The sequence below is a fragment of the Nycticebus coucang genome, chromosome 3 (genome assembly GCF_027406575.1).
Source record: "Nycticebus coucang isolate mNycCou1 chromosome 3, mNycCou1.pri, whole genome shotgun sequence".
Lineage (NCBI taxonomy): Eukaryota > Metazoa > Chordata > Mammalia > Primates > Lorisidae > Nycticebus > Nycticebus coucang.
Window position 1 is genome coordinate 56,223,621 of NC_069782.1, and position 144,179 is coordinate 56,367,799.

General features: G+C 41.0%; 1 protein-coding gene and 3 pseudogenes across 1 annotated transcript; 2 read left to right on the plus strand and 2 right to left on the minus strand.

Moving 5' to 3' along the window:
• Positions 1-20,201: 20,201 nt before the first annotated feature.
• Positions 20,202-25,294, minus strand: LOC128580936 (ret finger protein-like 4B). The gene is given in 3 exon segments (XM_053583418.1): positions 20,202-20,717; positions 23,360-23,460; positions 25,189-25,294. Coding segments are annotated over 3 exon segments (723 nt in total).
• Positions 25,295-46,753: 21,459 nt separating this feature from the next.
• LOC128580937 (vacuolar protein sorting-associated protein 35-like) lies at positions 46,754-118,614 on the plus strand (annotated as a pseudogene).
• LOC128582458 (growth arrest and DNA damage-inducible proteins-interacting protein 1-like) lies at positions 53,977-61,424 on the minus strand (annotated as a pseudogene).
• A 633-nt stretch (positions 118,615-119,247) lies between the features above and the next one.
• LOC128580939 (ubiquitin carboxyl-terminal hydrolase 17-like protein 6) lies at positions 119,248-120,715 on the plus strand (annotated as a pseudogene).
• Positions 120,716-144,179: the final 23,464 nt, after the last annotated feature.

A 144,179-nucleotide genomic window follows, 5' to 3' on the forward strand; every position in this document is an offset into this window, starting at 1 on the left:
CTCTCACTCTTCCTCTTCAGTGAAGCCTCCTTGGCCATGCAGGGCTGTGCTTTCACTCCCCCTCTGCAGTGAAGCCTCCATGGCCATGCCGGGTTGTGCTCTCACTACTCCTCTGCAGTGAAGCCTCCATGGCCATGCCAGGTTGTGCTCTCACTACTCCTCTGCAGTGAAGCCTCCCTGGCCGTGCTGGGCTGTGTTTTCACTACTCTTCAGTGAAGCCTCCCTGGCCATGCAGGGATGTGCTCTCACTCCTCCTCTTCAGCGAAGCCTTATGGGCTGTGCTGGGCTGTTCTCTCACTCCTCTGCAGTGAAGTCTCCCTGGACATTCCAGCTGTGCTCTCACTCCTCCTTAGTGAAGCCTCCCTGACTGTGCCGGGCTGTGCTCTCACTCCTCCTCTGCAGTGAAGCATCCCTGACCAGGCCGGGCTGTGCTCTCACTCCACTCTGAAGTGAAGCCTCCCTGGCCATGCCGGGCTGTGCTCTCACTCCTCCTCTACAGTAAAGCCTCCCTGGCCATTTCGGGCTGTGCTCTCACTCCTCCTCTGAAGTGAAGCCTCCCTAGCAATGCCGGCTTTGTAATCACTCCTCCTCTGCAGTGAACCCTCCCTGACCATGCCGGGTTGTGCTCTCACTCCTCTTTATTGAAGCTTCTCTGACCGTGCTGGGCTGTGCTCCCACTCCCACTCTGCAGTGAAGCCTCCCTGGCCATGCCAGGATGTGCTTCACTCCTCCTCTCCAGTGAAGCCTCCCTGGCTGTGCTGGGCTGTGCTCTCACTGCTCTTCAGTGAAGCCTCTCTGACCGTTCTGGGCTGTGCTCTCACTACTCCTCTCCAGTGAAGCCTCCCTTTCTGTGCCGGGCTGTGCTCTCACTCCTCCTCTGCAATGAAGCCTCCCTGCCCGGGCCGGGCTGTGCTCTCACTCCTCCTCTGCAGTGAAGCTTCCCTGGCCATGCTGGACTATGCTCTCACTCCTCTTCATTGAAGCCTCCCTGGCGGTGCTAGCCTGTGCTCACTCCTCTTCAGTAAAGCCTCCCTGGCCATGCTGTGCAGTGCTCACTCCTCCTCTGCAGGGAAGCCTCCCTTCCGTGCTGGGCTGTGCTCTCACTCCTCTTCAGTGAAGTCTCTCTGGCCATGCCGTGCTGTGCTCTCACACCTCCTTTAGAGTGAAGCCCCCCTGACCGTGCCGGGCTGTGCTCTCACTCCTCCTCTGCAGTGAAACCTCCCTTCTTTGGCAGGCTGTGCTCTCACTCCTCTTCAGTGAAGCCTCCCTGCCCATGCCAGGCTGTGCTCTCACTCCTCCTCTTCAGTGAACCCTCCCTGACCGTGCCGGGCTGTGCTCTCACTCCTCTTCAGAGAAGCCTCTCTGACTGTGCTGAGCTGTGCTCCCACTCCCTCTCTGCAGTGAAGGATCCCTGGCCATGCCGGGCTGTCCTCTCACTCCTCTTCAGTGAAGCCTCCCTGGCCATGCTGGGCTGTGCTCTCACTCCTCTTCATCGAAGCCTCCCTGACTGTGCCGGGCTGTGCTCTCACTCTTCTTCAGTGAAGCCTTCCTGGGCATGCTGGGCTTTGCTCTCACTCCTCCTCTGCAGTGAAGCCTCCCTGGCCATGCTGGGTTGTGCTCTCACTCCTCCTCTGCAGTGAAGCTCCCCGGCTGTGTCAGGCTGTGCTCTCACTCCTCTTCATCGAAGCCTCCCTGACTGTGCCGGGCTGTGCTCTCACTCCTCTTCTGCAGTGAAGCCTCCCTGGCCATGCCAGGCTGTGCTCTCACTCTTCCTCTGCAGTGAAGCCTCCCTGGCCGTGCCGGGCTGTGCTCTCACTCCTCCTCTGTAGTGAAGCCTCCCTGGCCGTGCCGGGCTGTGCTCTCACTCCTCCTCTGCGGTGAAGCCTCCTTGGCCCTGCTGGACTGTTCTCTCACTCCTCCTCTGCAGTGATGCCTCCCTGGCCATGCTGGGCTGTGCTCTCACTCCTCTTCAGTGAAGCCTCCCTGGCCAAGCTGGGCTGTTCTCTCACTCATCCTCTGCATTGAAACCTCCCTGACCATGCTGGGCTGTGCTCTCACTCTTCCTCTGCAGTGAAGCCTCCCTGGCCGTGCCAGGCTGTGCCCTCACTCCTCTTAAGTGAAGCCTCCCTGGCCGTGCCGGGCTGTGTTCTCACTCCTCCTCTGCAGTGAAACCTTCCTGACCGTGCTGGGCTGTGGTCTCCCTCCTCCTCTGCAGTCAAACCAATGTGGAGCCAGCCACCAAGAGTGCAGCGAAGTCCCCATGCCAGTTTTCCCTAGCCTATATGTGAAGTTTGCTTCTGTCCTTTCCTCCATAGTCTGAGACAATAAAAACAATGTAACTCGGCTCCAGGGAAACTTTAAATGCAAATGCAGATGGAAATACTGAACTCACACAAATCATCACCAAATGATCTAGAAGAAGTGTTTATTTAAATGATTTCAAACTGTCCTTTTGAAGCCAGAAAAGTGCTCTGGAAGAGGGAGTCTGAGAAGCTGAGCTGAAGCAGTACAGCTAACACAGTCTGCTCAGCTCATTCTTTCCTCACCTGTCCAAAATTATGTAGTTCAGCTTTCACCATGATTGTGAGGATGTATGTCTAAGGCAGCATAGAGAGCAGCGGTTCTCAACCTTGCAATCCACAGGAACTGTATTAAAGGGTTGCGGCATTAGGAAGGTTGAGAACCACTGGCTAAAGAGACTCTGAAGAGTGGTCACACAGACAATAGATGCTGTGATATTGGTGGGGTAAAAGTTACTTTGATGATACGATGTTTTCTCTTATGATTCTCTTATTTAATTTTTGAAAATGAAAATCACCTTTCTGTTGTTTAAAGATTTTGCATTGTGAGAATAGAGATTACTTTGATGTTACTCCTATCAAATAAAGTTAAGATTTTCTAGGTTGTTTTTCTTGTATTTCATTATAAAAGTTATTAGAATTGTAACTGAGACAGACAGAATTGAGAGGCTACTCTCACTGTTCTCCAGAATCACTGCCCTTCTGAAAATAAAGCTTGTTTGGACCTAAATGCCATCTGTGCATGTTGGCTGGACAGTGACAGGCGGCCAGGCCCTCTTTGAATGGTAACACTTGAAATTTTCTTTTAATTTCTGAGAGATACCATTGGTCCCCAGGAGTACATTACTGATGTCCACAGCCTGCAGTCTGAGGAAATGTCACAGAAGCTCCACGGCCTGCAATTGACAGATTTTGGACAAGAAAGTGACATGATCAGGTTTCCATATTTGAGCAGTTGCGTCAAGGGCAGAGTGATGCTAGATTAGAGGAGAGAAAAACTAGGGGTGAGGAGGTCACTTGGGAGACAACAATGAAAATTTAGGCAGAGGATGATGAATGATCTAAGCAAAGTCGGTGTGAGTGCACAGGCAGAGGAGCACAGACCACACTCATTTGTAAAAGGCAGAGTCTATAGAACTCAGGGACGGATTAAATGTGGCAAGTGACGCAGAAGGGGCGTTTATAGCTTAGGCGACACTGTTCACCCTAAGTGGGAATATAAGAAAGGTCACTTGGCGACTTGGGTGGGCTGTGCAGTATTAGGGTGAAGCCAGTCAGTGCAGCGAGCTAGAACCAAAGAGAAGTTTCTACATGGAGCTGGTGTGTGAGGAAAGCTGAGTGGACAGCAGTCTACTGTAAGGATGGCCTGGCCTTTCTAGTAAAATCATACAGAAATGACTATTCATAGTTTTCAACAAGTCATAAAATCTCTCTGCCTACTTTCTTTCTCTTGCCAGCCCCCCCACCCCCCAACCCTTGTGGATTTCTGTCCTTTAAGGAACCCACAGACCAAAAGGAAATGTAAATTCTCTTTGCTTTTGCCCAGCTCCTCTGTCTTTTAGAAGTTGTTTCTTTAAGCCTCAAGGGATTCCTGAGTGTCCCTGATAAATGAACCGTCAGGCCTCAGGATTGGAAACAGCTGGAAACTCTGCCTGCACCCTGCCTGTGGACAAGCGCACACAGCTTTCACATTCACATCTCCCTCTGAACTGGGCTGCAATTAATGTCCCCCCCCCCCCGATCTCGGGCCTGGCATCCTTCTTTCGTTCTTTGGGATGCCACCCATTCTCTCGCTCCTTTTCTTTCACCCTATCTTCTCTTCTCTCACCACCTGCCTTCTGCTCCCTTCTCTCTCTCTTTCTCATCTCTTCTCTTTCTCTCATATAAAATAAACTTACACTTTTATAGTCTAATCTTCACCTAGAGAAAGTCTTTTCTCCTTTTGCGAGCAGCACCTACTGGGCACCTGAGCTTTTCCCAAACCTATCACCTATTAAGAGTAATTTCCAGGTTCAAGAAAGTCTCCTTGCCCATCCCCCACCCCAATTAAATTGTTTCTACTACTTCTTGGTTGCCACTCAAAGGCCTACCCCAAATTACCACAGCCCTAATCATCTAATGTAATGCTATGGTGTTTAAAGTGCAAAATCTGAAGGGAGTGACACTTACCCAGGACTGACAATCTGGATCTAGAATGCTCTGGTGGAAAGAAAGTGGGATTTGCACTCCTTCAGACCATGGTTTCAATTCCTGCCCCACCACTTACTAGGGGTGATTTAATTTTTGTAAAATGAGGTTATAAAATTTTATATCAACAGCTAGTTAGAAATGTTAAATAAAATAACACATTATATATAACCACCATGTCTGCAATATCTCAGACAGTTAATTGTGCTTATTCTGAAGTATAATAGTTAAGTGCATAAAAGAAACCAGACTTCCTGGATCAAGACCATGTTTCCACAACACTCTATGTGATCTTCCATACGTAAACAAGCCTCTTTGTAGAATAAAGATATGATAACAGTCTCTAACACATAGTGCTACTGGGGTGATTCATGAGACAATGTACTTGAAACTCTTAGAATCGCAGGTCTTGCATGCTGTCTGCATGTTAGCTGTTACCACCATCAAAATTACTCCTTCCTTCTTTCTGATGACTAGGTTTAAGATTCACAATTGCCAAGATGTGGAAGCAACTCAACTGCCCATCAACTCATGAAAGAATTAAACTGTGGCATATGTATACCGTTGAGTACTATTCAGCCATAAGGAAAGATGAAGACTTCACATCTTTTGTGTTTAACTGGTAGAGTTGAAACACATTCTTCTTAGTAAACTATCTCAAGAATGGGAAAAAAATTATCTAATGTATTCAATACTAATATGAAACCAATATATAGACAACTACACGTCCACATGAAAGAAAAAATATGAATATATTCTACCAAGGGTGAGGGGCGAGGAAGGAGAGCAGAGGGAGAGAAGTGAGGGCCACTGGCAGGACGCCACCTACTGTGCACTGTGTGACGTGGTCAGCACCCCCTGGGTGAAGGGCTCAACTACAATTTGAACTTTACCTTAGAATTGAAACCAATGTAACCTAAACATTTGAATCCTCATATTAATTTGAAATAAAAAAAGATTATTTTCTGGTTATCATTTTAAAGGAAGGTGAGAAAGAGGCAATTATGTACCAGATGCCTAAGTGACTGGCTGTGACACCCCAGGGGAAAGGGAGACATGTAAGGCTGACAGCCCCAAAGGCGTTCTGTGACTATTCCTCAACTTCGTCAAAGACAAACCAGGATTTTCAGTGCCCTGGGAGGGAGACCTAGGAAGACTGAAGTCCCAAGCCCTATGATAAAACTGAAAGACTGTGATCAGAGTCTGGCCGAGAAGATAGCTGTGCACACTGCACACACTGGGACTGAGTTCACAGCAGCTATGACCACAATGAACGTTATTTTCCACTTACCAGTGGCTAACTGCCGGAATTATACTGTATTTTGCTCCAAACTTGGAAAGTAGTTGGGGGGCGCAAATAAATACCTTCAGCGACTGGCCTTTCCTGAGTGCTCAGTCCTGAGAAGCCACAGCTGGGGAAGCCCCTTGGGGGTATGGGCCAGTGAGCAGACAGAGATGCTGCTGATATACTGAGCATTATTGAATTATCTCCTTGAGTCCCTGACCCTAATCAGCTGAGGTCAGGAACAAACCAGTCTTTTAAAATTCTGATGAAAGAAACTGCTGTACGGTTTTTTCCCCTGGCCTCCCTTATTTGGAATATAAATGCTACCAGCTCTGCCAAGGCTTCCCTCCAGAAACCCCAGGTGGAGCCCTGAGCTGGATTTTTGGTGATTTGCTGCCTCCATCAGGATTAGGGAAGAATATTTTTAAACAAATTTTGGTTCATTTAATCCTGAGAGCATGCAATGACTTCTAGCTCAAAGTGGGGCAGAGTGGCCTATTAGAGATGGAGACATTATTTTGGGGGTACAAATTTTAATAACTAAACTTTTTCCAAATTAAAAACAGACAGAAGTCCATCTTTGGAGCAAAGCAGATTTTAGTCAGGATCCCAAGTCTGTCACAAACACTCAGGATGCGTCACTCGACACTTTGAAATCACTTTTGATTACAGTTCTACCTGCTTCACAGGCTGACATAAAACCAGCATGATTTGTCCCATACTCGATTTCTCCAGCCTCAGTGCTGGCCACTCCCCCCTGACACAATCCTCTGCAGTCACAACAGGCTCCTCAGTGCTCAGCTGAGGGCTCTTATCCAGATCAAGAATCCTTTGCCTAAAATAATCCCCTCACTCTGTCTTTATTTCCAGGGTTACAGCGACTCATCCTACAGGCTTCCCTTCAGATACCACTTCCTCCAGGAAGTCTTCCTGGACACTGCCTCCCCCAGGGAAAGTCTAGGTCATATGCTTCCTGAGCCCAGAGCACCCACCCCTGCTCTGTCAGTGCACTTGAACGACACCACATTGACATCCCAGATCCTGCCCTGGACTGTGACTGCTGGAGCAGAGAGCATGCCCTCTAACTGCAAGGTGTCTCTGGGGCTGAGTGCAAGGCCAGGTGCCCGTGAGGCATTCATACTATCCTCTTGTAAAGTGAACGACAATTGATTGATGTTGCTGTCTGTTGCTATTTATACAGCCCTCAGATGAAAGTTTCTATGTGAGGAGTCAGATAGGTTAAAGATCTCTAGTGTGGTATTCTGGGTGGCTCTGCCTGACCCCTGCACTTGTCCTCACTGCAACATTACTCACTTTGCTGCAGACTCCATAGTCCCTTGAAGTGGACACTGTTGGTTCTCCCTGCTGCCTATCTCTGACACCCCTACCAGGACTCAAAAAACTTCACACTTGACCTCCCCCTGCCCTTGCTGACCCTGCAGGCCCTTCGGTCCTGTTCCTGTCCAATCTCCTTCCATGGGGCACACAAAATCCATTCTGACTTCATATCTTTGCCTGAAGGTAACAGTCTTACTGGTCTTTGGTGAAGAAAGATACAGCACAAGAAGACTCCTTTCCTCCTCCTCCCCAGATACAGGCCAGATTCTTCAAGAATATATTGGGAAGGGAGAGATTCATTTCCCATCATCACTTCTCTGAATCAAACTTGCTTATGAGCATCCCACTCTTCTGGGTACTCTACCATAGGCCCCTGCCCCATGATCCGCACCCAGAACTGCTGGACGATACCCTCAGTTGAGGCCTAGAAAGAGTCGATGTGGGGCTGACCCCACTTCCACTGAGTGTCCAGACTCTTCATTTCTTTGTTGCCACAAAGAACTAGAGGTACATCAGTCTTGTCTGAGCAACTGGAGTAATAAGATAAACTAACAGCACATTTTCCCTTTATGAAACTTCAATCTATGCACATGGCGCAGAGAAGAAAGATCCAGAAAGTCAATCTCTCTCAGGGGCATGCTGGGCATGAGCCTGTTCCTAAACCAGCTCTCACTTGTCCAAAACAACAAAACTTTCCCATTTCACAGAGCAGTATTGGTACCCAACATGCTACCCACAAGACTTGATCTGGACTAGAAGCCATGCCCATGCCCGAGGGGCACATTTCCCTACAGCTGAGTTATTCAGCTAAGGAAACTCAGATGAGCTTCATCAGGATGTCAGGGATGGAGACTCCTCATTCCTCAGTGCAGTCTGGTCCCCCATAGTAGAAGAGTGCACTGGTCATGTGTGGGGGCTCTGAACCCAGGCTTCTTCCACCTGTGTAAAACCTCAGTCATGTCTTTAACCTCCCCGCATTTCAGCCTCCTTATTTGAGATACATGGTAATAGCAGTGAGGCTGCTAAGAGTTAAAACATGTATACAGCAGAGTTGAGCAAAGGAGTGCTCAATAAATTTTTGCTACAGCTATATATAGTTCCCCACCAATGTAAATGTGGTTGTTATTTTTCTATTTACCTAGAAAGTAATTGTTGAAGCAGACATACACATTCACACACATCTTCTGAGAGCAAAGGCTCCTCTTCAGAGAGAGTACAATCTGGAACTATTTTTCGAAATGACTCAGTCTTTATGAACTTCCCACCCACAAATGTCCATTAGTGGCAAATAGGACTTTTCCTGCCATTTGCGTTTGCCCAAAGTCCGTAAAGTGAAGATGGTGAGTAGTGAGCACCTTCCTCCCCAGTCCCTGGGGGACAGCTGGACACCAACCTCACTAGGAGGTGCCCCAAGTGGTCTTTCACCTCAGAAGTATAGCAAAGAAGAGTTTAAAGTCCCTAAAAGAGCTTGTTAAAGAGAGTTCCTGTGAACAGAGGTCATTCAGCTATTCTCCTCTCCCCATGGGAGAGCCTGATGTGTGTCCTTGAAGACTTGAGGAGACAGTAGAGCAGAGATCACAGCCAGCCGCATACTGAGACCATTTCTGAGGGCAGAAGCCTGCCTGAAGCTTCCCGAAAGGGCAGGTGAGGATAAAGGCAGCAGGCGAGGCAACCTGTGCTTTCTTCTCAGTGTGACGGAGCAGGAATGCAGGTGTCCCAGGCATTTGGGGGATGTTATGGAATCCATTCTGAAACATCCTGGGTGGACTCCTCCCCAGGGATGGTCTACCAGAGCAAAGAGACATCAGCAGTAGGAGGCTGGCATAAACCACTGGGCCAGAAGCTGGAGTGGAAGGAGGAAAATGGAGCACATGGGGTCAGCTGGAGAACCTGTACCCACTTCAGTAGCCAGTGCTTCAGAAAAGGCCCATGCACAACATGGAAACGTGTGCCAAGGGCCCACCCACCTGGGCAACGGCCAGGCAGGAGACAGCACAAGGAGCAGCAGCTATGTAAACAGACTGCCCCCTTCTGTTTCCCTTCCCACCTCACTTCCCAGCCCTGGAGGAACCAGGGGTAGCAAGGCAGTGAGGAGGATGCTTGTTCCCCATCTGGGAACCCCAGCAAGGATCAGGCCTGGGTTGTGGACATGAGGGAAGGTTATAATTGGATTGGAGAGTGTATCTTTGATTCAGATTATTGGGTCTTTTTATACACATACAAGAGTCATAATCTTCAATATAAGACTCATCTTTATTACTTGAGCATGATCAGACAACAGAAGTAGAGGATGGGGGGAAGGTGAACATTCTATTAAATGTGGAGTTGGACTCTGGGTTTAAAGAAAAGCAAGAGTTCCACAGCAAGAGGCAAAATGAAGACACAGGCACCCAGCCAGCCACGTGGGACTGCCCAGACACGTTCTGTGCTCCCAGTCCATGTCCACTGTACTCGGCACTGCAGCCCATGTCACTGACTCCGCACCTTTGGAACTTCTCACAGGAGCCCTTACTACAGGTAACTGTGTAGGAGATCAGTTATCAAAACTCCATGCCAATTTCTATGGGGTGTTCAGCATCAACAGAGTTCTCGGTCATTGAGACGGTGCAGCTGGACAGAACGGAGACTCTGGAGTACCAGATGAGAGGCAGGCCCAGCCTCTGTCTCTATACAACTGCTTCACCTTGGGCAAGGTTTTCCACTTCTCCAAGCCTTAGTTTGCTAACTTGTTACAGTACTGGGAAAATTATGACGGCTGTTATGTTTAGAGCTGATATTTATGGCACACTTATCCCATGCCAGGGACTCGATTTCATGTTGTTACGTGCATTATTCTATTTCATATCCAAAACAGTCTGAGGAAGAAAGCACTAATATTTCTCTTCCATTTATAGATGAGGATACTAAGGGTCAAAGAAGCTAAGTAACATGCCAAAGGTACATGATGATTAAGTGGCTGAGCTGGGATTTGGACCTGCTGCAGCTCATCTCAAGGCCTGCGTTCTCACTTCCAGAGTGGAAAGTCAGCACCATGATGTGACTAGAACGTACAAAGTCCTAGGAAAGGACTCTGGGTCCTCCCATTTCCTCACTGGTTTCTCACTGGACTTCAGTTTCCTCATCTGTAAAATGGGCATAACAGTTCCTCCCTCATAGTACAGTCATAAGAATTAAAGAACTTAATATGTTTATGACCTATAGAATACAACCCAGCACCTGACTCCACACAGGCTACCAGCACGTATTTAAACTGACACTATACAACAACCTGCTGGTGGGTTCCATGATCACAGGCCTTGACCTCAGAACTTCTTACCAAAGTTTGCAAAAAGAACAAAGACATTGTCTTCAAAATATGATGTAAGGGAGAAATAAATATAGGATCTCGTAGAAAATGCCAAGCACTTTCAAATAATTTATGGAATTGCAGTCAACATTAAAACGCCAGAAATTCACTCACCCTCATTTCCCAAGTGCTTCCATTTGTATGTGTGATCCCTGGAGGTGCACCTCCAGGCTATTTTGTAGTAACAAACCTCGGAACCTCATGTTGGAATTTGATCCCCAGCGTTGGAGGTGGTGTCTGTGGGAGGATGTAGATCACAGGCTGGATCCTTCATAAATGGTGTGTTGCTGTTCTCATGGTCGTGAGTCAGTTCTTGTTCCTTTAGTTCCCCCCTCCTCTGAGCTTTCTTGTACTTCCCCCTACTCCCCACCCCACCTAGGACCCTCTCTCACCCTCTGGTCTCTGCACACACCAGCTGCCCTTCGCCTTCCACTATGAGTGGAGCTCCCTGCATCCCTCGCCAGGGTCCAGGCTGACACCTGCACCTCATGTGCTTTTCCTGCAGCCTGCAGAACCCTAAGCCAACTAGACATCAGGCGTTCCTTTACAGCAACAGTGCAATGAACCCAGACACTGAGCAAGACCCAAGGAAAGCTTCATAGCCTTGAGATGTGACAGGGGACCAAAAGTGTACATTTATGAAGCAAAGATGGAAGTTTTGTCTTCGACAGTGTTTCGAGGTTTTGTTTCCCTGTATGAATTTCTGGATGTAGCAAAGATGAAAAGATGTAACAGTAAACCATCACTTCACCTATTCCCAAGTTCCCTGCTGTTTTGCACATGTTATGGACAACTTCAGGATTATTATTTTCATTTTAACATCCATCACCAGCCAACTCACCATTTCCTGGAGATAAAGGCCTATTCTTCTGCCCAAAATATTTAAGGAGGAGTATGTGAGGCTGCTTGTGGGAAAGTACTTCTTCCTTGGGAGACAATATGCAGAATTTACCAAAAGAGACGGAAAGAATGTAAATTTAAAATCTGGCCATACTGAGTCTTATGTCTCCTTACTCATTTGCAAAATAGGGCCTCATTTTGGCAATACTATAAAAGTAGTACTGACTAGTTGCTAAAATCTGAACATGACAGACTTTAGTGTAGCAAGGAAATGACAAAATTTTATTTTATTAAGAGCTATTGAGGAATTTTCTCTTTAGAGGAAGTGTCTCTTCCTTAGCAAAATGTCTTGAAGAGCCAGTTGGTTGTAAGTAACATAAAATAGGTTGCAACGTATTGTTCAGAAGAAAGACCAGTAAACCAAAAGTAAGTATATTTCTCTGAATAATAATGCAAGGGAAAAAATAGGTTTCCAAGGGCAAACAGAGAGGGTAGAGACAGAATAAGTTGGTGGAGGAAGTCGGAAGGTAAAGGCTATGGGGAGAGAGTCCGGAAGAATGTACTCTGAGGCTCAGTAGGAGAGGACTCAAGGGGGAGAGGGATTCTCCCCGGTGGGAAGGGCTGGGGATAGCTGCATTGGAAAATCAAAAGGAGTTCCCCATACTTAGTTTTAAACAATTTTCTATTCTCTGCATCAATTCAATCCCCCTGTTGTCTCAAACTATACTCAGATGCTTTCAGTAGCATTGTTTAGGGAAGATGAAAGGAAAAAAAGCAACTGTGTTTCAGTTTGAGAAGAGAAAACCTCCTGGTCTAGATAGACTTGAGATTAGGCTTTTACTAAAAGCAGAAAGCTTAGGAGAAAATTAACACATCTCCCCTTACCCTTACTTACCCTTAAGAATTTCTATAGAAAATGGATAGCAAAGTACTGTTTCTCTTTGCATGTGCAACACTATCTCAAGCTATTTTCTATCACCTTCCCTCCCTCTCTGTTTCTTTCTTTCCACGGAATCTTGCTCTGTTGCCCAGGCTAGAATGCAGTGGCATCATCGTAGCTCACAGCAACCTCACACTCCTGGGCTCCAGTGATCCTCCTGCCTCAGCCTCCCAAACAGCCGAGAATACAAGCATGTGCCACCACTCTTCTATGTATTTATTTATTTATTAATAATAAATACTGAAAAATAAATAAATAAATAATAATAATAATAAATAAATATTGAACCTTTGTCAGGCTGGTTTTAACTCCTGGCCTCAATCAATCATCCTGCCTCCAAGAGTGCTAAAATTACAAGATTGAGCCATGGTGCCCAGCCTCAAGCCATTTCGATTTGAATACTACTGGTTGGAGTGATCAGTATAGCTTGCAGAGCTGGGGAACACTCTGAGAGAGGACATCTAGATTACATTAAGTGTCATCTCCCCTGGTGCAAAATTCTCCCTTGTTAAAGAGTAGCTAGCATCCCCACCTTTCCAGAAGCCAGTGCCATTATCAACATATTCTAATAATCATTAGGAAAGCAGCTGGTGAAATCCAAATATACAGCTAGAAAAAATAGTTCTACCTCAAAAGTGATTACTCAGGAGCACAGCTGCCAAAGCATAATTTTTCTTTTACATACAGAAAAAACTGTGCTGTGATCCTTTGTGGTGGCAATGGAAGAAGAATGAATCCACAAGTCCTGGAAGGCTGCATGATTTTGACCATGACATGATTTTAAGAGGAAGCTGAGTTGCTCTGTATACTCATACCTTAAAACCCTGGAACTAATGCCCTTCAATGTCACAGGGTTGCAAAGATTCAGAAAACACTACTCAAGGTAGCTGGCTGCAGGGCTGTGGCTGCTAAGAATATTATTCCCTCAGAATTTCTGCACATGGGATGGAGGAATTGTGACACCAAGTTATGACAATACCTGTGTGATTGCTGTTTGTCACAGTCTCTTGGTGACAGTTGTAAAGAACTGCTTTTCAGTATGTACCTGGGCCAGGCTCTAAGCCAATCCTCCAGGAATCCTTCCTCAGCCCTCCCAAAATGAAGTAGGGTCCCTCCCATGCTAAAAACAATCCTACAGATGAGCAGATAAGCAGCTTGGTGAAATAAACCCCTCACACACATCTCAGAAAGCAGAATTGAATGTGATAACCTCAGGGCCGGCGTTCTCAGCAGAGCTGATCTAGAAATGCCACACCAGGCAGAGGCTCCATGGGTATGGCTTCTTAGCATCCCCAGTATCTCATGAGAGGCTTGCTTGGGTTGGTGCTTGGTGTTTACCTGTCCATTATGAGGTCTGCTAAGAGATAAACTTGGCCACATTAAAATTTAAAGTGTTTACATAAACAGACAGCAATTCCTGAATCTGGCAGCTATAAACCAGAAGTGGCTCAGAACTCACCCAAAGAAGGGCGAGGGAAAAGCTTTTATTAAGTGAATGAAAAAGGGAAGTGAAGGAAATATTTGATGGGTAAGATCAGATAGTTGCCTCACTTGGTCTCAGCAGAAAACCTTGATAATGTAAGTAATGCTGTGACTGACTGAATACGATTGTTTCAGTTTGTTTACGCAGGAGCCCAGGGCAGCACCCTCTCCTAATCTGGTTCCCTCATGTTACAGACAAGTTCTGAGAGGGCCTCCCAGCCTCCTCTCACCCCAACCACATCACCCTGAAACTCCAGCAGACTTAGTTTATGTTGTTCACAAGCTGCTTGTAACAAACTCAGCCTCCTGCAGGTAAGTTCTTGTTCTAGTAGTGTGGCAGTGCTGGCATGCTGCCTTACATCACACCGTGGTGCTGTGACAGCTGGGTGGTGATGACCACTCCGTGGATATGCTGGGCTCACTTTACCTCCCCTGCCATGGGAGTGGCACTGCTAGCTGCCTAGGGCTGTGGCCGCTTCCCCGTGGAATCTCAATGATTCTAATGTGTGAGAGACACATTAATCTATCACAGCATTTTGTCATAATGACCCGAGAGTTGCATTACTTTTATTTCTCATACATCAAGCTGTAAGTTCCTTGAGAGCAGAAGCCATTTTTCAGTTGACTTTCTGTCTTAATACATTTTGCTTGATATGCCATCAACAAACTCTCAGTGAGGGCATGAATGAAACTTGAAGGGGGTCAGAGTATCCCACCCCCCTATGCCCCTTTACCATAAAGAACTTTAAACTGAGAACATTTGAGATTCTACAGTTGCAGAAAGAAGGCTTCTCAGAGCTTCCCTTACCTGACTAAATTCAGAATCTCCTGAGAATTGAGGATGCCATAATGCCATAAATTCCCTCTCCCTGCGGAGTTTGAAGGCCTGAAGAAGAAAGTTCACGCCAAGATGGCCCTAAACGAGCAAACCTGGCTAAGACAGCATTTATCTTCTACTAGTTTTCCCAAAACTCTTTTGTCTTGTAATGTCTCCACAATGTATCGTTTCTTGTTAGAAATAGGGTATATAAGCTTTTGGACCTATCTGCTTCTTTGGATCTTTACCACTTTTCTAGGAAAACGCCCATGTCATGTAAAAATTAAATCTGTATGTCTTTTCTCCTATCAATCTCCCATTTTCCAGTCTAATTTATAGTGCCCTAATCAGTGAATCTAAGAGGGTAGAGAGAAAAGAGCTTTTTCTTCCCCTACAATCCAAACTATAAATTTTATTTGGACAGAATCCAGGTCTTTGTATATTCCTAGTATTTAACACAATGCCCAAGTTTAATATATCATGGGCCCGGTTTAGGGTCTCCAAAGGCAGACTCTACAAAGATAGACAGACACGTACACACACATATATATATATATATACATTGCTCATGTGCAATATTTACAATGTATGTGATATTGCAAAATTCTTAACAGAAATTATAACATTATACTAAGTTTGCTGTTTGTAGCAGACATTACATCAGTCCTGTACAGAAATGCTGGTTTTAGTAAATGTAAGCATTGTTATTGATTGCCTTATATGTATTTATATCCTGTGGTAAAAGCAAGTTCATAATTATTTAGTAAGTGTGGTTTTTGTAAACAAAATATTTCACATGCAAAAGAAATAAAAAGGAGTTCTTGGTGATGAATAGTTTGGAAATTAATGCAGTGCAACCTAATTTCAAAGAATTAAATATCACTAACATTAATATTTATTTTTATCAAAAACTATAGCCATAACAACTGTGTCCTTAGTTACATGGATGTGGCCTATGCCAGGTGGCTGGAGCAGAATCAGGTGACTGACTAAGCAACTTGCAGTTACTTTGTGTGGATTTCCTGTTGGAAGAACAGCAGGAAGCACTGATTCATTCCTGGTTGATACCAGAAGACCACCTGAGATCCTCCCTGGAAGGAGGAGAGAGTGTGGGGAGAGTGAATCCTATTTCTTCACTTCCTATTTGACCAAAACTTTCGGATTCAGGTGACAAAAACCCAGCTTAAGCTAGTTTGAGTTGAATGGCAATTCATTGGTTCTTGTAACTGAAAAGTTGAGAAGTAGGTTTCCAGTTCAGGTGTGGTTGGTCCAGGACATCAGGAGATTTCAGACTCTGCTTTCCTCCTCCTCAAGCAAATTTTCTCCACTGGGCTGCAAAACTATTTCTGCAGCCTCAGACTTAAATGGTTCTTTGATTTCACAATCTCAGAAGGGGGGAGTGTGTAACTGCCAGCCCTTCATCAGTGCTCCTGGAAGGACTCTGAATTCTTTGTGTGGGTTGGACACCCCCCCACAGGACACTGATCGTACTGTGGAGGGTGCGGTATGATGGTCCAGTCTGGCTGAAATGTCCAGCCGTTGGGGAGACAAACGTGTGACAGCCCTGCCAGACTTGGGAGGGGAATTTCCCAGCAGAGGATGGGAAGGGTTGCTGGTATGCTCAGAGCAAGATCTCGCTAACCACCCAATCCACAGACTCCCCATATATGGCCTAATAATGTATATTTTTACTGAAAGGCCCAAAAAGTTTCCTCATAGGTCCAGTTCAAAAATGAAACAAAACATAAAAGAAGTAAAGTCTCCATCTTTTGTTAAGGCTGCATAGTATTCCATGGTGTACGTGTACCACAATTTATTAATTCATTCATGGGTTGATGGGCACTTTACTTCTTTTATGTTTACACGAATGGAGCTGGAATCTATTCTCCTTTGTAAAGTATCTCAAGAATGGAAGAAGAAGTATTCAATGTACTCAGTACTTTTATGAAACCAATTTATATTTACTCACACTTTCTTATGAAAGATAGATATTTAAACATTATTTTTAATTAACTTTTGTTTGAGACAGAGTCTAGCTACGTGGCCTAGGCTCCTGGGCTCCAGCAATTCTCCTGCCTCAGCCTCCTAAGTCGTTGGGACGATAGGTACCTGCCATTGGGCCTGGCTCTGTTTAAATTATTTTTAATGTACCCCAGGTATGACATAGCTGTGGCCACCAACCTAGGCATCAAGTTGGGATGAGCAAAGCACTGTCCCTGTGCTCTGCTCCTAACTGATATAATACTCTAGCAGGGGGGCAGTGGTTACTGGTTTCTGTAGGGCCACAGGGGAGCTGTGGTGTCTTAGCAATCTGTCTTATCTCTGTAGAACTTTGACTCCTCAATTTGGAGAACAGTCAGGGGTGGAAGTCCAAAGTAATTATCAGACTCTTTTCTAACTGCTGAACTTGCCAGATACTAAGCCAAGAAACTAGCTCAGAATTAGTAGCTGGCCCTGTGACAGTCTCCCTCTGGGTAGAAACAACTCCCTCCCATGTGGAGACAGTTCCATGGAGAGTGGTGGCTTATCCCTTTGGGCAGCTCTGCTAGCTTCAGTTGGTCTGCTAAGCTGAGCTCAGTCCGCTGTGGGGTGTCTGTCTCAGGACCTGAGATCTGGGCTCCACTGCAGAGCTGGTGACCATTGATGATGGGTGATGTGTGTGTGTCTGTTTGTTGAAGGCTTCTCACATTTTCTTTTCTTTTTTTGTGGAATCTCAAGTGCTACCAACTCGAGCACCTTTGAGCGCCTTCTTTCTTCTCTGGATCTCTGCTTTCTTGTTTAAATTTAGCATGAAGAAATCAGACATTTACAGAGTCTGAGCTGTGATGTACTCTCGTCCTTGGCCATGTCCTGTGGTACCTGGGAGTGAGTCCAAGGTCCCAGGTCTTGCAGCAGCACCAGGACATTATGTTTCCTCCACCCCCAACCCCAACACTTTTTAATCAATTAACTTTGGAAATGTTTGGCAGTCAGTATACTAGATCTTTTTGGAGGAGTTTTTAAAAGTTCATCCTTTTGTTCAATATAGACAAAAGAGATGAAAAAGAGTTACCTTCATCCTGTGTTCATTTGGTGTATTTACTTTAGATATTTAAAAAATTATATTTTCCTGATTATTAAAATACAGTATGTTTAGGAAAGTAAAAAGAAGAAATTAAATGAAAATTAAATTAAAATCCTCTCTAATGTCACCAGAAACCACTGCTAAACTTCTAAAATTGTGATCATACTGCAGCCATAGGTCCTTTTATCCCCATTCACTGTATTTGTCAACTTTTCTCATGTCATGAAAAATACTTTGAGGATTTAAATTTTGTATAGCTACTTTGACTAGTTTTATATTATGGATGAGATGCTTAGTTTTCAGTTGTTAAATTAATTAAACACTGCAATGATAAGCCTGTTTGTACATAAAGCTTCCTGTGAAATGTTGATTATTTAGTTACTTTTATTATGACTATTTTTTTAGAGACAGAGTCTGACTCTGTCAGCCAGGTCAGCAGGCAGTTGCGCCATCATGGCTCAATATAACTTCAAACTCCTGGGCCCGAGACATCCTCCTGCCTCAGCCTCCCAGATAGATGGGACTACAGGCAGATGCCACCAGGCCCTGCTTATTTAAAATTTTTTTTCATAGAGATGGGGGCTGGTCTTGAGCTCTTCACCTCAAGGAATCCTCCCACCTCAGCCTGTCAAAGTGTTAGGATTACAGGTGTGAGCCACTGGACCACTTTAAAAATAAGTATTTAAGAAGTAAAATTTCTGGATCAGGCTGGCACCCGTAGCACAATTGTTACTATATGTGGGGCCAGCCACATACACCGAGGCTGGCAGGTTTGAACCCCGCCCAGGCCTGCTAAACAACAATGACAACTCCAACAAAAAATAGTCAGGCATTGTGGTGGGCGCCTGTAGTCCCAGCTAGTTAAGAGGCTGAGGCAAGAGAATCACTTAAGCCCAAGAGTTTGGGGTTGCTGAGAGTTGTGACGCTACAGCACTCTACTGAGGGCGACATAGTGAGACTCTGCCTCAAAAAAAAAAAAAAAGAAAGAAAAATTTCTGGATCAAAGGTTTTGAGAATTAAGGTTTTTGATGCATATTACTAAATTGCCTTCTCAGAAGAATGTACCAAATATCTCATACAGTTAGTATTGTCATCTGATTATAGTGAAACATGGAATTTAATATTAAAGTAGAATTTCTGTGATTGCTAATGCAGACGAATATTTTAAAATATATTTATTGGTCTTTATTTATTAGGCCTATGTCCTCTACACATATTTCTGTTGGCTTGTTTTTCTCTCATTAATTATAAGAGTATACTGTTGATGAAGAACACATCCTTTTAGCTCCATATGTTGCAAATATTTTTCTCTGTTGGTTGCTAGTCATTTAACTGTTTTATTATTGTGTGATATCTATAGTGTGAGATATAGAACATAATTTTTTTTCTGTAGAAATCTATTTAAATGACTATAAATCATTCATTCTCTTTTAATGAATTTTTCTTTTATGCTTATAAATGTTTGCCTATCCCCAAATCAATTAGCTTAGTAGTTTTCTAAATTTCATTTAGTATTATCTAAATTTTTTTTGTATTTTATAAATGTAATAGCAAGAAGATGTAAATTCTACTAATAATAAATCAAAAAACTTAAGAAAAATTTATGATGAATACATGTTAATGAGTTAATATGACTGATAATGAATTCTCATAAATCGAAAATCAGCAACAGTGGTCTGAAGTTTGTGCTTGCTGGGAAATGGCCTTTTATCTCAGAAAATGTGGGGGCATGGGGATTGCTATGAAACTGCATCTGCCAGGCAGAAGTTCAGTGATCCCGTCTTCAGAACATTCATTTCCTTCCTTATATAACTGATTCCAGAAGTTTCTGAATCTTTGGCTACTTTACAAACTTGACGTTATCTCATTAAACCTATTGGCATCTTCATGCCTATCATATATACCCTGGTATACTGACAACTACACAGCAGATCAGTTGTTGAAATGAGCAACGGATAATTCCCATTACAATAGAATCACCATTCACAACATGCCTTGGTCAAAGTTCTCTTTCTCTCAAGAAACTGTATTTCAGAGAGAATAAAAATGAGAAACTTGGTTTTCCCCAGGAGCTATTTCTCTCTAAAATTTTATGCCTTATCAAAGCATCTCACATTGGTTCTATCTGATTCTTCTTTGTCCTCTTCTTCAGAGGACTATCATCAGGAATTGCACAAAAAAGCCCTAAAATAAAAAAGAGTTTATATCAACAAAATCTAGTATGTAGTTAACTTACAACCTACTATTCTCCATTCATTATTTGCTAAAAATGTTACTACAGAGATGTCTCTAATCATTGCAGCTATTTGGTTGAGAGATATAATTATCCCAATTTAGAAACTAGAAAACTGAGGCTCGAAGTGCTTAATAATATTCTCAAATATCTCCTAGTTATTTACCTACAAGCCTAAAATATTTACCCCCAACAAATCTATATGACTATTGCTACAGAGTCTCCAAAATGCTCTTAACAATATTTAATGAATCTTTGCACAACAGCATATTGTCTGGTCCTTGATTATTCTGACCTCTTTCAGGCCTAAGATCTCTTTGACTTCATGGGCAGATGCTCAGGACACCACTGTCACCTTATCCTGGCAGCTCAAGAAGAAAAATGAACGAAAAGGCTCCAGAGAGGAGAGAGGAATGTACATATAAATGAGGCATCATTTCCAACATCGAAAAACTGGATTTCTTCCATCTCAACATCCGGGAAGATTTCCACACACTGAGGTCCAGGGCTTGCAGGAATCCTACTTTCTGGGATGCAGTTGGCACGGATTTCTCCTGCCTTCATGCTGATGTTCCAGAGGCCATGCACAGAGCATAAATTGCTCTTCTTTCTGTCAACTGACTCCTTGCAGACACCCAGAGACCACTCCTTTACCTCTCCCTCTTCCACCTCCCAGTAATGTCAGCCAGTGGAGAAGCTGAGTGTACCCAGGACACAGGCCAGGTGGGTGAATCTCCTTGGATCTTCCACCATATCCTGATGGCTCTTTGCAGGCTGGATACTCCTTAGATCCTTGGAAACAACAAGGAGGGAGGTGGTGGTGGCTGCATCCAGGCTTGTATCTTCCCGGAACCCCTAGAGCTCACTGCTCACATGCATCGTGTGCTATAGGAGGGGCCAGCACTGTTTGAGGAGAAGGGTCAGTGTTCTCATCTGCTATTCTTTTTTCTTTTTTTTTTTTTTTATCTCAAACACATTTATTCTTAAAATGAGAAGCTCATAAAGGTTATATAGAGGAGGGTGAAATATTTACAGTGAAAAATCATGGATGCTAGCCAAACCTCACAGACGGTCACGTCAGAGTTACTCCGATAGTAACTTTCAGTGGGGAACACCACCTGTGTTAAAACCAACTGCACTCTCTTGACATCTCTCAGCGGGTGTCTCAATAATAGAAGCAAATGCTCTGGGAATCCTGTCCCTATGATCTTACAGAATGGATGTATGCACACATGAAAACAAATATATTACAGCAAAACAATCCACATCTATTTATTTAAAGAAGAATCCTTTTGACTTCAAAGGAAATTAAAACAGCAAGACAAAAATAGGCAAGAAGATAGATTGCTATTTCTGTGAGCCAGGTACTGAATTCTTGCACTGAGAATTGAGAATCCTAGTGTCAGTCCTCACTTCAAACATCACATCAAAAAAGTGTGGCAGAAAAATGAGTCACCTTCAATATGCAGGATGTGAGTTGTCTACACTGACAACACTGTCAAAGATACAAGAGTATACAAAGAGCAATGCCAGTGCACAGAGGCCTTCTTATGAGGCCATTCAGGTATTTTGGTTAAGTAACTACAGTTTTCTTGTCTAATCAAGGCATTTGCAAAGAGCCGTGTGTGACACGACAATGGAGTCCCTGTGTGTTGTTAACCACTGATGATGTCATGGTTTTTGTTAGCAGGATTCTGTGCTCAGAACCCAAGTGTGATGTCTTGATCACAAAGTCACTTATAATATCAGGATTGCAAAGTTAGATATGCTTAAAGCTTCTCCACATCATGACTTTTGGTAGATCACATTTGAACAGAAAGGCTTCACTTAAGATCTTGATTCTTTGGAGTTACAATTCATCTTCACCAAGTACCACTCAATACCCTTAAAGGTCATTCGGCTCTTCTCCACAAGTATACACAGAATGCATCTTTTCCCCCTCTACAAATTGCTTCTCCAGGATAGAACCATGAAACAAATTTAAAAACATAAAATAACCTTATATTTTCTCACTAACAATTGAGTATCAGACGTCCTGCTCCTACTCTGACTTGAGCTTCAGAGCCCTTTGTGTACACATTTCACACATTCCTCAGACCATTAACACAGCTTTCCATCACCAGCAGCTGTCCTTCCTTAACTTTTCTTCGCCCAATCTGAAAGCTCACGAATTGAGAAGGAAGGAGGAAGGGCACTGGAAAGATATTGCCTTTATTCAAATAGCTCTGAGGATGTTCCTTGATCCTCCAAAGCAAAATCGCCAGCAGCATCTCTGTTGACCCCAACACGAAGTCCTCAAGGGCTTTCTTTTCTGTAACCAAGTCTCAAAAGCTCAAATCTAAACCTACTCATGGAAAGTAGCAAAAACTTCCTAATATTGAGCAATACAGACCTAGAATTGCATGGGGAATATAACAGGTCAAGACCAACCGCTAGGTTGCTTAATTCATTTGTAAGAGCCCACTAGCCAGCCTTAGACTGTGAAAGACTGGTGACTCTTAACTCCGCCTCAGGGGATGCCTGGTGGAATGTGCAGGCCTGGAGTGCCAGCTGTATCTGCACCCCATCAGGGTTCCACTGTGCATAGATAATTCTATAATTCTGGCCCTCATTGTTGTCCCAGAAGACTTGCCCATTAACATGGTTAAGAAATGCAAAACTTGATTTTCTCCTCAGTTGGAATGACGGGGGTAAGTCAACGGCAAATGGGTCACTATCTGAGCCATCATATACATTTTTCATGTAGACACAGTCCACATTGGTTTAGCTTTTCCAACTATCAAAGGTGATACGGATCTGAACCTTCTTCTCAAAGCTCACATTTTTTACTTTCATAGTCCCTCTTACTGTTTGCTCTTGCAAAGAGCAGTTCTCCAGACAGATAAAGTTCTTCTAAAAGTAGTTCTGGAAACTTAAGTAATTACTTGAAGACTGAGGGAAATCTAAAATCAAGTTTTTCTCCTTGTGGAGCTTTAAGCCTGAGGAGATATTGTTAATGTTGAAAATATCAAACTGGAGATTCCACGCCAGTTCTTCTGAGAGGTCAGAGAAGACGTGGATGGTGGTGAGAGACCCGTGGAGTCAACAAACACAGCCCACTTCTTGGCTCAGTTGTGTGAGTGCTTCTAGTTGTTCTGCAATTTGGCTTCCTGCTTTAGGTTGAGACATGATTTCAGAGGCTTTAATTTAGTCACAAAATGCCTTCACTGAAAGTTGTCATAAAGGCCCAAGAAACTCTTCAGAGGTGGTGAATGAGTCAAACAAAGCCTCATGGCCACATCCATTGGCATGACTGAACTTGTCAAAGGACATGGATCTAAAACCTGAATCATTCTGGTGCAACGCATGAGGCCGAGAGGTGGTGGCAGACGGTGAGAGCCAGCACTGCTACCTGCCCAAGTTCACACCCGGCTTGGCTCCAGGGCATCCCACTTGGGTGGTGGCTGGAGAAGATTCCTCAAATGCCGTTCTTCCACGGGAGGTTTCTCTGTTGATCCTTAGCACATGGAGAAGATCAGTTTCAAAGCCTCCCTTTCTGATGTCCAAGTTAGGATGCAATCAAAGCAGAACATGTGTCCACAAGAGAAAGAGATGGAGTTAGTGAAGAAATCGAGGCAAACTGAGCAGGCTATATCACAAAATCCCAAGACCAGAGTTGTTGGCATGGATGTGGAGAAAAGGGAACACTTCTACACTGCCGGTTGGAACGCAAATTAATACAATCCTTTTGGAAAGATGTTTGGAGAACACTTAGAGATCTAAAAATAGATCTGCTATTCAATCCTATAATTCCTCTACTAGGCTTATACCCAGAAGAACAAAAATCACATCATAACAAAGATATTTGTACCAGAATGTTTATTGCAGCCCAATTCATAATAGCTAAGTCATGGAAAAAGCCCAAGTGCCCATTGATCCACGAGTGGATTAATAAACTGTGGTATATGTACACCATGGAATGTTATGCAGTCTTAAAGAAAGATGGAGACTTTAACTCTTTTATGTTTACATGGATGGAGCTGGAACATATTTTTCTTAGTAACGTATCTCAAGACTGGAAGAAAAAGTACCCAATGTACACAGCCCTACTATGAAACTAATTTATGGCTTTCACATGAAAGCTATAACCCAGTTATAACCCAGGAATAGGAGGAAGCGGGAAAGAGAGGGGCAGGAGGGGGGAGGTGGTTGGAGGAAGGGTGATTGGTAGGATTATACCTGTGGTGCATCTTACAAGGGTATATGTGAAACTTAGTAAATGTAGAATGTAAATGTTTTAACACAATAACTAAGAAAATGCCAGGAAGTCTATGTTAACCAGTGTGATGAAAATGTGTCAAACGGTCTATAAAACCAGTGTATGGTGCCCCATGATCACATTAATGTACAAAGCTATGATTTAATAAAAAAAAAAAAAAGAAAAGAAAGAAAGAAAGTGACCTTGACTTGGAGATTCCAGTGGAGATCTTGAACATCCCAAAGCTGCAGCTCTTTGGTTTCTGGCCTGGTTGCCTCTCTGTTGTCTTAATTTTAACACTGAAATGCATTTGGAATTCATGTTGTGATGCCACAATCTAAGATGGTTTATTTTTCAAAATGATTAACCTATTAGTTATTGTCTAAACTTTTTCTTTCTTTTCCTCATTGGTTTGTAATGTCACTTCTTAAACCAGAAGTGAGCCACTTCTGAAACATTCAAAAAAAAAAAATATCCTAAAGTGTTAGGCCAGCTTCTTGTAGAGATTTTTGTCCTGTACTTCTGATGTTCTTGCTCCATTCCTCACTCGACTAATTATAACAGCCTGGAAATATGTTTTCCTATTTGGTAGCAGAAGTAATTTTCATCACTCTTCTTAGCCATTCCCAAACATTTATTCTAAAAGAGGGATTTTGCAACCATTAAGATTTCCTTCTGTACTTTTTATAAACGTTGATCAGATTATATTCTTTTCATAGTTGTTCCTTGCTTTTTTCAAATAGTGTTCTTGTAATAATCTTTTCCATATTATTAAAGTATCTTAAACATCAAAAAAGAAAAAAAAAAGGAACACATGAGACCATGGTCAGGCCCTGACAGTTAACAGTTACCTACTCTTAAAACAAACAAACAAACAAACAAAAAAAAACAGTTACCTATCCTTTTTTACTTAACCTAAGTCTCAGATTTTTCATCTGAAAAACAAGGAAAAAAATAATAGCACCATCAACAATGATTAAAAGCAGCAACACAGGTACAGGGCTGAGTCTGGTGCCAGCAGCAGCTGGTAGTAAGTGCTCAGTAAATGAGATCTAGTGGTTTTTGTTTTTAAGTCTGTTTTTGTGGTAAATCACATTTGTTGATTTGCGTATGTTGAACCATCCTTGCATCCCTGGGATGAAACCTCTTCATCATGGTGGACTATCTTTTTAATGTGCTGTTGAATTTGTTTTGCTGGCATATCATTAAGGATTTTCACATCCATGTTCATTAGGGATATTGGTCTATCGTTTACTTTTTTTGTTGTGTCCTTTCTTGACTTTGTTATCAGGATGATACTGGCTTTATAGAATGAGTTGAGTCCCTCCTTTGAAAATTTATGGAACAATTTCAGTAAGGTATGTCTAGCAGAACTCATCTATGAATGTGTCTGTTCCTAGGGGATTTTTGTCTTGAGAGATTTTTATTACTGTTTCAATCTTTCTAGTAATTATTGATCTTTTCAGGATTTCTATTGTTTCTTAATTCAAGCTTGGGAGTTTGCATGGCTCCAAAAATTTATCCACTTCCTCTAGATTTTGTAGTTTATTTGTGTAGAGGTTTTCATAGTAGTTTTGGATGATATTTTACAGCTGTGGTATCAGTTGTCTCCTTTTTCATTTCTGATTAAGCTTATTCTGTTTCTCTCTTTAAAGAACCAATTTTTAGTTTCAGTGACATTTTGTATTGTTTTTGGGTTTCCATTTCATTTAGTTTCTGCTCTGATCTTTGTTATTTCTTTATTTTTCTGCTAGCTTTGTGTTTGCTTTGTTCTTCTTTTTCTAATTGCTCAAGGTGTGACATTAGGCTGTTAATTTATGATCTTTCTTCCTAATGTAAGCGTTTTTCTTTTTTTGAGACAGAGCTTCAAGCTGTCACCCTGGGTAGAGTGCTGTGGCATCACAGCTCACAGCAACCTCCAACTCCTGGGCTCAAGCAATCAATTCTCCTGCCCCTGCCTCTCAAGTAGCTGGAACTACAGGCACCTGCCACAATGCCTGGCTATTTTTTTGGTTGCAGCGTCATTTTTGTTTGGTGGGACAGGGCTGGATTTGAATCCTTCAGTTCAGGTGTATGTGGCTGGCGCCTTAGCCGCTTGAGCCACAGGCGCTGAGCCAATGTAAGCTTTTAGGGCAATGAACTTCCCTTTAGCACTGTTTTTATATATCCCAGAGACTGTTGAAGCTTGTGTTGCCTTAGTCATTACATTTTTCAAAATTTAATTTCCTTCTTGATTTTGTCATTGACCCAAGAAATGTTCAGCAGCAGTTTGTTTAATTTGTATGAAATTGTTTCATTGGCGTATTCCTCTTAGAGTTGATTTCTAGTTTTATTCCACTGTGGTCCGAGAAGATGTGATACGATTTAAATTTTTCTAAATTTGCTGAGACTTGTTTTAGGGCCAAACATATGCTTTATCTTGGACTATATCACTTGTACTGATAAGAAAAATGTATTTTCTACAGTTTGGGGGTAGAATATATCTGTTAGCACCATTTATTCTAGGATCCAATTTAAATCCAGTATTTTTTTTTTTTAAATTTCTGTCTCCATGATCTGTCTAGTTCTATCAGCGGAGTGTTGAAGTTCTTGGCTATTGCAATGTTGCTATATATTTCTTTCCTTACATCTATCTTTTTGAATATTTTTTATGAATCTGGGAGCTCCTGAGTTTTATATATATATATACACACACACAGACACACACATATATAGAATTGTTATTTCTTCTTGTTAAATCAATCTTTTTATTACTATATACTGACAACCATTTTTACCTAATTTATCTGATAAAGGCAGTCCCCAAGTTATAAACATACAACTTACATATAACTTGCACTACAAATGGAGGCTATTACAATAAGTCCCTGAGTTACAAAACTCCATCTGATACGCAATTCACACTTACAAATGGTGGCTATTACAGTTAATAGGTAAATGTACCTTTTCTAACTTACGTACAAATTCAACTTAAAATAAACCTATCTAATTCATAACACAGGATCTGCCTATATGAGTATATACTCCTACTCTCTATTGGTTTCCATTTGCATGGAATACTTTTTCTACCCTGCACCTTAAGTCTATGAGAATCTTTTCAAGATAAGAGGATTTGTGGAGACAACATATATGTGGATGTATTTTTTTTAATCCATTCTGCAAATTCATATATTTTTACAGAGGCATTTGGATCACTTACATTCAATGTTATATTGATATATGAGACATCATCCTGGTTAGTTTTGCTTGTTACCTAGTCACTTTGTTTTCTCTCTTGTGTTAGTGTTTCCTAAGAGCTGTGATTTTTCACATGGGTGGGTACCATTGGTACTGAGCACATTTAAGCATTTTCTACAGGATAGTTCTAGTGTGACAATTTCCCTTAGTGTTTGCTTGTCCAAGGAAGAACTTATTTATTCTTCATTTATGAAACTTAAATTTACAGGTCACAAAAATCATGGGTGGGAGTTATGCTGTTTAAAAAGACTAAAATCTTGGCACAGTAACTGCGAGAATGCCAGGAAGGCTATGTTAACCAGTGTGATGAAAGTGTGTCAGTCTGTGAAGCTAGTGAATGATGCCCCATGATCATATCAATGTACACAGCTATGATTTAATTTATTTATAAAAAAATAAAAAATAAATAAAAAGACTAAAAGTGGAACTTCAAATAGGTTTTCCATGCTCTTTGCTTTGTCATGTTCTCCCTAAGACCACCTATGATTCTTATATTTTTTTGCTTTTTTTTTAGACAGAATCTCATTATGTCACCCTTGATAGAGTGCTGTGGCATCACAGCTCACAGCAACCTCAAACTCTTGGGCTTAAGCAATTCTTTTGCCTTAGCCTTCCAAGTAGCTGGGACTACAGGCACCCCCCACAATGCCTGGCTATTTTTTTGTTGCAGTTGTCATTGTTATTTAGCTGGCCTGGGCTGGGTTCGAACTTGCCAGCCTTGGTGCATATGGCTTGCACCATAACCACTGTGCTAGGGGCACTGAGCCTGTTTGCTTTTTTGTTGTTGTTATTGAGACAGAGTCTCACTTTCTCACCTCCGTAGAGTGCCGTGACATGTCTCACAATAACCTCTAACTCTCAAGCAATTGAGCTGCATGAGGACTAGCCCACACCTACACATGAACATCCTCCATCAGCTGCTTAGACTTTGGCAGCTAAGGTCTAAGGGTGAGAGTGTTTACGTGCCAGTGGTGGTGGACAAGGTCGTGTTATTCCAAGTTCCCAGGCTCAAGCGATTCTCTTGCCTCAGCCTCTTGAGTAGCTGGGATTACAGGCACCTGCCCCAACACCCTGCTATTTTTTTTTTTTAAATTAAATTATATCTGTGTACATTACTGCATTTATGGGGTACAATGTGCTGATTTTATATACAATTTGGAAGAGACAGGGTCTCACTGTTGCTGAGGCTGGTCTCAAACTGTGAGCTCAGGTGATCCACCTGCCTCAGCCTTCCAGAGTGTTGGGATTACAGGCAGGAACCACTGTGCCAAGCCTTTTTGTTTGCTTTATACGACTGTTTTCTCAGAGAGATTGCGAATTTATCTTTATTCTTTTTCTTCATTTTTGACTGACTGACTTAATTTAAAATACTTTTGTCTTCAAGCTCTGAAATTCTTTCTTTTACTGGGTCTATTCTGCTATATTTTGAAATTCCTTAAATGGATTTTTTATTCCCAGAAATTTTATTTTTTTTCCTTTTTTTTTTTATTAAATCATAGCTGTGTACATCAATATGATCATGGGGCACCATACACTTGGTTCAGAAATTTTATTTTATTTCTTCTTAGATTATCTATCTCTTTAGTGAATTTTTCATTCATATTCTGAATTATCTTTTCACTTTCTTTGTGTTGGTTTTCAACTTTCTTTCTTATCAATCTCCTTGATATTATTTGTGATCCATTTTTGTATTCCATTGCTAAAGAACTAAGATGATCCTTTGGGGGTATAATCATAGCCTATTTTTTCATGTGGTTTGATTTTTTTATGCTGGTTCCTTTTCATCTGGAATCTCTTCCCTCAATAAAAAACCAAACTGTTCTGTGTTACATCTGTCCTCCTCTGCTGGAAATTCTGTTGCTCAGTGAAGATAGAGTAAGAGGTCCACTGCTCTTTAGCTCATGTTGGGAGGTACCCACTGTGGTGTTGCTGGCAATTTGGATCAGTTGGAACTCTGATTAGTTGGAACACCCTGGGAGGGTGTTTAGGTGCTAGACTAGGTTGTGTTATCCTGAGTTTCCAGGCCCTTGAATGGTGTACTTGGGTCCTACTCCAGAAGATTCATCAACCAGGAGCAGGGAGGATGCACTGTGACCCTATAACACTGCTGCTTTCTGTACCTCCTGTTCCCCCTGTGGTTGTCAACATCTAAGCAGCTGATGGAGAATGTTCATTGATGATCCACTGAATACATTTATAATTTCAGATTATATCTGCAATTAAGAAGCATAATTTAAGAATAATCACACTTAAGGAAGCTCAATCTAAGTAATCTGAAGTTGTTTTTCCAACTGCCTACTCGACCTTTCACTTGGACATTCATTGACATCTCAGATATAGAGTAAAAAAAAAGTAATTATTGATTTCTAACTCCACTCTTCCTACTTGAACTTACCCAAGCCTTTCCTACTCATTAATTGCAATACTGTTCGCTTAGTCCCTTAGGCTCAAAATCCAGGGGTTATTTTTTTTATTATTATTAAATCATAGCTGTATACATTAATGCAATTATAGGGTACAATGTGCTGGTTTTATATACAATTTGAAATACTTTCATGAAACTGGTTAACATAGCCTTCACTACATTTTCTTAGTTATTGTGTTAAGATATTTATATTCTACACTTAGTAGATTTAACATGTACCCTTGTAAAATGCACCATAAGTGTTCCACCAAATACCCTCCCCCCACCCATCCTCCTCCCTTTCCATCCCTCTCCTCTTTCCCCTTCTTCTTGGGCTATAGTTGAGTTATGGCTTTCTTATGAAAGTTATACATTGGTTTTATAGTAGGGCTGAGTACACTGGATAGTTTTTCTTCCATTCTTGAGAAACTTTGCTAAGAAGAATATGTTCCAGTCCCATCCATGTAAACATGGAAGAGGTAAAGTCTCCATCTTTCTTTAAGGCTGCATAATATTCCATGGTGTACATATACCACAACTTATTAATCCATTCATGGGTTGATGGGCACTTGGGCTTCTTCCACGACTTAGCAATTATGAATTGGGCTGCAATAAACACTCTGTTGCAAATATCTTTGTTAGAAAGTGATTTTTGGTCTTCTGGATATATACCCAGTAGAGGAATTGAAGGATCGAATGGCAGGTCTATTTTTTAGATCCCTAAGTGATCTCCAAACATCCTTCCAAAGGAAAGTATTAGTTTGCGATCCCACCAGCAGTGCAGAAATGTTCATTTTTCTCCACATCCACCCCAATATCTATGGTTTTGGGATTTTAGAGTTTACTGAAGCTAGATGATATCTCAAAGTGGTTTTGATTTGTATTTCTCTAATTAAGGATGAGCATTTTTTCATGTATCTGTAGGCTGTGCGCCTGTCTTCTTCAAAGAAGTTTCTCTTTAAGTCCCTTGCCCACACTGAGATGGGATCACTTGTTCTTTTTTTGCTAATACATTTGAGTTCTCTGTGGATTCTAGTTATTAAACCTTTATCAGAGACATAACCTGCAAATATCTTCTCCCATTCTGAGGGCTGTCTGCTTGCTTTATGTACTGTGTTCTTGGCTGTGCAGAAGATTTTTAGTTTGATCAGATCCTAGTAATGTATTTTTGGTGTTGCTTCAATTTCCCAGGGGGGCAGGGGTGAGGGTCCTCCTCATAAAATAGTCTCCCAGGGCAGTGCTTGTGGCTCAAAGGAGTAGAGCATTGGCCCCATATACCAGAGGTGGCAGGTTCAAACCTGCCCCAGTCAACAAAACAAAACAAAACAATGTAAAATATTCTCCCAGGCCCATTTTTTCCAAGTGTTTTCCCTGCATTTTCTTCTAGTATTTTTATAATTTCATGTCTTAAGTTTAAATCTTTTATCCAGTGAGAGTCTATCTTAGTTAATGGTGAAAGGTTTGGGTCCAGTTTCAGTCTTCTACAGGTCATCAGCTAGTTCACTCAGCACCATTTGTTAAATAGGGAGTCTTCCCCACTGAATGCTTTTGATTGGCTTATTGAAAATCAAATAATGGTAAGTAGCTGGGTTCATTTCTTGCTTCTCTATTCTGTTCCATACATCTGCCTCTCTGTTTTTGTGCCAGTACCATGCTGTTTTGATCACTATTGATTTATAGTATAGTCTGAGGTCTGGTAGTGTGACTCCTCCTGATTTTTTTTTTTATTATTTCTGAGTAATGTCTTGGCTATTTGAGGTTTTTTATAATTCCATATAAAATGAAGTATTTTTTTTGAGGTCTTTAAAGTATGATAGTGGTTCTTTAATAGGCATTGCATTAAAATTGTATATTTCTTTGGGTAGTAGGGACATTGTAACAATGTTGATGCTTCCTAGCCATGAGCATGGTATGCTTTTCCATTTGTTACCATCTTCAGCTATTTCTTTTCTTAAAGTTTCATAATTCTCTTTATAGAGATCTTTCACATCCTTTATCAGGTAAACTCCCAAATATTTCGTCTTCTTTGGCACTACTGTAAAAGAAATAGAGTCTATGACTGTTTTTTCAGCTTGACTATTGTTTGTGTATATAAAGGCTACAGATTTGTGAGTATTATTTTGTAACCTGAGACTCTGCTGTGTTCCTTGATCACTTCTAAGAGTTTTGTTGTTGAATCCCTGGGGTTTTCCAGGTATACAATCATATCATCTGTGAAGAGTGAAAATTTGATCTCCTCTGACCCTAAATGGATACCGTAGATTGCCTTCTCTTGCCTGATTGTAATGACTAAGACTTCCATTACAATGTTAAAAAGCAGTGGAGACAATGGGCAATCTTGCCTGTTTTCTGATAGGTGGAAATGATTTCAATTTAACTCCATTCAATATGATATTGGCTGTGGGTTTGCTGTAGATGGCCTCCATCAGTTTAAGAAATGTCCTTTCTATACCTATTTTCTTATATATTCTGATCATGAAAGAATGATGGATATTATCAAAAGCTTTTTCTGCATCAATTGAGAGAATCATATGGTCTTTGTTTTTTATTTTGTTTATGTGATGAATTATATTTATAGATTTATGCATATTGAACCAACCTTGAGATGGCAAGATAAAACCCATTTGGTCATGGTGTATAATTTGTTTGATATGTTGCTGGATTCTGTTTGCTAGGATGTTATTGAATATTTTTGCATCAATGTTCATTAGAGATATTGGTCCATAATTTTCTTTTCTTGTTGGGTCTTTTCCTGGTTTGGGGATCAAGGTGATGTTTGCTTCATAGAATGTGTTGGGTAGTATTCCTTCTTTTTCTATATTTTGGAAAAGGTTACGTAATATTGGTACTAGTTCTTCTTTAAAGGTTTGGTAGAATTCTGATGTGAAGCCATCTTGTCCCAGACTTTTCTATTTGGGGAGATTTTGTATAGTTGATGATATTTCAGAACTTAATATAGGCCTGTTCAACATTTCCACTTCATTCTGGCTAAGTCTAGGATGGTGGTGTGCTTCCCAGTATTGATCTATTTCCTTCACATTTTCATATATCTGAGAATAGAGTTTCTTAGAATAGTTATTAAGGTATTTATTAATTTCTGAAGTGTCTGCTGTTATTTTACCTTTATCATTTCTGATTGATGATATTAGGGATTTTACTTTTATGTTTCTGGTTAGGTTAGCCAGTGGTTTATCAATTTTGTTAATCTTTTCAAAAAAACCAACTTTTTGATTTGTTGATCTTTTGAATGATTCTTTTGTTTTCAATTTCATTTAATTCTTCTCTAATTTTGGTTATATCTTTTCCTTTGCTGGGTTTGGGGTTGGAATGTTCTTCCTTTTCCAGTTGCTTGAGATGTCCCATTAAGTTGTTGGCTTCTTCTCTTTCCATTCTCTTGAGGGAGACTTGCAATGGTATACATTTCCCTGTTAGGACTGCCTTTGCATTATCCCTCTAATTCATGTCTTCATCACCATTTTGTTCCAAAAATTTGGTAATTTCCTACTTAATCTCATCTATGACTCAGTTGTCCTTCACCATAAGATTATTTTGTTTCCACGTCTTTGTAAGGGTATTAAGATTCCTGTTGTTGTTGAGTTCAACTTTTATTTTGTGATGGTCTGAGAAAATACAAGGAATAATTTCTATTCTTTTAAATGTACTGAGATTAAACTTGTGACATAAGATGTGATCAGTTTTGGAGGATGTTCCATGGGTTGATGAGAAGAATGTGAATTCAGTTTTGTTAAAATTGTTCTGTAGATATCTGTTAATTCCATTTGTGGTAGAGTCAAGTTTAAGTCCAAAACTTCATTGTTTAGTTTATTATTGGAGGATCTATACAACACTGCCAAAGGGGGGTTAAAATCTTTGACTATTATGGTGCAGGAAGATATCAAATTGTTCATGCATGTTAGGGCTTCCCTTATAATTGAGGAGAACTCTGATTGGGCACATAAATGTTAGTAATTGAAATCTTTTCATCGGAGGCAGAGACAAGATGGCTGACTGAAGCCAGCTTTCCACAGAGGCTCCCATCCAGAAGAAGAGTTAAAGGACAAAAATTTAGCAAGTAACCTGGTGGATTTGAGCTGCACCAAGAGAGAAGGTTGAAGAATGCACATCAACGCCACTGAGGTAAGCTGCAACCACAAGGATACAAACAAAAGGTACAAAATCCATCACCAAGTGGATGGGAGTCCACTCCCCCATGAGAACGGCTCAGAGTGCCCCACAAACAGATGGGCAGAGTTCAAAGGTCCTCCCACTACACTCCACGGAAGAGACCCTCTAAAAACTGGACCTACCTCCCCTACTAGGGTGCCATGGCATTCTCCTGCCAGGCATAAAACTGTATAAAACTGTATGTATTCTCTACCTGCAACTCTGAGCTCCCAGAACTCTCCCCCACTCTCACTCTGAGGTCTAGAGGCCTGTCCTCCAGGAGTTCAGATTCTTGGGTGATTTCTCGAGGGGTGTAGACAGTGCCTAAACTGCAGCTGGTCAGTGCTGACTCTGGGGTGTGGGAGCAAGGAGAGGACAGTTGGCTGAGAGGAAACCATACCAGAGCAGCAGTTCCCTGAGGCACAGAGCAGCAGCCATCTTTTAACAGCAATAAGGCCAGGTATAAAACTGTGTAAAACTGTATATATTCTCTATCTGCAACTCTGAGCTCCCAGCACTCCCCTTCACTCTCACTCTGAGGTCTGGAGACCTGTCCCCCAGGAGTCCAGACTCTTGGGTGATTTCTCAAGGGGTGTGAACAGTGCCGAGACTGCAGCTGGTCAGTGCTGACTCTGGGGCATGGGAGCGAGGAGAGGATGGTCGGCTGAGGGGGAACCACATGAGAGCAGCAGCTCCCTGAGGCTCAGAGCAGCAGCATATTTTAGCAGCAAAAAATACGGCTCACCTCCGGATATTCTGAAGCCACACCCCATGTCTCCCTGGGCAACCAGAAGAGGCCAGCAACCACCCATGAGTAAAGGATTTGCCTGAGGCGGTACTGACTCACAGACCCGGGAAGCTCACAGGCCGGAGCTGACTCAGGGGACCGCTTTACTGAGCCTAAGGCGCACCTGGCCCTCAGGGAATCATCAGCCTATAGACAAAGGAAGGCAGCAGGATAGAACTGACAGGTAACCGAATACAAACCTGCAGGAGCAAAGAAAGGGCTTTGAAACTCAAAACAGAGAAACTTTGCAGGAACAGAAACAGGGAAACTTTGCAGGAACAGAAACAAAATCTCACAAAGTTGTTCTGTTCTATTCTGTCAGTAACATCAAGCAGGGGCAGGGCTGGACCTGAGTGAAAACCCCCCAACCTTCATCAAGCACCCAAGGCTGTCAGGCCTCACCTCCTCCTGCTAGATAGAGGCAGAGTGCAGATGCCTGGCAGATTTCCTTGTGATTCAGACAGGTGCAAACCCCTGGAGTATCTGTTCACTACAGGCAACTGGGTCAGCCAACTGCAGGGCTATCAGTGACTGGGTGTTACAGAGGTGCAAGGTGGGGAAGGAGGCATCAACCTTCCCAGGCTGATCTATTTTCTGGGTGGCTCCTCCTGACTCCACACATCACTGGAGGGAGCCATAGCTGAGTAGTCACCCTTTCGGGGTGGAGGGAGCCATATCAGAGTAGTCACCCTCAGTGATCCAGTTCCCAGAGACCTCTTAAACTCTCCCACCCAAGAGACATGCTGACTGAGACAATTGATTTGGACCTTTTGAACTGAGCCAATCGCCTGAGGACTATTCAGGTGGTGTTCTGGGTGTGTGGTTGTAGGAAGGTTTGATCTTCCTTTTCCAATTGTTGCCTGTGGTGGGCGGGGTGACTTAATTGCTGGTATTTCTTCATAGCTGACTTCAACCAAGAGTAACAGTTTCACTAGGGTCAAACAGAAACCAGCTGAAAACAAGACAGAACCACTTAGCCCCACCACACCAAACAGGGCCCCAGTTTCTGAGGCCACAGCACAGTACAGGTCCTTGACAAAGCTCCAGGGGAAAAATCAAAGGGAGTAAAACAATCATGGGGCATAAACAGCGGAAAAACTCTGGTAACATGAATAACCAGAATAGATGAACCCCCCCAAGGAAAGATATGGCAGATGTAATTGAAAATCCCATTCATAAACCATTGGCTGAGATGTCAGAAATAGAATTCAGAAATTTGTATTGCAAACAAGATTAATAAAGTGGAGAAAAATTTGGAATTAGAACTTCGAGTAGCAATTCAAAAGTCAAAATTAGGAATTTGAGGAGAAATTCAAAAGTTGTCTCAAGAATTTAATGAATTTAAAGACAAAACCACCAAAGACTTACACACACTGAAGCAAGAATTTGCAGCCCTCAAAGATATGAAAAATAAAGTAGAATCCCTCAGTAACAGAGTGGAGCAAGCAGATGAAAGGATTTCTGACATTGAAGACATAGACATTAAACTCTCCCAAACTCTCAAAAAGGAAGAGAAATGGAGAGCAAAAATGGATCATTTTCTCAGAGAGCTCTGGGATAATTCAAAGAAGGCTAATATCCGCCTGATTGGAATTCCTGAAACTGATGAAGTGGCCTCGCTAGGCACAGAGGCCCTTCTCCATGAAATTATGAAAGAGGATTTTCCAGACATGCCTAGAGATTCTGAAATTCAGAAAGCAGACAGCTTCAGAATCACAGCACAACTCAACCCCAATAGGACATCCCCCAGGCATATCATAATTAACTTCACTATGTTAAAATGAAGTAGAAAATTCTCAAAGCTGCCAGATGTAAGAAAGCCATTACCTACAAAGGGAAGACTATTAGAATGACTGCAGATCTCTCTGCTGAAACTTTTCAAGCCAGAAGAGGATGGTCGACGACTTTTAATCTCCTAAAGCAAAATAACTTTCAACCCTGGATCCTGTATCCAGCTAAACTGAGTTTCATTTATGCTGGAGAAATTAAATATGTTAATGACATTCATATGTTGAGGAAATTTGCCATAACCAAACCAGCTCTTCAGGATATTCTCAGACCTATCCTCCATAATGACCAACCCAATTCTCTACCACAAAAGTAAACTCACTCACATGGTAATCAGAAAAAAGCAGGTGTTGCAATTTTATTTGAAGATACAATAGGCTTGAAACGAACAAAGGTAAGGAAGGATAAGAATGGTCACTTCATATTTGTCAAGGGTAATACTCAATAGGATGAGATTTCAATTATTAATATCTATGCACCCAACCAGAATGCACCTCAATTTATAAGAGAAACTCTAACAGACATGAACAATTTGATTTTCTCCAGCTCCATAATAGTCAAAGATTTCAACACTCCTTTGGCAGTGTTGGATCGATCCTCAAATAAGAAGCTAAGCAATGAAATTTTAGATTTAAACCTAACCATCCAACATTTGGATTTAGCAGACATCTACAGAACATTTCATCCTAACAAAACTGAATACACATACTTCTCATCAGCCCAGGGAACTTACTCCAAAATCAATCACATCTTAGGTCTAAGTCTAACCTCAGTAAATTTAAAGGAATAGAAATTATTCCTTGCATCTCCTCAGACCACCATGGAATAAAAGTTGAGCTCAGTAACAACAGGAATCTGCATACTCATACAAAAATATGGAAGTTAAATAACCTTATGCTGAACGATAGCTGGGTTAGAGATGAGATTAAGAAGGAAATTGCCAAAGTTTTGGAACAAAATGACAATGAAGACACGAATTATCAGAACATCTGGGATACTGCAAAGGCAGTCCTAAGAGAGAAATTTATAGCACTGCAAGCCTTCCTCAAGAGAACAGAAAGAGAGGAAGTTAACAACTTAATGGGACATCTCAAGCAACTGGAAAAGGAAGAACATTTCAACCCCAAACCCAGTAGAAGAAAAGAAATAACCAAAATTAGAGCAGAATTAAATGAAATTGAAAACAAAAGAATTATATAACAGATCAATAAATCAAAAAGTTGGTTTTTTGAAAAGGTCAATAAAATAGATAAACCTTTGGCTAACCTAACCAGGAAAAAAAGAGTAAAATCTCTAATCTCATCAATCAGAAACGACAAAGATGAAATAACAACAGACTCCTCAGAAACTCAAAAAATCCTTAATGAATATTACAAGAAACTTTATTCTCAGAAATATGAAAATCTGAAGGAAATTGACCAATACTTGGAAGCATGTCACCTTCTAAGAATTAGCCAAAATCAAGTGGAAATATTGAACAGGCCCATATCAAGTTCTAAAAGCATCAACCATACAAAACCTCCCTAAAAGGAAAAGCCCGGGACCAGATGGTTTCATGTCAAAAGTCTAGCAAACCTATAAAGAGGAATTAGTACTTATATTACCCAACCTGTTCCAAAATGTAGAAAAAGAAGGAAGACTACGCAACACGTTCTATGAAGCAAACATCACCTGATCCCGAAACCAGGAAAAGACTCAACAATAAAAGTAAATTATAGACCAATATCACTAATGAATATAGATGCAAAAATATTCAACAAGATCCTAACAAACAGAATCCAGCAACACATCAAACAAATTATACATCATGACCAAGTTGGTTTTATCCCAGGGTCTGAAGGCTGGTTCAATATCTATAAACCTATAAGTATAATTCAGCACGTAAACTAATCAAAAACAAAGACCATATGATTCTCTCAATTGATGCAGAAAAAGCTTTTGATAATATCCAGAGAACACTTAAGAAAATTGGTATAGAAGGGACATTTCTTAAACTGATAGAGGCCATCTACGGCAAACCCACAGCCAATATAATATTGAATGGGGTTAAATTGAAATCATTTCCACTCAGATCATGAGCCAGACACAGCTGCCCATTGTCTCCATTGCTCTTTAACATTGTAATGGAAGTGTCAGCCACTGCAATTAGGGAAGAAAATGTGATCTAGGTTATCCATACAGGGTCAGAAAAGATCAAACTTTCCCTCTTCACAGATGATGTGATTGTATATCTGGAAAACAATAGTTTTGTAGTTTTTCTACTACAAAACTCTTAGAAGTGATCAAGGAATACAGCAGCGTCTCAGGTTACAAAATCAATATTCATAAATCGGTAGCCTTTATATATACCAACCATAGTTAAGTTGAAAAAACAGTTAAGGCCTCTATCCCATTCACAGAAGTGCCAAAGAAGATGAAATATTTGGGAGTTTATCTAACAAAGGCCGTGAAAGATCTCTATAAAGAGAACTATGAAACTCTAAGAAAAGAAATAGCTGAAAATGTTAACAAATGGAAAAAGATACCATGCTCATGACTGGGAAGAATCAACATCGTTAAAATGTTCATACCACCAAAAGCAATATATAATTTTAACGCAATCCCTATTAAAGTTCCACTGTCATACTTTAAAGATCTTGAAAAAACAATACTTCGGTTTATATGGATTCAGAGAAAACCTCGAATAGCCAAGAATTACTCAGAAATAAAAACAAAGCAGGAGGAATCATGCTACCAGACCTCAGACTATACTACAAATTGATAGTGATCAAAACAGCATGGTACTGGCACAAAAACAGAGAAGTAGATATCTGGAACAGAATAGAGAACCAAGAGATGAATCCAGCTACTTACCATTATTTAATCTTTGACAAGCCAATTAAAAACACTCAGTGGGGAAAAGATTCACTATTTAACAAATGGTGCTGGCTGAACTGGCTGGCAACCTGTAGAAGACTGAAACTGCACCCACACCTTTCATTATTAACTAAGATAGACTCTCACTGGATTAAGGATTTAAACTTAAGACATGAAACTATAAAAATACTGGAAGAGCGTGCAGGGAAAACCCTTGAAGAAATCGGTCTGGGCAAGTATTTTATGAGGAGAACCCCCAGGGCAATTGAAGCATCTTCAAAAATGGGACCTGATCAAACTAAAAAGCTTCTGCACAGCCAAGAACACAGTAAGTAAAGCAAGCAAACAGCCCTCAGTATGGGAGAAGATAGTTGCAGGTTATATCTCCGACAAAGGTTTAATAACCAGAATCTACAGAGAACTGAAATGTATAAGCAAGAAAAGAACAAGTGATCTCATCGCAGGCTGGGAAATGGATTTGAAGGGAAGCTTCTCTGAAGAAGACAGGCGTGCAGCTACAGACATATGAAAAAATGCTCATCATCTTTAATCATCAGAGAAATGCAAATCAAAACTACTTTGAGATATCATCTAACTTCAGTAAGACTAGCCTATATCACAAAATCCCAAGACCAGAGTTGTTGGCGTGGATGTGGGGAAAAGGGAATACTTCTACACTGCTGGTGGGAATGCAAATTAATACATTCCTTTTGGAAAGATGTTTGGAGAACACTTAGAGATCTAAAAATGGATCTGGCATTCCATACTATAATTCCTCTACTAGGCATATACCCAGAAGACCAAAAATCACATCACAACAAAGATATTTGTACCAGAATGTTTATTGCAGCCCAATTCATAATTGCTAAGTCATGGAAAAAGCCCAAGTGCCCATCGATCCACGAATGCATTAATAAATTGTGGTATATGTACACCATGGAATATTATGCAGCCTTAAAGAAAAATGAAGACTTTACCTCTTTCATGTTTACATGGATGGAGCTGGAACTTGTTCTTCTTAGTTAAGTATCCCAAGAATGGAAGAAAAAGTATCCAATGTTGTCAGCCCTACTATGAATCTAATTTATGGCTTTCACATGAAAGCTATAACACAGTTACAACCTAAGAATAGGGGGAAGGGTGAGAGGAAGGGGAGGGAGGGGGGAAGATGGGCAGAGGGAGGGTGATTGGTGGGATTACACCTGGAGTGCATCTTACAAGGGTATATGTGAAACTTAGTAATTATGGAATGTAAATGTCTTAGCACCAAGTACTAAGAAAATGCCAGGAAGGCTATGTTAACCAGTGTGATGAAATAGTGTCAAAAGGTCTATGAAACTAGTGTATGGTGCCCCATGATCACATTAATGTACAGAGCTATGATTTAATAAAAAAAAAGAAAGAAATCTCTTCATATTGAGTATTTCCCTTGACAAATATGAAGTGACCATCCTTATATTTCTTTACCTTTGTTGGTTTAAATCCTATTGTATCTGCGAATAAAATTGCATCCCGTGCTTTTTTTCTTATTTCTGTTTGCCTGAATTACAGATGTCCATCCCTCACCTGAAGTCTGTTTTTATCCTTTAAGGTAAGTTCAGATTCTTGTCGGCAGCAGATATCTGATCTAAGTTTATGTATCCAGTCAGCCAACCTGTGCCTCTTTAGAGGACAATTTACACCATTCACATTAATTGAGAGAATTGATACGCCTGGTAGTGTTTGGGTATCAAGTTTTTCAAAAGTCCAGTGGACGTTTTTAATCCTTTCACCACTGTGGAAATTGGGTTTTGTTCAAAAGTTTCTGACTGAGTTTACTTTGTTAGTGGAGCATTGTGCTTGTCATTGTGGAGGATGGGTCTGAGAATATCCTGGAGAGCTGGTTTAGTTATGGCAAATTTCTTCAACATGTTTATGTCATCAAAGTATTTGATTTCTCCATTACAAATGAAACTCAGTTTAGTAGGATACAGGATCCTGGGCTGAAAGTTGTTTTGTTTTAGGAGATTGAAGGTTGATGACCATCCTTTTCCAGCTTGAAAAGTTTCAGCTGAGAGATCTGAAGTCATTCTAATATTTTCCCCTTGTAGTTTATGATTTTCTTATATATGGCTACTTGCAGAATTTTCTCCTTTACATTAACTTTGGCAAAATTAATTACAATGTGTCTAGGTGATGATTTATTTGGATTGAGCCGTGCTGGGGTTCTGAAACTGTCCGCTATCTGAATTTCAGTATCTCTTGCCATGCTTGGGAAATTCTCCTCAATTATATCGTGGAGTAGAGGTAGAGCATCAGTGCCTTTATGACCATCCTCTTCTACTTCAGGAATTTCTATAAAGTCAAATGTTTGCTCTTTTGGAGTGGTCCCACAATTCTCTCAGGAAATGATCCATTTTTGCTCTCCACACTCTCTTCATCTTTGAGAGTTTGAGAGCATTCAAAAGGTTTATCTTCAGTGTCAGAGATCCTGTCTTCTGCCTGCTCCATTCTGTTACTGGGGGATTCTACTATATTTCTCAGATCTTTGAGAGCTGCTAATTCTTGCCTCAATGTCTCAAAATCTTTGGAGATTTTGTCTTTGAATTCATTGAATTTTTGAGACATCTTTTGAATTACTCCTTGAATTTCTAATTCCAACTTTACTTCCATTCTATTAATCTTATTTGCTATCTGTATTCTGAACTCAATTTCTGATATTTCAGCATTTTTTGTTAACGGTATCTTCTGTTGTACCTCCTTTGTCATTCCTTGCTGGAGTTGATCTACTCTGATTATTCAGATTGCCAGAGTTTTTCTGCGATTCTGCCACATGATAATTTTTCTCAGTTTGGTTATAGAAGCTGGTAAGGTAAAATTGGATTGAGGATCCTGGAGTTGTAATTAACCAGCCCTTTATCAAAGAGCTGGGACTGATGAATGTGGTTTTTCCCCTATAGCTTTACAAAGGTCCCATTCAGTACTGTAGCCTCAGATTCTGGGGACCTGCTTGGTGTGATGGGGCTAGGTGACTCTGTCTTTTATTTGATTAGTCTCTTACCAATCCTAGTGAATTAGTGGCTTTGGGATGAAATCTCAGCTGGGGAGAAATACAAGCAACTAAGACACCCCATAACCCAGTAGACAACAACTGGAAGTGGAGAATCAGACCCTCCCACTGCAACGCAACCAGGGCTCAACCTTGGAGGGTTCCTAAGTCAAGAATTCCAAACCAATTATCCTGGTCAGCACAATCGCAGATCAAGTGGGAGAGTTTAAAATGTGTCCAGCAACTAGACAGCAGGCATCCACTGGCAGCTAAAGTGTTATTCTCCATGGTTCTCTGTGGAGTCAGAAAGGCCCACCCAGGAAAAGAGTTAGTTCAGAGAGGCTGGTGCCTCCTTCCCCAGCTTGCACCTCCACCATGCCCAGCCACTGGTAACCCTCTGCGGCTGTGGCCCTGTTCCCTTTGGTGAGCAAATGCACCAGGGATTTGCACCTGCCAGAGTCAAAGGGAAGTTAATGCCTCCTTAGCCCAGCTGCCACACTCTGCCACCAGCCAGCAGCAGGAGCTAAAGCCTGACTCCCTCCAGTGCTCAATGGAAACTGGGGAGTTTCTACCCGAGTTTGTTCCAAGCCAGAGGTTAACAATGCAGTGAATGTTTTTCTCCCTCAGAGAATGCACCTCTGCCCCAGCTGCACTGCTCCTCTGGTACCCTGCTGGGCAAGGTCTATCTTCCTCTGGCATCCGCAGAATTGGGGAAGTGTCTTCAAAATTTGGTCCAGGTGAGATCACTCAAATATCACTGCTGCTGCATGGCAGGTGCCTTGCAATGAGTTCCCAAGCATCTGACCACTACTAATATGCACTTTTGCCCCCCCCCCCCGTTCCTTTCACCACTGCTACTGGATTCACTGTTTCAGCATAGCTGAGCTTCTGTGGCCCATGCAATGTCCAGCTCCAAGCAATGAACCATGGACACTCTGATCTCTGCAGGGCTTGAGCAGTTCTAGACCACCAGGGTAGGAGGTAAGGGTGGACTGGGAGTTCACAATGGCAGGGAAAATATTTGTTCTATTTTTATGCCAGGCAAGAGAATTCTCAGGTTCACAGCAGGGTCTCTCTGGAGAAGGAGTCCCAGCCTTCAGTGACTCTCTCCCATGGGGCGAGACAACAGGTCTTCAGTTCAGTGCTCACTTTTACAGATCATACAGCAAGCCACTCTCTTTGGGGAGGGAATGGACTCGTGTCCTCTTTGGGATGGGTTTTGTACCTGAAATTTGCTTCCTTGAAGTTGCAGCTTGCCTCAGCAGAGATGATGTGCAGTTATCAATCTTCTCTCTCAGCTCAATTCCTGACCTTCAGCTTTATTGGGTTCTTTATGGTCTTTATCTCTTCCTCTGAGTGGGAGCTTCTGTTTACAGCTGGCTGCAGTTGACCCTCTTTCCGGGGTCCCAGAGAGTTTGTTAAAGCACAGATAGCTGAACTCAGTCACACCAGACTTTTTGATCCAACAGGTGAGTGGTGAAGTCTAAAAATTTGCATTTCAAATAATGATACTGATACTGTTGTTCACAGCACCTCATTCTGAGCACCACTACTCCAAAAAGAACATATTACTGTATTGAGGAAATTTATTCCAATCAAGGTATAAGATAGACTGTACAATGCAGCATTTGCTCATAAGTAATAAGCAAACAGTAAATTTACAATACAGCTGAAGACGGCTGCTGGTGTGCCGGTCTGTTTCCTAATCTGGCTAGTGGTTATACAGGTGCAGTCACTTTATGAAATTTCACTGAGATGCACACTTCTGATTTGTATGCTTTTCAGTATGTGTCATAATTGAATAAAAACTACTTTTTTTTGACAAGGGCTGGATTCGAACCCACCACCTCCAGCATATCGGGCCTGTGCCCTACTCCTTTGAGCCACAGATGCTGCCCTAAAAACTACTTTTAAAAAAGGAAAAATAAGAAATATACAGTTCCTGTTCATTGAAGTAGCCTTATTGAGGAGCACTTGTGGAGACATATATATATATATGCATTAATGAATCTTAGCCTTAACCTATTGTAAGAAGAAAAAAATTTTCACAGATTTTCACTGCCAGTGCTTAGCTATATGTCCTTGCCCCAAAATCTACTACATGGTCTTAGTACATGTGATGTTCTCAATATTTGCAGATGAAAGAGACACAAAACAGAAAATTAACTAAAACACATTTTCTGGCCATTAGAAGAGTAAAAGAAAGGATGTTGGTGTTTTCTAATGGAAAAATGTAGTTCCAAAGGAGCAGTCACTTGCATCTTGAATATTAAAAGGCAGTGACAAACTGTGATACGTGCAGTCACCCAGTAGTTCCTGGAGAATGGAACTGAACTTCTTCTTTTCACATTCCTTATAAGAGGTGCTTTGCCATTTCCAAGAATTGGAGAGTCACAATAAGTCACAAAAGGCGTTGGCCTGAAGAAACTCGCACTTTAGGAGCAGGTAAGATTTGTGCATTAGAAGAACACATGAGTTGGTGTGTGAGGCCTTGCACTGCCAGGCCAGTAACAGCCATCTGGCTTCACTGGCACCTGTGAATTACCCAGCACTGCTGGGCAGGAGGCAGGCTGATTCTCTGCCTTCTGTTACCTAGGCAATTATTTACAGTTAAGAAATCACATTTTACCTCCCTTTTAGCATTAAACAGCAACTCCACTGAAGTTATAGTGATTGGACTGAACATTTGTACAGAGCAATGCCATTACAAAGGCGTTGTGAGGGCTCAGATTTTCTGTGAGCTCAGCTCCCGCGATGAGAAGTCGGAGAGAGAGCTTTATCTCCAGGAGTAGTAATTAGTGTGATGTGCTGTGATCACCCTCTGGTGTTAGGACTATGAAATAGCAACAACATTTGACCTTGGTGTCATATCAAAGCAAATCAGACAAAGCTGAAGGTAGATGGATTGACCTAGAGTGCTGTTAGGTAAGAGATTAAAAGATTACATCACCACATATACAGCCTGCCAGGGAGGAAGGAGGGGGGACAGGAGGCTCAGACATAGGATGGCTTTTATGTGGGAGAGCTCTACAGTTGTTTCCGTGATTTGGCTATCTAAACATAGAGATCTGTAAAGTGCTGGGTACTCAGGGGCATCACTGTTAGGCTGCCCAGAAGGAGCTCCCAGTGAAGTGGACAGCAGACAGAGAGAAGGCCTGGATCTGCCTCTTCAAGCCTCACTCATGCTGCTGAAAGTATCGACTGAGAGGAATGAATCCCTTCTATAAAATAAACCCTAGGCCATTTACTCAAAGTCATTAGGTCATACATCTAGCTCTATCTGTCAAGTTAAAGGTTTGGGGAGGTAAGTACTACCAGAGTCTATGTCTGGTTTTAGCCACCAATGGCCCCTCACTTGAGTACTGGGCTGTGGTGGCCAGCACTGTCTAGCAATGTCCTCAGCCCAGCATTGTTCCAGAGTGTTTTTGCCTTACTGGTGTATGTCTTGATTCACATTTTCTTTACATTACTATGGCTGCTTTCTGGTGTTATTTTATTAAAATTATAAAGAGCCTCCAGCTGCCTCCAGCCTTAACTAAATAGAACTAAAAAGGTCATTTTTTTGTCTATTGTTATTTCTGTTTCCAATTCTAATTGTTCAGAGACACAGAGCACAAAGGATTAAATATAGAACTCTCTAAGTGGGACCACAGGCTTGGTCCTGAGGGATAGGTCCACCCATCCCAGTGCACTGACCTGCCGCAATCAATTGGCTTCAGCATCAAGGACCAGACACTGGGTCTTGGAGAATTCATCTTCCGCCTATTCACCTGTCTACATGCACATATGCATATGCATACACACACCCATACACACATGTATGTACTGCCTCAAAGTAAGTTTTGTGTGAGAATCACATAGCAACATGCATAAAGCACTTAGAATGAGATACACATAGTAAAGCTGAATAAACAGCAGATGTCATTATTATACATTCTTCATCTATCAGCTCACGTGTCACTTCCTCATGGAAGCCTCCTTTGATCCTTGGAGGTTAGATTCCTTTACTGTGTGTTTCTAGAAGACTTCTGCCTTTCCTTTAAAGCACTGATATAATCTGAAACTTAGATCCAGAGAGCTAAGGCCATGTGTGTCTTTTCTTATTACTGCATCTCCAGTGCCCAGCACCTGTTAGGTGCTCAGTAAATATTTGTCAGTATAGGTGTATGAATCTCTGAATCCCTCTGAAGCATTCTGCTGAGCAGAGAAGGGGGCAGGGAAAGGAAGACACCTGTGTAACTCCTAGAAGCTAAGAATATAGTTTAGATTCAAACACTCTGCCTCTCAGGTCATTTCCAGCCTTTCAATCTGCAGCACCTGGGCTCAAGAGCTGCTCCATTAGAACTAAAAGGGGACCTATCTGGAGGCTGCGAGACCACTGCTACTTAACTGTTTGGAGCTTGGTATACATGAAGCACAAATGTCCTCCAAAGCCAGCTTCTGGGACTGCCTGACCTTGAAGATGTGGGATAAGGCTGAAGCTGCCTAGTGTGTGAATTTGGCCTCTGGGGTCCCTTTTCCTATCATCACCTTTCAAATATCAGCAATAATTGTCCTCTTCCTTAAGGTCAGACCGAGTGCTCAGTGGTTCTTCTTCCCTGTGCCCACCACACTATCTAGGAGCAGTAGCCTGAAAGAGTCCCAATACTTAAGCTAGTTCAACAGCTATTTAGGTGAGTTTGGCTTTAGATTTTCAATTGTATCCATTCATTCATGCAGACTGGCTGAGCTTATCTTTGAATGTTGCCTCTAGAATATGGATGGCACTGAGAAAATCCTGTTTGGAATATATAATATGTAGACTACAAAGAGGAAGAGATGATGGTGAAAATAACTTCAGGCTTAAAGATGAAGACTCCCAGTTTCCTGTGGGCTGTCATTCCACAGGGAATCAATCATGGTCCCCTGAAGCTTCACCACAGGGAATCAATAGTAGTCTTATAGGGAACAGAGACAAATGGTGAGGCCTTTGTAGCACCTGAGTATAACCATGGGATGAAAGCATCCGAGTGCTTTTCATCATCCACAACTAGAAAAGGACTGAGATGAAGTAGGTACCAATAAATTTGTAATTAACTAATGAAAGTCCTTTGGACTGGAATCTTGCATATATTTTTGCTTTATGTTGAGATCGCTTTTACAGGGAGATAATTCTCTTCATCATAATAATTATGTGTACAAAATAATTGTTCTGTGCATGGAGATAACCTGCACAGGCACTGTGTGCTCAGTTTGGTTTCCACAATAGGTCTATGGCACAGGTGCTACTGGCAGTTACCCCACAGATGAGCAGACTGCGGCTTACAAAAAATTATGCCACTTCTGAAGGTCACACTAGCAACCAGATCTATGTGACTCCAAAGCTCAGATTCCCAATTACTCATAAACCTACAAATTAAGGAAATCTCACAAAAACTTTGGGATTAGTAACTTAATAATAAATGACCTTATTGCTGATATTTATTTTCACTTTCAAAATAGTCAGACCGACATTTTAAAAACAGGCTTTTCAGGTTAGTGGTTATTATTCCCCCTTAAAACCAGAAAAATTTTAGGAACTGTAACTAACCAATCATTGTTTGCTTCTTTACTTAATGTCCTTTAAAAGAAGTCAACTATATAATTACCATTAGGACCCCTGTTAACACAGAAGGGAAGGATAAAACCCATCGTCTGGAATTTCTGTGGCAGAGAAAGTACCAAATTATTATGGCCCTCTAAATGAAAGTGCTATTATTTGATTTATGGCAAATCAAATAAAACACATAATAAAGTAGCATACTTTAGAAAATGAAGATGTAGGGACCAACACAAAATGCACTCTTTCCAAATCTAAGAATATGAGGGAGTGGGGGGTACAAAGGGGCATAAAAAGCTTTTGGTGGTAATAGATACATAGTGATGTTTTAATGGATGTGTATATGTGTTAAAATGAACAAATTATATACTTTTTGTAAGTTTGACTGAATATCAATTATATCTCAAGTAAAAATATATACTTTATAGAAAATTTTTTTTTTTAGAGATAGAGTCTCACTTTGCCGCCCTCAGTAGAGTGCCATAGCGTCACAGCTCACAGCAACCTCCTGCCTCAGCTTCCCAAGTAGCTGGGACCACAGGTGCCCACCACAGTGCCCAGCTATTTTTTTGTTGCAGTTTGACTGGGGCCAGGTTTGAACCCGCCACCCTGGGTATATGGGGCTGGCGCCATACTCACTGAACCACAGGCACCGCCAAGAATTTTTTTATATATCATATGGAGTCAGTCTCAGTTGAAGTTTTTGAGGCCACAAGTTAGAGATATATTTAAACCAATTGACATTAATCTATATATGATTGTACACTGACATCAAACTTTCCAGTTCACCAGATTATTCACATACTTTTAAAATTTGATTTGACAATTCTGTATACAGGGAAACTGAAACTCAAAGAGAGTAAGTTATTTATTCAAGGTCCTGAACCAAGATTTCAGGTTATCTGACTTCAAATCTAATATTCTCTCCTTTTAAAAAGGTTGACTTCTATGTGACTGTGTCTTTCTTTTCAATAGTAATGTTTTTAAAAGCATAATTTCTTGTCAACATGAGCCTGGTCAGAGTAAGACCCACGGCTTAACCATACTAAACTTGCACCATTGTAATTTCCAAATGGAGTCGTTTACCTTGAAGTAAACAGTAAAATGAAGCATCTAAGTTCTTTTCTCTATATTTCCTTTTCATAGAGAGAGTACAATTGGCTATAAATGTCTACAAAAGATATTGTAGCTATTTTCAAATAATTTAGAGAGTTTGTCATTTCATTCAAGTCTGAAAGTAGGACCCCGATTTTGGAGAGCCGTTTGATAAAAACAGGATTCTGCAGCCACAATGCACAGGACCAGATCTTTGCCTCTAAGTAAATGTTGATGTTCTATTTCTTTTTGGGAAAACAAAACGAAAAATGAAACTAGAATGAGAATGTAATATGAAACTCTGTGGCCATTCAAATAATGTTAAAATGTTCTATTAAAGAAATTTAGAACTGACACGTGAACAACAATTTTTGTAAAATGCTTAGGATATGCTAAAGGTCAGTCAGTGGAGCAGAAAGGGCCAGGTGCAGTTTCTCCGGCTGTCGTGGGTTTACCTTAGTTGGCACCAGCACTGCTGCAGCATGCCCAGCTCATGGCATCACAGCTCACAGAAGCCTCAAATTCTCATGCTTGAGTGATTGACTCTCTTGCCTCAGCCTCCCAAGTAGCTGGGACTACAGGTGCCTGCCAGAACACGTGGCTATTTTTGGGGGGGTTGTAGTTGTCACTGTTGTTTGGCAGGCCCAGGCTGGGTTTGACCCGCCAACTCTGGTGTATGTGGCTGGTGCCCTAGCCACTGAGCTAGAGGCACCGAGCCCTACCAAGTACGTTTTAAAGTAAAAATGGACAAAATAATTAGAAATATTATGTATTAATCTCTAAAGAGGTTATAATAAATGCCCAGATATGCCTCAGTGTCTACAGAATGCTCCTACAAGCTACTACCTTAAATTCATACTGCTTTTCATTAATCACCAACATCTCTTATAGAAGACATAGTTTATATATTTTTCTATTCTTTTGAATTATTGGTTTTATGGGGATTTTTTCCTACTTATTTTCATCATGAATATATAATATTGTTGGCGCTCTAGGAATTAAACTATGAACATTTCCTTAAAAATGTTGTCAAATTCAGGAGGTGCCTGTGGCTCAGTGAGTAGGGCGCCAGCCCCATATACTGAGGGTGGTGGGTTCGAACCCAGCCCCAGCCAAATTGCAACAAAAAAATAGCCAGGTATTGTGGCAGGCACCTGTAGTCCCAGAAACTTGGGAGGCTGAGCTGGAGGTTGCTGTGAGCTGTGATGCTACGGCACTCTACCGAGGGCGACAAAGTGAGACTCTGTTTCAAAAAAAAAAAAAAAAAAAGTTGTCAAATTCAAGACAGTTATCTTAAATCCAACTTTCAACAACTTGTTCAGGAGTTGCAGACTATATCTTATTTAGTATCAGCGGAATAATAACAGATACATAAATGTTTGTATTTAGATAGGTGTCTGTGTCTTCTTGGAAGGAGATCATTGGAATATCATGGGGTGGTGTGGTTCACTTGACCCATTTTCTTTAATATGTAAATGAAATTGCAGATTCTTAGGAAGCAAGTGCTGTTTGTATATATAGAAAGTTAATTTTATTCATTAAAGGGCTGTTGTTTTTCTTTTTTGTAGTATTGCTACCAGCAGTGCAGTTTCAAAGGAGCTCACCAGACTTTTGAAAATACCTGTTGACACTTACGACAATATTTTAACAGTCATAAAATTAAAACATTTTCACCCAGTCTTTGAATACTTTGACTATGAGTCCAGAAAAAGCATGAGCTGTTACATACTTAGCGAAGTTCTGGATTATAACACAGAAATTGTCTCTCAAGACCGGGTAAGAGAATACCTACCTGCTATTTTAGGGGAACAGACTGTGTAATTACAATTTTTTTTTTTTTTGAGACAGAGTCTCATTTTGTCACCCTTAGTAGAGTGCCATAGTGTCATAGCTTACAGCATCCTCAAACTCTTAGGCTCAAGTAATCATCTTGCCTCAGCCTAAGACTATATGTGCTTAATGCAACGCCTGGCTATTTTTAGAGATGGGGTCTCACTATTGCTTAGGCTAGTCTGGAACTCCTGAGCTCAAGATATCCACCCTCCTTGGCCTCCCAGAATGCTAGGATTACAGGTGTGAGCCACTATACCTGGCCTGTAATTACAATTTTAGATTTGGAGACCCTAGACACTTGAGGTGGGTGGGGAGGGTAATTCATTACTAAAGAAAAGTTACAAGTAGTTAACTCATTTATATAAATTAGAAAACTGGAAATGTATAAAGAAGAAAGATAAAACCCTTAAATTCCCACCAGGAAGAGAATAACCATAGTTGGTGCATCTCTTTCCAGATTTTTGTTCATATCTCTGTGTGTTGACATGTTTTTATCTACTTTATCACCAAAAAAACAAACAAACAAACAAAAAAACAATATCTTCTGGTACTGTTTTGTAACTTTACACAACTGGAAGCAGTTTTGACATGGCTTATGTGCTGGTGGTGCCTCAGTGGGTTCTTGTGTTTTTCATGTTGTAGGTGAATTCTATAATGAATTTGGTGTCCACGTTGATTCAAGATCAGCCAGATCAGCCTGTAGAAGACCCTGATCCAGAAGACTTTGCTGATGAGCAGAGCCTCATGGGCCGATTCATTCACCTTCTGAGATCTGAGGACCCTGATCAGCAGTACTTGGTGTGAGTTAGCTCTGACTGTAGCCCCATTCAATTTCTGATGCTCTAATTTCTCTAGTTGCTCTAATTTCTTTTGAAGAATTCTTGAGAATTTCAGAAAAGCCTGTCTTTCATTTAGTTGTCCCATAATTATTATATATTCATTTTCTTTCTGAACTGTACATTGCTTTTAGAAATGTTTAGTTGCTTATCCCAATAATAAACTTTAAAATATAAGCAACATAATCCTTATATTCAATTTTATTTACTTTTCCAAGTTTTACAAATGTAAGTTGTATTTTTGGTCACATCGAAAATGTATGTTATAACTGGGTTATAGCTTTCAAGAATATGGGGAAAGAGGAGAAGGAAGGGAGGGTGGGGAGGGAGGGGGGAGGTGGGCAGAGGGGGGGTGATTGGTGGGATTACACCTGCGGTGCATCTTACAAGGGTACACGTGAAACTTAGTAAATGTAGAATATAAATGTCTTAACACAAGAACTAAGACAATGCCAGGAAGACTATGTTAACCAGTGTGATGAAAATATGTCAAATGGTCTATAAAACCAGTGTATGGTGCCCCATGATCGCATTAATGTACACGGCTATGATTTAATAATAAAAAAAAGGTTAAAAAAAGGCAGTAATTAAAAAAAAAGAAAATGTATGAAAAATTTTAAAATTCAATTTGCCTTTTCCTTAATCCTTTTTTCCTTCCAAAAAACAAACATAAGATTTTCTCTTTCCTTATCATTATTCCTCAATAAATCCTTCTGAAATGAATAAAACATGTTGCCTGACTAGTGACATGGGTGAGTGGTACTGGGTAATTTATTTTAATACAGAGTAGCATGATTGGCTGCTTTAATCATTGTTTGCAAAAGTAGTTATCCATTGTTGGAGGTATAAGGCTATTAGTTTGCTATAATTAAAAGCACTTTGGTTCTGGATATGCCCTATCTCTTTCTGTTGACTTTCTTTGTTATAGTTGACACTCTTGTACTCCTTCATAATTAGTGTGAAATAAGAGGCGACTTCTGTTAGTGTGATAGTCTTTGACTTAGTGACAAACATTCCTAGCCCTGTGGTTTCATTTTCCACAAGTTCTGTACACAGTGGCTGACTTGTCAAGTTTTTTTTTCTTTTTTGAGACAGAGTCTCACTATGTCACCCTCAGTAGAATGCCGTGGTGTCACAGCTCACAGCAACCTCAAACTCTTGGGCTTAAGTGATTTTCTTGCCTCAGCCTCCTGAGTCACTGGGACTATAGACGCCTGCCACAATGCCCTGCTATTTTTTGGTTGTAGCTGTCATTGTTGTTTAGCAGGCCTGGGCCATGTTTGAACCCACCAGCCTCAGTGTATGTGGCTGGCGCCCTAACCATTGAGCTACAGGCATCGAGCCAACTTGGTCAAGTATTTTAACTATTCCCCTTATACAGTAGAAGCTCTGTAAATTGACCACCCAAGGACTGTAACAAACTGGTCAACATATGGAGGTGGTCACCATAAGGAACTAGGCCTCCTGTACTGATATATACGTGGGTGCATGTCTAGTCTATGAGCATTAGGTAAACTTAAGGAGGTAGTCGATGTAGGGAGGTTGTCAACTATGGAGGGTCTACTGTATTTCTGCTTGAGATTGTGTGTATGTATGTTTGTGTTGTCATTTTCTGTTGCATACCAAAGTACCAAATGTAGTGGTTAGGAAGTATACCTTCTATATCTGGCTGATTCCTGGGTGCAGAGACATTTCAGGACAAGGTCATTAGCTCTCTTACCCATCTGCTGCAGCAGAGAAATTCACAAAACCTGAATGTGTCACTCCTTGTGTCACACATATTAAAAATTATTTTATGTAGCCAGGTGTTCTGGCAGGCGCCTATAGTCCCAGCTACTTGGGAGGCTGAGCCCAAGAGTTTGAGGTTTCTGTGAGCTATGACGCCATGGCACTCTACCAGGGACAAGAAAGTCAGACTCTATCTAAAAGAAAAAGGTAGTTTATGAATTCTATGGTTTTCTTTTTTTTTCTTTTATTTTCTTTTTATTAGTATTAGATCATAGCTGTGTACATTAATGCGATCATGGAGCACCATGCACTGGTTTTATAAACAGTTCGACACATTTTCATCACACTGGTTAACATAGCAGTCCTGGCATTTTCTTAGTTATTGTGTTAAGACAATTATATTCTACATTTACTAAGTTTCACATGTACCCTTGTAATTCTGTGGTTTTCTTATAATTTTTCTGAAACAGCCATTTTCATAATGCCTTATTTATTTATTTTTATTTTCTTTTTATTATTATTATTATTTTACAGGAGACTCACGTAGCAAGCTTTCTGGGGAAAGGTCAAAGCTCAGGAGCTGGGTGCCGCAGAGGTTGCTGGGTCCTGGGCCTCGGCCGGTGCCATTGCAGCAGCTCTTGCCTCCTCCTTTAGTCTTTGTTTTTCCTCTTTGAGGCTCTTAGCAGCTCTTGGAAGCGGGCGCTCCTGGGGTCCACATGGTAGCCCAGGCGCTGCTGGGCCTCATCCTGGAGCCGGGCCCTTCTCTCCTTGTCTGTCTGGGCCTTCTCCCAGCACTCCTACTGCTGCAGCCGCCAGTTCTCCGTCATCTGTGGCATCCTGCAATGCACTCTGCAGTGTGCCACTCTCTGGCCCCAAGCTTCTCCTGGGCTGGCTGCTGCACCCTCAGCAACTCCTGCATGGCTGCCAAGCTTGGGTACCCCTTGCGCTTTTCGGCCTCTAGCTCCCTCAGTTGCTCCTGTGACGGCCACAGTGACTCCAGGGAGACCCCAGAGGCTGTGCCATGGCGCCGACCGAACTGCCATCGAGGGGTCAACGAGTCATCTGAGTCTGGCCACCAGGGCCAGGGAGAGCGGCGCGGGGGTGGTGGTGCCCGGTAGCCACGGGAGCCCGGGCCCAGGGTTGCCACCAGCCCGAGCGGGCCACCCTTTTAAAGTGCATTGTCATCTGCCTTGAATGAAAGGGTCTTGGAGGCGAGCAAGATGGCAGCCCAGTAACAGCTTCCTTGCATCTGGGCACCGTGAGTCTGGGGAGATAGGACTCCAGGCATCTCTGGCTGGTGGGAACTGCCTATCATCACTCCTATGAGGATACAGGGAGTCAGCAAGAGACTTCTGGACCCCAAGAGGAGGACTAAAACACTGGAAAACCGGCAAGTGGTCGCGTGTGTTCAATCCGTCTAAACCCGCCCACAACTGTAAGTTCAGTAGCAGCGAGACTGCAAACCAGAAAGGCCTTACCTGTGAACTGTTTTGATGTCCTTGGACTTGGCACTGAGTTGAACTGCCTTGGGGAAGGCCTGAGCGGGAGTGCGGAGAACTTTGGCCGTTGTCTGGGGCCCCAGTCTGAGCCACTGAGCCAGACGGAGCTAATAGTGTTTGGCGGTGGGTCACACGGATCCATTGTCAGTGATCTGCCCCGGCAAGCTCCGCCCTCAGGGTCCCAGAGCTAGAAACGGGTGGGAGCTGGTAACCCAGCAACCAAGTAGCCTAAGGGTGGGGTCTGAGCCGCCTTGCAGCCCTAACCCTCAGGGGCAGAGTGAGACCGGTTTTAGCACACTGAGTAAGTGGATAGCCACTTCAGCAGCGATTCCAGTGAGAAAGCTGGGAAAGCTTCTGCTCAGCAAGTTTACAAGTTCAAAGTGCCTTTTAAGTGGGCTGAAGAGAGATTTAGGGTGTCTACCTGCTGGGGTTTGAGAAATCAGCAGCCTCCAGTCGTATCAGAACTGTGACTAACATCTCATACCCCAGAAGACTACGTTTTGGTTGTGTATTTTTTTCTTTCTTTTTTTGTTTGGTTGTTTTTTTCGTTTGTTTATTTTGATGTTGCTGATGTTCTTTTGTTTTTTTAATTTCAATCTTTTCCACACAGATCCCTTTTTCTTTCTCAATTTTCCTAGTTTAATTATAATTTCCCATTGCTGCCTTTTTTAATAACTTCGACTTCATTTTTGCTAGTGTTTCTACCGATATAATTTGGTTTTTCACCCAATTTTATCCCTGTAAAGTTTTCTGTTTGCTTGTTTTGGTTTGATTTATAGCATTTTTGTCTTTCCTCTCTACTTGGTGGAGGTGGGGTACTGTGTCTGATCAGGTTAGCAAAGAGCTGCTGACCTCAAGGGAACCACGCAACTGGGCACCCCCAGAAGGTGGGGTTTTTTAAGGTTGTGTCAAAGTACCCTACTGCACACCTATATTGCCCTGTCTCCCTCTTTCTGTGCCTCTCTTCTTATTGTCAATATTCCTTATACCCACCCCCTCTCCTTTCTCTATCTTTCTTTTTTTCTTATCACTCCTCCTTTCTTCCATCCCCTTTTTTTTTGCTCTTCAACCTTCTCACCCTTCTGGTCCTGTAACCCTTAGTCCACAGGCACAAGAACTTAAAGAGCAAGAGGAAGTGAAAGGAAAATTAGGGCAAGGAAACAGATAAAAGAAATCATTCATGAGGAAGAATCAGCAGAAAACTCCAGGCAACATGAAGAACCAGTCTAGAACAACCCCACCAAGGGACCATGAGGTAGCTACTGCAGATGATTCCACCAGTATAGAAATGTTAGGAATGACAGAAAGGGAATTTAGAATACACATGTTGAAAACAATGAAAGAAATGATGGAAACAATGAAGGAAATTGCTAATAAAGTGGAAAATAACCAAAAGGAAATCCAAAAACAGAATCAAATAAGAGATGAACGATATGAAGAATATAAAAAGGATATAGCAGACCTGAAGGAACTGAAACAGTCAATTAGGGAACTTAAAGATGCAATGGAAAGTATCAGCAACAGGTTAGACCATGCAGAAGAAAGAATTTCAGAGGTAGAAGACAAAGTTCTTGAGATAGACAGTAAAAGGGGCAGAAAAGAAGAGAGAGAAAGCAGAACGTTCACTGTCAGAATTATGGGACTTTATGAAGCGTTCCAACATACGAGTTATAGGAATTCCAGAAGGGGAAGAAGAATGCCCCAGAGGAATGGAAGCCATACTAGAGAATATTATAAAAAAAAATTTCCCAAACATCACCAAAGATTCTGACACACTGCTTTCAGAGGGATATCGGACCCCGGGTCGCCTCAACTCTAACCGAGCCTCTCCAAGACACATTGTGATGAACCTGTCCAAAGTCAAGACAAAAGAAAAGATTCTGCAAGCTGCCAGGAGTAAGCGCCAGTTGACCTACAGGGGCAAATCCATCAGAGTTACCGCAGACTTCTCTAATGAAACTTTCCAAGCAAGAAGACAATGGTCATCTACCTTTAATCTACTTAAACAGAACAATTTTCAGCCCAGAATTCTGTACCCTGCTAAGCTAAGCTTCAAAATTGACGGAGAAATCAAATCATTTACGGATATACAAACATTGAGGAAATTTGCCACAACAAGACCAGCTCTACAGGAAATACTTCAACCTGTTCTGCACACTGACCACCACAATGGATCAGCAGCAAAGTAAGAATTCAGAAATGAAAGGACAGAACCTAACCTCCACACTGATGCAAAAGATAAAACTAAGCAATGGACTCTCTCAAAATAAGATGAATAGAATACTACCACACTTATCAATTATCTCAATAAATGTTAATGGCTTGAATTCCCCACTGAAGAGACATAGATTGGCTGACTGGATTAAAAACACAAGCCATCCATTTGCTGTCTGCAAGAAACACACCTGGCTTCAAAAGACAAATTAAAGCTCCGAGTCAAGGGTTGGAAGACAATTTTTCAGGCAAATAGAATTCAGAAGAAAAGAGGAGCTGCAATCTTATTTTCAGATACATGTGGATTTAAAGCAACTAAAGTCAAAAAAGACAAAGATGGTCACTTTATATTGGTCAAGGGAAAACTACAACAAGAAGACATTTCAATTCTAAATATTTATGCACCCAATTTAAATGCTCCCAGATTCTTGAAACAGACCTTACTCAGTCTGAGCAATATGATATCTGATAATACCATCATAACAGGGGACTTTAACACACCTCTTACAGAGCTGGACAGATCCTCTAAACAGAAATTAAACAAAGATGTAAGAGATTTAAATGAGACCCTAGAACAACTATGCTTGATAGACGTATATAGAACACTCCACCCCAAAGATAAAGAATATACATTCTTCTCATCACCCCATGGAACATTCTCCAAAATTGATCATATCCTGGGACACAAAACAAATATCAACAGAATCAAAAGAATTGAAATTTTACCTTGTATCTTTTCAGACCATAAGGCACTAAAGATGGAACTCAACTCTAACAAAAATGCTCGACCCCACCCAAAGGCATGGAAATTAAACAATCTTCTGTTGAATAACAGACGGGTGAAGGAAGAAATAAAACAGGAAATCATTAACTTCCTTGAGCATAACAACAATGAAGACACAAGCTACCAAAACCTGTGGGATACTGCAAAAGCAGTTTTGAGAGGAAAATTCATCGCTTTAGATGCCTACATTCGAAAAACAGAAAGAGAGCACATCAACAATCTCACAAGAGATCTTATGGAGTTGGAAAAAGAAGAACAATCTAAGCCTAAACCCAGTAGAAGAAAAGAAATATCCAAAATCAAATCAGAGATCAATGAAATTGAAAACAAAAGAATCATTCAGAAAATTAATGAAACAAGGAGTTGGTTTTTTGAAAAAATAAATAAAATAGATAAACCATTGGCCAGACTAACTAGAAATAGAAAAGTAAAATCTCTAATAACCTCAATCAGAAACGATAAAGGGGAAATAACAACTGATCCCACAGAGATACAAGAGATCATCTCTGAATACTACCAGAAACTCTATGCCCAGAAATTTGACAATGTGAAGGAAATGGATCAATATTTGGAATCACACCCTCTCCCTAGACTTAGCCAGGAAGAAATAGACCTCCTGAACAGACCAATTTCAAGCACTGAGATCAAAGAAACAATAAAAAAGCTTCCAACTAAAAAATGCCCTGGTCCAGATGGCTTCACTCCAGAATTCTATCAAACCTTCAAGGAAGAGCTTATTCCTGTACTGCAGAAATTATTCCAAAAAACTGAGGAAGAAGGAATCTTCCCCAACACATTCTATGAAGCAAACATCACCCTGATACCAAAACCAGGAAAAGACCCAAGCAAAAAGGAGAATTTCAGACCAATCTCACTCATGAATAGAGATGCAAAAATTCTCAACAAAATCCTAGCCAATAGATTACAGCTTATCATCAAAAAAGTCATTCATCATGATCAAGTAGGCTTCATCCCAGGGATGCAAGGCTGGTTTAACATACGCAAGTCCATAAACGTTATCCACCATATTAACAGAGGCAAAAATAAAGATCACATGATCCTCTCAATAGATGCAGAAAAAGCATTTGATAAAATCCAGCATCCTTTTCTAATTAGAACACTGAAGAGTATAGGCATAGTTGGCACATTTCTAAAACTGATTGAAGCTATCTAAGACAAACCCACAGCCAATATTTTACTGAATGGAGTAAAACTGAAAGCTTTTCCTCTTAGAACTGGAACCAGACAAGGTTGTCCTCTGTCACCTTTACTATTCAACATAGTGCTGGAAGTTCTAGCCAATACAATTAGGCAAGACAAGGAAATAAAGGGAATCCAAATGGGAGCAGAGGAGGTCAAACTCTCCCTCTTTGCTGACGACATGATCTTATACTTAGAGAACCCCAAAGACTCAACCACAAGAATCCTAGAAGTCATCAAAAAATACAGTAATGTTTCAGGATATAAAATCAATGTCCACAAGTCAGTAGCCTTTGTATACACCAATAACAGTCAAGATGAGAAGCTAATTAAGGACACAACTCCCTTCACCATAGTTTCAAAGAAAATGAAATACCTAGGAATATACCTTACAAAGGAGGTGAAGGACCTCTATAAAGAAAACTATGAAATCCTCAGAAAGGAAATAGCAGAAGATATTAACAAATGGAAGAACATACCATGCTCATGGATGGGAAGAATTAACATTGTTAAAATGTCTATACTTCCCAAAGCAATCTACCTATTCAATGCCATTCCTATCAAAGTACCTACATTGTACTTTCAAGATTTGGAAAAAATGATTCTGCGTTTTGTATGGAACCGGAAAAAACCCCGTATAGCTAAGGCAGTTCTCTGTAACAAAAATAAAGCTGGGGGCATCAGCATACCAGATTTTAGTCTGTACTACAAAGCCATAGTGGTCAGGACAGCATGGTACTGGCACAAAAACAGAGACATAGACACTTGGAATCGAATTGAACACCAAGAAATGAAACTAACATCTTACAACCACCTAATCTTTGATAAACCAAACAAGAACTTACCTTGGGGGAAAGACTCCCTATTCAATAAATGGTGTTGGGAGAACTGGATGTCTACATGTAAAAGACTGAAACTGGACCCACACCTTTCCCCACTCACAAAAATTGATTCAAGATGGATAAAGGACTTAAATTTAAGGCATGAAACAATAAAAATCCTCAAAGAAAGCATAGGAAAAACACTGGAAGATATTGGCCTGGGGGAAGACTTCATGAAGAAGACTGCCAGGACAATTACAGCAACAACAAAAATAAACAAATGGGACTTCATTAAACTGAAAAGCTTCTGTACAGCTAAGGACACAATAACCAAAGCAAAGAGACAACGTACACAATGGGAAAGGATATTTGCATATTTTCAATCAGACAAAAGCTTGATAACCAGCATCTATAGAGAACTCAAATTAATCCACATGAAAAAAGCCAACAACCCCTTATATCAATGGGCAAGAGACATGAATAGAACTTTCTCTAAAGACAACAGACGAATGGCTAACAAACACCTGAAAAAATGTTCATCATCTCTATATATTAGAGAAATGCAAATCAAAACAACCCTGAGATATCATCTAACCCCAGTGAGAATGGCCCACATCACAAAGTCTCAAAACTGCAGATGCTGGCGTGGATGTGGAGAGAAGGGAACACTTTTACACTGCTGGTGGGACTGCAAACTAGTACACCCTTTCTGGAAGGAAGTATGGAGAAACCTCAAAGCACTCAAGCTAGACCTCCCATTCGATCCTGCAATCCCATTACTGGGCATCTACCCAGAAGGAAAAAAATCCTTTTATCATAAGGACACTTGTACTAGACTGTTTATTGCAGCTCAATTTACAATCGCCAAAATGTGGAAACAGCCTAAATGCCCACCAACCCAGGAATGGATTAACAAGCTGTGGTATATGTATACCATGGAATACTATTCAGCCATTAAAAAAAATGGAGACTTTACATCCTTCGTATTAACCTGGATGGAAGTGGAAGACATTATTCTTAGTAAAGCATCACAAAAATGGAGAAGCCTGAATCCTATGTACTCAATCTTGATATGAGGACAATTAATGACAATTAAGGTTATGGCGGGGGAAGCAGAAAGAGGGATGGAGGGAGGAGGGTGGGGCCTTAGTGCGTGTCACATTTTATGGGGGCAAGACATGATTGCAAGAGGGACTTTACCTAACCATTGCAATCAGTGTAACCTGGCTTATTGTACCCTCAATGAATCCCCAACAATAAAAAAAAAAAAATATAGAAAGGGTCTTAATATTTTTCTGAATAAGAAGCTATGATATACCAGTATATCAGTATATAACTAGTATGTTAACATTTTCTGAGCACATCCCTTGTGGTAAGTATTGGTACACTTTATATGTGCTATTTAATCTTCCCAACAACCCTATAACCCTATAAGAATTATGATACCCATTTTTGAAGTCAAGTTTGTGGCCAAGAGAAGGTAAATAATTTGACCAGGGTCATGCAGGTAGAATCCTTTTAAATATGAGTCTGTCTGTCTTATGTCAGAGCCTGCATTCTTATCAAAACAGCTCTGCTGACCAAGTTACAAACCCTGCCTAAACTTCAGTCTTCCCCATTAGTGAAGGGTGCAGTTAGTTTCTGTCTCTGTGCTGATTGTGACAACTTGAGGAGACAAGTATATAAAGTATCTGTATCACAAAGCCTGGTAGGTACATCATTGTATGTGCTCACAGAATGGGAGCAGTGGTGATTAGAACTCTTAGTTTTGTAAGTGATTAATCACAGTGTGGAAAAGATTTTTTTTGATTTTTTTTTTTTTTTTTTTTTGTCAGATTTTAAACACAGCACGAAAGCATTTGGGAGGTGGTGGAAATCAATGGATTCACTTCACACTGCCACCTTTGGTATTTGCAGCGTACCAGCAGGCTTTTCAATACAGAGAGAATTCTAAAATGGTGGGTTTACTTTTAAGTATGTCACTATGTTTTTCTGTTTTTCCTCACTGTGTGTGTATTAGTTTCATATTATGGAAAATTTCAAACATATACAAAAACAGACAGTAATGTAATACAATTCCATTTTCAGTAACTTTCCATTTGTTAGTCATCCTGTGCTAAAGTGTTCCTAACAGTGATATTGGTGGGTCACATACTAGTTGAGGGGTCACAGAAAACACTTAGAAGTGAAAGATCAAAATAGTTTAAACTTATTGTATGAGTTTTTCCTAGGTTCTATTTTAGGTTAGCTTTGCCTAATGAAAGGACCTAACATTACATAGTCATTTCTCTCTACAAGCACATAATTGAATAATGTCATAAGTTATTTGCAGTTTTTTATGAGCTTATTTCTTCCTCAGACAGAATCATCACCTAAGTCTTCAATGATGTAGTTTTGAAGAAATTACCATAATCTTATGTACCTGAAAGTTGGATAGCCAGGTTTATATTAAGGAACAAACTTCAGTAACTTAATTTTCTAATATGAAGAAAGCATATTTACTCAGTAGACCTACTGACATGACATAGCACCTTTGAGCCAATTTTTATAAGGCCATTTTTCTCATTCACTCTCTTTCCCAGCATTTTATTGGATAGTTACCTGTGAATATAATGATAAAAATAGCAACAAGACTATCTTACAAGGCTATAGTGATTAACACAGTATGGTACTGGCATAGAAACAGATATATAGACCAATGGATCAGAATAAGAATAGACAGTACAGAAATAATCCAATTCATATGTTGTTAACTAATCTTTGATAAGGGTACTAATAATGCATAATGGGGAAATGATAGTCTCTTCAATAAATGATATTGTATCCACATGCAAAAGAGTGTAACTGGGTTCTTATCTTACACTATGTACAATAATTAACTTGAAATGGATTAAACACTTACACATAAGACCTGAAACTATAAAACTCAAAGAAAATATAGGGGAAAACTACCTTGAAATTGATCTTTGTAATGATTCTTTATATATGACACCAAAAACACAGGCAACAAAAGCAAAAGTAAGCAAGTGGGGCTACATCAAACTCAAAAGCTTTGTATTGCGAACAGCAGATCAATGAAACAGCCTATGGAATAGAAGGAAATATTTGTAAACCATTTGATAAAAGGTTAATATCCAAGGAAACAAATAACTTGATTTAAAAATGGGCAAAGGATTTGTGTGTCCATTCTTTAAAGAACAACACACAAATGGACAGCAGGTACATGAAAAGATGATTAGTGGCCAACATCACTTATCAGGAAAATGCAAATCAAAACCACCATTTTATTCCACCTCACACCTGTTAGAATGGCTGTTACAAAAAGGACAAAAGATAGCAAATGTTGTTAATGATGTGGAGAAAACAGGAATTCTTATATACTGATGATGGGAATGTAAACTGGCACAGCCATTATGAAACATAATATGGAAGTTCCTCAGAAACTAAAAAAGAACTGTCATGCAACCTTGCAATCCCGCTATTACTGGGTACATATCCAAAGTAGATGAAATCAGTATCTCCTAGAGATACTGCATTCCCATGTTTATTGCAACATTATTCACAAGAGCCAAGATATAGAAACAACCTAATTACCCATCAACAGATGAGTAAAGAAATTGTATACACACATTAGAGTAGTATTCAGCCACAGAAATCCTGCCGTTTCTGCCAATGTGGATGAAACTGAGGGATGTTACCTAAGTGAAATAAACAGACTCAGACAGATACTGAGTGACTTCACTCACATGTGGAATCTAAAAAAATGTTGAACTCATAGAAACACAGAGCAGAATGGTGGTTGCCAAAGGGTACAAATTTCCAATTATAAAATAAATACATTTTAGGGATTAAGAAAAAGATATAGGTCAAAAAATTGAAGCAATGTGCATTTGCTTACTACGTGTCATACACTGTATACTTGGATTATTACACTTAATACCTGTAACAAGTCTGCGCCTGTCATCTATTTTTTTTTTTTAAATGAAAAGTATTAACTGCTTTAACAAGAAATTTGGATGGGCAAACATAATAAAATATTTAACCTCACTGGTAATTACAACTGAATCTTTTTAGAAATCAAATTGGCAACACGATTGTAAAAGGGTCTCTACCTAACAAACGCAATCAGTGTAACCTGCTTTCTTGTACCCTCAGTGAATCCCCAACAATAAATTAAAAAAAAAAAAAGAAATCAAATTGGCAAAGAAAAAAATAAGATTCAGCAGTGGCAATGTTGTGATGAGAGAGAATTCTTTCTCACCCAATAATGTTGGGAGTGTGAACTACTATAATCTTTGTAGAAAGCTACCAACATGTTAAGTAAACTGTTAAATGATCCAGTAATTCCACTACTGAGAATTTATGCTAAGGAAATAATTAGGGTCTCAATAAAGCTTTGTGTGTATAGACTGTTCTTTATGATATTACAGATAGTTTCTAAAAGGGAATAAATAAGTTATGCTACTAGAGAAATGCAAATCAAAACCACCCTGAGATATCATCTAACCCCAGTGAGAATGGCCCACATGACACAATCTTAAAACTGCAGATGTGAATGTGGAGAGAAAGGAACACTTTTACACTGCTGGTGGGACTGGAAACTAATACAACCTTTTTGGAAGGAAGTATGGAGAAACCTCAAAGAACTCAACCTAGACCTCCTGTTTGATCATATAATACCATTACTGGGCATCCATCCAGAAGGAAAAAACTTTTTACCATAAGGACACTTGCACTGGACTGTTTATCGCAGCTCAATTTACAATTGCCAAAATGTGGAAACAGCCTAGATGCCCCTAAACCCAGGAATGGATTAACAAGCTGTGGTACATGTATACCATGGAATACTATTCAGCTATTAAAAAAATGGAGACTTTATAGCCTTTGTATTAACCTGGATGGAAGTGGAACACATTATTCTTAGTAAAGCATCACAAGAATGGAGAAGCATGAATCCTATGTATTAAATTTTGATATAAGGACAATAACTATTAATGACATGGTGGGGGTGGGGTAAGGTGAGAGCAGAGAGAGAAAGAAGGAGGGAGGGGTTAAGGGAAGGAAGAGCAGAGAGAGAAGGAGGAAGGAGTGGGGGAAAGGAAGAGCAGAGAGAGGGAAGGAGTGGGGAGGGGGGTTGGGTCTTATGTGTGACACAGTTTGTACCCTCAATGAACCCCGAACAATAAAAAAAAAAAAGTTATGCTACATCCAGTTTGTAGAATATTTTCTAGTCATTAAAATGATCTCAAATACCTTTTAGTATCATGAGGAAAAATGTTATGACAAAATAACTGAAAGAAAAGTAATTGGATACAAATTATTTGGTATATGAGCCCGATTGTACTTATCTCTTTTCAGAAAGCTATTTTAAAGCCACTGGGGCAGTGGCTCATGCCTGTAATCCCAGCACTCTGGGAGGCCGAGGCGAATGGATTGCCTGAGCTCAGGAGTTTGAGACCAGTCTGAGCCAGAGTGAGATCCTGTCTCTACTAAAAGTAGAAAAAAAAAGAAGTTTTACATAAAATGGATGTTCTTGAGCAAGTTAATTTTGAACTTAATGCAACTTAAAAATATATTTTTTCTTGTTTTAGGATGACAAATGGGAAAAGAAATGCCAGAAGCTTTTTTCATTTGCTCGCCAGACTATCGGTACTTTGATCAAAGCAGAGTTGGCAGAATTAACCCTTAAGACTTTTTCTTCAAGGAGCTCTAGCAGCCGGAGAAATTGGCTTTGAAAATCATGAAACAGTAGCGTATAAATTTATGTCCCAGGTGACGATCTGTTCTCTTTTCTGGGTTATCTAGTCAGTTTTGACAAGTTCAGTCACCTGCTTGTCATTATGGTGGACCGTGTGCAGATACCCTTTTCACTGAGTATGTAACTGCTGCTTCCCCCGTCTCAGAACCTGGTAAGATTGTGCTCGGATTGACTGGTACGAAGCAGCAGAACTGATCAGTTTCTGGGTGCTAATGAAATATAAGATTTCCAAGTGGGTCTTGGTGAAAGTGTTTTATGGAAAGATGCTCCTTTGTCAGTTCAGTTCCGTAACCTTGGGTTAAACAAAGTTGAAAGAGTTTTCTTTCTCTTTTCTTTATAAGAGGTGGGATTTCACCACATTGCCCAGGCTGCATTAGAACTCCTGGGCATAAGTAATCCTGCCTTCTCCTCCCACATAGCTGGGACTGCAGGTGCTTTTCACTGCTCCTGGCTTTGAAAACAGGTTTCTTTCTTGCAACTTGTCAACTTTTTTACCATCTCAGCTGTGTGTTTTGCTTCTCCAAAAGGATACAGCATGTTCTGGAATGAAGGAACTACAGACTGTCTCTTGGGATGGGTGTTTGGTAGATAGTACCCTGGAAGACACTTAAATAGTAGATGGTGGCTTCCTAAAAGTCCTTTGTGCTTTATGTCCACTAGGCATTTTCTCTGTATGAAGATGAAACCAGTGATTCCAAAGCACAGCTGACTGCCAACAGCTTGATCATTGGTACTTTTGAAAGGAAGAAGTGCTTCAGTGAAGAGAATCATGAGCCATGGAGGACTCAGTGTGTACTTGCTGCTTCCAAACTGCTGAAGAAACCTTATCAGGGCCATGCTGTGAGCACCTGTGCACATCTCTTCTGGTCTGGTAGAAACACAGACAAAAACGGAGAGGAGGTAAGGCCACTCCTAACTATGTTATAGGAGGTGGGGGTTTCAACAGGGATCAGGGAAATGTGTCACAATTATCATGTTTTTTTTTCCAACAGTGAAACAATAAAGTTACTCTTAACAATTTTGGACCTCTTTTTTCTTTTGTACTATCTTGATTGGTAAAGGGAACTAGTATAATCCTGTGGAATTTAATAGACATTCTCATAAGTTCACAAAACTCACTTATTTAACTCCTGTTTCAAACATTTATTGAGCAAGGCACCATCTACTCTTTAGTCATTTATACCCATTTGCTTTTCTCATCTTAACCTGCTTTTCCTAAGGCCTGATGAGTTCACATAAATGCCTAAAAGACTCCTCACCTGTATCAGCTATCAGAAGGTTCCCCACCTGCATTAGCTATCTACTATATAACAAATTATCCCCAAACTTAGTATCTTAAAAGAACACGCCTTCCTCTGTGTCAGGATTTGGAGCAGCTCCGTGTTTTTGGCTCAAGGTGTTGCATAAGGTTGCAGGTGAGACTTTGGCTGGGGCTGCAGTCCCCTGCGTGCTCAGGGCAGACTGCCAAGCCCACACACTGTGACTGTCAGCCGGAGGCCTCAGATCCTCACTCAGCGTGACTGTCGGCTGGAGGCCTCAGCTCCTCTCCTCAAAGGCCTTTTCCTGGAGTGGCTTGAGTGTCCTCACAACGCGGCAGTTGCTTCCCTAGAGTGAGTGATCTCAAAGAGAGGAAGAAGGAAACCACAATGCTTTTTAAGACATAACCTTGGAAGCAACACTATCATTTTGGCCTTATATTATTAGAAGGGAATCACTAAGTCAAATCTATACGCAAAGGTCAGGGGATTTGTTCCACTACTTGAAGGAAGAAGTAGCACAGAATTTATAGACATTTTCAAATAACTAGATCACTTAACACCTCCTCACCACCTGTGCTCCCATTACTAAATGCCTAGCACTTGCTAGACGTCGGGGGTGTCCAGGCTTTTTTCTCGTCTGCTGAATGTTGGAAGAAGAATTTTCTTGGGCCAGTAAAAACACAAAAACCAGGGAAACCTGATTAGCCAAAAAAAGGTCTGCATACTTTTCATGATATCCAACACCACAGATAAGCAAAAAAAAAAAAAAAAAGTCCTTATAAAATCAGCATGTGGCTCATGTTGGATACCCCTGTAAGTTTATGTGAATAAATGTTTCCAAAGTGATAAAATTACTACCATTAAAATGTGTCATACAGGGGCGGCACCTGTGGTTCAAAGGATTAGGGCGCTGGCCCTATATGCCGGAGGTGGCAGGTTCAAACCCAGCCCCAGCCAAAAACTGAAAAAAAAAAAAAAAAAAAAAAAAATGTGTCATGCTAAGCCTTCTGTGCTCTTGTTCCAACAAGCCCCTTTCTGTTGTTTGCAGGTCTTAATTTACCCTTTATAAACTTGAGTACCTGTTAAAGGTTGACATTTTACTTATATGTTCTGTAAAATGCAGCTGGAAAAGTAAAAAAGACATGACTCAGGAATACTTGAAGTTGAGACTCGACGGCTGTAGCTTAGCAGCTAGGGCACCAGCCAAATACACCAGAGCTGGTGTGTTTGAATCCAACCCGGGCCTGCCAAACAACAATGACAACTATAACCAAAAATAAAAATAACCAGGTGCTGTGGTGGGCACCTGTAGTCCCAGCTACTTGGGAGGCTAAGGCGAGAGAATCACTTAAGCCCAAGTGTTTGAGGTTGCTGTGAGCTGTGATGCCAAAGCACTCTACAGAGGGCGACAAAACGAAACTCTGACTTAAAGAAAAAAAAATACTTGAATTTGAACTCAGTTGGAAAGGATGGGTCAGAGGTAAAACAATGTCAGTATAGGGTGTAAAGTATCTCATTTTCTGGGTTGAGGTAAAGATATCAGGTTTTATTTATTTACTTATTTGTTTATTGCAGTTTTTGGCTGGGGCTGGGTTTGAACCCACCACCTCCGGCATATGGGGCCAGCACCCTACCCCTTTGAGCCACAGGTGCCATCCAAGAGATCAGGTTTTAAAAATAAAGAAAACCAAAGTGCTCTTAGTACAAATTTCTTTATTCAACAATAATTGAGCACCTACAGTATGCCAAATAGGCACTAAATATAAAAGTGAACAAGGTATGGTCCCCAGCATTAAGGATGCTAGTGTGCTGTGAAGGCAGACCCATGGTAAGAGGGTCCAGGAGAGAACTGAAGAAGGGCTTTAGGGACTGGAAGTGTTGGGAAGTCCTAGAGAGGGCTCTGTGAATTCTCATGGAACTTCAAATCCAATTCTGTATTGGGCCTTGTGAGGCAATACAGTCCTCTATTTAACAGGTGTGATCCATGGATTGAAGCAAGTTAAACTCTTGCCTATCTGTAATGAAATAAATTTTTTTTAAAAATTGACTTAGGATTTACAAACTTATACACCGATTTGGTAGAGTAATTTTTACATCCATTAAATGTAATGATAGAATTTGGATTTGAGGCTCAGCACCCATAGCCCAGTGGTTATGGTGCCAGCCACATACACCGAGGCTGGCGGGTTCCAACCTAGCTTGGGCCAGCTAAACAAGAATGACAACTGCAACAATGACAACAAAAAGTAGCCAGGTGTTGTGGTGGGCACCTGTAGTCCCAGCTACTTGGGAGGATGAGGCAAGAAAATCACTTAAGCCCAAGAGTTTGAGGTTGCTGTGAGCTGTGATGCCATAGCACTCTACTGACATGGTGAGGCTCTGTCTCAAAAACAAAAAAAAAATGGGGGTTTGAGTTTTTCTAGAAAATTTTTTTTTTTTTTTGTAGAGACGGAGTCTCACTGTACCACCCTCGGGTAGAGTGCCGTGGCGTCACACGGCTCACAGCAACCTCTAACTCTTGGGCTCACGCGATTCTCTAGCCTCAGTCTCCCAAGCAGCTGGGACTACAGGCGCCCGCCACAACGCCCGGCTATTTTTTTGTTGCAGTTTGGCCGGGGCTGGGTTTGAACCCGCCACCCTCAGCATATGGGGCCGGCGCCCTACTCACTGAGCCACAGGCGCCGCCCGGGTTTTTCTAGAAATTTTTATCGTATTTTACAAAAAAACTACCTGTCCTTAATAGATGGGGGGATATCCTTCTCTGATGGATAGAAGTACTGAACCAGGGCAGGTCTAGTGCTGAATGGCATTAAATTCCAAGACCCGGGGTTAGTCACAAAGGGACACATCCAGGAAGATGGTGCAGGTATGAGTTGGGTGAGAGACACCTCCTTCTGTGTAGATGTCCCTATCCTCCCTTTCCTGTCTCCACTCAGGAAACCCATGATTCTTAGAGCCCTGAGGATTGCTTCTTCACTGGAAGTCATGCTTCTGACTGGTTCTCAAGCCCTAACATTGGTGGTCAGCAGGTTAGTGAACTATGACACCACAGTAAAGGCCATTGATAGGGTTGTAGGTTGATATTTGCAGCTAAAAGAGGACGGTGTTTGACAATCAGGCATCGTAGTTTACTTTGAAGGTGTGATGAGTGGGTGTAGTACAGTTAATATGCAACTCTTAGAGCCACTGAGAACATGACATACCCACAAAGAATAGATGTACCATCATAGACAATGAAAGTGGTTTAAACATAAAGTCTAGGTTTGGCACAGTGGCTCATGTCTGTAATCCCAGCACTCTGGGAGTCCAAGGAGGGCATATAGCTTGAGCTCATGAGTTTGAGACCAGCCTGAGCAGAATACGAGACTCTGTCTGTACTAAAAATAGAGAAAAAAAAAAAAAAAAACTGATGCAAGAAGATCACTTGAGCCCAATAGTTGGAGGTTGCTGTGAACTATGACACCATGGCACTCAGGGCAACAGCTTAAGACTCTCTCTCAAAAAAATAAAAATAAATAAACACAAAGTCTAGATTACAGAGGGGCCTTCCATTACATTTACTCTCTCCATAATGAGAATTGAAGGCCATAAGCTTAAGCAGAACACAGCTGGAAGGATCTCCCAGCAGAATTATCTCTGACGGTGTGAATTCCAGACCACATAAAATAAATGAATGAAAGGTGCCGGGTGGAGGAATCTGGAGATGTGGTCTTTCTATGGGGCTGTCCAGGGGATGGGCGGCAGACACTGGTTCAGTACACACATTTGGTACACACTTGAGTGTGATTGAAGACAAGCATTTCCTGGCTTGGGGTAATGTGGGCTGGGATAGTTCTCAAAGTGCTGCTCACCCCTCCAGGTCACTGGGCAGTGTACAACTGGTCCATGCATCCATAATATCTGGAGCTGGATCATGAATTTTAACACACATTGCTGAGTTTAGGCTTACATCAGAAACGCCTCCCTATATCTAAGGTAAAAATGTCTTAGGCTGCAACTCACATCCATTTTCATGCAGTAGAGAGAGCTAAATGCAAATACAACGAAACCTTTGGAAGCTTCAGGACCATTAGGTATAATCCCTTGCATTTGTTTTTTTTTTTTTTTTTTAGAGACAGAGTCACTTTGTAGCCCTTGGTAGAGTACCGTGGTGTCACAGCTCAGAGCAACCTCCAGCTCTTGGGCTTAGGCGATTCTCTTGCCTCAGCCTCCAGAGTAGCTAGGACTACAGGCGCCTGCCACAATGCCCAGATATTTTTTTGTTGCAGTTTGGCTGGGGCTGGGTTCAAACCTGCCACCCTCAGTATATGGGGCCAGTGCACTACTCACTAACCCACAGGCACCACCCAATCCTTTGCATTTGAAAGGAGCATTTTTGTGTGGTATGTTTTTGTAAGTGGGAAATTTAATATCTATCTGGTACATTTTATAAAACTGGGTTCTATCATTCTTTTTTCACACCTGTTGCCTTTAATTATATCCACAAAGGTGATGGAATGCTGTTATACACTAGTACAAACAAAAGGGTTGAATAAACTGGTGAGACTTACCAGGAAATAAAATGGATTGAATAGGATATGTGTGGAAATTTGGTAAAATTAACATAAATTTGAGCTGCAGTGATTTTAAGCCTTACATGGAATGTCTCCATCAGAGACAAGGTATTACAGAATTATTTTTGTCAACCATTTCTTTCTTTCTTTTTTTTTTTTTTTAGAGACAGTCTCACTTTATCGCCCTGGGTAGAGTGCCGTGGCATCACACAGCTCACACCAACCTCCAACTCCTGGGCTTAGGCAATTCTCTTGCCTCAGCCTCCCCAGTAGCTGGGACTACAGGCGCCTGCCACAATGCCTGGCTATTGTTTTGTTGCAGTTTGACTGGGACTGGGTTCGAACTTAACACCCTCAGTATATGGGGCCGGCACCTTTCCCACTGAGCCACAGGCACCGCTCTGGTGTGGTCTTTTAGAGACTCCTGGGCATAACACACAGAGCCTGTGAAGGGGGTGCTTTGAACACATGGGCATGTCCAAGAGGTCAACTGCTGCTGCAAGGCAGGGCAGTATGACAACCACAGATTTCACTGGACCAGCAAGATGGAGGCACTTGTAACTGGGTGAGACATTTGGTTGGGGGATGGGGAAGGATGCCTGTTTTAGTGAATTGGGTGGGAATCGAGGGAGAGGTAGCACTGAGTACAACAGATGTTGTCTCTTCTCCTCTCCCTAGACTGGGACTGCAGGGGCATTGGCTGATTTTGCTCCTTATGGAGAGAAACGTCCAGCCTGTACACCTGCTGTCAGACTCTGCTCTCTCTGGACTAATTCCTGACAGACCTCATGACCACTGCCAACTGCAGATCCTAGTAGATTTTGCCTAAAAGCTGACAGCATGCAAAATAAAGTTAGGAATCATTAGGGACACATTTTACAACACGAGAGGGCTGAAAAAACAAAGAGCAAGAGACTGCAAAGGGTGATGGACAGAGGTCTGGAGGGGGTTTACCTTGGACTGCCACCAGCTGTCTGTGGCCCAGGGCCAGGTGTGCTGCAAAGGCATGGCCCAGATGTCGCACACTCAGCCCACAGTGCTGGCCACCTGTGTCCTGGACAGTAGGGAACATGTGATCCCCACTATTCTGTGCCTTTCTTCTGCAGGCAGGTTTCCAATTATCTATAGCATCAGGGTCATAGTGGATGGTTTTAACACTTTTTTTTTTTCTTTGTGAGACAGAGTCTCAAGCTATTGCCCTGGGTAGAGTGCTGTGGCATCACAGCTCACAGCAACCTCAAACGCTTGGCCTTAAGTGATTCTCTTGCCTCAGCCTCCCGAGTGGCTGGAACTACAGGAGCCTGCCACAACATCTGACTATTTTTTTATTGCAGTTGTCATTGTTGCTCAGCAGACCCAGGCCGGGTTCGAACCCGCCACCGTAGGTGTATGTGGCCAGCGCCCTTGCTGACTGAGCTATGGGCGCCGCCATGGTTTTAACTCTTATTTCTGCCTGGGAGGCATCCAGTCCTCTCTCTCAGTGAGCATGTGTCCCCGGATGGCAATTGAATCAGGGATAAAACTGTGATCTGTTGGGTCAATAAGAGTCAGTTTTGGATGTTTATGGAAACTACAGGGAAAGAGGAGCTCTTGTTCTCTTGGGGTTGCTGTCCTGGGAGTGCTTTCTGGGGCCATCTGTGGAGAGGATGTGGAAGCTGATATGAAAGGGAAACTGAGCTGACAGAAAAGGAGAGAAGGAAACAGAGGAAGTTCTAGGGATATGAGTTGAGTCCCTGAGTACAGCTGTGCCTGAAATCGAACATGCCTCTGAACTTTTCAGTTGTATGAAATAATTGATACTGTTCTGTTGATTAAAGCATTTTTGAGCTGGATTTTTGTAAACTTAAACAAAGAGAATTCTAATACCCCTTATAATAGCCCTTCTAATTCTGCCATTTAGGAATTTACATGTCCTTCACACTAGAGACAGAGCATTTAATGTCTGCTACAGTAAGAAGGTACTTTTATAATGCCTTCTTCCAAAAGATGGGATTCTTTTTTTTTTAATTAGAGACAGAGTCTCACTCTGTCACCCTCAGTAGAGTGCTGTGTTATCACAGCTCACAGCAACCTCCAGCTCTTGGGCGTAGGCAATTCTCTTGCTTCAGCCTCCTGAGTAGCTGGGACTACAGGCGCCCACCACAATGCCTGGCTATTTTTTTGTTGCAGTTTGGCTGGGGCTGGGTTTGAAACTGCCACCCTGGGTATTTGGGGTCAGCGCCCTACTCACTGAGCTACAGGCACCACCCAGGGAGATGGGATTTTTAAAAACAGGCCGGGCACAGTGCCTTGTAATTACACTTGTAATTCCAGCATTCTGGGAGGCTGAGGCAGGTGGATCGCCTGAGCTCAGGAGTTTAAGACCAGCCTGAGTAAGAGCGATGCCCAGCTGGCAGTTGTGGTGGATGCCTATAGTCTCAGCTACTCAGGAGGCTGAGGCAAGAGAATCGCTTGAGCCCTGGAGTTCGAGTTTGCTGTGATCTATGCTGCCTTGGCACTGTACCCCAGGGCAACTGAGTGAGACTCAATCTGTCACAAACAAACAAACAAAACCAGACAAACACCCCCCACCCCATTATGGCTGGGTGTGGTGGTTCACACCTGTAACCCTAGCACTCTGGGAGCATCATGTGAAATCAGGAGTTCTGAGAACAGCCTGAGCAAGAGCAAGATCCCATCCCTACTAAAAATAGAACATTACCTGGGCTTACTTAGCCTAATATTTCTGAGTTCATTCCTCTTGTAGCTTGTATCAATAATTTATTTCTTTTTACTGCTGAGTATTCCCCAGTATGGGTATGCTACATTTTATTTATCCACTCACCAGTTCATGAATATGTGCATTGTTTCCATTTTTTGGTTGTTGTGAATAAAGCTTCTATCAATATTTGGATATCGGTCTTTGTATGACCGTGCACTTTTATTTCTCCTGGGCAGATACCTAGGAGTGAACTATTGAGTTGTATGATTTTATGCTTAACTTCTAATTTTTAACTTTTGTAAATATATGATTTTATATATTTATGAGGCAAATGTGATATTTTGATACAAGCACACAGTGTGTAATAATTAAATCAAGATAATTGGAATATCCAACACCTCAATTATTTAACATTTCTTTGTGTTAGGATCATTCCATTTCCACTTCTCTTGTTATTTTGAAATATGCAGTAAATTATCATTAACAATTATTTTTGCCCTACATGCTACTGAACACTAGATATTATTCCTTCTAACTATATTTGTGTACTCATATGCTTTTTTTTTTTTTGAGACAGAGTTTCACTATGTTGCTCTCAATGGAGTGCTATGGCATCACAGCTCACAGCAAGCTCCAACTCTTGGGCTTAAGTGATTCTCTTGCCTCCACCTCCCAAGTAGCTGGGACTATAGGCACACACCCACCACAATGCCTGGCTATTTTTTGGTTGTAGCTGTCATTGTTGTTTGGCAGGCCCAGGCTGGGTTTAAACCCGTCAGCTCTGGTGTATATGGCTGGCACCCTAGCCACTGAGTTACAGGCACCAAGCCACATATGCTAACTTTTTAAGAAACGACCAAACTGTTCTCCAAAGTGGCTGTACCAACAATACAAAAAGATTCTATTTTTTTCCACGTCCTCACCAGCACTTGCTGTCTTCTTTTTTTTTGATTATAGATGTTCTGGTGTGTGTGAAGTGGTATCTTATTGTGGTTTTAATTTGCCTTTCCCTAATGACCAATGAACCATCTTGTCATACACTTTTTAGTCATCATATTTTTTCTTTTCTGAAATATATATTCAAATCTTTCAGCTATTTAAAAAAAATTATGTTTTCCCAGCACAGTGGTTCACACCTGTAATCCTCACACTCTGGGAGGCTGAAGCAAGTGGATTGATTGAGCTCAGGAGTTTGAGACCAGCTTGAGCAAGAGTGAAACCCTGTCTCTAAAAAAAAAAAAAAAAAAAGAGAGAGAGAGGGAGAGAAAGAGAGAGAAAAACTAGCCGGACGTGGGAAGCTGAGGCAAGAGGATCATTTGAGCCCAAGAGTCTGAGGTTGCTGTGAGCTGTGACACCACAGCACTCTGACCAGGGCAAAGGAGTGAGACTCAAAAAAGAAAAAAAAAATTGTGTCAACCTCTTATAACTCCTTTTCAAACAAAGATGTATCTTCCCTTACCAAACACATCTTATTTTCCTTGTGTATAGAGCTGTTTCCCTTCTGGTGCTGAGCTAGAGTGGTAGGATACAGCGCCAGTACCTGACTGGGAGAAGCTCATGGTTTCTACTTATTTCTCCAAACTCAGTGTGGGCCTGGGCGTGAATGGAAATGGGTAAAATCAGGGCTTATCTCTCAGTGGGGTGCCTCGCTTCAATCCAGGAGAAAGCTGGCAGAGGAGCCATCCCTGGGGGGCTCATCAAGACCACCCAACATGAAATGAACATGGAGTTTCCCTGACAGGGCAAAGTCATTGCCTGCATCAAGAGGCAGCAGGTGGCGGGGGCTAAGCCCTCCAGCAGAGCTAAATCCTTTGAATTCCTGATTGGCAGTTAAGATTAGGGAACCTGGCTTGCTTGCTCTGTGAGAATGAAACTTGTGTCCCCCTTCCCCTTTTCTAAATACATTACTGGCCATTGTTGATGACTCACTACCCTATATGCCTGATGACTACCCAGCTGTTCCCTCCTTACCCAGTCTTCCTGTGGGCTTGGGATTCTTCTAATCCTATTAGAATTTTGGCACCGTGGCCCATCGTGATGGCTCACACCTGTAATCCTAGTACCCTGGGAGGCCAAGAAGGTGGATTGCCCTGAGCTCTGTTCAGGACCAGCCTGAGTCAGAGTGAGACCCCCGTCTCTACAAAAAAAAGCTGGGCATTGTGGCTAGTACCTGTAGTCCCAGCTACTTGGGAGGCAAAGGCGAGAGAATTGCTTAAGCCTAAGAGTTGGAGGTTACTGTGAGCTGTAACACCACTGCACTCTACCAGGGGTGACAAAGTGAGACTCTGTGAAGAAGAAAGAGGAGGAGGAGGAAGAAGAAGAGGAGGAGAGAAGAAAAAGGGGAAGGAGAAGAAGAAGAACAGGAGGAGAGTATAACCATCTGCGCACTGCTGCTGTGGGTGGGGGGTAATCACTGTGATTTTCTGCCCCCATGCATGTTAATAAATTTGTATGTGTTTTCCCCTATTAAAGTGCCTTTGGCCAGCTGATTTTTAGTGAACCTTCGGATGGTGAAGGGGAAGTTGGCCTTGACAGTAACTACTACAGGTGGATAGCCCATACAGTGAGAATATGCTGGACAAAGGAATGATTAGTGTTACTCATAATGGTGCACAATTTGAAACTTAGGAATTTTTTTTTTGAATTTTCGATTTAAGACTTTCAGACTACAGTTGACCAAGGTATTGTACTCAGAGAACCAGGAGAGAAGAGTGTGAGGGCCTGTAGGCCTGGGGAGGAAAGACTAAAGAGGTGGGTGGGCTGCTGCAGGGTGCAGGTGTCGTACTCATTTGCCACCTGGAAGAACAACTCGGACCCCACTTCAGGTATAAATCAGATGGTGATTTATTACACCTGCATAGGGGACCGTGGTGATTTATTACACCTGTGCAGGCAGGTTGCTGCCCCAAAGGGCAAATGGCCCTAAAGTGAGGAGCAGGCTGACTTTTATACCATTTTTGTGCTGTGTTGGCAGCCAAGCTGGCGAGCACAGAAGCAGATGTGGTGGTTGGTTAGCTCAGTGGGTAGCTCAGGGTGGGGTTACAGTCACTGGGGCTGGTTGGCTCAGGGGGTTACATTGTGGCAGCTGGCATGGGGATAAACTTGGCTTGGGGAATTTTGCTTGAGTAAGCTTTCCACCATTGTTTAGCCATTACTAGGGGGTTGGGGTAAGTTCTACCATTGTTTAATGTGTGGCTAGGAGTTTTTGGGAATTCAGGGAACTTCCTTGTTCTATTCTGAAACCTGTTTGAGGAATTAACCCAAGGAGGGGTTTGAGATGTGCAGGGACTCAGGCTGAGACAGTTAGGGGCCTGTAGGGGTTCTTTTGCTGGGTACTACATTCCCCACTGGTCTTTTTGGGAATCAAATCCTTGATTCAATTAGAATAGCCAGGGGACAAAATTGGAGCAGGGACACTCACACATTTGTTTCACCCTGTGAGTGGGGGAGTGGGGCAAAGCCCCACCTATTGTCACCCATCTTAGTCATTCTCCAAGCACTCACATGTATACAATTCTAACCCATTTTTTAACCAGGGCAGCCTCAATTTCTACTCGAGCTGCCACTTAGCTGTAGGAGGCAAACTAACCCTCTCCTAGACCCTGTGAAGGGAGGTCTAACTCCACCCTCAGAGTTTTCTCAGTCACACCACACTTACACACTCTCACACACTTTTTAACAGACCTGCTGGCGATCTAATGTCTAAGGAGTTGATTTAGGGTCTCAATATCAGCTTGTTTCTGCAAGTGCTGATATTTTAGCACAGAGTTCTTAGGGACTCTGACTCTTCTTGGGTTCTCTACTCAGGCCTTAATAGTACCGTGGTACTAGACTAATATACATATAAGTCTTTACTTTTCCTTGTGGCATTTCCCCTTTTTCCCAAAGTCCAAAAGTATAATTAAGACAAGTCCCTCGAGGAGTTTCCTCAGGCTTCAGCCGTGCATTGACCAGCCAGCTCTGTGTGGCTGGAGCAGGGCATTTTGACTGTCTCTAGATGTCATAAAAGACAGTTTATGTCTTGGGCTGGAGGTCACAAGCCAGCACTTCTCTAAAAATCATGGGTGTTTTGAACCCCTGTGGCAACCTGGCCCATGTCTATGGATTGCAGTTTCCATATCTGGTCTTTTTTACTGGAAAACAAACAGACTCTGGCTCTCTGGAGCCAGCTTTATACTGAAAAAGGCATCTTTTAAATCTAGGTAAGTGGGCTACTTGGCTTCTGCCAGCAGCAAACTTGGCAGAGTATATGAATTAGGCACAACTACTGTATATAATTTTACACTCTCTGACCAGTCTCTTAGCCCCATTTAACAGATTAAATGAGTAAAACAGTTATGTCTCATTTTATGAGTTGACATTACAGACAAGGCTGGGATTTAATACAGGTGGTTTACAGCCTTTTCTCTTTGAACCATTTTTCTTTCTCCAATTTTTCTCATTGCTAAAGACAAAATATAGCAAAAATAACTTAGTTGTCAAAATAAACTGTACCTTCATATACTGGGTCTGATTATTTGCATAGAGTGCAGTAAGAATAATTATTAGCCATCTAGGCTCTTTTTTAAAGTTGGCTTTGTTGGAACCTTTTATAAGGAATCTCAGGCTGGACTTTCTTGAGCCTAGGTTTCATCTGTGCCATTAGATACCTGTATGCATTGGGTAAATTTCTTTTCTCTTGAGGTCCCCAAGCATATTTTGATTCCTGGACCCGTCAGTAAGTGACCTTCGTTACTTACCACAGATCAGGAAATGTTACTGATGGGTATCTGGCCAGTTTCTTTTTTTCAAAGGGCTTTTTAAAGTCAACCTTAATTCCTTAGTGCAGTTTGGACACCTCTGGAGATGCTATTCCAGACAAAGCCTTGGTAAATTAACCAGTGCTTTCATCATGTTCTATAAAACAAAACAGATTCTTGTTGAACTTATGCAAATAACTGTATTATCAGGAATTAAAAATACTTACAAATGGCTTTTAAATTTTAGAGAAATTAAGGAGAGAGAAAAAATACATGTTTCAGATTTTGCTCATAAGTACATACTTGAAAAGTTATAAATAGCTTAAAAGACAGAAATTATTTTCTTGACTTTTGGAAAACAGAACATAGAAAGAATTAACAGTATTTTAAACAAAAAGCCATTACAAACTAGCCCAGTTCTATGTAACTGATTTCTGTTCTGTTTGAAGTTAGGTTAGCAATACTTATAGACACGTTATCTTTCCAATGAAAGTTAAAGGAAATACATAGTTAACTGGATTACATGTAAACTTTAACTTGCACAGACATTTTACAAATATTTTAGACCTTTTTAACCTTCGTTTTGCCTTTCACTTTTCTATACACCTGTTTTGTTTCAGGACAAATTTATGACATAAGATCTTTTCTGCAAAATTATTCTTTTTTCTTTTATCCTTCCTTACTAAAATTATATTTTTATACTCATGTTTTTTACACATTTCTCTCACCTATTTACTGGTTCTTTTTATTTTTAATTCTAAGCTCAGAAAAGGAAAATTATATACAAAGTTTCAGTAAAGGTTTTCTAAAAGTCTGTGATGTTAAAGGAGTTAGGTGTTTAACTTAAGATTTTATATAAACAGTGGGGGAGTGAGTTAAACTTTATTTTCCAGAGGCAAGGAAGTTGTGGAACACACAGAGGGTTGTATTTTACCTTTTACTTTAGAGATGGAGTTAACAAAATAGGTTCATTGTCAGAGCCTGCTCTTCCCTTGTATGTTAATTTTTCTATTGGTGGGCTGCTGTCACAGAGACCAACGTAGGACTTTCCTGCCACCCTGCTGGGGCCCTCCTGTCTGTGTAATTAGTATGGGAGGGCTCTTAGGGAATGGCATCAATTAGGGTGCTGGGGAGCACTCTCATCAGGGAACCATAATGTTGCAGGAAAACAGTGAATTAGAACAGACAAATATTTATATTAACAATATAGAAGAAGAACCTCTAATGACAAGAAATGAGAACTTAGGTGTCTCAAGGCATAGAATGCTGAGTTCTAGGGAATCTTTTTAAAACTCTTTTATACTTGTTTTCTTTCTCTCTTCAGTGCAATACAAGATTGTTTCAGGCTGAGACTAATCCTTTAATAAACACTGAACAAATGACATAAAATAACAGTAAACATGGGCATGACCTAAACAATGTCTAAAAGTTCACACTTTCTCTGACACTGTTATATTTTCAAAACTAGAACAAGAACACTTTTTTATATAGTTTTTAACAGGCCTGTGGGTGATCAAACACTCTGGGGGTTGATTGGACACCCGCTTTCATTTTGATGGTGTTTCTGGTGATAGGTGTGAACACACATTTCTGGGAGCCCCTGACTGGCCAGTAGGGTTGAGGCTTCTCATGCTTCCAAAAAGGTTTTTGACATGCCAATAGCCTGGCAAACTGAGATCACTGTCTCTTTGGCTTCCCCTTAGAGGCTCTACACAAATTACAACAATTGAATTCAACAAACAATTACATATTTTTCTAACAATTCACAACAAATAAGCACAACAAAAAATACCATGAATAACTATATTGATGTCTGCAGACATTACAATTAGATGTTAAAGTGGCTCACCTCCGGAGGTGGACTTACAGAGGAATTTAGGAGTGATCATCAGCTAGTCTCCTGAGGGGCTCCAGGTTCTCTGTGGACCTGGGGATGTTTCCAGGGGGCGCCTACCCTCGCAGGGACACAGCCTGCCCCTCTCCTAGAGGTTGCCCAAGGATCAGCAGAATAAGAGCCAAACAGAGTAATGCCAAGTGCTTCTGTTTTAAAAGGTAAAGAGGACTTTTTTTATTATTATTAAATCATAGCTGTGTACATTAATGCGATCATGGTGCACCATACACTGTTTTTATAGACCGTTTGACACATTTTCCATCACACTGGTTAATATAGCCTTCCTGGAATTTTTCTCAGTTATTGTGTTAAGACATTTACATTCTACATTTACTAAGTTTCACATATACCCTTGTAAGAAGCACCGCAGGTGTAATCCCACCAATCACCCCCCCTCCGCCAACCTCCCCATTCTCTTCCCTCCCTTTCCCCCTTCCCCCTATTCTTAGGTTATAACTGGGTTACAGCTTTCATGTGAAAAACATAAATTAGTTTCATAGTAGGGCTGAGTACATTGAATACTTTTCCTTCCATTCTCAAGATACTTTACTAAGAAGAATATGTTCCAGCTCCATCCATGTAAACATGAAAGAGGTAAAGTCTCCATCTTTCTTTAAGGCTGCATAATATTCCATGGTGTACATATGCCACAATTTATTAATCCATTCGTGGATCGATGGGCACTTGGGCTTTTTCCATGACTTAGCAATTATGAATAGGGCTGCAATAAACATTCTGGTACAAATATCTTTGTTATGATGTGATTTTTGGTCTTCTGGGTATAAGCCTAGTAGAGGAATTATGGGATTGAATGGCAGATCTATTTTTAGATCTCTAAGTGTTCTCCAAACATCTTTCCAAAGGGAATGTATTAATTTGCATTCCCACCAGCAGTGTAGAAGTGTTCCCTTTTCTCCACATCCATGCCAACATCTCTGGTCTTGGGATTTTGTGATATGGGATAATCTTAGTGGAGTTCAAAGATATCTCAAAGTAGTTTTGATTTGCATTTCTCTGATGATTAAAGATGATGAGCATTTTTTCATATGTCTTTAGGCCGTGCACCTGTCTTCTTCCAAGAAGTTTCTCTTCAAGTCCCTTGCCCAGCCTGGGATGGGATCACTTGTTCTTTTCTTGCTTATACATTTGAGTTCTCTGTGGATTCTGGTTATTAAACCTTTGTTGGAGACACAACCTGCAAATATCTTCTCCCATTCTGAGGGCTGTTTGCTTGCTTTACTTACTGTGTTCTTGGCTGTGCAGAAGCTTTTTAGTTTGATCAGTTCCCAGGAGTGTATTTTTGAAGCTGCTTCAATTGCCCTGGGGGTCCTCCTCATAAAATACTCGCCCAGACTGATTTCTTCAAGTGTTTTCCCTGCACTCTCTTCTAGTATTTTTATAGCTTCACGTCTTACGTTTAAATCTTTAATCCAGTGAGAGTCTATCTTAGTTAATGGTGAAAGGTGTGGGTCCAGTTTCAGTCTTCTGCAGGTTGCCAGCCAGTTCACCCAGCACCATTTGTTAAATAGGGAATCTTTTCCCCACTGAATGTTTTTTTTTTCTTTTTAATGTCAGGGAGCTGTGGCTCATGCCTGTAATCTTAGCACTTTGGGAGGCCAAGGTGTGATGATCACTTGAGGTCAGGAGTGCAAGATCAGCCTGAGCAAGATCAACACCCCCATCTCTATTTTTATTTATTTATTTATTTATTATTTATTTTATTATTATTTTTTTTTTTTGAGACACAGCCTCATGCTGTTGCCCTGGGTAGAGTGCTGTGGCATCACAGCTCACAGCAACCACCAACGCCTGGGCTCAAGCAATTCTCCTGCCTCCGCCTCCCAAGTATCTGGAACTACAGGCACATGCCGCAATGCCCCACCATTTTTTGGTTATAGCCGTCATTGTTGTTTGGTAGGCCCAGGCTGTATCCAAACCCACCAGCTCAGGTGTATGTGGCTGGTGCCTTAGCCGCTTGAGACACAGGCCCGAGCCCCACTGAATGTTTTTAATTGGCTTGTCAAAGATTAAATAATGATCAGTAGCTGGATTCATCTCTTGGTTCTCTATTCTGTTCCAGACATCTACTTCTCTGTTTTTGTGCCAGTACCACGCTGTTTTGATCACTATTGATTTGTAGTATAGTCTGAGGTCTGGTAGCATGATTCCTCCTGTTTTGTTTTTATTTCTGAGTAATGTCTTGGCTATTCGAGGTTTTTTCTGATTCCATATAAAGTGAAGTATTGTTTTTTCAAGATCTTTAAAGTATGACAGTGGAGCTTTAATAGGGATTGCATTAAAATTATATATTGCTTTGGGTAGTATGGACATTTTAACAATGTTGATTCTTCCCAGCCATGAGCATGGTATATTTTTCCATTTGTTAACATTTTCAGCTATTTCTTTTCTTAGAGTTTCGTAATTCTCTTTATAGAGATCTTTCACATCCTTTGTTAGATAAACTCCCAAATATTTCATCTTCTTTGGCACTACTGTGAATGGGATAGAGTCCTTAAGTGTTTTTTCAGCTTGACTATTGTTGGTATTTATAAAGGCTACCAATTTATGAATGTTGATTTTATAACCTGAGATGCTGCTGTATTCCTTGATCACTTCTAAGAGTTTTGTAGGAGAATCCCTGGTGTTTTCCAGATATACAATCATATTTTCTTCAATGTCAGAAATCCTTTCTTCTGCTTGCTCCACTCTGTTACTGAGGGATTCTAGTGTATTTTTCAGATCTTTGAGGGCTGCAAATTCTTGCTTCAGTGCGTCTAAATCTTTGGTGGTTTTTTCTTTAAATTCGTTAAATTCTTGAGACAACTTTTGAATTTCTCCTCGAATTTCTAATTCCAAATTTTCCTCCACTTTATTAATCTTGTTTGCAATTCAAATTCTGAATTTGATTTCTGACGTCTCGGCCAGTTGTTTATGAATGGGATCTTCAGTTACATCTGCCATATCTTTCCTTGAGGGGGTTGATCTATTCTGGTTATTCATGTTACCACAGTTTTTCCGCTAATTGTGCCCCATGATTGTTTTACACCGTTTGATTTTTTTCCTGGAGCTTTGTCGAGGACCCATAGAGTGCTATGGCCTGAGAAACTGGGGATCTGTTTGGTGTGGTGGGGCTAAGTGGTTCTGTCTTGTTTTCAGCTGGTTTCTGTTCGATCCTAGTGAAACAGTTACTCTGGGTTGAAGTCTCAGCTGTGGAGAAATACCAGCAATTAAGTTACCCTGCCCCCCACAGGCAACAATTGGCAAAGGAAAATCAAACCTTCCTACAACCACACACCCAGGGCATCACCTGAATAGTCCTCAGGCGATTGGCTCATTTCAAAAGGTCCAAATCAATTGTCTCAGTCAGCACCTGTCTCAGGTGGGAGAGTTTAAGGTCTCTGGTAAATGGATCGCAGGGGTCTGGTGACTACTCTGATATGGCTTGCTCCACTGCTGCATAGAGTCAGGAGGAGCCACCCAGCAAATGGATCAGTCTGGGAAGGTTGATGCCTCCTTCCCCACCTTGCACCTCTGTCACACCAAGTCATTGATAACCATGCAGTTGGCTGAACCAGTTGACTGTAGTGAACAGATACTCCAGTGGCTTGCACCTGCCTGAATCACAAGAAAATCTATCTCTGAGCTCTGCCTCTGTCTAGCAGGAGGAGGTGAGGCCTGACAACCTCAGGCACTTGATGAAGTCTGGGAGGTGTTCACTCAGTTCCAGCCCCTCTCCTGATTGATGTTACTGACAGAACAGAACAGAACAACTTTGTGGGAGTTTGTTTCTGTTTCTGCTAGATTCCCCTACAGAAAAGAAGCTGTTTTGCATTCCCAGAGCATGAGCCTCAGGCCCTGTCTTTGCTCCTACAGGTTTGTATTTGGTTACCTGTCAGTTCTATCCTGCTGCTTTCCTTTGTCTATAGGCTGATGATCCTCTGAGGGCCAGGTGCGTCTTAGGCTCAGTAAAGTGGTCCTCTGGGTCAGCCCTGCCTTGGGAAATTCCCGGGTCTGTGAGTGCATTTCTAGTCCCTGCGCTCCACCCAGGTCGGTACCGCCTCAGGCAAATCCTTTACTCATGGCACCTGCGTTTCCATCCCAGATCTGTTCCTTGGTATCGATGCCCGGCCTCCTCTGGTTGCCCAGGGAGACAGGGGGTGTGGCTTCAGAATATTCAGGAGTGAGCTGTATTGTTGCTAAAAGACAGCTGCTGTTCTGTGCCTCGGGGCACTGCTGCTCTGGTGTGGTTCCCACTCAGCTGACTGTCCTCTCCTCGCTCCCATGTCCCAGAGTCAGCACTGACCAGCTGCAGTTTAGGCACTGTCCACACCCCTTGAGAAATCACCCAAGAATCTGGACTCCTGGGGGACAGGCCTCCAGACCTCAGAGTAAGAGTGGAGGGGAGTGCTGGGAGCTCAGTGTTGCAGGTAGAGAATATATACTCGTTTTATACAGTTTTATGCCTGGCAGGAGAATGCCATGGCACCCTCGTAGGGGAGGTAGTCCAGTTTTTAGAGGGTCTCTCCCATGGAGTGTGGTGGGAGGACCTTTGAACTCTGCTAGTTTGTTTGTGGGCACTCCGAGCTGTTCTCATGGGGGTGGGGACTCCCATGCGCTTGGTGATGGATTTTGTACCTTTTGTTTGTATCCTTGTGGTCGCAGCTTGCCTCTGTGGGGTTGATGTGCATTCTTCAACCTTCTCTCTTGGTGCAGCTCAAATCCACCAGGTTACTTGCTAAATTTCTGTGCTTTAACTCTCCTTCTGGACGGGAGCCTCTGTGGAAAGCTGGCTTCCGTCAGCCATCTTGTCCCTGCCCCCAGGACTGTTTTTTTATTTGTTAGTTCCAAATGAGTAATTAATCTTGGGTTTTATGCTGAATGACAGCACCTTATCTCAAGACTATTTGTAACATAGCAACCCCAGTTCCTTGGCAACCAACAAAAAGAATGATTTTACTAAACTTTATAGTAACTCTTTAATTGCCAGAAAGAGAGTGTTTTAACTGCAAGTGGGTTATAGGGCAGTGGGAGACATAGGGGATAAAACAAATTGTACATTGACACGTTAACAGACAACAAAAAAATAGAGATGTTGACATCTAAACTTGAAATTGACTAATTTTTGAAAGGAATTCTGACAAACCATTGGAAACAGCAAATGCAAATTTGACAAACAACTCACACACGCTAGCCAAACAAACTGAAGACCCACCCTCTGTGACTCCTAAGAAGAGGACCTGACAGACTAGGGACTCACCCTCTGTGAGCCCAAAGAAGAGAAAAAGCAGACAAAATGAAGACTCAGCTTCTGTGAGTCCTAAAAGGAAGGGCTGACAGACTAACAGATCTACACTCTGTGAGTCCAAAAAAGAGAAACTAACAGATTGGGCACAGAAAAGACTGACAAGTTTCACACAATCTTACTGGCCTGGAAGATGGAGTTTACCAAGAGACAGAAAAACAAAAACAAAGACACAGTGAGGACTAACCTCTGTGAGTACCCCAAGAGACTCAGGACTCACTCCCGTGAGCCAGATACAAAACCCAGGACCAGGAGAGATATCTCCCCCCTCTCCATCTGGAAACAGACCGTGTAGTTGAGTCCAACTGGTCTGGTTTTCCCCCCAAAACCTCTAGGGACTAGACAAACTTACCTGGGTGTTGTTGCTTTATCACCAATTTCAGAAGTTTTGGAAATCTATTCCCTGACTGCACACATCCAAGTACTCTAGGGGCAGAGGAATGTCTCTCTGAGGCCTTCCTCTGGAGCAAGTGGGCAGCAGCAGGCCTAGGTGGGGGTCCGAGAGTGGAAATCTCACTGGGGCCTCCAGAAATGTTGTACTCATTGCCACCTGTAAGAACAACTCAGACCCCACTTTAGGTATAAATCAGATAGTGATTTATTAAACCTGCACAGGGGACTGTGGTAATTTATTACACCTGCACAGGGGACCACTGCCCAAAAGGCAAACAGCCCCAAAATGAGGAGCAGGCTGATTTTTATACCATTTTTGTGCTGTATTGGCAGGCAAGCTGGCGAACACAGAAGCAGAATGTGGCAGTTAGCTTGGGGTGGAGTTACAGAGTTGGCTACAGTGTGGCAGTTGGTACCAGGACAAACTTAGCTTGAGTAAGCTTTCACCATTGTTTTACCTGTGGCTAGGAGTTTTGGGAACTCAGGGAACTTCCTTGTTCTATTCTGAAACCTGTTTGTGGAATTAACCCAAGGGGGGGGGTGATTGAGACGTGTGGGGACTCAGGATGAGACAGTTAGGGGATTTTAGGGGTCTTTTTGCTGGGTCAGTTATTACACTTCTACCTCTGTTTGGACCCTAAGCCCCAGTGCTGCAGGAGGAGGTTGAATAGGAGAATGCTGTGTGATACTTTCCCAGTGTGGACATGCCACTAAGCCTTTGTCACAGTCCACACCTTTCTACAGCACAATTAGTACATCTTAGGGCAGTGGTCTCAACCTTCCTAATGCTGTGACTCTTTAATGCAGTTCCTCATGTTGTGGTGACCCCCAACCATAAAATTATTTTTGTTGCTACTTCATAACTGTAATTTTGCTACTGTTATGAATCATAATGTAAATATCTGATATGCAGGATGTATTTAGGTGACCCCTGTGAAAGGGTAGTTTGATCCCCAAAGGGGTCGTGACCCACAGGTTGAGAACTGCTGTCTTAGTGAGTGTCAGGACTACCGCTAATGTCAGCTGCATGGTGGGGATAAATTAAAGGTTTTATTAATGAAATTAAACTGTAAATCCTTCAGACTAGGCTGCCAAGGGTATTATTGGTTGTTTCTCTGGTTCCCATATGACTTGTTTAAAATAGTATGATGTACCAATTTCACCCAGGGATATGTCCCTTTAATTGGCCTCAGGAAGACCTATTGTTTGGGGATTATACTGATTTGTCAAAATCTCCAGTCATCCCATTTTGTATCTTGGGAAACTTTTACTTTAGCTTTAGGGCAATACATTTGAAAGAAAATATATTTCTTTTTTCTTTCTTTCTTTCTTTTATTTTTGAGACAGCACATCAAGCTGTTGCCCTGGGTAGAGTGCCATGGCATCACAGCTCACACAACCTCCAACTCTTGGGCTTAAGCGAGTCTCCTGCCTCCACCTCCCAAGTAGCTGGGACTACAGGTGCCCACCACAACGCCTGGCTATTTTTTGTTTGCAGCCATCATTGTTGTTTGGTGGGCCCTGGGCTGGATTCGAACCCACCAGCTCAGGTGTATGTGGCTGGCACCTTAGCTGCTTGATCCACAGGCATCAAGCCCAAAGACAATATATGTCTGAGCTCAGGATCAAAGCAGTGATGCACACTTTCTCAGAATGTTCACTTCACTTGTGGAAAGCTACATTGACTCAAATGGAAGAATGGCTTGTGTGCTGGCTGAGAGGTTAGGCTCTTTTCTATATTGCTGTTTTGCCTTCTGGGAATCAGTGAAGGAGCCCACCTGTGTCCCTGTCTGTGTCATGAAGGTACCAACCTGAATAAAATGTGAATTGTTATGACATAAACTTCCACCCTCATTCAGAACGTGGAAAGAGGGAAGCTGTGCTGTGTAGATGAAGTTATTGAAATCAGGGCTCCTGACTCTCTACCCAAACACCAGAGAGTGCTCATGCAATCTAACTATTAAAATACATAAATCATATTGTAAAATTTATCAAACTATTAAATTTTCTGCCACAGGTTTGATTCCTTCAACATTCTCAAGTATGATTTATTGAAAAAAATGTTCAACGTAATTTCTTACATCATTCTGCATTCAGTATTTTCAGATCATAACATTTATATGCCACATTTTTAGTGAGTAGACATTTTCTCAGAATTCTGAGTTATTTGCTAAATTGTGTTAAAGGTGTATTTTTAGAGTCTACCGCTTTGCCCAACCCCCTTCTTTGACCTGAAAGCTAGCACACAATTTTTCCACATGGATTCTAGGATTGGTAATTACCTTAGTTTGAGAAACTAAGATGTTACTTCAAAAATACATGATCACTGAAGACGTTTCTCCTTTGTGGAATTAAGAGTGTTTCATGTGATGTGAAAGCTCACACATGTCAGAGATGTTGTTCTCTGAGTAAAGAATTTCTCATGACATTTCCTTTCATACCTCCTTTCATTCGAAGTGTTTGATATATATGGAGAGAATCCAATGTCCCTGTAAAGACTTTCTTCCCATATTTCCTGTCTTAGCAACTTATCACAGACTTTTCTGGTACATGCCAAGCCTGGTGCTTGCTAGAATATTGCACCCCTTTATCTACAGAACAGTTGTTCCCTCAGGTGTTTTCCCCTGTTAGTAAACAATAAACTATGACCTTAATTACAGACATGTGGGTATCTCTCTACAAGTGCTTTTGTAGTTCTTTTAGTGTGTTTGAAGTCAGAGTTCTTGTCGAATACCTTAAAATTAATAACATTTATAGTTTAAGGTTTCCTGTGTCAAGTATAATAAGATCAATGGCGCATTGTTGTCAGATATATCAATTCCCCTCCATACGAATTCACACACGCCATGTGAGGAATAAGAACAAATAAGGATTCTTCCATAGTGATTACAATATTTCTTCAACGTGGAAGGTATCTGGTGCATATAAATATTAAAGCTATGGATCTATTCTCTTGAACAGTTCTTAACTCCATCATTGATAATGCCATGTTATCTAACACCAAAAGATTTTCTGAAGATATTCTTTCTCTGTCTCTCTTTTTAATTTTTGGGGATTCATTGAGGGTACAATAAGCCTCTGTTGCTCTTTGACGATGGTATTCATTGAGGGTACAATCAGGTTACACTGATTGCATTTGTTAGGAAAAGTCCCTCTTTCAGCATACATTCTTAATTTTCTCATTGTGTGAATGGTCTCAGGTTGTCTAAGATTCATAGGTTGACTGAAGGCTTTCCTCATAAGGTAGAATATTTATGATTTATGTCCAGTGTGAGTTCTTTGTGCAGTCTAAGGCCAGAGGTTGAAGTGAAGGTTTTCCCACATATGTGACATTGACATGGATTCATACCATGTTGAATTTGAATGTTGTTTCTAAGGCCAGATCTTTGTATAAAGGTTCTCTGAGATATATGACATATCATCTAATGTCAAAAAAATTTCTGAAGATATTCTTTATTTTCTTTCTCCTGTGAACTGCCTCATGTTGCCTGAGGTGATACCCTTGACTATAGACTGTCCCTCATAGATTGTGTTCATATGGCTTATCTCCAGGATGAACCCTCTTATGATTTCTAAGACCAGAGCTTGCCCCAAATAATGTCCCATCTTCATGTTATTCTCATGGCTTCTCTCCAGGGTGCTTTATCCCATGTATACTAAACATTTTCCCACATAGATGGCATTCCTCAGATTCATCTTCCTTGTGAATTCTCTTGTGTGATCTAAGGCTGATCTTTGTCTGAGGCCTTTCCCAAATACATCCCAGTTACATGGTTTCACTTCAGTGTGAATTTGAATGTGCCTCATGAGATGACAGCTTTCAATATAAGCCTTTTCACAAAGGTGGCAATCATGTGGCTGTTCTGCAGTATGAAAGTTCTACGTCTGGACCATTGAGTATAGAATTTCCACATAGATGACATTCATATGGGTTTTGTCCACTGGGAATTCTCTAGTGCAATCTAAGGCCAGATGAACCAGCCTCCATGAAGTGAAACTAGACTTGGAACAAAAGTGTCACCTCAACTGACCAGGAGAACACTAGCCAAGGTGCCCAGAAGGGACATGCAGCCATCACTCCACAGACATCCTCTGAAACCACTCCAGGTCTCCACTGAGCCCTGTCTCCCATCACCCAGCCATGCACCAGGGCAGGCCCTTAGGATGGCCTTCAGGAGACTGGACAGTGGATGGTGGAGCTCCAGACTCATGACAACTCACTTATTTTTCTTTCCTGAGATCCCATGGCATCCTATGCAGAGCTCTCCCATCCTAGAGAAGTCTGAGACTCAGTGTGGCCATGTCCCATTGAGTGTCCTCTCTGAGGAATTTCAGATTTCCACATGTGAGTAGAGTCACTCAGATTCAGACACAATTGGAGGGAAGACTGGAGGGAAGACTTGCCATCCACCTTCTGGCATGGGAGGGCACTGCTGGGCTGAGGAGGGTAACATGGAGGGGACAGGTGCTTCTGTGCATGATCATCCCGAGATGGTGAGCTTGTGCTCATGGTGAAATCACCTGTGTGGGGATAAATGGTTTTGTTGGAGTGGAGTTGCACATTTATTGCCCTCTGGTCTGAGAATATACAAGGTATAATTTCTATTCTTTTAATTCTGTTGTGGTCTGATTTGTATGCTAGGATATGACATATTTTGGAGTGGGTTAAATGGGCTGATGAGAAAAATGTATATTATTTAACTTTGGGATGGTGTGTTCTATTAAGCCCATTTGTTCTATGGTCACATTTAAATTATTTGTATCTTTGTTTCATTGCTGTTTAGTAGATCTGCTCAGTTCTGTCAGAGGTGTATTAAAATCTCCAGTTCTTCTGGTATTATGGGATATCATATTGCTAAGACCAATCTCCTATTCTTCTTTCTCTTCTTTTCTACCTCTTTAAATACCTGGGTTAACTCAAGAGCTTTTTCTTCCACCTTTGAGATTTCTCCTCCTCCCATGGTCTTATCTACCTCTGATACTTTTCCTTTGATCACTACTACTATTCAAGGTAGTGCTGGAAGTTCTAGCCAATCCAGTCAGGCAGGAAAAAGATATAATGGGCAGCCAATTTGGTGAAGGGATGTCAAACTGTTGCTCTTTGCCAATGGTATTATCTTATACTTAGATAATACTTAGAGAACCCAAAGGACTCAACCAGAAGACACCAGGAAGCAATCAATGAATACAGTAATGTCTCACGGTAAAAAATCAATGTCAACAAATTAGTAGCCTTTGTATATGCCAACCACAGTCAGGATGAAAAGCTAATCAAAGGTACAATTCCCTTCACAGTAGCATCAATGAAAATAAAATACCTAAGAATTTACCTAACAGAAGAGGTGAAGGGACTCAGCAAAGGGAGTGATGAAACCCTGAGAAAAGAAATAGCAGAAGACATTAGCAAATGGAAGAGCATACCATGCTCATGCCTGGGAAGAATCAGCACTGTTAATATGTCTATACTTCCCAAAGCAATCCACCGATTCAGGGCAATCCCCATAAAAATATCAACATCATACTTGGATGATTTGGAAAAAATAGTTTATTTTTTTCATGTTTATAAAAGTATTAAGTTTATTTTAAAGCATCACATCAAGTTTGAATCTCAGTAAACAAAGCCATGTCTTCATTTTAAGTTGATTTTGGCAAAGAATACACTTGCATACAACAGGTACAATAAAGTAAAAGGTGTTTACTTTTAATAATAAAATTGTGTGTGTGTGTGTATCTTCTGTGTAAGTGATTTAGGACATGTTTCTTGTCTTTTTAGAAGTGTTTAGAACTACTATTTCAAAAGTTGCCCTTTTTATTTGTTACTTGTGTTTTTGCCACAATAGATACATTAAAATATTCTCTTTGTTTTGATTAATGTACTCATATAATATATGCCTAAACTGAAATCAAGTGATCAGATATCTTAGAAACAATGACCTTCATGATCACAAGCTATTTTACAGGGGGTGGGGGAGAATCACTAAGATTTATTCAAAGAAAACCAAGGAAAACTATCGTGGGCAGAGACTGCCAACCTATTTTATAATAAACAAAAGGTTTGAGCTCATTGAAGAGCATGCCATTTTTAACCTACTTATCCATTTCCACGATACACATATGTGTATTTTACTAGGGGAAGAACTCAGAGACCTAATTCCATCTTAGCTGTGTAGTTAAATAAGGAAATTTTCAATGAATGCATGGTTTGATTTTTTGGGGGGGGGTTGGGTAGGCAGTCATCTATTCTGATCACTGAAATATGCAATTAAAGGCTACATTTAGAAGCCTGGAAAACTTGTGGTTCAGAACACCAAAGTTTCATCTACAAAAGAATGGGAATGTTATATTTACTACAGGAAATTACAGTGCTTAACATATTATAAACAATTACCTGCAAGTAGTTTTAATCATAATAACATGACATCAAAAAAGGTACATATTTGTGTTCATTAAAATTAATGAGGCTATTTTGGTGTAAGTGACAGATTATTTCTCTCTCTCTTCTCGATCTCCTTTAAATACTCCTCAATACTGAGCTGCAGATATTAATACAAAAAAAAAGGTGAAGGGGGTTTTCTTCGTACAATGAGTAATGCACATAAAATGCCCTGGCAGATAACACTATTGCATTATATCTACTAAAATTTTATGTTCATTTCTCATTCTCCTCATCATAATGCTCACATTTTAATACATTTTGATTATATAATCATTTGTATTCTTAGCATATGAAAACACCAATTAATCTATTATTTCACCATTAAGCCTATCCTTTTTGAAGCCAAGATAATTCTGCTACTTTAGAAGAGCAATGGGGACTAGTTTTCAGGATGCTTAAGGCAGAATGTTTAAAACTCATGCTTGCTTCTTTGCTTGGGCTTCTGCTTCCTTTGAACCAGGTGGTGCTGTTAAGCCTAAAAAGGCATACACTGCATTATTTTCTCTGGCTTCAAAGAAGGCATCATAGTCCCCACGGTACTGGCTTTCATTGAAAATCTGAGGTGGAAGTGGGTATCCTGTGGCTGATCGATGGTTTTCAGGTACATTTTCTCTCATCCACTTCAGATTCTCTTCATTTGCTGCATTATCTTTTTCTTCAAATCTTATTTTGTTGGCTTCTAAGAAACCAAGCACATCTTGCTGTTTCTTCTTAATCTGTGGCTGGCTCAAGTGTTGCTCTAGAAAGGACCACTCGGCTTTTCAGGAAAGTAATGAATCTGCCTTTTCCTAGGCTGTGCCACAGTAGAGCCAGAGGAAGATGCAATATATACACGGATCACCATCCTGGGATCAGCAGCTGCTGTTGATTGAGTCTTAAAAAGGGCTGTGAAGCTGCTTCCACAATGGCTGGGATTTGAAAAAATAGTTCTTAATTTGATATGAAACCAGAAAAAACAAAACAAAACAAAACAAAAAACCCATATAGCCAAAGCAATTCTAAATAATAAAAAACAAAGCTGGGGGTATAACCCTACCAGACCTTAGGCTATATTATAAATCCTGTGTTAAATAGAAGAAAACTAGATGTAAAGAGGGAATAATGTACATGTGCAAGTGTACATGTGCACAAGCAGAAATTCTGCTGTTTCCAGGCATTTTTATCTCCCCTCAACCTCACTGCCCAGGTTCTGGCCCTGTGAAATCTCTACAGCTGAGTCTATGCTTTCACTCTCCACGTCTCCAGTGAACTGAAATGGAAATAAAAACTGCGGTGTACAGTGTAAGAACCACGGAATGTGAAGGAGCTCGAGTATCCTTACCAGGATTGAGAAAATGATGCCATCATTCCCTTCCCTAGGTAACCACAGCTTAATTTAGAGGGTGAACAAGTGCAGAACCCAGCTTAGGAACATACTCTCCTAAGAGATAGCAGATACTTGGTCAATACAGCCGCCCAGCTTCCGTCAATCCCAGATGCCTGCCTGATCTAACCAGGGCAAGCTGGCAGTGGAAATAGAGGAAGCAGTTGCTGATGTCACTTCCGTTTCCTGTCCCTACGTGTTTTCTGACCACCCGGATGCCCCAGAGTCGGTTGAAGTGTCTCTGGTTCCCCAAGCTGCTCCGGGTTTCACAGCAAAGCCATTCTAGATCCTTTCACTGGATTCCTTCTCATTTTTCCTTTTAGCAGGCATTCAGGGGATACGGCAGTCTTGGAGGAGTAGAATATTTGGCAGAAGGATCACAGACACAGTGAGTTTTTGCTGAAAATCTCTTGGTCAATGAAGCTCACATCAAGACTCAGGAAGACGCTTGAACAATACCAAAGCTCTCCATCCCGGGACACCTCCTGACTCTTCCACTTCAGACCCTTCTGCACAGGTTAATGCAGATCACCAGTGGACATACAGTGGCTATGAGCTCTGAAAGTACATCTCTGTCCAGGAACTCATCTTAGCATGCAGGGAGAAAGAACAGGTTTGTCAGATGGCTTCAGAGTCCTTGTAGGTCTTTAGGCATTCCCAAGGTTGGAGTCAATTGAGAGGCACCTACTCTTCTCTGAGAAGGGGAGCAGACCCAGTCCCCTTATGAGGGAGGCTCAGAGCTGACCAATAGTGACCCCAGGCACAGACTCATAGGTCTCCCACTGATCTCCTCCCAGCAAGGCACATGGTGGAGCACAGGAGGCAATTGTAGGTGGGAGACGCACCCGAACAAGATCTGGTTTCTACATTCCTCTGGTATATTAGTCCAAATTCCTCGACAAAACAGAATCACTAGACATATGTATAGGTAGAGATGGAAGTAGACGTTAAATATATGTTCAATTGGAGCTTGAAGGAGATTCAAGGTGAGGGATTGGCTCACGTGATGCTAGAGGCACCAAATGTTCCAGGATCTGCTGGCGGCAAGCTGGGAGCCCATGAGGCCTGAACACTTTTTGTCCAAACACGAGGACCAGGGAACCCCGGGAGGTAATAGTGTAACTCCCAGTCAGAGGCTATAGCCTGCTGAGCTGTGCAGATGCCCGAGGGAGGCACAAGTTGAACTTCCCCTGCTAAAGAGAGATCAGAGCCCTGCTTCTTCTGCCTCTCTGTTTTGGCTGTCAATCAATCAGGTGATGCCCACATTGGCCAGGGCAGATCGTTCTCACCCAGTGTACCCATTCAAATGCAAATTTCTTTTGGAGACACCCCCATGGGTCCACTCAGGAATGTTTTCCCAAACTTCTGGGTTATGTTGACACAGAGTGAGTAACCTTCTCACTCTCCAGAATGTTCCAAAGCTCCCGGTCTTCCTACAGCCAACCGAGTGTACCAGACACCGTCTCACCTCCCATGCTAACAGAAGGAAATTTGGCTCCAGAGACAGGCTCCTGACAACACCTCAGGCAAAATAGGTCCCTCAGCAAAATTTATAGGAGGTGCAAACGTCTCCAGGAAGCTTCCTGCTGCTGGCAGGTCCAGCATGTGCAGCAGCAACCTGGTTCCTTCAATAATCCAGAACACTAGACTGTTTGTCCAGCGGCAGTAGCTCACAGAAGCTCTGAGCACAGCCCTCCTAAGAGCCAACGTTGGTAGAGAAAGAGGATCCTCCCACCAGCCCTCAGCCTCTTTGGATTTTACAATACCCCTTCCTTACTTACAAGTCTCTGTTCATGGAAACTATATATGTGAATAAGTGTGAGTATGTGTGTGGGTGTGTGTGTCTGTGTGCATGCGTGTGTGCATGGGTCAGCAAACACACATACGATAGAACCTCTATAGTTGACTATCCCCCTACACTGACCACCCCCGAAGTCAAAGTTGACCAAAGTTTCTTAAAGCACACATGTGCCGTCTATACCCCATGGAAGTGACTTATTTAAGAAGCACCTGCCTTTGTCAGGCAGTTTGTTACCATCCCTTCAGTGGTCAACATAAGGAACTTCCAGAGCTTCTACTAAACATATCTGCTAGAGTGCATGAGGCTTCACATTCAAAATGAGTGTACTGATCATGGTGGAGTGGACGGACGTGTAGCCCACTTCTCCCAAGTCATCAGGTGACAGGAAGAGGGTCTGGACCTTTTCCCCACGTGGATTATTAGTGTGGACAGATAGCTGGAGATGTGCAGTGAATTGGCAAATTGCTGTATATGAGGTGTAATTTAAAACCATGGACTCTGTTGTAGAGATTTTCCCTGTTCAGCCTCCTCACGGAGGACAGCAGCTTGCAATTCCTGGCAAAACCCAATTGATGAAAATTTATTCCTGAGCGGAGTTTAGCAACCCGAAAGGGGTCCTGCTCAGAGCCACAAGGGGCTCAGGAACCTGATGGAAAATTGAAGGGAAGGGATCCCGCCCAGGAAACAGACATTTTGAATTTTCCGAAATGGCGGACACCTTCCCCCAGAACAACAGGAGTGATTAAATAGACTAGACCATTCCTGGTGGGGAATATTGGTGTGGGCTGGCAGTTCAGGCTGTGAGGCAAACTGGAGTGTGGCTGGGCTGAAACGTCCAGATTCAAAAGTGAGACTCTGAGCCACAAAAACTGAGGATAAGGTCTCCGTGCACTGCAGCTGTGGGAGCCAGCAGCAGCTAAAGCCAGCGGCAGCCAGCACCCTCCTCCACAGCCGATTGCAGTTGCCGGTTTATAGGAGAATGTGGGAGCAGAGTGAAAATATTTGTGAAGCGTGGACTCCTGCACCAAGTTGGGAGTTCGGATAGCAGTGCTGTCTTGAACAGAGCAGCTGAGGTTGGACAATAATTAGGTAATAAACTTTTACAGAAACTCCAAAATGGCCATTGGCCAGGTAGGGTGGTTACCCTGGTAACAGTGTAAACTGTGAACCAGGTATAAGCCTGGGAACCACTCACAGCGCCACCTGGTGTCCAGAAAGTATATTGCATTATAAATTTATTCCTACGAAAGTTGATACCTATGTCATACATATAGATGTATATTTCTACATATATACAAGAATAATATTTTTGTGGTTGGTGCTTTTTTTCTTTTCCTCATCATTTTCTTGGACGAGCTATTGTTAATTTTTTATTATCTTTTTTCATGTATGTATATTTTTATTTTTTCTATTTTTAATTTTTTCTTTCTTCTTTTTAACTTTTTTATGAACACCACTTTTTTTTTTCTCCTTTTCCCTTCTCTCTTTCTCTTCTTCCCTTCTTATGGCTTCTGAAAGTGGTTACATCAGATTTTTAGAGGTTTGTTTGTTTGTTTTGTTTGTTTTTTACCTTTTTTCTTCAATTATTTTACAATTATTATTTTTATTGTAGTTGTTTTTTGTTGTTGTCTGTATGTCTATGTGTTTCTGATTGTGCATCTGTGGCCTTGGGTGTCTGGTAGCCTTTTTATGTCTATTTGCTCATTTGGCTTCAATGAGTTTGGTGTTTTGCTAAATCCTCAGATTGTCTATTTTCCCTAACTCCAACTTTCACATTCAACAAGAACAAGGGGGAATGGGAGATGACGGCTGATGGGAGCAAGCTCTCAATAGAAGCCCCAGTCCAGAAGAAGAGATAACAACTAGAAAAAAACCACCAAAGCAGAAGGAGGTGAGCTGAGCTGAGAGATGAGATAGATAATTGCTCATCTTCCCTGCTGAGCAAGCTTCGACTCCAAAGAAACTATTTTCAGAGGTGGAGACAAGATGGATGACTGAAGCCAGCTTTCCACAGAGGCTCCCATCCAGAAGGAGAGTTAAAGGACAGAAATTTAGCAAGTAACCAGGTGGATTAGATCTGCACCAAGAGAGAAGGTTGAAGAACGCACATCAACCTCGCTGAGGCAACCTGCGACCCCAAGGATACAAACAAAAGGTACAAAATCCATCAGCAAGTGGACAGGAGTCCCCTCCCACATGAGAATGGCTCGGAGTGCCCCACGAACAAAAGAGCAGAGTTCAAAGGTCCTCGCACAACACTCCATGGGAGAGACCCTCTAAAAACAGGACCTACCTCTCCTATAGGGTGCCACAGCACTCTCCTGTCAGGCATAAAAGTGTATGAAACTGTATATGTTCTCTACCTGCAATTCTGAGCTTGCAGCACTCCCCTCCACTCTCACTCTGAGGTCTGGAGGCCTGTCCCCCAGGAGTCCAGATTCTTGCATGATTTCTTGAACGGTGTGGGCAGGGCCTAGACTGCAGCTGGTCAGTGCTGATTCTGTGGCACGGGAGTGAGGAGAGGATGGTCAGCTGAGAGGAAATCATGCCGGAGTAGTAGTGCCCCGAGGTGCAGAGCAGCAGCCATTTTTGGCAACAATAGGGTTCACTCCAGGATATTCCGAAGCCACACCCCCATCTCCCTCAGCAACCAGAGGAGGCCGGGCATCTTCTCACGTGGCAACCACTGTGGAACAGATCTGGGACTGAAACACAGGCCCCATGAGTAAAGTGTTTGTCTGAGGCGGTACCGGCCAGGGTGGAGCGTGGGGACTAGAAAACGCACGTGCAGAGCCAGGAAATTCCAAGGGTGGGGCTTACCCAGAGGACCACTTTACTGAGCCTAAGACACACCCGGCCCTCAGGGGATCATAAGCCTATAGACAAAGGAAGGCAGCAGGCTAGAGCTGACAGCTAACCGTGCTGCAAGTACAAACCTGCAGGAGTAAGACAGGGCCTGAGGCACAGGTTCTGGGAACTCAAAACAGCTTCTCTTCTGCAGGGGAATTTAGCAGGGACAGAAACAAATTCGCACAAAGTTGTTCTGTTCTGTCAGTAACATCAGTCAGGGGCAGGGCTGGAACTGAGTGAACACAACAATCAGGGGCAGGGCTGGAACTGAGTGAACACACTCCAGCCTTAATCAAGTGCCTGAGGTTGTCAGGACTCACCTCTTCCTGCTGGATAAAGTCAGAGAGCAGTGGCCTGGCTAACCAGATATAGATTTCCTTGTGATTCAGGCAGGTGCAAACCCCTGCAGTATCTGCTCACTGGAGAAAACTGGGTCACAGCCCTGCAAGGCTATCAGTGACTGGGTGTAACAGAGGTGCAAGGTGGGGAAGGAGGCATCAACCTTCCCAGACTAATCTATTTGCTGGGTGGGTTCTCCTGACTTCAAGGGACACCGGAGCAAGTCATATTTGAGTTGTCAACAGCCCCTATGATCCAGTTCCTAGAGACCTTGTAAACTCTCCCACCTGAGACAGGTGCTGACTGATACAATTGATTTGGACCTTTTAAACTGAGCCAATCGCTCGAGGACTTTTCAAGTGGTGCCCTGGGTGTGTGGTTGTAGGAAGGTTTGATTTTCCTATTCCAATTGTTGCCTGTGGTGGGCAGGGTGACTTAATTGCTGGTATTTCTACACAGCTGAGACTTCAACCAAGAATAGCTGTTTCAATTGGATTGGACAGAGACCAGCTGAAAACAAGACAGAACCACTTAGCCCCACCACACCAAACAGGTCCTCAGTTTCACAGGCCATAGCACTGAATGGGTTCTTGACAAAGCTCCAGGAGAAAAATCAAACAGTGTAAAATTATCATGGGGCAGAATAAGTGGAAAAAATCTGGTAACATGAATAACCAGAATAGATCAAACCACCAAGGAAAGATATGGCAGATGTAACTGAAGATCCCATTCATACACAGCTGGCCAAATGTCAAAAATCGAATTCAGAATTTGGATTGCAAACAAGATTAATAGAATGGAGGAAAATTTGGAATTAGAAATTTGAGCAACAATTCAAAAGTCGGAATTAGGAATTTGAGGAGAAATTCAAAAGTTGTCTTAAGAATTTAACGAATTTAAACACAAAAACAACAAAGATTTAGACACACTGAAGCAAGAATTTGCAGCCCTCAAAGATCTGAAAAATACAGTAGAATTGCTCAGTAACAGAGTGGAGCAAGCAGAAGAAAGGATTTCTGAAATTGAAGACAAAGCCTTTGAATGCTCCCAAACTTTCAAAGAGGAAGAGAAATGGAGAGCAAAAATGGATCATTCTCTCAGAAAACTCAGGGATAATTTGAAGAAGGCTAATAATATCCACCTTATTGGAATCCCTGAATCCGATGAAGTGGCCTCGCTAGGCACAGAGGCCCTTCTCCATGAAATTATGAAAGAGAATTTTCCAGTCATGCCTAGAAATTCTGAAATTCATATAGCAGACAGTTTCAGAACCCCAGCACGACTCAATCACAATAAGACATCCCCCAGGCATATCATAATTAACTACGCTGAAGTTAATATGAAGAAGAAAATTCTCAAAGCAGCCAGATGTAAGAAAGCCATTACCTACAAAGGGAAGAATATTAGAGTGACTGCAGATCTCTCTGCTGAAAGTTTTCAAGCCAGAAGAGGGTGGTCATCAACTTTTAATCTCCTAAAGCAAAATAACTTTCAATCCCAGATCCTGTATCCAGCTAAACTGAGTTTCAGTATGATGGAGAAATTAAAAACTTTAATGACATTCATATGTTGAAGAAATTTGCCATAACCAAAGCAGCTCTTCAGGATATTCTCAGACCTATCCTCCATAATGACCAGCCCAATGCTCTACCACAAAAGTAAACTCACTCAAAAACTTTTGATCAAACTCCAACTTCCACAGTGGCGAAATGATTAAAATTGTCCACTGGAGTTTTGAAAAACTTGATACTGAAAATTTTACCAAACTTATCAATATTCTTTTTTCTTTTATTAAATCATAACTGTATACAATGATATGATTATGGGGCATCATACACTCACTTCATAAACCATTTGACACATTTTTATCACAGTGGTTAACATAGCCTTTCCGGCGTTATCTCAGCCACTGTGCCAAAACATTTACATTCTACATTTACCAAGTTTCGCAAATACCCCTGTAATATGCACCACAGGTGTGATCCCACCGATTCCCCTCCCTCTACCCACCCCCCCTTTCCCACTTCCCCCTATTGTTAAGTTGTAGCTGGGTTATAGCTTTCAAGTGAGAGCCCCAAATTAGTTTCATAGTAGGGCTGTGTACATTGGGTATTTTTTCTTCCATTCTTGGGATACTTTACTAAGAAGAATATGTTCCAGCTCCATCCATGTAAACATGAAAGAGGTAAAGTCTTCATCTTTCTTTGAGGCTGCATAGTATTCCATGGTATACATATACCACAATTTATTAATCCATTCCTGGATCCATGGGCACTTGGGCTTTTTCCATGACTTAGCTATTATGAATTGGGCTGCAATAAACATTCTGGTACAAATATCTTTGTTATGTTGTGATTTTTGGTCTTCTGGGTATATGCCCAGCAGAGGAATTACAGGATTGAATGGCAGATCTATTTTTAGATCTCTGAGTGTTCTCCATATATCTTTCCAAAAGGAATGTATTAATTTGCATTCCCACCAGCAGTGCAGAAGTGTTCCCTTTTCTCCGCATCCACGCCAACATCTCTGGTCTTGAGATTTTGTGATATAGGCTAGTCTCATTGGAGTTAGATGATATCTCAAAGTAGTTTTGATTTGCATTTCTCTGATGATTAAAGATGATGAGCATTTTTTCATATGTCTGAAGGCCGTGTGCCTGTCTTCTTCAGAGAAGTTTCTCTTCAAATCCCTTGCCCAGCCTGCGATGGGATCCCTTGTTTTTTTCTTGCTGATGCGTTTGAGTTCTCTGTGGATTCTGGTTATTAAACCTTTGTCAGAGTTATACCCTGCAAATATCTTCTCCCATTCTGAGGGCTGTCTGCTTGCTCTGCTTACTGTGTTCTTAGCTGTGCAGAAGCTTTTTAGCTTGATCAAGTCCCAGTAGTGTATTTTTGAAGCTGCTTCAATTGCCCGGGGGGTTCTCCTCATGAAATACTCACCCAGACCAATTTCTTCAAAGGTTTTCCCTGCATTCTCCTCTAGTAATTTTATAGTTTCATGTCTTAAGTTTAAATCTTTAATCCAATGAGAGTCTATCTTAGTTAATGGTGAAAGGTGTGGGTCCAATTTCAGTCTTCTGCAGGTTGCCAGCCAGTTCACCCAGCACCATTTGTTAAATAGGGAATCTTTTCCCCACTGAATGTTTTTAATTGGCTTGTCAAAAATCAAATAGCGGTAAGTAGCTGGATTCGTCTCTTGGTTCTCTATTCTGTTCCAGATATCTACTTCTCTGTTTTTGTGCCAATACCATGCTGTTTTGATCACTATCGATTTGTAGTAAAGTCTGAGGTCTGGTAGGGTGATTCCTCCTGTTTTGTTTTTATTTCTGAATAATGTCTTGGCTATTTGAGTTTTTTTCTGATTCCATATAAAACGAAGTAATGTTTTTTCAAGATCTTTAAAATATGACAGTGGAGCTTTAATAGGGAGTGCGTTGAAATTATATATTGCTTTGGGTAGTATGGACATTTTGATAATGTTGATTCTTCCTAGCCATGAGCATGGTATGTTTTTCCATTTGTTAACATTTTCAGCTATTTCTTTTCTTAGAGTTTCATAGTTCTCTTTATACAGATCTTTCACGTCTTTTGTTAAGTAAATTCCCAAATATTTCATCTTCTTTGGCACTTCTGTGAATGGGATAGAGTCCTTAACTGCTTTTTCAATTTGACTGTTGTTGGTGTATATAAAGGCTACCGACTTATGAATGTTGATTTTGTAACCTGAGACGCTGCTATATTCCTTGATCACTTCTAGGAGTTTTGTAGTAGAGTCCCTAGTGTTTTCCAGATACACAATCATATCATCTGCGAAGAGCGAGAGTTTGATCTCTTCTGACCCTATATGGATACCCTTGATCGCCTTTTCTTCCCTAATTGCGGTGGCTAAAACTTCCATTACAATGTTGAAAAGCAATGGAGACAATGGGCAGCCTTGTCTGGTTCCTGATCTGAGTGGAAATGATTCCAATTTAACTCCATTCAATATGATATTGGCTGTGGGTTTGCTGTAGATAGCCTCTATCAGTTTAAGAAAAGTCTCTTCTAGACCGATTTTCTTGAGTGTTCTGATCATGAAGGATGCTGGATATTATCAAAAGCTTTTTCTGCATCAATTGAGAGAATCATATGGTCTTTGTTTTTTAATTTGTTTATGTGCTGAATTACATTTATAGATTTACGTATATTGAACCAGCCTTGAGACCCTGGGTAAAACCAACTTGGTCATGATGTATAATTTGTTTGATGTGTTGCTGGATTCTGTTTGTTAGGATCTTGTTGAATATTTTTGCATCTATATTCATTAGTGATATTGGTCTATAATTTTCTTTTCTTGTTGGGTCTTTTCCTGGTTTGGGGATCAGGGTGATGTTTGCTTCATAGAACGTGTTGGGTAGTCTTCCTTCTTTTTCTACCTTTTGGAACAGGTTGAGTAATATAGGTACTAATTCCTCTTTAAAGGTTTGGTAGAATTCTGACGTGAAACCATCTGGTCCCGGGCTTTTCTTTTTAGGGAGGTTTTGTATAGTTGATGCTATTTCTGAACTTGATATGGGTCTGTTCAACATTTCCACTTGATTCTGGTTAAGTCTTGGAAGGTGGCGTGCTTCCAAGTATCGGTCTATTTCCTTCAGATTTTCATATTTCTGAGAATAAAGTTTCTTGTAATATTTGTTAAGGATTTTTTGGATTTCTGATGAGCCTGTGGTTATTTCGTCTTTGTTATTTCTGATCGATGATATTAGAGATTTTACTCTTTTTTTCCTGATTAGGTTGGCCAGAGGTTTATCTATTTTATTGACCTTTTCAAAAAACCAGCTTTTTCATTTATTGATCTGTTGTATTATTCTTTTGTTTTCAATTTCATTTAATTCTGCTCTAATTTTGGTTATTTCTTTTCTTCTACTGGGTTTGGGGTTGGAATGTTCTTCCTTTTCCAGTTGCGTGAGATGTCCCATTAAGTTGTTAACTTCCTCTCTTTCCGTTCTCTTGAGGAAGGCTTGCAGTGCTATAAATTTCCCTCTTAGAACTGCCTTTGCAGTGTCCCAGAGGTTCTGATAGTTTGTGTCTTCATTGTCGTTTTGTTCCAAAAAATTGGTGATTTCTTTCTTAATCTCATCTCTGACCCAGCTATCATTCAGCATAAGGTTATTTAACTTCCATGTTTTTGTATGGGTATGCAGATTCCTGTTGTTACTCAATTCAAGTTTTATTCCATGATGGTCCGAGAAGATGCATGGAATAATTTCTATTCCTTTAAATTTACTGAGGTTAGACTTGTGACCTAAAATGTGATCAATTTTGGAGTAAGTTCCGTGGGCTGATGAGAAGTATGTGTATTCAGTTTTGTTGGGATGAAATGTTCTGTAGATGTCTGCTAAATCTAGATACTGGATGGTTAGGTTTAAATCTAAGATTTCTTTGCTCAGCTTCTTTCTGGAGGATCGATCCAACACTGCCAAGGGAGTGTTGAAATCTCCAACGATTATGGAGCTGGAGGAAATCAAGTTACTCATGTCTGTTAGAGTTTCTCTTGTACATTGAGGTGCATTCTGGTTGGGTGCATAGATATTAATAATTGAGATCTCGTCATATTGAGTATTACCCTTAACAAATATGAAGTGACCATTCTTGTCCTTCCTTACTTTTGATGGTTTAAAGCCTACTGTATCTGCAAATAAAATTGCAACACCTGCTTTTTTCTGATTACCATTTGCCTGAAATATGGATGACCATCCTTTCACCCCGAGTCTGTATTTGTCTTTTAAGTTGAGATGTGACTCTTGTATGCAACAAATATCTGGCTTGAGTTTTTGTATCCAGTCAGCTAACCTATGCCTCTTTAGAGGACAGTTTAAGCCATTCACATTGATGGAGAGTATTGATAAGTCTGGTGGAATTTTGGGTATCGAGTTTTTCAAAGGTCCAGTGGACATTTTTAATGCTTTCGCCAGTGTGGAAGTTGGAGTTTGATCCGAAGTTTCTGAGTGAGTTTACTTTTGTGGCATAGGATTGGGTTGGTCATTGTGGAGGATAGGTCTGAGAACATCCTGAAGAGCTGGTTTACTTATGGCAAATTTTTTCAACATATGAATGTCATTGAAGTATTTAATTTCTCCATCATAGATGAAACTCAGTTTAGCTGGATACAAGATCCTGGGTTGAAAGTTTTTTTGCTTTAGGAGATTAAAAGTTGATGACCAGCCTCTTCTTGCTTGAAAAGTTTCAGCAGAGAGATCTGCAGTTATTCTAATATTCTTACCTTTGTATGTTATAGTTTTCTTTTGCCGGGCTGCTTTGAGAATCTTCTCTTTCAGTTAACTTTAGTGAAGCTAATTATGATATGTCTGGGAGATGGCTTATTGGGGTTGAATCATGCTGGGGTTCTGAAGCTGTCTGCTATCTGAATTTCAGATTCTCTAGGCCTGTCTGGAAAATTTTCTTTCATAATTTCATGTAGAAGGGCCTCTGTGCCCTTGGCAGCCACTTCATCGTTCTCCGAAATTCCTATAACCCTTATGTTGTTTTTTTTCTAATTATCTGAGAGTTCTCTGAGTGAGTGATCTGTTTTTGCTCTCCGTTTCTCTTCCTCTTTGAGAGATTGGGAGCGTTCGAAGACTTTATCTTCAATGTCAGAAATCCTTTCTTCTGCTTGCTCCATTCTGTTACTGAGGGATTCTACTGTGTTTTTCATATCTTTGAGGGCTGTAAGTTCTTGTTTCAGTGTGTCTAAGTCTTTGGTGGTTTTGTCTTTAAATTCGTTAAATTCTTGAGACAATTTTTGAATTTCTCCTCGAATTCCTAATTCCATATTATTAATCTTGTCTGCAAACCAAATTCTGAATTCGACTTCTGACATCTCAGCCAGTTGTTTATGAATGGGATCTTCAATCACATCTGCCGTATCTTTTCTTGGGGGGGTTGATCTATTTTGGTTATTCATGTTACCAGAGTTTTTCCGCTGATTCCGCCCCATGGTTTACTCCCTTTGGTTTTTCCCCTGGGGTTTTATCGAGGGCCCGTACAGTGTTATGGCCTGAGAAACTGGGGCCCTGTCTGGTGTGGTGGAGCAAAGTGGTTCTGTCTTGTTTTCAGCTGGTTTCTGTTCGATCCTATTGCAACTTCTACTCTGGCTTGAAGTCTCAGCTGTGTGGAAAAATCAGCAATTAAGTCACCCTGTCTGCCCACCTCTGGCCCCAGTTGGAAAAGGAGAATCAAACCTTCCTACAATCGCACACCCAGGGCACCACCTGAAAAGTCCTCAGTCTATTAGCCCAGTTCAAAAGGTCTTAATCAACTGTCTCAATCGGCACTTATCTCGGGTGGAAGGGTTCAAGAGGTCTCTGGGAACTGGATCACAGGGGCCTGGTGACTCCTCTGACACAGCTCACCCCAGTGCAGCGTGGAGTCAGGAGGAGCCACCCAGCAAACAGAGCAGTCTGGGAAGGTTGACGTCTCCTTCCCCACTTTGCCCCTCCATCGGACCCAGTCACTGGTGTCTCTGCAGATGGCTAACCCAGTTGCCTGCAGTGAACAGACACTCCAGGGGTTTGCACCTGCCTGAATTGCAAGGAAGTCTGCCAGGCCCCCGCAGACTGCCGCTATCTAGCAGGAGGAGTTGGGGCCTGACATCTTTGAGTGTTTGATGCAGGTGATGGGAAGGAGGTGTTCACTCAGGCTTAGCCCCGTCCCTGATGGATGCTGCTAACAGAACAGAACAGAACAGACAACTTTGTGAGGTTCTGTCTCTGTTCCTGTCGTTGCCTACTGAAGACGGGCTGTTTTGAGTTCAAACGTCTTTGCTGCTGGAGAATTGCGTCTGAACACCTCTCTGGGTCGGCCCCGCCCTGGAAGCTTCCCGGGTTTGTGAGCCGTGTCACCGGTGGCCTCCTCTGGTTGCCCAGGGAGACAGGGGCTGTGGCCTCAGAATATCCAGAAGTGAGCGTTCTGCCGTTAAAGAAAAAACGGCTGTTGATCTACCTCCAGGGAACTGCTGCTCTGGTGTGGGCACTCAGGCGACCCTTTTCTCCTCTGTCCCGCGCCCCAGAATCAGCACTGAGCAGCTGCAGTTTGTGCTGGGTCCACACCCCTTAAGAGATCCCCCAAGAATCTGAACTCTTGGGGGATGGGCCCCCAGACCCCGATTGGGAGTGGGGGGGGGAAGCTAGAGTTTCATTCAGTTTTATGCAATACTGCGGTCCGGGGAGGGCTCCTGCACTGCACCACAGGGAAGTGCCGCCAAGGCTTGATTTCCCCTCAGCAGAGTGCCCTCTCCTCGCTTACGTATCCCAGAGTCAGCGCTGACCTGACGCAGCTCAGGCACTGTGCACTCCCCTCGAGAAATCACCCAAGGAGCCGAACTCCTGGGGGATAGGCCCTCCGACCCCGAGTGAGAGTAGGGGTTCTCAGCTCTCAGCGGGGAAGCTAGAGTCTTATTCAGTCTTGTGCCCCGTAATGTTGCCCGGGGAGGGTTGGTGCACTGCACCGCAGGGAAGTGCCGCGAGGCGTGACTCCCCCTCAGCCCGGTGCCCTCTCCTCACTTGCGTGCCTCAGAGTCAATGCTGACCAGTCGCAACTCGGGGACTGTCCACTCCCCTTGAGAAATCACCCAAGGATCCAAAGTCCTGGGGGACAGGCCTCCAGACCTCAGTGAGCGGGAGGGGAGCGCCGGGGATTCAGGGTTGCCGGCAAAGGATTCCCAAAGATTTATTCAGCCCTATGTCCGGCAGGAGAACGCCGCGGCACCCCAGTAGGGGAGGTAGGTCCAGTTTTTAGAAGGTCTCTCCCGTGGAGTGTAGTGGGAGGGCCTTTAATTTCTGCCCGCTTGTTCAATTGTGGGGCTCATGAGCCGGTCTCATGGGGAAGGGGGACTCCCGTCCGCTTGGTGGTGGATTTTGTACCTTTTGTTTGCGTCCTTGTGATCACAACTTGCCTCAGCGGTGTTGATGTGCGTTCTTCAGCCTTCTCTCTTGGTGAGGCTCAAGTCCACCAGGATACTTACTAAATTCCTGTCCCTTAACTCTCCTTCTGGACGGGAGCGTTTGTTGAAAGCTGGCTTCAGTCCGCCATCTTGTCTCCCCCCTCCTATCAATATTCTTTATTAATGTGAATGGGGTTAAACTGTCCTCGAAAGAGGCACAGGTTAGCTGACTGGATACAAAAACTCAGGCCAGATATTTGCTGTATACAAGAGTCACATCTTAACTTAAAAGATAAATATAGACTCAGGGTGAAAGGATGGTCGTCCATATTTCAGGCAAATGGTAATCAGAAAAAAGCAGGTGTTGCAATTATACAGGCAGACACAATAGGCTTTAAACCAGCAAAAGTAAAGAAGGATAAGAATGGTCACTTCATATTTGTCAAGGGTAATACTCAATATGATGAAATTTCAATTATGAATATTTGTGCACCCAAACAGAATGTGCCTCAATTTATACGAGAAACTTTAACAGACATGAACAACTTGATTTCCTCCAGATCCATAATAGTCGGAGAATTCAAACTCCTTTGGCAGTGTTGGATAGATCGTACAATAAGAAGCTGAGCAAAGAAATTTGAGATTTAAACCTAACCATCCAACATTTGGATTTAGCAGACATCTACAGAACATTTCATCCAAACAAAACTGAATACACATACTTCTCATCACCTCATGGAACATACTCCAAAATCAATCACATCTTAGGTCACAAGTCTAACCTCAGTAAATTTAAAGGAATAGAAATTATTCCTTGCATCTTCTTGGACCATCATGGAATAAAAGTTGAACTCAGTATTAATAGGAATCTGCATACTCATACAAAAACATGAAAGTTAAATAACCTTATGCTGAATGTTAGTTGGGTCAGAGATGAGATTAAGAAGGAAATTCCCAAATTTCTGGAACAAAATGACAATGAGGACACAAATTATCAGAACCTCTGCGATACCACAAAGGCAGTCCTAAGAGGGGAAATTTATAGCACTGCAAGCCTTCCTCAAGAGAATGGAAAGAGAGGAAGTTAACAACTAAATGGGACATCTCAAGCAACTGGAAAAGGAAGAACATTCCAACCCCAAACCCAGTAGAAGAAAAAAAAAATAACCAAAATTAGAGCAGAATTAAATGAAATTGAAAACAAAAGAATTATACAATAGATCGATAAATCAAAAAGATGTTTTTTTGAAAAGGTCAATAAAATAGATAAACCTTTGGCTAACCTGACCAGGAAAAAAAGAGTAAAATCTCTAATCTCATCAATCAAAAATCAATCTCATCAATCAAATATGACAAAGAAGAAATAACAACACTCTTCAGAAATTCAAAAAAATCCTTAATGAATATTACAAGAAACTTTACTCTCAGAAATATGAAAATCTGAAGGAAATTAACCAATACTTGGAAGCACGTCACCTTCCAAGACTTAGCCAGAATCAAGTGGAAATGAACAGGCCCACATCAAGTTCTGAAATAGCATCAACCATACAAAATCTCCCTAAAAAGAAAAGCCCGGGACCAGATGGCTTCATGTCAGAATTCTACCAAACCTTTAAAGAGGAATTAGTACCTATATGACTTCAACCTGTTCCAAAAGGTAGAAAAAGAAGGAAGACTACCTGACACGTTCTATGAAGCAAACATCACCCTGATCCCCAAACCAGGAAAAGACCCAAAAAGAAAAGAAAATTATAGACCAATATCACTAATGAATATAGATGCAAAAACATTCAACAAGATCCTAACAGAATCCAGCAACACATCCAACAAATTATACATCATGACTAACTCGGTTTTATCCCAGGGACTCAAGGCTAGTTGAATATCCGTAAATCAATAAGTATAATTCAGCACATAAACAAATTAAAAAACAAAGACCATATGATTCTCTCAATTGATTCAGAAAATGCTTTTGATAATATACAGCATCCCTTCATGATCAGAACACTTAAGAAAATTGGTAGACGGGACATTTCTTAAACTGATAGAGGCCATCTACAGCAAATCCACAGCCAATAATGTATTAAATGGAGTTAAATTGAAATCATTTCCACTCAGATCAGGAACCAGACAAAGCTGCCCATTCTCTCCACTGCTCTTTAACATTGTAATGGAAGTTTTAGCCATCACAGCCATCACAGGGACGAAAAGGCGATCAAGGGTATCAATACAGGGTGAGAAGAGATCAAACTTTTGCTCTTCAGAGATAATATGATCGTATATATGGAAAACAACCGGAATTCTACTACAAAAGTCTTAGAAGTGATCAAGGAATACAATAGTGTCTCAGGTTACAAAATCAACATTCATAAATCAGTATCCTTTATATATATCAACAATAGTCAAGCTGAAAGAACAATTAAAGACACTATTTCATTCACATTAGTGACAAAGATGATGAAATATTTGGGAGTTTATCTAACAAAGGATGTGAAAGATCTCTATAAGGAGAACTATGAAACTCTAACAAAATAAATAGCTGTAAATGTTAACAAATGGAAAAACATACCATGCTCATGGCTGGGAAGAATCAACATTGTTAAAATGTCCATACTACCCAAAGCAATATACAATTTGAATGCAATCCCTATTAAATCTCCACTGTCATACTTTAAAGATCTTGAAAAAATAACACTTCGTTTTATATGGAATCAGAAAAAAAACTCAAATAGCCAAGACATTTCTCAGAAATAAAAACAAAGCAGGAGGAATCATGCTACCAGACCTCAGACTATACTATAAATCAATAGTGATCAAAACAGCATGGTACTAGCACAAAAACAGTCAAGTAGATGTCTTGAACAGAATAGAGAACCAAGATATGAATCCAGCTACTTACCATTATTTGATCTTTGACAAGCCAATTCAAAACATTCAGTGGGGAAAAGATTTCCTATTTAACAAATGGTGTTGGGTGAACTGGCTGGCAACCTGTAGAAGAGTGAAACTGGACCCACACCTTTCACCATTAACTAAGATGGACTCTCACTGGATTAAAGATTTAAACTTAAGACATAAGACTATAAAATACTAGAAGAGAGTGCAGGGAAAAACCCTTGAAGAAATCGGTCTGGGCAAGGTATTTCATGAGGAGGACCCCCTGGGCAATTGAAGCAGGTTCAAAAGTACACTACTGGGTCCTGATCAAACTAAAAAAATTCTGCACAGTCAAGAACACATTAAGTAAAGCAAGCAAACAGCCCTCAGAATGGGAGAAGATATTTGCAGGTTATGTCTCTGAAAAATGTTTAATAACCAGAATCCACAGAGAACTCAAACGTATAAGCAAGAAAAGAACAAGTGATCCCATCGCAGGCTGGGCAAGGGACTTGAAGAGAAACTTCTCTGAAGATAGGTGCACGGCCTACAGACGTATGAAAAAATGCTCTTCATCTTTAATCAGAGAAATGCATATCAAAACTACTTTGAGATATTATCTAACTCCAGTAAGACCAACCTATATCCCAAAATCCCAAGACCAGAGATGTTGGTGTGGATGTGGAGAAAAGGGAACACTTTTGCACTGCTGGTGGGAATGCAAATTAATACATTCCTTTTGCAAAGATGTATGGAGAACACTTAGAGATCTAAAAATAGATCTGCCATTCAATCCTTTAATTCCTCTACTAGGTATATACCCAGAAGACCAAAAATCACATTATAACAAAGATATTTGTACCAGAATGTTTATTGCAGTCCAATTCATAATTGCTAAGTCATGGAAAAAGCCCAAGTGCCCATCGATCCACGAATGGATTAATAAATTGTGGGTATCTGTACACCATGGAATATTATGCAGCCTTAAAGAAAGATGGAGACTTTACCTCTTTCATGTTTACATGGATGGGACTGGAACTTATTCTTCTTAGTAAAGTATCTCAAGAATGGAAGAAAAAGTATTCAATGTACTCAGCCCTACTATGAAACTAATTTATGGCTTTCATATGAAAGCTATAGCCCAGTTATAACCTACAAATAGGAGGAAAGGGGAAAGGGAGGGGGGTGGTTGGGCAGAGGGAGGGTGATTGGTGGGATTACACCTGTGGTGCATCTTACAAGGGTACTTGTTAAACTTAGTAAAAGTAGAATATAAATGTCTTAACACAATAACTAAGAAAATGCCAGGAAGGCTATGTTAACCAGTGTGATGAAAATGTGTCAAACTGTTTATAAAACCATTGTATGGTGCCCCATGATCGTATTAATGTACACAGCTGTGATTTAATAAAAAAAAATGAGTGTACAGAGGTTCAGGTCCAGTGTCTTCCATGGTGCACCCTAAAAGTCACATGAGAACATCTTGGAGGCTTAATTAAATTCACTCTAATCAGCAAACGCCTATGGGTATTTGATACTGTGCTTGTTTGGGGAGGTGATTAAAAAGGCTGCCAGGGAACAGAGAGCACTTTTACTGAGACATGATGGTTATGTGTACAGGGCTTGTGTGTGCTGGTCTTGCCTTCCCACGTGCAGTGCTACTGAGACTGGGGCCTGGGGGTGGAACCAGCAGCAGCAAGTTTGATACAAGTTTGAATTCTTAGAGCTGGGTCCTGTATGGAACCCAAGGGAATCCCTTTGCACATTCTCAGTGACCATCCAACATGTACCTACCATGTTCTCACACTCCCTTTTCCACAGGTTCATGTCAGTAGGTAGATCTAAGATAATAAACATAAACTAAACGTAATACTAAACATAAACCCTCTCCACATAGAAATTTCATAGTGTCAGGGCCAAGAGATGTGCAGAAAAAGTCTTCACTGTCAGGTGCACAAGGCTATTCCTTTCATCCCTACACAGAAACCTCAAAAACTTCATAAAAATTACACATCTCCAAAGCTCTGTAGGTTTCCCTGCCCATAACTCTCCCACAACATACTCTCAAACCTCCTGAGATAACCCATTCTAATACCAATCACACACAATACCAAAAAAAGACTTGAGGAAAAATAAATATCTTCCATGCATCTCCCAAATTCACTCAAAATTGATTATTTAAAATGGCTACATTTTTCAAATTGTCAAAATTCAAACATCCCACACTTGTTCAACAAGTAAATCTTCAGACATCACAATCTGCAAGCCCCCAATTCAATAACAAACCAAATATTCCCCAATAGTCTTGCACTGGAAACATCCCAATAGTGAATATGCACATGTGCATACTATGTGTCATATGCCGTGAACTGATTCATGTAGTCCTTTGCCCTCTGCATTACCTGCTTCTCACATTACAGTACCAAATGTTGTCATACGTGGCCTCTATATTGAAAAGCAAGACACACCCCAGCAGGACTGGTGTACCCATAGCCAGCCCTGAACTTTTGCTTTTTTGTAGGGGTGAACAAATGCCCTTGTCTCTGGGCTATGGGGCTGTTAGACTCAGTGATGCCAAAGGAGAGGCCCGAGAAGAAGCAGAGTCCACCTCTGGAAGGACAAGCGTGTGAGGAGGGATGGGAAGGAGAGAATGAAGGAGAGAGGGTAATGACAGGAGAGGACTGGGGTCTGTGGAATCCCAGGGTCAGGAATATGGCAACATGTCCCAGAGCTCCCTTGGAGTATCCAAGAAGATCCAGTATCTACTTCTAGTGAGTAGGGACTTCATATGTGGTGAAGAGTGGAGAAGGAGAGAAGAATAAAGATGAAAAACCTGCCACTCCAACTGGCCTCAGAGTCACATTCACCAAAAAAGGGATGCAGACCCTGGAGTCCACCGCAGAGCCACAGTTCTAGGAGTGTCTGAAGTCGACCTGGAGCTCCCGCGGGTGGGACCATAGGTGGGGGGATTGTGGCCTTGCAAAGACATGCGTGTCCCAGATGCAATGGAGTTAGTGGGGAGAATGGCAGAGCCCCAAGGGAGAAGCAGAAATTCTGAACCTCCCCAGCTCAAGAAAAATGTGCTTCAGGTCAGCAATAAACTTGGGGGCGGGGGCGGGGTTTAAAGGGACCCAGGGGGCTTCTTTCTTATTACGTTTCCCGGTCACTGTCACAAAAACTTATTTACTGAATGTGACTGTTCAAGAAAACTCCTATGATGTGTTATAAAATATTTGCCCTTTATTGACCGCCTTATTTTTTATCTTGCCTTGGGACTCATATAGTTACTCCTAAAAAGCCTGCAAATATCCACATGGAGCTATATTTATTTAGTTCAGTTTGATGATCATTTACTGGTTATGTGTGTAGATACAGTGGGCCTTCTGTTTTTAACATTTCTCATTTTGGTCGACACTTCCGTTATTTGCAATTTTCTCCTTTAGTAATATATTGATAAATAATTTTTATTATGTTTTAGCCTAAATGGTATTACATCCTCCCTCTCTGTCTCTCTCTCCCTCCCTCTCACTCCCTCTGACACAAATACACACATTTTGTTTATTCTCTCGACCATTCGTGGATATTTGAGTTGTTTACACCATTTGCTTCTGTGAATATTGTTAGTATGTACAATTGTTTACAAATATCTGAGAAGCCCAAGTGCCCATCGACCCATGGATGGATTAATAAAATGGGTTATATGTACATCATGGAATATTATGCAGCCTTAAAGAAAGATGGACTCTACTTCTTTCATGTTTACATGGATGGAGCTGGAACATATTTTTCTTAGTAAAGTATCTCAAAAATGGAAGAAAAAGTATCCAATGTACTCAGCCCTACTATGAAACTAATTTATAGCTTTCATATGAAAGCTATAACCCAATTATAGCCTAAGAATATGGGGAAAGAGGAAAGGGAGGCGGGGGAGGAGGCTGGGTGGAGGGAGGGTAATTGATGGGACCACACCTACTGTGCATCTTACAAGGGTACATGTGAAACTTACTAAATGTAGAATTACCACATTTAGTAGAAACTTACTAAATGTAGAATTGTGTTTTAACACAATAATAAGAAAAAGCCAGAAAGGTTATGTTTTTTATTTATTTATTTTTTATTAAATCATAGCTGTGTACATTAGTATGATCATGGGACACCATATACTTGGTTCATAGACCGTTTGACACATTTTCATCACACTAGTTAACATAGCTTTCGTGGCATTTTCTTAGTTATTTTGCTAACACCTTTACATTCCACTTTTACTAGGATTCACATATTCCCTTATAAGATGCAATCGCAGGCTGGGCAAAGGACTTGAAGAGAAACTTCTCTGAAGAAGACAGGTGCACGGCCTTCAGACATATGAAAAAATGCTCATCATCTTTAATCATCAGAAAGGTTATGTTAACCAGTGTGATGAAAATATTTCAAATTGTATATACAACCAGCGCATGGTATCCCATGATTGGGATGTACACAGCTATGATAATAAAAAAGAAAATAAAATAATAAAAAAACCCCAAAAAACAAATATCTGTTTAGCCCTGCTTTTAATCTTCTATTAGAGTGAAGTTTCTAAATCCTATAATAATTATATGATTACTTTTTTAGGTGATGGCAATCCTGTTTTCCACACGGCACCAGAAGAGAGAGTTGACTTGAGTTAAAATTAAAATAGTGGGAAGTGGAGAAATAAAGCCAGGAAAGGCAGGAGATGAGAGATAGGATGGTGTGGGGAGGACTGATGCAGCTGATGGCTGCAGCCAGCACCTGAATGGTGCAAACAGCTTTATTTATACAGTATCTTCACAAAGTTATGTAAATCTTAGCACATGAGGTAGAGATCCTTAATGAGGAAAACCTGTGTGCTTGACAACAACAAGGATAGTATCTGTGGGCTATGTGACTTTTGGCAGGTGAAAGAAGGTTGTTGAAGGAGAAGAAATGGCAGGTGATCATACTCTGAGTGCTTCCCAGGCTGGGGGGCCCCTGCTACCCCCACCCATCTCCCCACATTGTACTATTTTCTCAAGCCTAATAATAATGGAAAAGAGTTCCTTTTCTCTACGTCTTTAACAAACGTGTTACTTTTTGCATTCACTGATTGGTTTCATATGCTTGATTGATTTAAACTTAGCATACCCAAGGGAGAAGGAGCACTCTCTCACTGCACTTTGATTTGCATTTCCTTAACACATAATGACATCCAACATCTCTTCATGGATTTCTTGGCCAATGTACATCTTCTTTGGAAAGATGTCAATTGAAAAGATTTTCTCACTTTAACTTTTGTTGTTTAATTATTTCTTCTTCTTCTTCTTCTTCTTCTTCTTCTTCTTCTTCTTCTTCTTCTTCTTCTTCTTCTTCCTCTTCTTCTTCTTCCTCTTCCTCTTCCTCTTCCTCCTCCTCCTCCTCCTCCTCCTCCTCCTCTTCTTCTTCTTCTTCTTCTTCTTCTTCTTCTACATGAGTTCTCACTTGTCATCCATGCTTGAATGCAGTGTTCCCATCATACTTCACTGAAGCCTCCAACTCTTGGGTTCAATGATCCTCCTTCCTTACCTTCCTGAGTAGCTAGTACTATAAATATATGCCTCCATGTCTGGCTAATTGTTTGGTTATTTTTTGTAGAGGAAACATGTTGCTATCATGCCCAGGCTGGTCTAAAAGTCCTGGATTCAGACAGCCCTCTGCCTCTGTCTTCTAAAGTGCTGGGATTATCCCTGTCTCCAGGTGCTCAGTTGATGCTTTTTGCTAAGTTGTAAGAGTTTTTATTTATTTTCTGCATATTGGTCCCTTATCAGATATATGTTCTGTGAATATTTTCTCCTATCCCATGGGTCATATTATCATTCTTTTCATAGTGTCTTTGATACACAAAAGCTTTTATTTTGATGCCTCCCAATTAAGCTACTTTTTTCCTGTTCTTTGGTGTCATATACAGGAAATCCAGACAGAATCCAAGTCATGAATATTTCTCCATATGTTTTCTTCTGAATGTCTGATAGTATACTTTGCTCATTCACTTTTTTATCAAGTTTGATTTAAATATTTTGTATTATGTTAGGTAATAATTGAAATTATTGTTGTTTTGTGGATGTCTAAGCTTAATAGCATTATTTTTTGAAAACACTATCCTTTCCATATTGAAAGGTTTGAATACCTTTGTATTAGTCATTTACATAAATGGACTTTAGAAGGAAAAGTTTATTTCTCAGCAACCTGTTCTGTTTCACTATTCTCTGTGTCTGAAATTACACTAGTATCACTCTGCCTTCATAAGTGTAGTTTTGAATAATAGTAAGAATTAAAATAAGGAAGTGTGAGTCCAATTCCCTTTTAATATGCTAAAGGATCTCAGTGTCTTGCAAATGTGTGCCTAAATATACAAACAAATACACAAGTGTACACCCTTTACTTTTTCCAACATTCCTCCATTTTCTTAAAGAGTTAGATAAACCCATGCCCAGAATCCCAACTCTATTTCCCTCTCAACATATTTGTGCAGGACCCTGATAATTCAATCTACTTCAGGTGTTCCATAAAGGGTAACATTTATGGTGATGATTGGATTTTCTAGGGATTACCAGAGATCCCATCCTGTGACCTCCTAATCCAATTAAGCATTTAGACTGGATTGCTCTGTCACATGTGTGTTGAGTGGGGTGGGGTGGGTGGGATGGGTATAATGGCTGGGATGGATGGGACGACCTATAAAAGGGCTGAGAAGATGACAGAACCTGCCACTTGAAGATCGTCTGAAATAGGGAAGCATCTTTCTACCACTTGAAGCCTCAGAAGGGAACCCTTGTGCTCATTGCTCCTGGAGACATGGAGGCTCCTTCACTCAACAGGCAAGGTGAGTCTTATTTCAATCTCTCTTTTTGTTTGTGTGTGAGACAGAGTCTCACTTTGTTCCCCGCTTCTCCCCTGATAAGAGTGCTGTAGTAACATAGCTCCCAGCAACCTCAAACTCCAGCACTCAAGCAATTCTCTTGCCTCAGCCTCCCAAGTAGCTGGGGCTATAGGCGCCCACCACAACACCCATCTATTAGAGACAGGGGTCTCACTCTAGCTTGGACTGGTCTCAAACTCGTGAGCCCAGGCAATGTGCCCACCTCAGCTTCCCACTTTTGTGCCCAGGAATTCCCAAAGACCATGCCACCACACAAGCTGAATTCACAGATGAGTCCTTTATTAAAGAGCCAGCTGGCAACTACCTCAGGCCCAACAGGGGGTCCCTGAGAGCAGCACCGACTGCTCAGGGCAGTCAGGTATTTAAGGCTGGTCTGCATCCTGGTTGGCACACAGGCTGCCCAGGTGCATCCAGGTTAGCAAGCAGTGCAGAGAAGCAGAATTTGCTGTTAGTTCGTCATCCATTTTTATTTCAGTACTTTTTCATTCTGGTATTTTCCAAAGGTCAATCTGGGGATAGTCAGTAGTTCTCTGATTGTTTCTCAGGGAGTTAGTCAAGCAAGAAATCAGTCAATACTTTCCCATCCATCTTGAGAGTAAACCAGTCTTACTCCATTTTGCTGAGAGCTTGCAGCCCAGAAATTTGCCAGGAGTTATCTGGTATTTTTCCACCTTAGTCTAGGCCTAACATCAGAGAGCTAGGACTACAGGCACCCACTACTACACCTGGCTATTTTTAGACTCAGTGTCTCACTCTAGCTCTGGTTGATCTCAAATATATGAGCTCAGCGCATCTGCCCACCTCAGCCTCCCAGACTGTTGGGATTATAGGCTTGAGCCACCATGCCAGGCCCATTTCAAACCTCACACTTCCAAACCTCACACTTTCTCAGCCAAACGCAGCTGACACTAAAATCCACTTGAGTCAATACACAACTGATACCTTGTCACTTTCTTTTTTTTGTTTTTTTTTGAAACAGAGTCTCACTTTGTCACCCTTGGTAGAGTGCTATGGCGTCACAGCTCACAGTAACCTCCAACTCTTGGGCTTAAGCGATTCTCTTGCCTCAGCTGCCCGAGTAGCTAGGACTATAGGCGCCTGCCACAACACCTGGCTATTTTTGTTGCAATTCTCATTGCTGTTTTAGCTGGCTGGGGCTGGGTTCCAACCCGCCACCATCAATATATGGGGCCAGCACCCTAACCACTGAGCCACAGGCACTGCCAATGTTGTCACTTTCATTTCACACAGAGCTCAACCTGAATTGTAATGGACCTCCTCTGACAACAGCTTTGGATTCTAGGGAGAAACTTCTGATAAAATGGAAGAGACCTTATGGGGTTGGTGCTGGACTCTGGAATATGGGGAACACCTGCTACATAAATGCTGCCCTACAATGTCTGACATACATACCACCCCTTGCCAACTATATGCTGTCCCAGCAGCATTCTCAAACCTGTCATCATCAGAAGTGCTGCATATTGTGTGTTATGCAGGCTCATATCATGTGGGTACTGCACTGCCCTGGCTGTGTTTTCGAGCCTTTGCCTGCACTGGCTGTTAGCTTCCACAGATACAGGCAGGAAGATGCCCATGAGTTTCTGATGTTCACTGTGGATGCCATGAAGAAAGCATGTCTGCCCAGGCACAAGCAGTTACATAGTCACTCTGAGGACATGACCATAATTGACCAAATATTTAGAGGATACTGGTGGTCTCAAATCAAGTGTCTGCACTGCCATGGCATTTCAGACATCTTTGACCCTTACTTGGACATTTCCCTGGACATCCAGGAAGTTGAGAGTGTGAAGCAAGCTCTGGAAGAGTTGGTGAAGCCTGAGTATCTGGATGGAGACAATGCCTATCATTGCAGCAGTTGTCTAAGAAAGGTACCTGCTACCAAGTCTGTGAATCTGTACACTTCCTCAAGGTCCTGATCCTTGTGTTGAAAAGGTTCTCACATTTCACAGGCTAAAAAATTGCAAAAGAAGTGCAGTATCCTGAGTGTCTTGACATGAGACCGTACATGTCTCAGCAGGATGGAGGACCCCTCCTGTACATCCTTTATGCTGTGCTGGTCCATGCTGGGAGCAGTTGCCAAAGTGGACATTACTTCTGCTATGTAAAAGCAGGGAATGGCTAGTGGTATAAAATGGATGATGCTGAGGTGACTGCCTGTGACATTTCTTCTGTCCTGTGTCAACCTGCCTGAGTATTCTCTTCTACATCCAGAAGAGTGAATTGGAAAGAGACAGTGGGCCTGCACCAATAGGTGAGGAACCCAGAGCCCTTGAGACTAAAGACACAGACATTGTGGCAAAGCAATGGTGGCTCAAAAGTGACCCCTGCCTCAGTGTTCCTAAGTTGAAGGAGAATTTGGAGAAAACAACTGTAGAACTCTCCTCAGATGAGTGGAAACACATGCAGCAAGCAAAGCAACGAAAGGCTGAATTCAACATCAGAAAAAGAGTTCACCCTGCCTTCCAATGTAGTCATAATTCATCAGTCAAAATGCAAGAATGTCATCCTGAACAGGAAAACAATGTGAGAAGCAAATCAGCCAAGGATGTGTCAGAACAGCTGTATCTCAATGCTAGCAAAGTCCCTTCTTTGGGAGGAAGGACCAGGGGTACTGAGAGTGTGAACAAGCCCAGTACAAGGTCTCTGGTTGTGTTGATCATATTCATATCATAGTTGATGTGAGAATGTTTTTGTATAGAATCAGTGTGAGAATGCAGGGTGTTCACTCATATCAACTGATTTTGATCAGACTTGGGATTTTGATGCAGAAAGTATTTGGATACTCAGATTTGGGGGACAGTAGAGAATCTAAATGAAAGGTATTTGGACATTGAGGAAGGAAGGCCCTTTGCCTTGATGATAGAAATTTTATGAAAATGCAAAGGTTTTAGGAATACCTCTTTCCTGCAGTTTCGTCTACTTATTATTCATGTATTGAAAAGTTGTTGTGACTGTCGTTAATACATTAGCTGTCACTTTTCCTTAAGAAGCAAAACTATAAGGAATTGCAGAATTCTACCATTTTCTGGGGCTTAGGCTCATCCTTGGGTCTCCATCCCACCATTTTAACCAATGACTCAGATCTGTCCCCTTCCCATCTCCTTTAGTGTGAAGACTCAGCTAACAATTCAGTTCTGGCCAGTGGGGTCAAATTTTCACTTCTTTACTCTCCTGCTGTCATTTTTATAGGTTTCTTTGTTTTTGCATAATTGTGTATATGTGTGCCAACAGCATACTGGGGAGGCCATGTGGAGGTGATCTTGTCATAGGCCTCCAGAAGTTATAATCCTATGTGAGAGAATATCTAATAAAGTCTGCTAAATATTCCCAAACTTTCCATGAGAATACAGTCCTATCAAACTCCCTTAAAAACAGTCCAGTTCGGTGGCTGTTGGGGTCACTGTCCCAGGAGGCCTTCACCTCTGGGGACAGGCTGTTTTCCAGTGGTCACCCTTGCATTCTGGACAGGGGCCTGGTGGCTTGCCCAAAAGACTCTGTTGCCAATGTGATCACATTGGAAGCACTCGTTCTTAGCTCCTCTTGCCTCCATCTGCCTCTGAATGGTGCCTATTTGTTGGAGTGCCATTACTAGAGCTGTCATTCTTTTCTTATCCCTCCTCTCTTTTTTCTCCTCTTCCTCCCGATCTTGATTATAAAAGACCCCTGTGGCCATTTTAAGATTTTCCAGGTAATGATCAGGGCTTAGAGCTGATTTCTGGAGTTTTATTCAAATGTCTGGGGCTGCCTAATTGATATATTTATCTTTTAAAATAATTTGGCCCTCTAAAGAGTCAGTGTCAACTGACTGCGTTTTCTCATTGCCTCCCTAAACTGCTCAAGAAAGGCTGAGGGACTTTCATTTTGCTCCTGGTAAATAGTAGACAGCTTAGAATAATTAATAGGCCTTTTCTTGGATAAATGTAAACCTTTCAGGATACATATTAGAAAATGTCTATGCCACCAGACACCTTGTTTCTCAGGGTCCCATTTGGGATCTTCAAAGGTAATTGCCTGTTTCCCCATGGGGTAGCTGTACCTTTTCTCAGAGGACATACTACTATCAGTATTGGACATGAACCACAAATCACCCCATTTTCTAGCTTCATCTAAGACTTCATTTTTTTCATTTAAAGTTAAAGTTTTATCTATTAGTAGCATTACATCTCTCCATGAGAGGTCAAAGGTTTGTCCTAACCCCTGGAGAACATCTGTGTACCTATCAAGGTCTTCAGAAAATTTCCCTAAATCAGTCTTAATTTGTTTTAAATCTTCCAAAGAGAATGGAGTAAATACTCGCATATTTCCGCTTTCACCACTTGCAGTTTCGACCAAGGGATATGAGGAAGGATAGGGTTGCTTTCTGGGGGTCCCAATAGGAACAAAAGAAACTGGGATAAACTCCTTCCCGGGGTTTTCTGAATGCATGGAGGAAGGTGTAGGAGAGGTAGATGGTGGGTTTGAACTAGGTGGTGACAGCATATCTCTCAGGAATTCCTGGCCATTGGGGAAGTTATTACAGCCAGGAGAGCTGGATCTAACTGACAGGTTCTACACAGTTGGGGTTTGTTTCTGAGAAAAAAGAAAGCTTGCACATAGATAATTTAGACAATTTCAACTCTTTCATTTACCATAATGTAGAGTACCCTCTGTGGGCCATTGTTCACCACTGGTGCACAAGAAAACAATACTTTTTTTTTAATTTTGTTTTAATTAAATCATAGCTGTGTACATTGATATAATCATGGGGCATCATTCACTAGCTTCACAGACCGTTTACCAAGTTTCACATATACCCTTCTAAGATGCACCGCTGGTGTAATCCCACCAATCCCCTTCACTCTACCCACCTCCCCCCCTCCCTCCCTTTCGCCATTCCCCCTATTCTTAGGTTGTAACAGGGTTATAGCTTTCATGTGAAAACCCTAAATTAGTTTCATAGTAAGGCTCAGTACAATGGGTACTTTTTCTTCCATTCTTGAGATACTTTACTAAGAAGAATATGTTCCAGCTCCATCCATGTAAACATGAAAGAGGTAAAGTCTCCATCTTTCTTTAAGGCTGCATAATATTCCATGGTGTACATATACCACAATTTATTAATCCATTAGTGGATCGATGGGCACTTGGGCTTCTTCCATGACTTAGCAATTATGAATTGGGCTGCAATAAACATTCTGGTACAATATCTTTGTTAAGATGTGATTTTTGGTCTTCTGGGTATATGCCCAGTAGGATTACAGGATTGAATGGCAGATCTATTTTTAGATCTCTAAGTGTTCTCCATATCTCTTTCCAAAAGGAATGTATTAATTTGCATTCCCACCAGCAGTGCAAAAGTGTTTCCTTTTCTCCACATCCGCGCCAACATCTCTGCTCTTGGGATTTTGTGATATAGGCTAGTCTCACTGGAGTTAGATGGTATCTCAAAGTAGTTTTGATTTGCATTTCTCTGATGACTAAAGATAATGAGCATTTTTCATATGTCTGAAGGCTGCACACCTGTCTTCTTCCAAGAAGTTTCTCTTCAAATCCCTTGCCCAGCCTGCAATGGGATCCCTTGTTCTATTCTTGCTAATGCGTTTGAGTTCTCTGTGGATTCTGGTTATTAAACCTTTGTTGGAGACATAACCTGCAAATATCTTCTCCCATTCTGAGGGCTGTTTGCTTGCTTTACTCACTGTGTTCTTGGCTGTGCAGAAGCTTTTTAGTTTGATCAAGTCCCAGTAGTGTATTTTTAAAGCTGCTTCAATTGCCCGGGGGGTCCTCCTCATAAAATACTCGCCCAGACCGATATATTCAAGGGTTTTCCCTGCACTCTACTCTAGTATTTTTATAGTTTCATGTCTTAAGTTTAAATCTTTAATCCAGTGAGAGTCTATCTTAGTTAATGGCGAAAGATGTGGGTCCAGTTTCAGTCTTCTACAGGTTGCCAGCCAGTTCACCCAGCACCATTTGTTAAATAGGGAATCTTTTCCCCACTGAATGTTTTTAATCGGCTTGTCAAAGATTAAATAACGGTAATTAGCTGGATTCATCTCTTGGTTCTCTATTCTGTTCCAGATATCTACTTCTCTGTTTTTGTGCCAGTACCATGCTATTTTGATCACTATCGATTTGTAGTATAGTCTGAGGTCTGGTAGCATGATTCCTCCTGCTTTGTTTCTATTTCTGAGTAATGTCTTGGCTATTCGAGGTTTTTTTCTGATTCCATATAAAACAAAGTATTGTTTTTTCAAGATCTTTAAAGTATGACAGTGGAGCTTTAATAGGGATTGCATTGAAATTATATATTGCTTTGGGTAGTATGGACATTTTAACAATGTTGATTCTTCCCAGCCATGAGCATGGTATGTTTTTCCATTTGTTAATATTTTCAGCTATTTCTTTTCTTAGAGTTTCATAGTTCCCTTTATAGAGATCTTTCACATCCTTTGTTAGATAAACTCCCAAATATTTCATCTTCTTTGGCACTACTGTGAATGGGATAGAGTCCTTAGCTGTTTTTTCAACTTGACTATTGTTGGTATATATAAAGTCTACCGATTTATGAATGTTGATTTTGGAACCTGAGACGCTGCTGTATTCCTTGATCATTTCTAAGAGTTTTGTAGTAGAGTCCCTAGTGTTTTACAGATATACTATCATATCATCTGCGAAGAGCAAAAGTTTGATCTCTTCTGACCCTATGTGGATACCCTTGTTTGCCTTTTCTTCCCTAATTGCAGGGGCTAAAACTTTCATTACAATGTTAAAAAGCAATGGAGACAATGGGCAGTCTTGTCTGGTTCCTGATCTGAGTGGAAATGATTCCAACTTAACTCCATTCAATATGATATTGGCTGTGGGTTTGCTGTAGATGGTCTCTATCAGTTTAAGAAATGTCCCTTCTCTACCGATTTTCTTAAGTGTTCTGATCATGAAGGGATGCTGGATATTATCAAAAGCTTTTTCTGCATCGATTGAGAGAATCATATGGTCTTTGTTTTTTAATTTGTTTATGTGCTGGGTTACATTTATAGATTTACGTATATTGAACCAGCCTTGAGACCCTGGGATAAAACCGACTTGGTCATGATGTGTAATTTGTTTGATATGTTGCTGGATTCTGTTTGTTAGGATCTTGTTGAATATTTTTGCATTTATATTCATTAGTGATATTGGTCTATAATTTTCTTTTCTTGTTTTGGTCTTTTCCTGGTTTGGAGATCAGGGTGATGTTTGCTTCATAGAACTTGTTGCGTAGTCTTCCTTCCTTTTTTACCTTTGGAACAGGTTGAGTAATCTAGGTACTAATTCCTCTTTAAAGATTGGTAGAATTCTGATGTGAAACCATCTGGTCCCGGGCTTTTCTTTTTAGGGAGGTTTTGTATGGTTGATGCTATTTCCAAACCTGATATGGGCCTGTTCAACATTTCCACTTGTTTCTGGCTAAGTCTTGGAAGGTGACGTGCTTCCAAGTATCAGCCAATTTCCTTCAGATTTTTATATTTATGAGAATAAAGTTTCTTGTAATATTCATTAAGGATTTTTTGTATTTCTGAGGAGTCTGTTGTTATTTCGTCTTTGTTATTTCTGATTGATGAGATTAGAGATTTTACTCTTTTTATCCTGATTAGGTTGGCCAAAGATTTATCTATTTTATTGACCTTTTCGGAAAACCAGCTTTTTGATTTATTGATCTGTTGTATTATTCTTTTGTTTTCAATTTCATTTAACTCTGCTCCAATTTTGGTTATTTCTTTTCTTCTACTGGGTTTGGGGTTGGAATGTAATTCCTTTTCCAGTTGCTTTAGATGTCCCATTAAGTTGTTAAGTTCCTCTCTTTCCCTTCTCTTGAGTAAGGCTTGCAGTGCTATAAACTTCCTTCTTAGAATTGCCTTTGCAGTCTCTCAGAGGTTCTGATAGTTCGTGTCTTCATTGTTGTTTGTTCCAAAAAATTGGTGATTTCTTTCTTAATCTCATCTCTGACCCAGCTATCATTCAGCATAAGGTTATTTAACTTCCATGTTTTTGTATGAGTATGTAGGTTCCTGTTGTTACTCAGCTCAAGTTTTATTCCATGGTGGTCCGGGAAGATGCCACCATAGAATAAAATTTCTATTCCTTTAAATATATTGAAATTTCTGTTCCTTTAAATATATTGAGGTTAGACTTGTGACCTAAGATGTGATCGATTTTGGAGTAAGTTCCATGGGCTGATGAGAAGTATGTGTATTCAGTTTTTTGGGGATGAAATGTTCTGTAGATGTCTGCTAAATCCAAATGTTGGATGGTTAGGTTTAAATCTAAGATTTCTTTGCTCAGCTTCTTGTTGGAGGATCGATCCAATACTGCCAAAGGAGTGTTGAAATCTCCGACGATTATGGAGCTGGAAGAAATCAAGTTGCTCATGTCTGTTAGAGTTTCTCTTATAAATTGAGGTGCATTCTGGTTGGGTGCATAGATATTAATAATTGAGATCTCATCATATTGAGTATTACCCTTAAGAAATATGAAGTGACCATTCTTGTCCTTCCTTACTTTTGTTAGTTCAAAGCCTATTATATCTGCAAACAAAATTGCAACACCTGCTTTTTTCTGATTACCATTTGCCTGAAATATGGATGACCATCCTTTCATCCTGAGTCTGTATTTGTCTTTTAAGTTAAGATGTGACTCTTGTATGCAACAGATATCTGGCCTGAGTTTTTGTATCCAGTCAGCTAACCTATGCCTCTTTAGAGGACAGTTTAAGCCATTCACGTTATCAATATTCTGTTCCCCTACAGAATATTGATAAGTCTTGTGAAGTTTTGGGTATCCAGTTTTTCAAAAGTCCAGTGGGCATTTTTAATCCTTTTGCCAGTGTGGAAATTGGAGTTTGATCCGAAGTTTCTGAGTGAGTTTACTTTTGTGGTATAGGATGGGGTTGGTCATTATGGAGGATAGATCTGAAAATATCCTGAAGAGCTGGTTTGGTTATTGCAAACTTCTTCAACATATGAATGTCATTAAAGTATTTAATTTCTCCATCATAAATGAAACTCAGTTTAGCTGGATACAAGATCTGGGGTTGAAAGTTATTTTGCTTTAGGAGATTAAAAGTCGGTGACCACCCTCTTCTGGCTTGAAAAGTTTCAGCAGAGAGATTTTCAGTCATTCTAATATTCTTGCCTTTGAACATAATGGTTTTCTTTCTCCTGGCAGCTTTGAGAATTTTCTCCTTGATATTAACTTTAGTGAAGTTAATTATGATATGCCTGGGGGATGTCTTATTGGGGTTGAGTCATGATGGGGTTCTGAAGCTGTCTGCTATCTGAATTTCAGAATCTCTAGGCATGTCTGGAAAATTCTCTTTCATAATTTCATGCAGAAGGGCCTCTGTGCCCAGCAAGGCCACTTCATCTATTTCTGGAATTCCAATGATTCAGATATTCGCCTTCTTCAAATTATCCCATTGCCCTTGGAGAGAATGATACATTTTTGCTCTCCATTGTTCTTCCTCTTTGAGAGTTTGGGAGCGTTCAAAGGCTTTATCTTCAATACCAGAAATCCTTTCTTCTGCTTGCTCCATTCTGTTGTTGAGGGATTCTACTGTATTTTTCATATCTTTGAGGGCTTGCTTCAGTGTGTCTAAGTCTTTGGTGTTTTTGTCTTTAAATTCGTTAAATTCTTGAGATAACTTTTGAATTTCTCCTCGAATTCCTAATTCCACTTTGTTAATCTTGCCTGCAATCCAAATTCTGAATTCGAAATCTGACATCTCAGCCAGTTGTTTATGAATGGGATCTTCAATTACATCTGCCATATCTTTCCTTGGGGGGGTTGATCTATTCTGGTTATTCATGTTACCAAAGTTTTTCCACTGATTCTGCCCCATGGTTCTTTTATTCCCTTTGATTTTTTCCCCTGGGGCTTTGTCGAGGGCCTGTACAGTGTTGTGACCTGAGAAACTGGGGCCCTATGTGGTGTGGCGGGGCTAAGTGGTTCTGTCTTGTTTTCAGCTGGTTTCTGTTCCACCCTAGTGAAACAGATACTCTGGATTGAAGTCTCAGCTGTGGAGAAATATCAGCAATTATGTCACTCCGCCCCCAACAGCAAACAATTGGAAAAGAAAAATCAAACCTTCCTACCACCGTGCACTCAGGGCACCACCTGATTTGTCCTCAGGCCATTGGTTCAGTTCAAAAGATCCAAATCAATTGTCTCAGTCTGCACCTGTATCGGGTGAGAGAGTTTAAGAGGTCTCTGGGAACTGGATTACAGGGGTCTGGTGACTACTCTGGTGTGGCTTGCTCCAGTGCTGCATGGAGTCAGGAGGAGCCACCCAGTCAATAGATCAGTCTGGGAAGGTTGCTTCCTCCTTCCCCACCTCTCACCACTGTCACACCCAGTCACTGATAGCCCTGCAGTTGGCTGACCCAGTTACCTGTAGTCAATCAATACTCCAGGAGTTTGCACCTGCCTGAATCACAAGAAAGTCTGCCAGGCCGCTGCGCTCTGCCTCTCTCTAGCAGGAGGAGGTGAGGCCTGACAACCTCGGGTGCTTGATGAAGGTTGGGGGGTTTTCACTCAGGTCCAGTCTCGCCCCTGATTAATGTTATTGACAGAACAGAACAGAACAACTTTGCGGTTCCCCTACAGAAGAGAAGCTGAATTGAATTCCAAATCAGCTTGTCTTTGCTCTTGTATCGTCTATAGGCTGACGATCCCCTGAGGGCCAGGTGCGTCTTAAGTTCAGTAAAGCGGACCTTTGGGTCAGCCCTGCCCTGGGAGTTTCCCTGGTTTGCAAGTTGGAGTTGCCTCAGGCAAATCCTATACTCAGAGTCTCTGGTTACCCAGGGAGACAGGGGGTGTGGCTTCAGAATATTAGGTAGTGAGCCGCATTGCTAGCAAAAGAGGGCTGCTCTTTTATGCCTCAGGCAACTGCTGCTCCAGTGCAGCTGCCTTCCAGCCAACTGTCCTCTCTCCACTCCCATACCTCAGAGTCTGCACCAACTGGCTGCAGCCCGGCACTGTCTATGCCCCTCGAGGAATCGCCCGAGAGTCTGGACTCCTGGGGGACAGACCTCCAGACCTTGGAGTGAGAGCAGAGGGGAGCGCTGGGAGTGCTGGGAGCCTGGGGTTGCAGGCAGAGAACACACACAGCTTTACACAATTTTATGCCTGGCCGTATTGTCACCAAAAGATGGCTGTCACACTGTGCCTCAGGGAACTGCCACTCCGGTGCGGTCCCCTCTCTGCCGACTGGGACTGGCCTCCAGACCTCAGTGTGAGTGAAGGGGAGTGCTGGGAGCTCAGAAATCCAGATAGAAACTATATACAGTTTATACAGTTTTATGCCTGGCAGGAGGATGCCGTGGCACCATAGTAGGGGAGGTAGGTCCAGTTTTTAGAGGGTCTCTCCCATGGTGTGAAGTGGGAGGACCTTTGAATTCTGCCCAATCATTTGTGGGGCACTCTGAGCCATTCTCATGGTGGAGGGGACTCCCATCTGCTTGGTGATGTATTTTGTACCTTTTGTTTGTATCCTTGTGGTCGCAGCTCACCTCAGCGGGGTTGACATGCGTTCTTCAACCTTCCCTCTTAGTGTAGCTCAAATCCACCAGGTTACTTGCTGAATTTTTGTCCTTTAACTCTCCTACTGGACGGGAGCCTCTGTGGAAAGCTGGCTTCAGTCAGCCATCTTGTCTCCTCCCCCCCGTTTTTCCTTATTTCAACATCCAAACCCAACTCTTAGTGGCCAAATGGGATATTCACTATATATATATACACACACATACATATATATATTTATATTATATGTATGCATATATAATAAAAATATTAATATAACACAGATGTATATATAAACACACATATGTATTTATATTATATGTATGCATATATAATAAAAATATCAATATAACACAAAAGTATACCACCCCAATATATCTTAAATAATTTTTATCTCAGTAGTGACCCCCAGTCCAAGTTGCATCATCTCTAATCTGGACAACAAACAGTGATGGCTTCCTCACCAGCTCTCTGCTGCCATTCTTGCCAAACTCTATAGTTTGCTATAGTAATTATTAAAAACTTAAATAAGATCATGTCATTCATTACCTTAAACCCTATCCAAGGCTTTTCCTGGTATTTATTTCTGAAAATCAGAGAGCATTTTCCCAACTCTGGCCTTTGCAATTGTTCTCTAGACCTGGCGTGCTCATTCTCAGCCTTTAGACAACATATCTCATCTTGTTGTCTCAGAGAAGTCTTCCTTTGCTTCATTCCTGACATTGCCACCTGAACTTTCTCTCTTATCATCTACCTTATTTTCTCCATGGAATTTTTGTGGGGTTTCAAGAAGCGGTAAAGAGAAATGTTCAGTCTGAAGTATGTCTCTGGCTATTGTTGTCATCATGTTTTGTATAGTTTAAAAACTTGATTTTTATGATATGAAATCACAAGCACTTCTTAAATTACTAAATATTCACCTAGAACATAATTTTTAGTACTTTATTCTACTGATATGTCATAGTTTAGTTAACAGAACTCTGCCAGTAGAAATTTAGTTTGTTCTTAGTCTTTCACAAAAATGTTCTGGAAGACCAAGGTAGTTAATAAAGCTCTAAAAAAAAAATAGAGATGGGTTTTTGAAATTTGGATGATGGTATGAAAAGAAAAATGACAAATTAATGAAAGGGTAAACAAAAATGTGTTCACAAAATCACACAGAACTAGAATTTGAGTTGCTCTTGAAGCTCAAAAGAACTAAATTTAAAACAAATAAAGGAAATGCCATGTTAACATTTTGTTTCTTTTTTTTTTGAGACAGAGTCTCGCTATGTCACCCTCAGTAGAGTGCCATGATGTAACCGCTCACAGCAACTTCATACTCTTGGGCTTAAGTGATTCTTTTGCATCAGCCTCCCAAGTAACTGGGACTACAGGAGCCTGCCACAATGCCAGGCTGGCCATGTTAACATCATTGAGATCATTACACTCCTATTCCTCACATAAGAAACACGGCAGATTGTGAAAGAAGGACAGAATAGTGGTTAAGGCATAGGTTGGGTTTTGGAGATTTTGAAATCGAGATAGTAACAGAACATGAAATGTGAGCTATCTGCTAAGTAGTTTGATTTAATGGTGTGTGGCTTAGAAATAAGTTCTGGTTTAGAATAAAAGACTCAGGGAGACATTAGGATATATTGAATGATAATTGGGAACAATAGAACTGGATGAAAAAGTCAAGGAAGAATATGTAGAATGAGAAGAGAAGACCAAGAAGACCAGTGAGCTAATGGTGAAGAATAAACAGAACATTTTCAGTATGGGCAGAGGAAGACAGATATTTAAAGGAGGTGGAGAACAAGAGGCCAGACAGCTAGGAACAAAGCCCAGAGAGTGTGTGCTGTGGGATTCCCCAGCATGATTAGCTTAACCCTGCTTGACTGGTTACCTTTACTTCTCTTCATTCTTTGTTTACATCTCACCAGACTGTGCTTACATGGATAATAACTTTTCCAGACAGAAAATCTTCTTCCTCAGTAGAAGATATATATGTTATTTTGTGTCCCAGGTAGAATATCTGATAAGTTCTTTGAAGTCATTGAATAATTAGGTAGAGATCTCTAAGGTGCAATTTGAAGTATTCAGGGAAATCTACTTTGTGGCCTGAAATAGTTCTGTAGCTGACCTATCACAATTGCTGACCTACAGCAATGCCTAACATAGCACTCAGTAAACACTTATGAGTAAATGGATCCATGAATGTTGAATGACTAAGTATCTTATTAAAATGCAAATATTCTGAGAAGGGAATACAAATAAATTGTCAACCCCTATTTAACAACTTAGTAGGCTGTGGATTTGTTATCAAACCTCTGTTCTTTGTGGTCAATCTCTGTGCAATCCAGGGCCAATTACTATGGTAGGTTTTATAGGCCTGAAGTGGAGGCTTACCTAGAAGGGTATATCTAGCACATTGGCTCAGTTTTACAAATGTCTATACAAACCATCTGTATTCATTTACTAGGCTGCCATAACAAATTATCACAAACTAGGAGGCTTAGAATAACAGAAATTCATTGTCTCAGTTCTGGAGGGCAGAAGTCTGAAATTGAGGTGTCAGTAGGGCTATGGTGTGACTGAAGGCTCTAGGGAAGGATCCTTCCTTCTCTTTTCCTAGCTTCTGGAGATTGTCAGGAATCCTTGGTGTTCCTTGCTTTGCAGAGACAGCATGCTAATTTTTGCTGTCATCTTCACATAGTATTCTTCTTTCTGTGTCTGTGCATTTGTGTCTCTGTTTTCTCTTCTTATAAGGACACTAGTCATTGGATTACAAGATGCTGTAATCCAGTATGACCTCATTTTAATCTAACCTGTTATATCTGCAAATACCCTATTTCCAAATAAAATTGCATTCTGGGGTTTTGGTGGGCATTAATGTCTGGGGGACATTATTCAACCCAGCACACCATTTATTATGGCTAAATGATGGTTAGATACTCAGTTCACCTCTATGAGACAAGTCATCATCATAGGACAATGGAACACTAACATTGGGTATGTATGTATACTGGGCAGCATAAAGGCATTTGGCACATACTGAGTATGAGAAGTAAGCTGGGAGTGCCACAGAGCAGGAAAAAGAGAATGAAAAAAGACATTAATTTACTCTAAAAAGTATTGTGAGGAGGGAAGGAGCAAGATGGTGGACCAGTAATATCTCCCAACTAGCCATTTGCAGCAAAGCAGGGGAAAGAAAATCTCCAGCCATCTCTGGCTGGGGGAACCTACCTAGAGACATTACTCTGGGAGCACAGTGAAACAGTGGTGGACATCAGAAGCCAGTGAGGAGGTATGGAGCTAAAGAAAACCAGTGCATACATGGGGATTGAGAGCCCACCCTCAGAGGATTGGGGACTGCAAGGAACTGTTGGCAGTTTTTAGATATGTGGCTAAACTACTCACTGGAGCTCCCTTGGAAGGCTTAAACAAGTGAGTGGACTTGAACAGTGTCCAGTGGCTGGGTTTGAATACAGGGTGTGGTGTCTCTACAATCTGCTTGGCTGCTATCTGGGCCACCATTGGGAAGGCTTTGTGAAAGAAATGGTCCACAGGGTCAGAGTGCAGGCTGTCTCTGGCACACCTGTTGAGCTCAGACATCTACTCTTGCCATAAGCTGAATGGCTCTAGTACCCCTGGGGATTGTTTTAAGGGGGCACTGTGAGAAGTGCCTCCTAAGAATTTTTGTGAGAGCTTTAAGACCGCAACCCGACAGGACTGAATGCTGATGAAATAACCAGGCTCTGATTGAGGCCACTAAGTCAGGAAGACATGATCCCATCTCCTCAGCAACTAGAGAGTGGTTTCTGGCACCCATTGTTCACAACAAAACCAGTGTATATCCATCTCCTAACATCACATCACCACCTGGTGTCCAGGCAATATATTGCAATACATATATTAGCATATGTATGTATATTTATACAAATATATATTTTTCCCTTTTCTTCTCTTTTTTATTGTTGTGGTTGTTCTTTTTTGGTTTTGTTGGTTTTATTATTTATTTTTCATTATTACTTTCTTCAATAGCAAGCTCTTCCTTATTTTTATTATGGTTTTTCAGCCCCATTTCCTTTCTTTATTCTCTCTTTTAGTAGAGATTCTTCTACTTTGCTCATCTTTCTCACATAATTTTTCGGACAACAGCTAATATATCCCTTTTTCTCTTTATCTTAAATAATTGTACTTTTAATTGTCTTTAGCTATTCTTATTTTCCTTTTCTCTGAGTGCTGGGGGGTCATGGCAGAGGTCTAGCTGGGGGGGTCACAGCAAGTCTGGCTCAAGGAGGTCATGAGCTCATGGTCTAGGGTATCCTTCTAGCTTTCGCCTTGGGAAAAACAGTATTGACAAGTCCCCACTGAGACATACTGATGATTTTTTCTTTTTTTCTTTTTGTTTTTTTTCCCCCTCCTATATTTTCTGGAGGTGGGATCTTGCATTTGTCCAGGCTGGTAAGGAGGTCCTGGCATAGAGGGGCCTGCCTAGCCCACCCCACAAACTCCTGAAGTTGTTGGTGTGGCCATGCCACCCTGCTAAACAACACTATTTCTCCTATCACTCTCCTTATCTCTTTCTGTCCTCTCTCCTTTTCTCCAATTCTTTTCTTTCATCCCCCCTTGTTTTTTGCTTTGTATGTGTTTGTTTCTTTTTCTCTACTTTCCCCATGCTTGCTCTGTACCCTTCTCTTCCTTTTGGCCTGATATCAACAGGCCACTTCAACACCTAAGCTCTGAGACAGGTATTTCAAAGTGAAGGAGGCAGTGAGAAGGAAAAAGTAGGGGAAGAAAATGAATGAGAAGAAAACACATATGAGAAAGAAACAACAGGAAAATTATGGCAACATGAAAAACCAAAACAGAACAATCCCTCTAAGGGACAATAAGGCAGCTGCTACAAAAGACTCCAGTATAAAGAAGTAATAGAAAATACAGAGAGGGAATTTATAATATGGATGCAAAGGCAATAAAAGTAATTGACAAGAAAGTGGAAAAACAGTACTAAAAAATGGATGAAAGAAATGAAGAATATAGAAAGGATATGGAGGTGCTCAAGGAAATGGAATAGTCAAGAACCTTAAAGATGCGGTAGAAAATATAAATAACAGATGAGACCATGGAGAAGAAAATAATCTCAGAGCTACAGGATAAAGTTCATGAGCTAACTCAGGTAGTTAAAGAGACAGGAAAGAAGAGAGAGAAAGCAGAACATTGAGTCAGAGAATTATGGGACTTCATGAAGTGTAAAGCATATGAGTTATAGGGACTGCCAAAAGGGAAAAAGAATGCCCTAAATGAATGGAAGCCCTCGTGGAGGATATCAGAAATGAAAAATTCCCAAGTTTCATTAAAGGTTCTGAAACATTCCTTTTAGAGTGGTGATATCGAACCTCAGGTCATCTCAACACAACAGAGCATCTCCAAGACACATTGTAATGAACCTGTCCAAAGTCATGACCAAAGAGAAAATTATGCAAGCAGCCAGAAGCAAGTGCCAACTGACCTATAGGAGCAGGTCCATCAGGTGACAGCAGATTTTTAAGGTTCTTAAACAAAGCAATTTTCAGCCCAGAATTCTGTATTCTGCTAAACTGTGCTTCAAAATTCATGGAGAATTCAAATTTTTTATAGATATGCAAACATTGAGGAAATACACCACAAAAACCAGCTCTCTAGGAAATACTTAAACCTATTCTCCACAATGATCACCACAATGGACCACCAGCAAAGTAAACACCAGAAACTAAATGAAAAAACCTAGCTTCCATAATGATGCAAAGGATAGAACTAAGCAACAGTCTTTCAAAAAATAAGAAGAATAGAACTCCAACACAGTTATCAATTCTCTCAATAAATGTTAATGGCTTGACTCCCCCCTGGCTGATTGGATATAAAAGGCATAAGCCCATCCATATGATGTCTCCAGGAAATATACCTAACATTGAAGGACAAATTAAGACTCAGGGTAAAAGGATGGAAAACAGTATTTCAGGCAAACAGAAATCAGAGGAAAGAAGGGGTCACAATCTTATTTTAACATACAAGTGGATTTAAAGCATCTAAAAATAAGAAAGACAAAGGTGGTTACTAAATATTTGTTATTGGAACTGGACAAGAAGACAAGAGGACAGTTCAATTATGAATACTTGCGCACCTAACCTAAATGTTCCCAGATTTATGAAACAGACCTTGATTGGTCCAAGCAATATGATATCCCATAAGATAAGAATAGTTGGGGACTTTAACACCCCTCTGACAGAACTGGACAGATTCTCTAACCAGAAACTAAACAAAGCTACAAGAGACTTAAATGGGCTCAATAGACATATACAGAACACAACAACACAAAGCTAAAGAATATACTTTCTTCTTGTCATCCAAAGGAACATTCTCAAAAATTGATCATATGCTAGGATACAAATAAAACCTCAACAAAATTGAAAAAAATCAAAATTATACCTTATGTCTTCTCAGGCCACATAGCAATGAAGGTGGAACTCAACTCTAGCAATGGTATGGAAACTAAACAATCTTATGCTGAATGACAGTTGGGTCAAGAAAGATCAAGGAGGAAATGGTTAAATTTCTCAGATGTAACAAAAACGAAGCTACAAGTTACTGAAGCCTGTGGGATACTGTTAAGCAGTCTTATGAGGGAAATGTGTCATATTTGATGTCTACATCCAAAAAACAGAAAAAGAACACATCAACAAAGAAGATACTTTTTAAAGAAGTATCTTAAAGAAATGGAGAAGGAAGAAAAAGCTAATCCCAAACCTAGCATAAGAAAAGAAATAAACATTTATTAAATCAGAAAGAAATGAAATTGAAAATAAAAGAATTATTCAGAAAACTAATCAAACGAAAAGTTGGTTCTTCACTAATGAATATAGATGCAAATATACTGCAAATATCTACATTCATACTAATGAATATAGATGCAAATATAAAAATATAATGAACAAAATCTTAGCCAATAGATTTCAGCTACACATTTAAAAAAATTATACCCAGGCTTCATCATGTAGGCTTCATCACAGGATGTAAGGCTGGTTTAACATATGCAAATTCATAAATGTAATTCACCATATCCATAGAAGCAAAAACAAAGACTGTATGATCCTCTCAATAGATGCAGAAAAATAATTTGATAAAATTCATTATCTTTTTCTAACAAGAACACTTAAGAATATAGCAATAAGTGGAACATTTCTTAAACAGATTGGTGATATCTACAACAAATCCACAGTTAACATCATACTGAATGGCATAAAACTGAAAGCTTTTCCACTTAGAATTGCAACTAGACAAGGATGTCCTCTATCACCACTACTATTCAACATAGTGTTGGAAGTTCTAGCCAATGCAATCAGGCAAAGAAAGGTTATAAAGGGCATCAAAATGGGGGCAGAGGAGGTCAAATGCTCACTCTTATATGATCTTATACTTAGAAAACCCTAGAACTCAATCACAAGATTCCTGGAAATGATCAATAAATAAATAAAGTAATGTCACAGGGCGCAAAATGTCTCATTGTCCCTAGTCATCAAAGTGTCAAATGCACTAATCAAATGCACAATTCCCTTCACAGTAGCTTCAAAGAAAATGAAATACCTAGGAATATACCCAACAAAAGAAGTGAAAGATCTCTACATAGAGATTTATGAAACCCTAAGAAAAGAAATAGCAGAAGTCATTAACAAATAGAAGAACATACCATACTCTGGGCTGCAAAGATCAACATTGCTAACATGTCTACACTTCCTAAAGCAATCTACAGATTCAATGCAATCCCCATTAAAATACCAATATCATACTTTGAAGAACTGGATAAAATAGTTCTTCATTTCTCATGAAACAAGAAACAAACCTATATAGACCAGGCAATTTTTAGTGAAGCATGAATCTTATGTACTCAATTTTGATATGAGGACAATTAATGACAATTAAGGTTATGGGGGGGAGAGGAAAAGCAGAAAAAGGGATGGAGGGAGGGGGTGGGGCCTCGGTGTGTGTCACACTTTATGGGGGCAAGACATGATTGCAAGAGGGACTTTACCTAACAATTGCAATCAGTGTAACCTGGCTTATTGTAAGCTCAATGAATCCCCAACAATAAAAAAAAAACCCAAAAAACAAAAAAGGAAATTCTAAAAAAAAAAAAAAAATCCCTGCAAAGCAGCTAAATGTCTCTTTCGTTCTTATGGGTCTGATGCAGACTTGGGAAACAAATCAGTACAAGCAAGAATTTAATTTTTGCAAATTTTGGTGGTAAAATATCCTGCCACAGAAATAAAATAGTAAAGGGCTCTCTGGAACTGAAAAAAAAAAATAATAATTCTGAGTTAATGATTATTTGCTTTGATATAGGGTTAAGGCAACAATGATAGAAAGAAATACCCCAAATTAGATCATTGGAGACGATTAGAGTTATTTGCATGTATTTGTAACTATCTGAAACTAGTTTTAGGGTCAATGCCTTTATACTAATTAATGTACAAATTCACTTCCACAGAAATTTAATTTGTGATTATAAAGCGTGACATCCAGGAGAGTGAAAGTCCCCTTTCTTTGGGAAGGGCAGTAGGAAAGGGAGAGGAGATCAGGGAAGAGGAAGGAGATTTTTGCTACATGATTCAGCAACAGATGTTTGGGAAAGGAGGACACCCAATCTAGTCATCACTGAAGAGATAGGCTATCAAAGGAGAATTAATTGGTAGAGCTATAGGGGCAGGTCCAAGTTTCATAGGGCCTAAAGCTTATGCAATTGTAAAGGCCCATTTTAAGAAAAAGAAGGCAAAATCAGGTATGAAAATGCACATTTATTCAGAAATGAATTCAGTAGGAAGTGAATGTTTTGAATATTCATGGCTTCTCCACCAGTATCCAACACAAGGAAAGTGCCATGGAGGAGATTCAGAAAGAGACTGATCTTAACCAATCACATTCTAAATATTTTACAAATTTTCTACAAATTTTATAAAAACCTGTGGTCATGTGAATATATTGCTTTCCCCCACCCAGACTTCCTGGAGGAGGTCTGTGAAAGAGCCTGAGCTTCACTAGAATATTTCATAGATAGTTCAAGTGGAAATTCATGTAACTTAAATAAAAGAAAAGCTATTTAAAAAAAATGATGTAGATATACATATACTTATCATGAAATTTCCAGAATACATTGCTAAGTGAAAAAACAGGGCATAGGGTAACATGTATCGAATGATTGCATTTATGCTAAAAAATATAAACCAACACTAAAGCAACATGTATGTAGTGTGTGTGTCTGTGTATATGTGATACATATTTGATACACAGAAAATTCTCTTTTTTTGATATTTTTTAATTTATTTTTTATAAAAGAAAAGATACATAAAATAATTTGTACTAGAATGATTTCTAGTCAGATATCTCTTTCCCAACAACATGCATATCCATTCATGTTCACATGTTAATATGAATTTATAAATATATGTTTAGCGTATATGAACAATTAGCATTATAGATTTTTATAATTCCTATTTATTTTATTTTTTTATTAAATCATAACTGTATACATTGATATAATCGTGGGACATCATACACTCGCTTCATAGACCATTTGACACATTTTCATCACAATGGTTACCATAGCCTTCCTGCATTATCTCAGTTACTGTGCCAAAACATTTATATTCTACATTTACCAAGTTTCGCAAATACCCCTGTAAGATGCACCACAGGTATGATCCCACCAATCCCCCTCCCTCTACCCACCACCCACCTCCCTCCCCTCCCTTTCCCACTTCCCCCTATTGTTAGGTTGTAACTGGGTTATAGCTTTCATGTGAGAGCCCCAAATTAGTTTCATAGTAGGGCTGAGTACATTGGGTACTTTTTCTTTCATTCTTGAGATACTTTACTAAGAAGAATATGTTCCAGCTCCATCGATGCAAACATGAAAGAGGTAAAGTCTCCATCTTTCTTTAAGGCTGCATAATATTCCATGGTGTACATATACCACAATTCATTAATCCATTCGTGGATTGATGGGCACTTGGGCTTTTTCCATGACTTAGCAATTATGAATTGGACTGCGATAAACATTCTGGTACAAATATCTTTGTTACGTTGTGATTTGGTCTTCTGGGTATATGCCCAGCAGAGGAATTACAGGATTGAATGGCAGATCTATTTTTAGATCTCTGAGTGTTCTCCATATATCTTTCCAAAAGGAATGTATTAATTTGCATTCCCAACAGCAGTGCAGAAGTGTTCCCTTTTCTCCACATCCACACCAACATCTCTGGTCTTGAGAGTTTGTGATATAGGCTAGTCTAACTGGAGTTAGATGGCATCTCAAAGTAGTTTTGATTTGCATTTCTCTGATGATTAAAGATGATGAGCATTTTTTCATACGTCTGAAGGCTGTGTGCCTGTCTTCTTCAGAGAAGCTTCTCTTCAAATCCCGTGCCCAGCCTGCGATGGGATCCCTTGTTTTTTTTCTTGCTGATACGTTTGAGTTCTCTGTGGATTATGGTTATTAAACCTTTGTCAGAGATATACCCTGCAAATATCTTCTCCCATTCTGAGGGCTGTTTGTTTGCTTTACTTACTGTGTTCTTGGCTGTGCAGAAGCTTTTAGTTTGATCAAGTCCCAGTAGTGTATTTTTGAAGCTGCTTCAATTGCCCGGGGGGTTCTCCTCATAAAAAAGTCGCCCAGACCAATTTCTTCAAGGGTTTTCCCTGCACGCTCCTCTAGTATTTTTATAGTTTCATGTCTTAAGTTTAAATCTTTAATCCAATGAGAGTCTATCTTCGTTAATGGTGAAAAGTGTGGGTCCAATTTCAGTCTTCTGCAGGTTGCCAGCCAGTTCACCCAGCACCATTTGTTAAATAGGGAATCTTTTCCCCACTGAATGTTTTTAATTGGCTTGTCAAAGATCAAATAGCAGTAAGTAGCTGGATTCATCTCTTGGTTCTCTATTCTGTTCCAGATATCTGCTTCTCTGTTTTTGTGCCAATACCATGCTGTCTTGATCACTATCAATTTGTAGTAAAGTCTGAAGTCTGGTAGTGTGATTCCTCCTGTATTGTTTTTATTTCTGAGTAATGTCTTGGCTATTCAAGGCTTTTTCTGATTCCATATAAAACAAAGTATTGTTTTTCAAGATCTTTAAATTATGACAGTGGAGCTTTAATAGGGAGTGCGTTGAAATTATATATCGCTTTGGGTAGTATGGACATTTTGATAATGTTGATTCTTCCCAGCCATGAGCATGGTATGTTTTTCCATTTGTTAACATTTTCAGCGATTTCTTTTCTTAGAGTTTCATAGTTCTCTTTATACAGATCTTTCACGTCCTTTGTTAGGTAAACTCCCAAATATTTCATCTTCTTTGGCAGTACTGTGAATGGGATAGAGTCCTTAACTGCTTTTTCCACTTGACTGTCGTTGGTGTATATAAAGGCTACCGATTTATGGATGTTTATTTTGTAACCTGAGACACTGCTGTATTCCTTGATCACTTCTAGAAGTTTTGTAGTAGAGTCCCTAGTGTTTTCCAGATACAGAATCATATCATCTGCGAAGAGAGAAAGTTTGATCTCTTCTGACCCTATATGGATACCCTTGATCGCCTTTTCTTCCCTAATTGCGGTGGCTAAAACTTCCATTACAATGTTGAAAAGCAATGGAGACAATGGGCAGCCTTGTCTGGTTCCTGATCTCAGTGGAAATGATTCCAATTTAACTCCATTCCATATGATATTGGCTGTGGGTTTGCTGTAGATAGCCTCTATCAGTTTAAGAAAAGTCCCTTCTAGACCAATTTTCTTGAGTGTTCTGATCATGAAGGGATGCTGGATATTATCAAAAGCTTTTTCTGCATCAATTGAGAGAATCATATGGTCTTTGTTTTTTAATTTGTTTATGTGCTGAATTACATTTATAGATTTACGTATATTGAACCAGCCTTGAGACGCTGGGATAAAACCGACTTGGTCATGATGTATAATTTGTTTGTTGTGTTGTTGGATTCTGTTTGTTAGGATCTTTTTGAATATTTTTGCATCTATATTTATTAGTGATATTGGTCTATAATTTTCTTTTCTTGTTGGGTCTTTTCCTGGTTTGGGGATCAGGGTGATGTTTGCTTCATAGAACGTGTTGGGTAGTCTTCCTTCTTTTTCTACCTTTTGGAACAGGTTGAGTAATATAGGTACTAATTCCTCTTTAAAGGTTTGGTAGAATTCTGACGTAAAACCATCTGGTCCTGGGCTTTTCTTTTTAGGGAGGTTTTGTATAGTTGATGCTATTTCTGAACTTGATATTGGTCTGTTCAACATTTCCACTTCATTCTGGCTAAGTCTTGGAAGGTGGCATGCTTCCAAGTATTGGTCAATTTCCTTCAGATTTTCATATTTCTGAGACTAAAGTTTCTTGTAATATTCATTATGGATTTTATGGATTTCTGACGAGTCTGTTGGTATTTCGTCTTTGTTGTTTCTTATTGATGATATTAGAGATTTCACTCTTTTTTTTCTGATTAGGTTGGCCAGAGGTTTATCTATTTTATTGACCTTTTCAAAAAACCAGCTTTTTGATTTATCGATCTGTTGTATTATTGTTTTTTTTTTTTCAATTTCATTTAATTCTGCTCTACTTTTGGCTATTTCTTTTCTTCTACTAGGTTTGGGGTTGGAATGTTCTTCCTTTTCCAGTTGCTTGAGATATCATTCACCATAAGGTTATTTAACTTCCATGTTTTTGTATGAGTATGCAGATTCCTGTTATTACTGAGCTCAACTTTTATTCCATGGTGGTCTGAGAAGATGCAAGGAATAATTTCTATTCCTTTAAATTTACTGAGGTTAGACTTGTGACCTAAAATGTGGTCAATTTTGGATTAAGTTCCATGGCTGATGAGAAGTATGTGTATTCAGTTTTGTTGGGATGAAATGTTCTGTAGATGTCTGCTAAATCTAAATATTGGATGGTTAGGTTTAAATCTAAGATTTCTTTGCTCAGCTTCTTGCTGGAGGTTCGATCCAATACCGCCAAAGGAGTGTTGAAATCTCCAACGATTATGTAGCTGGAGGAAATCAAGTTACTCATGTCTGTTAGAGTTTCTCTTATAAATTGAGGTGCATTCTGGTTGGGTGCATAGATATTAATAATTGAGATCTCATCATATTGAGTATTACCCTTAACAAATATGAAGTGACCATTCTTGTCTTTCCTTACTTTTGATGGTTTAAAGCCTACTGTTTCTGCAAGTAAAATTGCAACACCTGCTTTTTTCTGATTATCATTTGCCTGAAATATGGATAACCATCTTTTCACCCTGAGTCTGTATTTGTCTTTTAAGTTAAGATGTGACTCTTGTATGCAACAAATATCTGGCTTGAGTTTTTGTATCCAGTCAGCTAACCTATGCCTCTTTAGAGAACAGTTTAAGCCATTCACATTGATGGAGAGTATTGATAAGTCTGGTGGAATTTTGGGTATCGAGTTTTTCAAAGGTCCAGTGGACATTTTTAATCCTTTCGCCAGTGTGGAAGTTGGAGTTTGATCCGAAATTTCTGAGTGAGTTTACTTTTGTGGTATAGGATTGGGTTGGTCATTGTGGAGGATAGGTCTGAGAATATCCTGAAGAGCTGGTTTACTTATGGCAAATTTTTTCAACATATGAATGTCATTGAAGTATTTAATTTCTCCATCATAAATGAAACTCAATTTAGCTGGATACAAGATCCTGGGTTGAATGTTATTTTGCTTTAGGAGTTTAAAAGTTGATGACCACCCTCTTCTTGCTTGAAAAGTTTCAGCAGAGAGATCTGCAGTTATTCTAATATTCTTTCCTTTGTACGTAATAGTTTTCTTTCGCCGGGCTGCTTTGAGAATCTTCTCTTTCATGTTAACTTTAGTGAAGCTGATTATGATATGCCTGGGGATGACTTATTGGGGTTGAATCATGCTGGAGTTCTGAGGCTGTCTGCTATCGTAATTTCAGATTCTCTAGGCATGTCTGGAAAATTCTCTTTCATAATTTCATGCAGAAGGGCCTCTGTGCCCTTCGAGGCCACTTCATCATTCTCCGAAATCCCAATTATTCGTATATTGCTTTTCTTCGAATTATCTGAGAGTTTTCTGTGTGAGTGGTCCATTTTTGCTCTCCATTTCTCTTCCTCTTTGACAGATTGGGACCGTTCGAAGACTTTATCTTCAATGTCAGAAATCCTTTCTTCTGCTTACTCCATTCTGTTGCTGAGGGATTCTTCTGTATTTTTCATATCTTTGAGGGCTGCAAATTCTTGTTTCAGTGTGTCTAAGTCTTTGGTGATTTTGTCTTTAAATTCGTTAAATTCTTGAGACAACTTTTGAAATTCTCCTCGAATTCCTAATTCCATTTTATTAATCTTATCTGCAATCCAAATTCTGAATTCGATTTCTGACATCTCAGCCAGTTGTTTATGAATGGGATCTTCAATCACGTCTGCCATATCTTTTCTTGGGGGTGTTGATCTGTTCTGGTTATTCATGTTACCAGAGTTTTTCCACTGATTCCGCCCCATGGTTATTTTATTCCCTTTTGATTTTTCCCCTGGGGCTTTATCAAGGGCCCGTACA